This window comes from Netta rufina (assembly GCF_964035555.1).
Source record: "Netta rufina genome assembly, chromosome: 7".
NCBI lineage: Eukaryota > Metazoa > Chordata > Aves > Anseriformes > Anatidae > Netta > Netta rufina.
The window spans coordinates 17974971-18116468 of record NC_140130.1 but is presented as its reverse complement, the minus strand read 5'-3'; the positions used below and the strand labels follow the sequence as shown (position 1 = coordinate 18116468).

The window sequence follows — 141498 nt, the reverse complement described above, 5'->3', positions numbered from 1 at the left end:
CCTACCATTAAAAAACAAAACAAAACTCAAAAAAGGAGAAATAGTTAGCTCTGAAACTGTGGGCTAACTTCACTTCCATCTAAACCCCTGTGAGGTCCTGGAAGTCTCCAGAGAGGATGAGTTTGCTCCAGCCAGTAATTTGAAAGGGGCTTTGGGGGGGGGGAGAAGGTGAGGAGAACAATGTCCTTGCTCCTGGTGCCCTTAGCGTGTTGTGTGATAGTACCCTACAGTAGAGAAGCGTGCTGTGACATGCTGCAATATCCCACATCCTCTCAGCAGAGAAGCAAGGTATGACATCAAGGGTTCCTTTCAAATTTCAAGTGCTGATTTGGGTCCAGAATCTGGAATTAGGGTGGAAGCTGAGGAGCAGTAACCAAACAGTCCTGGTGTTTGCCCAGTCACTTTAAAGGTAGATTGGCAAATATCTCTGGGTGCCTTAAATCTTTCTTTAATATACATAGGAGTATTGACAGCTATTTGCCGTATTATTTTTTTTTGCTGAATTATGAACATTTGAGGGGTTTCTTAATTATTTAATTGCCTACATTGAACTGTGGGTGCAGGTGATTTTGAATGTATGAGTTAGAAATTTTTGTTAGATTAAGAAACAGATACAACACTTTAAGTAGAACTTTGTTTGATATATATATATATCTATATATACACCTATAAATATATATATATATTTTTGGTGGCATGTTTGTATCCTGGACGCATTGTCTGTATGTTTAGTGTAAATGAGTCTGTGAGAGGTGGTAGTGGATGAGGCAGCAGCGGGACCTCATGACTAGAGCTTCTAGTTCTCCTGGGCTCTGCTCCCAGGTAAGCTACTTGCTCACTGTGTGCTTTGGGACAAAGTCACTTAAAAAAAAAAGAAAAAACCAAAACCTCTCTGTGCCTCAGTTTCCCTGTCTGAAACATGGGGCTACACCCTGCCTCTCCAGGGCGCAGGGAGCAGGAGGAGGCAGGCGTACCACACGCACACCGATGCTGGCGGAAGCATTTGTTTTCCAAGACCGTTCCCAGTCCTGATGGTATCGTGAAGAGCAGCTGTCCAAGCGTTGGGTGTTCGGGGAAGGACTGGAAAGCTGAATCTGCACATTGTCTAAGCTCTGTCACTGTTGAAATGAGAGTAGGATACGATTTTTCACAGCTTAGGGATTTCTGCATAGTAGTATCTCTGTTTTGTGTACTGGACAAGAAAAAAAACAAAAACTTTTTGAAATAATTTCTACTAATACGGAAACAGACATCTGGTTGTGCTGATCTGAAATTTTATTTGTTCATAATAAAAATGTTACTTTAAGGCGTGTTGGGCTGATGACATGGCGGGCTGGGCTACGCGATCCCGTTTCTCAGCGCCTCCTCCCTTCCCCGAGCAGCAGGAAAGGGCAGAAAAACCTCTGCCTCTTTAAGCGCGGTGAATGAGCGGATTATGATGGCTTTCATACTCCAGCGCCCGGTGGTGGCCGGGCACGCCTGCTGCTGCAGAGCCAACTGCCCGCGCCGCTGGGTTACTGCAGGTTACCTCCAGTCAGGGCCCGGTGCCAGGGCCCGTGGCTGACGGATGTACATGCAGCACAACACGTAATACCGGCAGTGTGTCTCTGCGGCCGGGTGCAGCCGCCAGCGCGTCACACGGGTTCATCAGCCCCGGCCAGGGGGAATTTTCCTCCTGCGAGAGCACGCGCCCTTGCTCTCCCCATCCCTTTCACAGCTGGAGGGAAACAAAAGGAGAGGGGGGAATCCCTGGACCAGATATTGCTGTAATTGATGTTCCTTTCCTGCTCCCCCACCCACCCGCTGCTTTTGGAAGAAGCAGTGAACAAGGCCGTCGCCGCATGGCTCCTGCACGCTCCCTTTGGATGCAAGGGGGTGCAGCGCTGAGGCACTGCTGGGCAAAATGGCAGCCCCTTGCACGCAGCGTGCTGAATTCCTCGGCAAAACGGGCCCACGCTTGGGTTTCCAGCTGCAGCTCCTGCTGCCTGAAAGCTCGCTGGGTGGGAAGGGCAGAGCCAGAGCCTGGCGAGCCGCAGAGCGTGGGAGCGGGTGCCTGCGGCAGGGAGCAGGGGGTCACCAGGGAGGAAGGGCTGGGCTGCTCCGCGCTCCCCCAGCCAGAGGTGAGCAGCCAGCTCGAGCAGCGTGGTACTGTGCAGCTGTCCTGAGCTGTAACAGCAAGCACGTGAAGTGCTCTGGCTCTTGAGCTGGTCCCAGAAACACTTTGCTGGAAGTGAGAGAGGTGCAGCTTCTGGTGCCTTGGTGCTCCTTTGATCTCTCTCTCTCTTGTGCTCTGCTCGCACAACCCCTTCTAAAACAAGCAAGACAGAGGAGGCAAATCTTCAAACCCCTTGATTATTCAGCCAAGCCTAAAAATAAAGTTAATGATCCCTCTGCCTGCATTTCATGAGAGTGGAACTCAGATCTCTGCCTCTCCCTCTTTCTTGAAGGCTGTTATTAAATCCCCTGCCCAGAATGTTTTCCCGTACTATCAAGCCCTTCAGCACTGCCAGCTCAGCACTTTGAGCTGGTTGCCTGGAAGTGTCCCACGCACGATTCCTGTTCCTGGTTCCCCGTGTAATCTATGAATTAGGGCTGCCATGCCGATGCGCCCCAGCGCTGCCTCCCCGAAAACCTCGCAGCGGCCGGGGAAGGGACGGGTTAACGAGGCAGCCAGCCCTGCTGGGAAGGGGAGGACGGGGAAACAAGCGGCTGCTTGTTCGGCACCCAGCGCAGGGAGGGAGGCAGCGGCCAGGTGGAGGCTCCGCAGCCCTTTCCGCGGGCGCAGCGCGCAGGAGATGCCACCACGGCCCCTGCGCACACCCCTCCCGGGCATTGGCTGGGCCGCCCTCCAAGGCTGACGGTGCTTTAAAAAAAATAAATAAATTAAAAAAAAAAAAAAAAAAAAGAGGCTGGGTTTCCGCGGAGGTTACTGCCGGTCAGGCCGGCCTCCAGCAGCGTGCCGGCCGTGTGTGTGCAGCCGCCTGACGCGGGCAGGGCCAATCCGCGGCTCTGCAGCCTTGTCTGATGCCGCCCGGCCCAATCCTTTCATCTCCGGAGGCGCGGGGAGACGGAGACGGAGATGGAGACAGCCCCAGCCCCGGCCCCGGCCCCGGGGCCTCGCCGCGCCCTCCCCGGGAGGCCCGGCCCCAGCGCCCGGTGCCGGCCGGGGGGGAGTGGTACCGGGGGAACCGAGCCCGAAAAGCCCCGGCCCCGGCGCTGCAGCCGTGGGAAACACGGGCAGCTTTTTGTCCTGCAAAAGTGAGCCTTAGGGTCAGCCTCGGGAAGGAGGCACACGCGGCCCAGAAGGTGAAAATGCAGCCTGGTGTGTGCACGGGCACGCGTGGCCATACTTCAGCCTGTGTACATAAATATAAACTCACAAGGATCGGTCACAAAGCAGGACACCTTGGATTTGGGAGAGAGGCTTAAAATCACGATTTTATACACATAAACGCCACCTGTGTTGTGACTCTGGTCCTTTTGTTACTGCATATTTAAAGTTATCTTTGCATGAAAACAATCAACCCATTGCTTGGAATTCTTAACCAACAAAACCAAAAACAAAACAAAACAACAACAACAAAAACAACAAACCAACACCTACCTGTAAAACTTTTATTTCTTTTTAAATTATATGCAAAAACACAGCACTTTTCAGAATAAGTAGTATTTCATAACAGAGACCAGCGTGACGACAGCTGTTACATGCCAGTTTGGCTCTGTAACAAACACATCTGCTTGTTTCACATTTTTTCAGCCCTCCTAAAATAGCTTTTTACAAAACCCTGGTCTTTAGCCCTCAAACAGAAAAAATGCCGATCCCTTTTCAAAATGCCTGTGACCTTCAGTCACTTTATAAGCTGACTAAGCCGAATTGTCATTTTGCCTGAACAATTGTAAATACTTGTTCCTTCATATACAGAGAGCTTTCACATTCTGGCTGTAGTATTTACATGGATATGTGGAATACATGGCTTACAAGCCACCGACACAATTCTGGTGACACCTGCCATGTGATTTTTAACACTCAGAAAGAAGGAGACCTACACAGTCATAGTATTGCACTTCTTCATTGTCTTTTTGAGGTGCCAAGTTAAATGGTGATGATCCAAATATCAAGTATTTAACTGCCGTTTTGTCACCTAAAATGGGCTTAGCCTGACCCTGAATCCCAAAGCAACTACACTTAGATGCATGGTTCTCGGGTGACCACCAGGAACTGCATCATTCCACAAACCAAAATAATTAATTAAAAAATCCTGATGCATTACAGCTGTGAGAGGTTGGGATGTTTTCCCACCCTGAGCAGGTGGTGGACCGTCAGGCTGCCCTGCACTCACCCACCCAGTGTTCCCCTTCGGCCAAAATTCTTCCAAGGTGACTGGAGTTTAGGCATCTTTTTTCACAGGGCAAAGATGGCGGGGGCAGGTTTCAACAAACTTCAGCAATTTTAGCCTTATGTATGAGATCCACGCTGGTTAAATAAGCATCTTCTATAGTCAAGAGAGACAGGGAGGCGGTTCCCAGGGTGACTCATACCAGCAATCTGAGATACCTGTGTTAGGAGAGGGTGAATCATCCCCTAGTGGTGCATCTCTAACTTTTGTATCCAGACATCCAGTTCAGTTGCTGGATGCCTGTCTTTTAAATGAGTTTGGTGTGATGAGTTCCACTCCTGTATTTTAGCTGCGGAGAGACCTCAGCTCTCCAGCAGCGATCCCCAAAAACATGGGCTCTGTGCTCAGCGTGAGCAATGTCATCCGAGGCGTCCCTTGAAAGTGGTGGCTTTTGTCTGTGACTCACCTCCCTTGTTTGTGAGCTGAGGAAGTCCTAAATGCCCCAAGAATTACAGGAAACTGGAAATTTTAGATGTGCTCAGCAGATAAGTGTACATTTTTTCACACAGGAGATTTATAAAGTTCTGGAAAATGTTGCCAGTTGCCTGCCAATAAGCAGATAACACCAGCGTGTTGACAAGGAGTTTAGAGAGACTCATGGGCACTGAGGTCCATAACCAGCTGCTAAGGGCAGAGAGGTGCCCTCTGACACACACACACGTGGTTTTTGGACACGGGGCTGATGGTGCAGACCTCAGGCAGGACCCAGGTTTGCGCCCTCTCCCTGCACAGCCTCTCTGGTTGCCACCAATGACATGGGGTGAGGTGGACCATCGCTGTGACACAGTACAGGGTTTTTTGGAAAGCTTCACACCACTATCAAGTGCTGTAACCTCTCCTCTCATCATGGCCTCAGCCACAGCATGGGGATACAGAGAGCTGGAATCCCAGCCTCAGGATCCCACCTGGCTCTGAAGACAGCACTCCTATCCTTCCTTGTCACTCCTCCCAGCTCTTCCAGTTCAGTTACCCCAGGCTTTGTCCTTAATACTCTGAACTTCTGAGAAGTCCAGCCATCAAATTACCAACATGGTACACAATAAACATTAGATCTTTGGCAATAGAGCTCGTAATTCAAACTCATAAATGAATGAGTATGTTCTTTGGACTAATGACCATGTAACATGCTAGGATTGATGTTGTGGAAGATATTGCAGACACATGGGAGTTTTCAGGAAATATCAAGGCTCTTTAAAAGCACTGCTAATAATGCACTAGCTTTGTTTTAATATCCATATGGGATTTATTTTATGTGTTTGTGAGAATTTTCTTTGTCTCTAATCTCTCCAATTCCAATTCAGCTGAGTCATATGAAGGCAAAGCATAAGGGGATGTGTGAAAAGTGCATAAAATTGGACCTTTCTGCTTTGCAGAATTTACATATACCAGTAAGAGCTTTCGTTTGGATGCAGGATGAACCTGACAGTGAAAAATCAAAGGAAAATCTTCTCAGTCTTTTCAGATTGATTTACAGACAAAGAGATGGGATTTCCCAGTTGTTGTCTGGTTGGTTGTTCTTGAGAGAGTTCTGTCTTCTGAGAGAGTTTTGAGTGTTTCCCTTCCTTAATTTTAGATTTTGACTCCTTCCATTATAATAAATACAATCAGTTCTTTTGTACAGAAATACAGCTGGGAAGTCTTTTTCAAGCATAAGCTAGAAACGTTTCATTTTGAAAATACCCAAACCACAGCATTTCAATATGGACAGAATGATTTTCTCCCTTTTTCTTTCTTCTTCAAGATGATATTTCTGGTTTCTGGCACCGTTTCAGCTCTGATGGGACCACATTATCCGCTGGCAAGAGGTCCCCTCGGTGGAATTTAGCTGGTCAGGAGGATGACGCAGGTTCACACCCCTTGGGCTGGGCCAGCCTGGAGTCTGAGTCACTAACTAATGCATTTATTTGTTTCCCACTCTGCCATTGGCTTCTTCCATGACACTGGGTATGTCTCCTCATCCTCCATGAACTGGCACAGATGCTGCTTTCTTGCTGCTTAGATTTTCTGCTGTGGTCTCTGGAGAAGAGACTTCACATCTAGCACAGGGGAGCCAGAGTTTGGTTAGGGATGTTTATGGCTGTGGTATGAAACTTCTGCCTTATCTGCTGCATTTGGAGTTTAGCTGCTTCTCTTATATGATGCTGACAAGGCAGGGCCTTTGGCTATCCCTCAGCCTCTGAGGAAAACTGGACTCAAAAAATATCCCGTCCTTTGCTGTTTTAAACTAGACCCTTACCAGAACTGAGTTCCTGTGCAACGAGAGGGCACTGCAGTAAGCACCGAAACAAAAGCACCCTCTCCCTGGAGGTTTTCTGTCAAGAGATTCAAATCATTTCTGACTGCATATCTAAATATTTAATGCTTTTGAATGGTAGATGGGTCAAGGTACAGCTCTCGTAATATTTCTTCAGTGCCTGCATCCTCATCTGGATGTCCTGAGCTAACAGAACAGCACAGTAAATGCCTCTGCCACGGGAACTGGAGGCCTTTCATTCCTCAGCAGCACATTTACTGCCAGCCCCTTCTACCTGAGCAGGTACAGCACATACTGCAAGCATCACTACACGTCTGGCAGGTTGTTGTCAGTAACCATCTCAGCTGCATTTACCTGCCCTGCTGAATTAGGTTCATTCAGTCCCGGTATCGTGTTGTGCTGTAACAGATTGCTCCGTGGCTGGAGAAATCCTCCTGTCTCCTGACTGCTGCACTGCCCGGCAGCACATCACTGAGCTGTGCCACAGGCGAATGCTAAGCTCAGCAAATGCTGAGGACAGTCTCTTTGCCCTTTAGTTGCACAATAACGATACATCTCCATTGCACATGGCCAGCACATACAGACATTTCTAACCCAAATGTTTGCCTGGGCATAGCATACGGTGTCCGTGCCAATGGCCTCTGACCTCTGGTCTGCAAGAGGCAGGGCAGATATAGCTTTTCTGGCCTTTTGGCACCAGCTTGAGCACAAAGGGCAGTAACACCCACATACTTAAAAATGTTCTTGCTGCCCATTGCCATGCTCACATGTATAGGACTGCTCAGGGCATATCAAATAGTAAATATTTACAAGGTCAGGCTGGGATCAGGCATTGTATCTTTCATGCAAACCCCACTTCAGAGCACATTAGCCTGTTAAATGTCCTCAGATCCCCTCTGTAAAACAGCTACTGTGGAGAGAGGGCTGCTTCCCTCAACACGAAGAGCTGGTCCATGGTCACGAAGGACCCCAGTGCAGCAGTAAAAGAGAGCAGTGCTCATTTAGACAGTGTGTTATTTTAAATACAATCCCTTCACCCCTTTAGTTTCAAGATAATTCCCCCATCCTCAGTGAAAAATCCTGAGATGCTCCAGGCCAGCTTGAATTGTTAAAGCACCTCTCAGCAGAAGCTCAGATTTACAGCTACTGAAAATCTGCCTCCTTTCTACTGCATCTGGAAATAGCTTTTTCATGGCTGAGAGGACAGGGCTAGGCAGCTCTTTGTGCTGAGGAAGATGGGGATGTTGGTGCAAAATTGTTCTTACTGAAAGATAGTCATTACAAGAGTACCATCTACGAGAAACTGGCAGCAGAGGACAAGAAATAACCAAGTTGCTGGAGAGCTTTTGATTGAGCCATCAGGGTAGCGTGGGTGGGAGCTTGACAGATAGCAAATGGCACAATAGACACAGCCAGCAATGGCAATCAGTGACATAGGCAAATAAAAATAAAAAAAAAAAAACAAAGCACCTGGCATTGCAAACCCTAGAATAGCTCATGCAAAGCAAGATCTGTCAATAAGGGCTGCACATGGCTCTGATTTCCCAAATGGAAGCTCAGCAATAACTGGATAAGGAACCTGACTTTGTGAAACAACCAGCACTTATCTTAGCACTTAAATCCACAGCTAGTGGCTCTGCTTTACTGACACGTCAGCTTAGCCTTTTCGCACTTTCCTCCTAGTTTATGCATTTTATCATATGAACTGCAAGCCACCACCTGTTTTTAACTTCTAATTGTGTGGAACTTCTGAACAGTTTTGAAATCTACCACAAAATGCCATCCATGTAAAGATGTGCAATGTGTGTTAACCTGCACGCTGTTGACCTCTCCTCCACCATCACAGGTAACAGCTACCTACACAGCTATCTGCCAAGCACAGCAGCACACCCTCTCATTTTTCTCCAAAAAAAAAAAAAAAAAAAAAAAAAAAAGTGTCTGTAGTCATTCCTTCCCCACCACAACATGCCTGATAGAGGCACAAATTGTTTCTCGGTACCAGTTCCTTCTAAAAACCCAACTCCCTCCGTTTTCTTGGTTACACCATGCAGGTCCCCCTGTGGCTCCTGCACAGCTGACCATGAAAAGGGGCAGAGCACCAAGCTGCTGAGCGATCAGGCAGGCTGGTTCCTCCTCTCCTTGCTGGCTGCTTGAGTCGCACTGAAAGCTAGCCCGCAGCAGGGAAGGGCATGGCCCATGGGATGGTGCTCAGGAGCCTCTTCGGTAGCTCACAGACTTCTTTATTCCAGTGTGCCATAGCCCAACACTTATTCCCAGCCACTTTGGCTGCTCAGGCCAGGAACCTCTTGGAGGTTCAGGCTCCGTGGAGGGGAAAAGGTAGGGCTTGAATAAAGAAGAGTTGCAGAGCACTCACCCCTTTCCTCCACTGTGGAGACACCCAAGATGATAACTCCTCTCTCCCGGTTTGCTGGCTGGCATTATATTCAATCTTGCCAACTATTCACAAACTACAGCCCAGGTTTCTTTGGAGACCCTCGCTGTGCAGCCAGGAAAGGTGTTTCCTCCTTCAGCAGCAGACTCCTCTGGGCGAAAGCAAGAGAAGCGAACTGAGACCATTGGCGAAGCTGCCAGACTGAGCCAGTGCCTCTCACAGAGCAGCCAGACTGATTGAGACCTGCTGAAGGAGTAGACGGTTTCATTAACCACACGTATAGGAAAGCCCCAAGCGAACCTATTCACGAGGAACCAGTGCAGCATGCCATATGGCTAAGATCCCAGAAAGCTCTCCGGGTTTGGAGGCCTGGGCCATCTCGCTCTGCCAGGTTCCCACATAGGGCAGGTGTGTAATTTGCTGGCTGCTTTGTGCCACGTAGTCACCATGCTCCTCTTAACCCTTCCAGAGCCTACAAGGAGCTCCCTTCTCCAACCCGCATCCAGGCTGGGCACCCATACGTTACAACACAGAACACAGCTGGTGAAGAAAGTCATTGCTCCATATATGAGACAGCCAGACCACCTGTAAGAACCCCCGCATGTCCCCAAGCATCAGAAGGAATGCCCTGAAATGCTGGCAGGAGACAAAAATCCATGGATACTATAAAAAGTCAGGAACCAGCATTGTTCTACCTGAACTTGTTTTGTTTAGACATCTTCAGAGTATGTAACCAAAGAGTTTTTGTCAGAAGGGGAAACAGGAAGGTTAGTAGGATTGGTCACAAGCCCAAGTACAGGCTGTAAAACAGGAAGGGAATTACATCCCCATGGATGGAGAGATCCAGGGCAAAAAAAAAAACTGTTGCAAAGGGCAGCAAAGATGGTGGGTGGAACCCAAACAGTCTGCAAAACACCAAGGAGAGCTGTGGCATGGAGGCTTTTCTGAGTCAGGAGGTATGGCATAGAGGCTCTGAGGCCAGCTGGAATAGATAAATATGGACTCCATCCACAGAAAGATGGAGATGGTAGCATTGGCATGCCCAAGTACCAATCTATCTACCTATCATCCACCTTATTCCCAATGAACTCAAGCCTACCTCATGCCACAATATCATGGACTCTGCCAAGGACATACTTTGGCAACAAGTCCATGCTGCAAGGGCTGATTGCTATGCATATTGGTATCTGTTAGGGGCAATGATGCTCCTGATTTCAGCTCAGAGGCATGGGGATTTTACAGGGACTGACAGCACAGATTTCATTTCTAGTGGGCTGCATGTTTCCCTAGTCCCACCTCCTGGCCAGGTAAGTTTGCCTTCCACCATGCCAGTAAAGCAATGCCCTCTGGCATTGTAAAAGCCCTTTTTGTGCAATTTTGTGTGTAAGTTCTATATGTTCCTATACATTTGAATGGAGAAATAACGACAAGGAAACATCACAAGCCAAAAAGAAAGAATTGTGCTAAGAAGATACTATGTGAAAGATTCCCAAGGACTGATTAATTCTGCAGGCCAGTAATCCTGATGAATTTGCAAGAACTGATAAGTTTAGACCACCAGGGCCTGATGGTGGTCTAAACTTATGCACACAGCTGCCAGCAGACATTAGCATCTACAACAGGTTGTATAACTTTGTTCACACACCCAGGAGGGCGTTGGCTGCTATATGCAGGTGAAGACTACAGAGTTATGTGCACACCTGATGAAGCAAAGTGCCCTCCAAAGGGATTTCTAAACACCTACCTAGAAACCACTGGTGCATCAGGATGACCTTCTGCTTCCAAGTGTGCATGTTGGGGTTGGCCTCCCAACAGTTGCTCCAGCTGGGTAACAGTAAGCATGAATGAATATGCAAGTGAACATGGTATTAGTAATAGCAGGTAACTCTTCACATAACAGCATGATTCTATTAATAACAACAGCTAATAAAAAGTATTTTAAGAAATAGAAGTTGTGATCTATGTCTCCTGCTAACAAGGAAAAAGGAATTTATAACACTTGATTGGAAGAAACATATTAAAGACAGTGTGGCACCCAGACATCAGTGGTGTGTCCTGCAGACACAGGTAGGACTGATGGTGTTATCATAGGGCAGCTTCTTTGACCAACCAAGCCAGTGGCCATGAAATGGTCTGTTGAAATCCATGTGAAATCCTTGCCACAGGGAGCTGGTGGGTGTGGGGAATATATTCCTCCCCTTGAAACGTGCTGTAAAAAATTCAGCCAAAACCAGCCCTGCAGAGGGGTTTGACAGGAACCACATGCATATTTGTCAGGGCAAAGGGAGGAGGTGCCACGTGAGAGCAAGCTAGCTGCCATCTGCTCCATCACCTACGTGTCTTCTCTGCATGCTTCAGCGCATGGCGGGGGACCCCAGACTGTCAGACACAACCTCGCCATTAGACTTTCTACAGAAGCAGCCTGTCACTTCAGCCTGCAATTCTTCTACAGTGTGTGCTTATTTCATGTGTCTCCGCAGGTGATGTCTCAGGGCTGCCACTGATGTCCAGGGAAACTATGCAGATTCAGCGCTTCTAATGCGGAAAAACAACAAGTGTCGCAAGGCGCAACAACATTTTTCCTTGTAAGCCTCCCCCGAATCTGCCTCCAGGTAATCTGTGTTCCCATCTCTCCAGGGCTGTCATGTCTGTGCCTCCACTTAAGGAACAGATTTCTCCAGATTATACATAAAGAACGTGAGCTTGTTTGAATCACTGTTGCAACAAAATGAGTTTGAGTAACACCAGAAGCATCCTCTGACTAACCACAGCCAGCAGCAGATGCTTAGAGGCCTAAGGAAGAACAGTCATATTACATCCAGACCCTTCTTTTTAATGACTACCAGTAGTCTCATCGTCTGTGATGATCACTCCTCCCATTTAAGTGCTGAAAGGCTTGAACCAGGTCACACAGTCTCACACATAAAAGTGGCTCCAGCCCTAGAGAGAGCCTGTAGCCCAAGAGGCAAAACCCCAAATTCTGATGCAGGCACAGAAGTGCCTCATGTTAAGCAGCCCAAGGCATTCACGGCAAAGCTGAGAACCCAACGCGGTATTTTGAGCCTGGCTCCTGGGTTATAGTCTCTAAACCATCTGTCTAAACAATGATGGGAATGATTGAACCAAAGAGACAAAGGCTGTGACAGGTGAAACATGCTTCCAGATTTCCTGGTGACGTTCCAGGCTCGATCACTGAAGTTTCACATGCACACCTGACCCTTGTGAGCACGGTGCTAACACATGCCTAGCTGAAACAGCACTCAAGCAAAACTTTCTGCTTCAGCAAGCGTGGTTCCTGTCATCTCTGATAGCTCCTTCAACCCCACCAAGCTGATATGAGCAACAGCATGATTTATTAAGACACGGAGCAGTGTTGTTCTGCTGTTTTTCCGCCACCACCATCATCCCAGGTTAGGTCCTGGCTGTGAGTGCTTTCTCAGTTTGGGCAGCCAGTTCTGGCAGCCCAAGTGAGCTGCAATCAGCAAATATTTGCAATTATCAGCTGGCTTCAGGCAGACCACGAAGCACTTCACTTTTTTGCCCAGCACCCAACATGGAGAGCAAAAGAAGATCCCCAGCCTGTGGTACTTTCTGAGCCCACAAATGCCTGCAGCCACTGAATTCATTTAATGCCCGAGCAAAAGGAATCAAGCCAGGCGTGATCAGAGATAAAGGGAAAAGTGAGCTAGCTCAGCTCTGCTTTAATGGTATTAGTCATGAGTTTTTACTCATTCAGAGTTCTCAAAGCTCACTTTCTTTTTTTTTCCTTTCTTTTTTTTTTTTTTTTCCTCCTATCTCTTTTGTCTGTGTGAAACAGGTGATGTGAATTGTGCTGAGACAGTCCTGAACATTTTGCTTAGCTTTGACACTTCCACCTTTACTTCAGACTTTATGGAAAGCTTTACGCTTGGTGATACCCCACATGCTAAGGGGACTCCTTTCCAAATGCTCCCTATCAGTGCCAAATCCCAGTTTCAAACAGAAGCCTTGCTACTTCAGAAGAAAACACCTGTCTCTGCCTCCCCCTATGCATCAGCAAGTGGGTATTTGATGGCCTGGCTGCCATGCCTCTAATGCTGCCAAACTCCTGCTGCCAGCAGCTGGGCACCCAAGCAGAGGGCACTTTGGCAGGGAGGCATTGAGAAAGCCCCAAGTATCACGTGGGAGTTCTCCAAGGCCATGCCACCAGAGTTACTAGAGAGAAGCCTCGCAATTAAATGCCATCAGTTTAGGAGCTAAATTAGTTACAGTGCAGATAGAGTAGACGAGGGAGCCTGTACCAAACAACACACCCACTCAAGTTAGACTCCAGGGACATCCACTCCCTCGCCCCAGAGAAGTGTCTGTGGTCCGGCCCTACATGCAACAAGGTGAACATACCAGCTCCTCCACCAGCAGCGCACAAGTTCCCACTTCCCCCTTGCCTCATTCGTTCTCATGAAGATCAAAGTGTTTTTTTTCCCCCCACCTGATGCATGAAACATGAACTAGTCCAGGGCACAGGAAGCTTGGATGCTCCTTTGCACTCTGCCAGTGACCTACCGAGGAACCTTAGCTGTGTCCTCTCGTTCCTTCGTCACAGGAGGGATTAGTCCCCACCTCACAGAGCCTTGTGCAACACAGCCTGCTATAGCTTATGTGACATTGCTGCACGTGTTAAAGAAATAACTGGAACTGCCCTCCCTCACCAGAGGCTTTGGGGATCGGTTATTTTGAAACATCCCAAGGCCTATTTGGTTATGCACTTTTGCCTAAGAACGTTTTGCAGGTGGAGATGGGAAGTCAACTCCGGATCAAAATGCTTTAAAAAATATAGATAATTAAGCAATACAAAGGTTTGCTATTGCTTTATTTGCTTAGTGATGAAACAGCAAGGAAAATATAGCTATTGGAAACCTTTCAGCTAGGATATCTACTCTTCAGATATCAAAGGAGACAGTAGCTGTTCAGAGCTTGTAAGATTCCCTATGGACACTGTTTGAAGATCAAACATCTGTAAGTTTACCTCAGACAGGACAGCCTGCCAGCTACCACAGGGACATGGTCACACTAACAAAAGCGCCAGATTTTCTGTTTGTCTGCAAACAGCAGAGCCAGAGAGTTGCTGAATCCTTGGCTGACCACAGAAACCAAAGAACAGTAAACTTCACGGACGATAAGACTGATACCAGGCAACAAGGAAGCCAGCTGATGGATGCACATCACACGCTCTGACACGGGAGGAGCGCAGGGGTTACCTAAGTGAAATGAACTGGCCAGGCACTGCCAGCACACAAACACTCCTAAGTCTGAAATCACCCAACCACGATAGGAGCTCAGGGACAGATCTCATCACAGAGTGGCCCTAGCCTCCAGCTCCTCAGATGACACTGCCTAAGCTCTGCCCTCCAACATAGTGTCTGCAAGGTCACCAGCTGAGAAGTGTCCTAGCTTGGGCAACAGGACCTTGCAGCTGAGCTGCTCTGGTGTAGGAAGAGCCTACAGATCCACTATTAGAATGCACAGAGACCTAAGAAACAAAGCTTCCCCAGACAGGGGAGGGGACACAGAAGCACTTCAGGCAGGGGCTATGTCCACAGAACCAATTCACAAGCTTTGAAACCCTAATGGTATCCCAGCAATAGGCAGAGACATGACATGTAGGAGATCAGATTACCACATCATCAGGAGAGATTTCTGAAGCCTTCATTGCGTATAGGGCCAAAGAAACAAAGTCAGTCTTTTCCCCAGGGACAGGATATTACAGACTTTCAGAAACACAAGCTGTAGACCCTCAGGATTGCTTCTGATTCCTAATCCCATACCCTAAAATCTTTTCCTCTCTCACCAGAGCATACCTAATCCCAGAAAACAGCTGGAAGCTAGGGAGAATTGCAAAAGATAACTCTCTCCTCAGAGAAATTATATTTTCTGTCCTGAGAGCAGACCGTGCTTTGTTATGCTCCCCTTCCGCTACATGGTACCAGTCATAATAGGTAGTTTCCAAATACATCTTCTTCCCCTTTTATCTAGCAGCTGTTTTACAGGACTTAAACAGCTGCCTAACCCACAGACACAACTTCTGACGTTCAGTCTCTAGTTGTACACTAAGAGTTTTGCTGTAGCCTATCATCTCCCTAGCATGTCACATCAGCAACAGCCTATATGGTCTTATTCTCAACCCTCTTCCTCCCCCCTCCAGCCTTTTGAAGGTTCCTGTCCCAGCAGGCTCCTTTTATAGCAGAGCCCCACTGTTCAGCTGTCCTCCATCCCCCAGCACCTCGATCCCCACACCTGGAAGGGGGAAGGAGGCACAGCTGAGGGTCTGCTTGCCTCCACGTAAGGGCTCAGTCTGCCTTTCCTCAGCAGAGAAGTTACAAACTGGTGCTCATTTCAGTATGAGCTATCCAAAAGGCATAGATGAGACCTAACAATGCCCTCCCCCCCCCCCCAAATTATTAACATATCTAGGTGAACATAAGAGAATGAATCATCATTTTAGCCCTGAATAGAAGACATCCAGCCCTAGGTTTACATATGCTGAAGGTGATTTTAGAAGTCCTGCCAAAAATACTGTGAAGGGATCAGTTTTTATAGAGCAGGGACACTGTTGTTATTATTATTATTATTATTATTATTATTATTATTATTATTATTATTATTATTATTATTATTATTATTATTCCTCCTGGAAATCAGGATTAGAGAGGTTTTTTGATTATTGTTTTTTCCTTAGGAGTTCTGCTCTTGGAAACTCACTTGCGGTCACTAATACCTTGAAAATTTTGGCTTTTTTCCCCTAAAGATAACCCAGCAGAGGGGAAGGGGGAACAGCTCCAAGCTCCACTCCACTTCAAACAGTTCACTATTTAGCTGTTATTACAAATGTCATGTTTGAGGCTACCTTCTCCCCATTATTATAGGGTTTACCACATTTTTAGTGTGTGCCTTGACTCAGCTTGGATGAAGCCTCAGCAACGTCTGGTGGTGGTCTAGACCAGAAGCAGCACACGGAGGACACTCTGGGGCTGATGTCACGAGAGGACATGGCAGTGGGGACGGTTCCTGTTTTGTTGGGACATTGAGGGAGCTTTCTTGTGACATGTAGGGTGCTTACTCCTTCAGTGCATGGGGAAGACAGTGGGCTTGGTAGGACTCCTCAGAGCTCTCCCCTTCTACATCATCAGTGCAACTGCTCAGGGTCAGTATGTCCAGAAATGATTGCAAACTGCTCTTCCTTTGGCCAGACATTTGATAGAGTGCCACAATATATATTTATTAAGGGAGTGGAGAAATCCTAACTGGATAAAAATAGCAGGGCCTGGATTAGAAACTAACTGGCAGATGAGGAACAGAGCTTCACTGTTGCTTCAGGATGCCTGCTGTCGCCAGAAAGATTCTGTGCAGTGTTGATGTGGGTTTGCTAAACTGGGGCAGAGAGACACAGAAGACACAAAGTGGCCTGAAGAAGCACAGTGAGAAACACCAGGTCTTCTAGATGACTGGCTGGTGTCTTCATCAAGAAAAGGAATACACAAATTAAATTGGTTTTCTCTGGTAGAGACTCTACACTCCAGGCAGCCCAGCAAAGCTGGACAACATCCCATTGGAGATGAGGTGCACAGTGGGGTTCACTCTTCTGCAGTGCTAGAGGGGAAGCTTGCTCTCTTAATAACAGGAGAGCAGTACTAATGCTCCTCACGTTACTCATAGAAAAATGACAAATGTCCCTGTTTAAAAAGTCCTTTGCCAGACTTCTTTTACTCAAAAGGGAGTTTCTCTTATGAACTGACACCTCCTACTTCCAGTGATGTTTCTAATGAACAATGAAAAACAGGGAAGGGACTGGAGTTCCCTATCTGCACAAACCTTTTTTCTTTCCTTTTTTTTTTTTTTTAATTTTATTTTATCAGATGGATCAACCAGTATCCCTTGTAGCCATGTGCAATGGAGGTACCAGCTCACCCTCCAGTGCCAGTGTGCCCCACTCTCTGAGGAGGTGCTCTCTGCAGAGAACCACCACAACTGCTAAAAAATCATCCTTTGGGATCCAAGCCCAGGAGCTGACTCCTTCTTCCCACACTGCAAGAAGAAATCTTGCAGCAGGCAGTGGAGATGGCACACACATCACGTCTGAGGTACAGTGCTGCCACTTGGAGGGCAGTCACCTCCGCCTACAGCCCAGGTGTCACACCTCCAGTCACACCAAACTCAGAAAGGGGTTTTACACACACTGACATGCACACGTGCACACACACACACACACACAGTTTCCTCCATCATTTCTTATCACACATGATCTAGAGGCAATAATGCCAAGGGAGTGTTCAGGTAAATTAATTTATATGAAGACTTTGATGCTTATTATTAAGATAATGAGTGAAAGCTGCAATCAAGATAAAGGTCCCTATTTTGCCAGGTGCTCTACAAACCCTCACTGGAAGATACTCACTGTCTCCAAAAGCTTATAGTTTAAGTAGACACTTTGGCTGTGGAGGAAGACTGGGGCATGTGAAAGGGAATAATTTATCCATGGTCAAAGTCTGAGCTGGAATTAGAAGACCCTGTTTCCTGAGCAGGATGTGCTCTCTCCCCTGAGCATCACCACCTACCAATCACTGATGCAGTCTGTAAATAGGCATTAAAAAAAAAAAAAAAAAAAAAGCCTCACAGAAACCAGCCACACTTAATTCCTGAAGACATTTTGTTCTTTCTCTGCTTACAGAACCCAGGCGGGTAGGGCTGTTCCAGCAGCTGCATGCAAGGCTTCGGACGTAGCAAGAGCAGACAGACTCTGGCTGTAAGAATGACTCCTGTCATGTGCAATCATCTATCAGCACGCCCTGTGGTGCTAAAAAAAGAGCCCTTCACAGAGCGCACAGTGTGCACTGTCGGCTGAAATAAGAGCTGAGACAGCATCGCCATCCCCGTGTAGCAGAGGGAACTGCAGGGACCGCACGCCCCGAGCTCGTGCTTTCACTGCCACCAAGGGTTATGTATTTTTTACTCTTCGCTCACCCTGATGACACGAGATCTGAATCATTTTGCCATATTTCTGAAAGCTGAGCAGAGGAAGGGTGGGATTCTTCTTCTGAACAACTGCTATGAAGGCTGGCAGAAACTGGGAGTTAGCACGGCTTTTGTGGTGGTAACAGGTAATGACAGAGTTACATAAAATACCTAATTCCAGAAAATACCACCTGGTGATGGATTAATGTGGTAGCAGTTGTTTTTTGTTTGTTTGTTTGTTTGTTTTTTGCCTTCTCTCTATTGGTGTGACATGGATGGTGTAATGAGTGCTCTGTCCTGTAAACACAGGGCTCATTCCTACTTTGCATGTATTACTGTAAAACCGGTGCGACATCACTGTTGATTTGCGCTCTGAGACCAGACTCAGGTCACCAAATAAACTCTGGTGCTTGGGAAAAGCTCACTTCATGTAGGGTCCTCTTTTGCGCCCAGTAGGGTGCCATCCCAGTTCACCAAGGTCTCAGCCCCAGGCAGCCCCTGACCAGAAGTCTCCCATTTCACAGGATGGCCTTGCATCCACCTCAATAGGGTTCCCTGTCTCAGCACTGACATGGTTTAGGGAGCAACCTCACTCCCCTTTCTCTCCCAGGTAGCAGGCTCAGCTCTGCTGTTTTGAGCTCAGATGTATCATACGATACATCACCTCACTGCCCGACTCTGGGCAAGTCGTTACCTGTGCCATGCTGCACTTGCCAGCCTCCACTCAACAGCTGATGTTTCATAAGTGTACTGGGAGGCTGTATTGGACCATGTCTTTGGATGCTGCTGTGATGGAGGTCAGACACGAATGACTTTGTAAAACAGGGGTACAAGCAAGCTTGACTGCTATCAGTTGTGACAAATGAATGTAGCATGGCCAGAACAGTTTGTTGTCACGTACTGACACCCCTCAGCAGCACCTGACCAGAATGAATCCCTCTTTCCTAAGTGGGCTTCAACATTCACACTCAGCAAAGGGTTATTGTTTCTTGCCACATTTCTCTTTCCTTCAGTCTCCAGACATCTTCTTTTTAGGGCTTCAAGGAAAATCTGTTCATCTTCATCAGGCCTTAGCCCATGCTCTTAGCCGCATCCCTTTAGACAGGAAGAGAAATATCTCCTTCAGAAAGCATTATGCTTCAACAACACTCCTCTCTCTGGCAGCCTTCATCAGTGAGGAAAACAGGTTGACAGTATGAAAGCCAAGGGTCTTATTCCCAACAGGCAAACAAAAGTGCTGCTTTGCTATGTATGTAGCAGCCTGTTTTTTGGGACATTTAGAACAGAGGTCAAGGTTGTCCAACAACAGTGTCCACAACATTTTTCTAACAACCATCAAAAAAAGTGCCTCGTACTTAGGATTTTGACAGGATCTGGATTCTGTCTTTGTCAGCAATGGTATTTGCAAAGGATTTGTAATACATGGTGCCAGTTTACCCTGCATGTCTTGAAGCTGTTTCTTCATCCCAGCTGTCTGATTCAGCCTCCAAACTCCTGATCATCACCTTTTATTGGGGCTGACTGACTATTTTGGCAGAAGAGATGATCCTGGTCGGTACAAATGGACACTGACGCTAGAGCTAGAACCTGAGCCCTAGATTTTATTAGGAAAGGATTCAGCTTTCCTTACAGCTCAGAGAGTCACAACACCCCATAGGCTGGTCTGATGCTCATTGCTGAAGTGCAGCCACTCCCAAGGTGGAAATGAGCAACACAATGAAAGCCAAGAGAAGATTTTGGCCAAAGACAGAGCAAGAAAGATCCATTATTTTAATGCATGAACACAGAATGCATGAGATCTCTCGTGCAAACAGCCAGGACCCCCACTCAACAAGTTTGGGGTAACTCAGAGAGGTCTGTATGCCTTCTCAGCCTTCCCGCCTCCTATAATCTATCGCGAGCTTTTTGACATTTGATGCTCATCAGAAAGCCTCATTGCCTGCAGCTCAGGACTCTCAGCTTGCCTTTCATTTGCAAGAACAGCATGTTCCCAGCCCTGCCGATTCCAGAGGAAACAAGCCCCAAGAGTACCTTAAAGGCTTGGACACAAATAGCTCTCACTGTGTATTATTCTCAAGCCAGTCTCATGATTTTGCAGGCCTGACTCATCGCGGGTAAATGCCGAGGGTTAGTCATGTTAGTCATCCGTAGGCAAAGAGAAAAAGACCTCACTGGGCTTGTGCCAGCACAGTATTTACTACTGTTTTAGGGCAAACAGCTGAGCCAGGACTGCGGGCCCCTGACCTAGGGGGTCTTCCTAGGGTCTATCAGGGGGCACGAGTGTGAAAATGTGGTTCCTGATCTCATGTACAGAGCATCCATCTCCCTCTTGAGGGTCAGTGAGCACCTGACTCTTCCCGAGGTGTCCATAGAGGACTCGGCAGCAGCCACTGCGCTGCCCAGGGATGAGTGCCATGAGACACGTGTGGTGGCCACAGAGAGCACGTGTCAGGCTGCTGCTAGCCCTCCGCACGTGTCTCTGCTCCTCTGCTGTGACGTCTCTCAGTTTTTCATGGGTTTTACCCCTCCTGGGGGCTCCAGGTGCTGTGGCCTGGAGGAGAGGGGAGGTTTTTTATGCCAGGATCCCCTGCAAAGCCTGGACACGGTGCAGTGCGATGAGGTGGGAGCACCATCTGCCGGCTGCCGAGCAGAGGCCTGCAGCCATCCGGGGCGACACATGCCTCTGCATGCTCATTAGGCCGCATGGCAAATTAGTGAAGGAAAAGATCACAGGATCATGTAAAACCCGCAGATAAAGCTCCTCCTGCCCGTGTTACAAAAGGGACTCCAAGCCAATCAGTCTCGGCACCAGAGACAAGCAAAATCGCTCCAGCACAGGCTGGCCAGCTGTAAACTGGCCGGGGCTATTTGCAGCTCCTGCCGAGCTCGCTGATGGGTTCAGCTAAAAAAGATCAAAGCATGCCACGGGGCAGATTTCTTAATGAAAGGGCTTGATTTTGCTCAGTTAGAAATGGGGTTTTGTTTCCAAATATTGCTGATAGTAATAATATTGAGGGGAGCACAGGGAGTCTGGAGAGGAAACAAAATGCATGCCTGTGGTGCAAGAGGAACCTATTTCAGCAGCTCCCATGCAGAGTTTTCTCGGGTTCCTCAGGCCTGTCAAACACACCCATTAGCCATTATTTACACTGCTCTGCTGGGCCACCTTCCTGCTTTTCCTGCTTCATCCTCTTGTCCACTCCGGACCTCTTGAATCCAAAGACCTTTCCCCTCCAGCTACTAGCCCTAAGGCCACTACAGCAGGGTATCTTTGACTCCCCGTGACTCAGTCTGTGGTGGCCCACACAAGCCTCTGAAAGATGGTGGCTGTGTCCAGGCAAGCAGCAGCACGTGTGCTCCTGGTCCCACAGGGAGAGCCCAAATTTCTTTTGAGGTGTGTGGGGACAGGAGCAAGGTGCGGCTGGCAGGCAGCTGGGGCATGGTGCTGGAGCTGGGAGCTGGCATGGTCCCTCTCATGTCCAGGGTGATCTTGTCTCCTGCCAGCTGGTGAGGAATGTGTTTTTACTCACTCAGTCCTGCTCTTCCTAATTACACCTTCATGGAGTGCTGCACATAATTCCCCTCCCACCCTGACTGTCCTGCTTCTCCAAGCTGATGCTGCTGGTCCTTCGATGGGACAGCATCCTCTCTTCCCCCCTCAAATGCATACACAGAGTTTCCTGTGATTCTCAAGAGGTGGTTCATCCACACGTACACACACCTCAGCACTTCTGTCCCTTTTGGTGCCCACTCAGAGCATGCTGGCAACAGATGCTCTGCACCTGCACTCGCTTTCTGGACTCTCAAAAGAGTGGGGTAAAAGTGTGAGCCCATGCAAGTTACTGCCACAGCAAGTGAAGACCATTCACAGGAAATACCCTCTACTGTTATAATATGGGATAGTGGAATCATGGTAGCACAGGCTGAGGATGAACTGGAGCTTTTGAAAGGCTCTGAGCTCCCTTGCTCCTGGGCACAGCCACCTTCTAAGTGTGATGGCTAAGGAGGACTTCTCCCTGGAAACCTTTGCAGTTCCCCTGAGCCAGGCTGACTTGAACACCAGACCAGGTAGATGAAGTCTGGAGCCAAGCCTGAGGCCCAGGAGACCAGATCTGTTCCTAAAGTTCTTCCTGGCCACAACATCAGCTTTGCATTCTGCACAAGGCAAAAGCATGCTAGTTGTCTTGCTGAGGCTCTTCAAGAGATGCAGACGGAAAATGCTTTGTGATGTCAGAAGGAAAAGGTTTTTCTGAAACAAAAATGAGGGGGGAAAAGCTGTTAGCCTAGAAATTGCCCCTTTTCTCTGGGACACTGTTGAGTCTTACTGATCAGCTTCAGATGTGGCTTTGGGTCTCCTCCCAGTCCCCAGCCTAGTCACTGCAATAGTGCCCCTTGAACTGTCCCTGCATGAACCAAAGGGAGAACCTGCAAAAATGAGGCCAGATTTAATATTGGTAAAGCACAAGCAGACCTCATGGGAGCCTCCTCAGTGTGCGTCAACCATGCAGGGAACAGCGATAGAGAGCATGAAGGTTACAAAGTCAAGCTTACAGTGAAGAGGTCATGCAGCCATTTGCGTGTTCAGGTGTGTCAATACCATCTGTAGTGGCACAATCTTAGGTTGATATGGCTAAAAAATAAAAATAAAAAATAAAAATAACAGGCTTCTGGGCACACCAGCACCTTTTCTGCCTTTCCAAAGCCAAAATGGTAAGAACAAACAAACAAAAAATATGTATTAGCTTCTTGCATTGTGCATCCAACCCTTCTAATAAAAGGTATTAAATTTCCCCAGCTTTGTTTCTGGAATCACTTGACCACAGGAGCAGAATAGCACAGGGCAAGTTCAGCAGTGGATCGCAAGTAATATGTACACTTTTGGGGGCCTTTGTGGATGCTTTGACAAGCACAAGATACTGCTGAAGACGGATTTAAGCTGGTGCAAAAGACAAAGTTGCACTCAGTTCAGTCAAAGTCTGCTTACTGCTCTGGGAAAGCAGACCTTCCTGGGACTTCTAGCTCTTTCAGGAGTGAATTCTCTTCACTCCCTAGGCATGATCAATTTATTTATTTTGATATCTTTCATGTATCTTTTATAATAGTTATTTTTTATTCCTGATCTTTTTAATGCTTATTTTATTAAAAACAAACAAACAACAAAAAAAACCCTGTCCCTTTGGGAACTTTGCACTGATGCCAAGAAAATTTTGAGATATCTGTGAGCCAGTCTTGGAATTTTTATCCCCACTTCTTAACCTCATTTTCACTTCTATCAGTTGTGTTGTTATCAGGGTGAAAAGCAGTAAGAGTGTTAGTGTCTTTATTTTTTAGGTTTTCTGTGATTACTTTTACAAGCTCTTTAAAGACAGTTGAGATTTTCTCTGTACTCTGGAAAATAAAACATCTTATATTTGTGTTTTGTTTATGTTTTTGTTTGTTTTTAAACAAAACTGTAAGCAAACCACAGGTGGTGGTAGCTCCTTTATCTCCTGTTGTCCTCAAAGCCTGCCTGCCTTTCTGAAAGATGAGCAAATACTCAAACACACATTACAGAACTCCATGCAAAGGTCAGATGGGATTTGAGTTAGACAATGGGTCAGATGGGATAATATACCAGTCTCTCTGGCTATAAAATGTATCTTAATGCTTTGTGGACCCATTTTAGAAAAATTACAGAGGCTTGGTTAGTAACAATAACAAAATTTGGTGAACATTATAAAACAATTTTGCATCCCATTTCTTTAGAGACTACCTCAAAGATTCTATTATACAGCCTTTAAGAACAGTAATTAAGTGCTTTAAAAATGTTTGGGACTTCTTTTTTTTTTTTTCCTCAGGCATTGCCTCCAGCCTCTTTGGCTTGAAGAACATGCTTGTTTACGGGAAAGTTACTATTGCATCTGATGGAAAATAGAAATTGACTGGGAAGGCTGCTGGCTCCAAAGCACCCTGGTGCTCTCAGTGTTTGTGTGAGCTTGGGGGAAAGCCTGCCTGCCTCTTGTGCAATCAGATATTAAAAACATAAATTCCCCATTTTTATTTTGTATCTGCCTACAATTATTTTTTCCTCCTTTCTGCAATCCCCTTACTTAATTTGTCATGGAGTAAATAAAAATAACTCACCCCAGCAGAGCTGGTGTACATCCTTCCTTTCCAGTTGGTCAAGATGTGACTGAAGTTTTGCCCAGTTTCAAAATGCTGTTGCTGCTGGACCCATGGAATGAGAAAACCGTGGTTCAAGTGTACAGAAACAAGCCTTTGGACACTTGCAAGAAGCAGCTGAAAATTCTTCCTGCTATTGCAAACACTTGCCAAATGCAGAGCATATTTTGAAAGCTCCTAGTGGCTGTGCTATTTCTTTCTCCCCTGGCTTACCCTGAAGGAGCAGACCCATTCAGAGTCATGATTATGTCACTAAAACCATTAAATTTTGTTCAACATGGAAAAAATAATTGGGCTTATTCCCCTTACCTTTCAGTTTCTGGAGGCTTAGCCTCTACTATATATCTTTTCAAGCTCTTAGCATATATAACACCTTATTTTTTAAAATTCTTGTGGCTCTAGGAGTTGGGCTTTAATTTGTGCAAATACCACCAGCCTGGCTGTACTAGGATGCACCTGGGAGGCACAGCTGGCCCTGGGGTAAGCTGAGGATGGCTGCATTTTCCTTTCACCTGGGTGCTTGCAAACAGCCAGCCCCCTCCTGCCCCCTCCACGAAAGCACTGAGGGCAAAGGTAGTGTTTTGCCTGCACATGATGCCCTGTGCCCAGCTGGACCTGCCAAAGGGCATCTGAGAGCAAGTCCCTGCTGGCTGTGTGGATGGAGCCACCAGCCGTGGGTATTCCTCCATTTTGGGAGCCTAGCCACATCCTTGCCCTGGGCTGGTCCTTGAGTGAAATGAGTTTGATGGGTCTCATTGTTTGGCTGATCACAGCACAAAAATCAGCTGTGCAGCATGGAGAATGTCTGAAAGATATCTGGGGTGGCTGCATGGCAGCTTTGCTAGTTTTATCACAGGCACAGAGAAGGGAAGGCAGTGAGATGCTGGGCTGGCTGGCTGGTGTCCTGGATAGAAAATGACCTTCCCTATGGACCCCATAGGGCAGGGAGATGTGACCGTGAGCTGGTGCAGAGGATGTTCCTAGGGCTTTGAGGCCCATCCCGTTGGCTTGGGGCTGGTTGGAGTGGCTGTGGTGTGACACCAACGTGTCCCCTGTGGCCAGGAGGGATGGGCTGGGTGCCCTTGGCTTGAGATAACAGCTCACTGAGTGACTACCAACTCTCCCAAACCCAAGATCCCTTTGCATGCACTTCACAGAACACCCTGAATGCAGAAATTGAGGGCGAGAGGGAAGGTTTAGCCAGAGGCCTTCTTCCAGGGCGGAGATGGCATACTGCAAACAGGAGGTGGGAAGAAAGGGCAGGTGTCCATGATGAGGGAGGAGCAGATGGAGTCCTAAACTGGCCCTGATCCCCCTTACGTTTCTGGGGGAGACTGAGGCAGGGACAATACTTGCATATTGCTGTCCCCATCCTTCTCCTTGACACCTCCAAAGATGGGGCACAGGTGGGCCATCCCCAAGCCCCCAGGCCAGAGCACCCAGCTGCTGGCGGTGCCTCCGTGGCAGGAGGAGGTGAGGGCACGGCGAGCAGCCCTTCCCGCTGCCTTAGCGGGGGACAGAGAGGCAAGGCAGCAGCCGTGGAGATTGAGTCTAGTGATTGCTTTAAGGGATTTGCTGTCTCTTTCTTTCTCTCTCTCTCTTTTTCTTTCTCTCTCTCTCCTTTTCCCCCCCTTTTCCCTCCCTCTTATCCCTTTCGTGGTGCATTTGTCTTCGAGGAACCTGGGGTGTTCTTTTCATCAGTTCAATCTCTCTCTGGCACTTGAGTCCTGATTGGCTGAAGGACTTAGGGAAAAAAAATCTTTAATTAAGTAGATAATCTCTTCTTAGGAAGTTCTGCGGCTCCATTTCACCAACCCCCTTTAGCTCTTACTTTAGGATTGGTTACCCTTCACAGAAGTTGGGATTCAGGGGGCATGCGCCTCTTCATCACACCAGGAGCGCTGGGTGGAAAATAACTCCATCCCTTCCCTAATTTTGTTGCATTTTTTTTTTCTTTTTCTTTTCCCTGGTGGTGGTACCCAATTTTTTATTTTTATTTTTTAGGATGTCCTTTCTCCCTCTTTACTTGGATTTTATGTTTCACATGGACCCTTATCTGGGCATCTTCCTCCTCACTCCCTTCTTCCAACCCTGCTGTGCCTGGTGAGTATTGAGAGCACCTCAGCCTGTGTCGCAGGCAGGTGTCCTTCCCAGAGACCCTAAGGATATTCCTCTTCACCTTCCTAAATGTCCCCTCTTTTCCACATAGCTCTCTTCCATTCTTTAGTGAGACCAGATATTTAACTAAGTCCCAAGACAACCACTGGCAGAGACATTTGATCTAAGCAGAGAATTCCCTTTTCCCCCCTCACCTCCCAGCAGTTACTCTATGGGACAGATCCTGAGCTGGGGTAAATTGGAGTGGATGTCCCAAGAGCAGATGTGGAAGATCTAGCCCCTCACTTCCAACTGGGGAGATATCCCATTGGGACAGTCAGGGATTTCTGGTTTTCCAAAGGCTCGCTGTCTGCTTGCCTCTTATCTTAACCAAATCAAATGGGGCTTCTCTTATTCTCCCCAGAGAAGACAGTCCCTGATTAAGAGCTCAGAGACAGCAGGGATAAGCTCGATGCACAGGAGCATCAGTCTGATGCAGGCACAGGGTCGGGATTACATGTCTGAAATTCGTGTATTAGGGTTTCCTGGGGAGAAGCTTTTGGTGTAGAAATTGCTATGGTTTGGTTCCCAACCACCTGGGACCCATCAGAAGCATCCCCTGGGTACAAACCTGTGGCTATCTCCTGACGACCTATTGCTCATCCTCAGAGTTGCTTTATATTATTTCTAGAAATGTTTTATAACGGTGAACAGAAAGAGATTACATTTGCATCAGTCCTTGTATCATTCCTTGTGGAGTATATCTATCCCATGCTCAGGCAGAGATGGACTCAAATGACCGAGCTCTAGGTATTTTTTTCATAAGTGATTTCTACTGAGTACCCAAACTTTATTCTCCCTTTCTGTGATGCCCCGGGGAATCTGCTCAGTGGATTGCAGACTTATCTCTAACAGCAAGGAAAGTCTTTTCCCATTCAATTACTTAAATCCCCTGCCTCCCCCATAGCAGATCTCTGGAGTTGTTACTGTGGATGGAAAAAACAAAATTACAGAAAGGGAAACTCAAGACTAAGTGGGAACTCATTCTTGCTAGGGTGGGGGTGAAATCTGTGTTCTCTCAGAGGTTTTCTTCTCCCTTGTATACCTCTAATTATGATACAGTAGCAAACTCAGGCTAAATTTTACTTCTTGAGCAAGGGGAATATGTATGTTATGCAGAAAGGCAAAGCTAGGCAAAAACTCATACTGAATTTATTTTGTTCTTTTCCTTCTCCCTTTATATGTCTCTTACTTTCCCTGATATAAATAGGTTTAAAATACATTAAAAGGAAAAAAATAAATCAACATCGGTTAGAAAAAGTTCAAAGGGCAGAATTTTCAGTGCATGCAGTGGAGTGAAATACAGAAATCCCAGACATTTTCAATGGAAGTGGGATGTCTAAATGTCCTGCTTGGCTTTCAGAAGGTTTTTATCTCAAAGAAAAGTTTATAGCTCAAGATAGCTCTTCTTCTCTCAGCATCTTGCTCATAGGTCATAGTTTCCTGAGAGAAAGGAAAATTGTAAACTTTATTTGAAATTATCATATTACAGATCCTGTCCTTTAACTCTCACAGAAGAGGAAAAAAAAAAAAGAAAAAAAAAATGTTAATTGGAATTGTAATAATCCTGCTTGCAATTTCTGCTGTTTATCTGATCTAAGTGCTTAAAACGCAACAAGATATTTTTTATTTTTTTTCCTTCTGGGATTTGATCACTATAATTGGGAGCAGGGCAGGGGGAGGTATTTAGATCAACAATAAATGCTTTTTGTATATGTGGCCACTTTCCTTCTCTGATAGTGAATTAGATTCTGCCGTATAAGCTAGGTGGAACGGTCAACATGTTTCTAGACCACCAAAGTGTCAGGGTTGTATTTAGCAACTAAAAGGTTAATAAATATAAGAAAATCAAGAGAAATGAAATAACAAATGTAAAACCTCAAATGTTAATGAGTTACCTCCCAGTTTCTTATCCTGTAGGAATAATGTAACAACCTCTAATGCCACAACTTGTTTCCAAATGCTTTTTATACTTCAGATATGGGTTTGCCTATAGTTTCTGGTGTTGCTGGTTTTCTAATAGCTTGAGGATGAAATTCAGGTTGAAAGTGAAATTGTATCCATTTTCTGCATTTAAAACAATGACAGTAAAGATCTAAATACAGCTGTATCATTTTCGAAAGAGAGAAATCTGAATCAGCAGCAGAGTAGTGTGAGTGGGTGATCAGGTATCAAACAAGTTCTTTAATGAGAGATTTGATAAGGCTCTCAGGGCATATTAAACTGAGGAGCAGGGTGCGTGTTACTGGGTAACACTGTAACTGAGTAGAAATTATCAGAGGCTTATTAGTATTTGATATGTGTAAAATATAATGGGACAGATGCTTGGTGGCATCATTTCCTATTGAACCCAACACCATGTGACAGACAACCACTGCTATAGGTTAGCTTTGAGATAATTTTCTAATACCAGATGCAATGAAACGCCACTTGTCCTAGGTTTGCTTTTTCTCAGGATGAGCAGAGTTAGCACACCCTGCCCAGTGCCCTGTGTGGGCTGTGGAGGTGGCTGCAGCGCTCAGCGGGACCCCACTCCCTGCCTACTGAGGTCTGTCTGTGCTCTGCTCCCATCCGTGCAATGCTATCCTGGAGTTTGGAGGTGGAGGGAAAGAGTATTAGATAGCTAGAAAATATAAAAAAAATAATAAACAAATCATGTTACAGAGACAAAATCAAAGAGAGATGCATTTCTATGCTACTTGCCTTTTAGAGATGGCTCCAGTGGCATTGCCAACACTCCACTACTTCTGGGGCATGAGTGGCTTAATTGCTTTCTGTCCTTGCTAGAGAATATATCCAGAAAAACATATGCATTTTTCTTAGCTATATCATATGGTCGAGGACAAAGTGAACAGTTTGTCTCCATTGCTACCTTTTGTTCCCTCTCAGCATAAGTAAGAAAACTTCCAGCCATACAATGGCCCACTTTTCAGCAGATAGTACCCCAATATTCAAATTGTCCCATCTCCCCTTGTCCTGAATGCACTTGCAGCTGCAAGAATTATATGTGTGTGTGTGGGGGGGAAGCATACTGATCTGAAGAAATCCTTTACTCCTCTAAGTGCTGCAAACCCACTCAGCAGCGTGCCTGCCTGTTGATCGGAGAGCTCAGGGAAAATGCCTTCTGTCTCCCCGACTTAATAAAAATGTTCAGAATATCCTACTGGGAAATTGCTACCGTTCCATTTGCTCAGCTGCAGATGGTGAATTGGCATATCCTGAACTTGGCCTTTTTGTGAACCTTGAGGTTTATCCTGGGAGAAACAGACCCACTGCTTCAATGCAGCTATGTCAACTGACGCCTGCTAGCAGACTGGTTTTCTGTAAACCCTGAACCCGTGGATTACTGTCCTCCTCCTAAAGCCACCCTTACAACTTCTCAGATGTTCCTAGTCCAAGATGAGGCCCGCAAAGGTTTGAGACAAATGCTTCTTGCACACTGTGAATTTGCCTTTCCCTACCAAAGAAGTAGGAAGCCGTGCAGATGGGATGTCTCTCGTTTCACAAAGGCCAGATAAGAGAGGAATTGTAATTCCCTAGATCTTGCCTACACGAGGGCATTTTAGCAGAATTTTCTCACAGCTGCTACCAGGGGCTCAGATTCATACCAACGCCATCATAAGCAAGCTAGTGTGGTCCCCACGGCAAAGCTCTTAAGGAAAAGGCAAAGGACAGGAGGGAAAACAGACGGAAAATAACTTGTTCATGCTGCTACCCAGTTGCGCGAGGATGGGGACCCACAGAGCTTACACAGCCTGAAAAGCCCCAGGTTCATGCCCCTGTGTGATTCAGGTCACCCGATGCTCTAATCACCCGGCTACAGATGCCGTCTCTCCAAGTCCCAGGAAATATTTAATTAGCTGTACAATGCAGAAGCGGCTCCCAGAGGAAAATTCCTCTGCAAAATAGCCATCAGCTTCATGCCGAAGCACCCACCGGGCCTGAAGAACAGCTGGGGCTGAATCCTGGGCCTGAAACAAAGGAAAGGGCCTGCTGCTCTCACACTGTGCCTTGGCCGCGGCCCCCTCCCACCTTGACCCGGGGGAGCCTTTCCCATATCTTCATCCATATGGATACATTTCCACAAAAAAAAAAAAAAAAAAAAAAAAAAAAAAAAAAAAAAAAAATTAGACTTGCCAAACGAAACTTTGCAAGCTAGCTCTTTAAACCCCTGAACTGTGAGTAATAGCAATGATCGGGTTTCTTGTGGTTTTGACTGAGCTAAAGCAGCTAGCCCTCCTTAGCCCTCCTTTTTGTGGTGTACCTCTGAGATCTCCGTCAGGGCAGCTCCAGCTGAGGGGACTGCCACATGGCTGCACTTCTTCCCCCAGCTTGAGGTGGTAGTGTCTGTTTTCGCCTGCACTGCTGGGATGCCCAAGCCAGCCCTGGGGTTCTCAGTGCTAAGGCTCTGTAAGAGCCCAATTTCTCTCAATTTATGCTCCAGCTTTTTGCTCTGTTACTCAATGCAAGGTCTCAATCAGCTCACATCACCTCTCCAGCCTCAGTGTCCTCCCCTGGGGTACAGCATGCACCCATCTCCTCAGAGCCATAGCGTGCCTGCAGGACAGGCTCTCTGCAGTCACCAGAAATAGTCATGAGGGTTATTTTGCAAACCTGAAGATTTGGAATGAGTTGATCGTAGGATAAGCCTCCCTCCTCTTGCTTCATTTCTGGCTAGGGATTGTTGGGGTTGGCTGTTGGTCCTTTCTGCCAGGCATAGCTGAGCTGCATCCTCCAGATCTCTCGTGGTGGTCACAGCACCACACATGCTCTTGATACTGACAGACCACTTGCATCCAAACAGCCTTTCTTGCTAGAGAAAGAGACTATGATGGTTTCAGTGACCATGATTTCCAGCACAATCCTACAAATCGTTGTGCTGGTGCAGGGAAAGGAGCTCAAGGCTGCAGGGAACAGGGGAGGCCAGCGGGGATTTTTTTCCAGTGGAGAAATACTCAATGAATGCTGGCCTGTGAGCAAGCCTGGCTTAACAAGCCTGCAGCCAGGCAGCGACCTGGCTGAGGAGTTGGTGATCCTACACCAACCTGCTGAAAGCTTTCATTCAGCTTCAGCAGCCCCCAGCTGCCACCCAGCAACACCAGAAGCTCAGGACACTCTCAGTCCCTGCTGAGGACAGTGTCACATCCCACCACTGCCTGAGGAAAGGGGGAAGCTGCTCTCAGCTCAGGCTCTGCAGTCACCCTGGCAGGCAGCAGATCTCACGGGGCACGGTGTGGCCTTTTGGGCAGGGCAGTCTCAGGTGGGAGCAATGAGAAGAGATTGCTGTTTTGCTTTTTCCTCCCCTCCCACCTGGAGGCAGGAGGAACCGGTTAAAAATGTTGTGTCACGGCAAGCAAAAACCACATGCCAGAAGAGCGTGAAATTGGTTACAAAAAACTTGTGATTCAAAAAATAAATATGAGAGATGCTTTCCTTTATTTTGCAATATCCTTAGGAAGAGAGCCCACATTTTATTTTTTTTTCCCCCTCTGTAAAAGGAGTAGAATTTGCTGATCTATGGAGCAAAGCAGGGGGATCATGAGGCTCACAGAACTAAAGATTTTTGGAGCCCCAAATTTAAGATTACTGAAGCAGACCTCACATATTTTCAGTGGAAAAATTAATTTATATGAATAGTGGCAGTTTTCCATGAACAGTAGCAGAAATAAAATTTTCACAGGAATACTTACAAGCGGGCAGCTCTGGAAACTGTTCATCTCATTTTTTCACATTTCACTTGGAAAACATCAAAGTTTAATTTGGGCTAAGCAAGAGGAGAGCATGGGCTGCCAAAGCTGGCTTCACAGGAATGTAGGAGGCCGTGGGGCACGGCCCATCTCCTGGGGCTGGGCGCACACTACCCTGAGTTAAGCTGAGCAGCATTTGGTTATGGCAAAAAGCAAGGGCAGGGAAGCAGGGAAGCGCTAAAAAGATGGGGGAATTGGTATGAAGGGCAGCTGTGAGAAGGAGAGCGAAAGGAAGGAGTGGTGATAGAGGACAGGGGACTGCAGCAGTGGGGAGGGAAAGGGGTGCAGACAGCAGGGCTGAAGAGTTGCTCTGGAGAGGAGGACAGAGGAGAGTGCAGCCATGGGGACCAGGGGAAGAGGGGGTCCCTGGGGCTGTGCAGGCAGAGAGGGTCCAACCTGGAGGGGGGAGCAGGCAGGGGGAAGGAGGAGGCACCAAGAGACCAGAAGTGCCTGCAGCCAGGAGCCATGCAGGCTGCGGGGCTGAGAGGAGAGCCCTGGGATGCCAGGCATTCCCCAGGCCCCTCCGCCGTCACCCCCTCCCTGCTGACACTGTCTCTGTCTTCCAGGTCAGTGAATAATTTCCTGATGACGGGCCCCAAGGTAAGAGAAATCCCTTTGATCTCTGTCCCTGATTCCACTAAACCCAGGGGAGGGGGTGGGGGGTGGCTCCTCCTTCCCACTCCTCTCCATCCAGCCTCAGCCAGAGCTCCCCTCACCCCAGGACTCCAGCAACAAGGCATGGGAGGGCCAGGGATACCCTCCTAAGAGCCACCGCTCTCAGCAAAGGAGCCTGGGATCCTAAGCTGCTTGGGGTCAGAATTTGGACATAGATCTATTGACATCAGGTGAGGATTTCACCTGCCATCTATTGCTTCCCGCTGATCAAGTCAGCATCAGGACCCATGGTTATCTGGCTGGAAGGACACTTTCTGTGGCCCTACAAAACACGCTTCCCCAATGAGCACTGCTGGAATTGCCAGGAACTTGTTTGGTGTTTTTGACTCCCCTCCTCCTTGGATCCCTCTTTTAGAGTCTTATTTTTCCCTAACCAGGACCAGCTGTAAAATTCACCCCCAGATTTTTGTTCCTCCTGATAAACCCATCTTTAGAAGCCATCTCCTTTCACACTGGAGAGGGAAGGGTTTCCCCATTGCCAGGGCTGGCCAGCACATTGCTCCTAACATGGCTACTAGCCAACAGCTCCATTTGGCCTTCTCCCTGCCAGGAGGCTCAGCCTCTGACCCAGCACAGCAGAAAATGCATTTCCTGCGGCTGCTGGCAACTGCCAGACCCCAGGGGAACCAAACCCAGGACAGCCCTTCAGCTCAGTACATCTTGTCTCAGTAAGATGGCACACAGGTCCTTTGCAGTTAATGCCAGCCTCCTAGGGAGTTTGGTGCTCTGCACCATACATCTCCATCCATCGAGACCCCACAGCAGCAGGACCCACAACATGCAGTGCCAGGGTGATGCTGTCCCCCTCCTGACCTGCTGCTCTGCCCCTAGGCCTATCTCATCTACTCCAGCAGCGTGGCGGCCGGGGCGCAGAGCGGCATCGAGGAGTGCAAGTTCCAGTTCGCCTGGGACCGCTGGAACTGCCCCGAGAGGGCACTGCAGCTCTCCAGCCACGGCGGGCTGCGCAGCGGTAAGGAAAGCATTGGACACCACTACCGGGACCCCCTTGCCACAGGTTAGAGCCCAGCAGCCCCTCCTCTCTTCCCATGTGCCTCCTTTCCTGCTCCATTCCCATCTGGGCTGTCCTTCTCCTGGGAAAGCTCAGGAGGGATCTTCCAGGAGGCCCCTTCACCCATCAGGCATGTGCTGGGACTTAGCTTCAAGGCAAGGCAGCCTTGCAACTCCAGTGCTGCCTCTGGACCAGCCAAGACCCAGATGGTGCAGGAGTGCCCTACCTGTCCCCTGTGTGGGCTGCTGGACACACCATGCCCAAGGGGGGCCTCTTGCCTTCAGGGCTGGGAATCAGCATGGGGCAATGAACAGAGGGATGGGAGTGAAATGAGCAGACAGAGCTCTGTGGAGGCTGTGTTCTGGCCAAGGAGCAGGAGAAGGAGGAAAATCTCCCCACAGCTTCCAGGAGGCTGTGACGTCAGAGATACCTGGTGCAGAAATCCAGTGTTAGCTGGGATGGGGAGAGGGTCCCAGAACCATTCCTGTCTAGGTTATCTGCTCAGACACAGCCCATGCTGATGTTAAATGAAAGCCAAAGGCCCAGTGACATTAGCTGATGAACACCACACAGATGTTGCTGGACAGGTATGGGCTCCACACTGAGCCCCTGTCAGTCTGGGCTGGTGTCTAGCAGAAGAAAAGGCTTGAGGGAGAAGGCCCCTTCCTCCCTGGGGTGTATCAGTGAGATGAAGGGGACATTTGGTTGTCTGTGCTGTATACCCTCTGGTGAGCTCCCACGACAGCCAAGTGATGAACTCATCCACAGCCTTGGAAATAGCACAAGTCATTTTGGATTTAGACTGGCAGCTTTCATCTCCATATGGTTCAAGCCAAGACAAAGCTAATCTAACATATAGGGTATCCTTTCTTCCCTGTTCATTGCAAATCTCACCCAACCCAGTCTCCTGCATGGCAAGAGTCATTTCTAACACTGGTCTTGCCATGAAATCTTTAGCACATTTGCTCTCCTTGTCTTCCCACTTGACAGCAAACCGAGAAACCGCCTTTGTCCATGCCATCAGCTCTGCAGGCGTCATGTACACACTGACCCGGAACTGCAGCCTGGGGGATTTTGACAACTGCGGCTGTGATGACTCCCGCAATGGGCAGCTCGGTAAGGACAGACAAGCTGGGGTCCCCCTGTCATGCCCCAGACTGCAGGAGGAAGCTCTCCTCTCCTCCAAAATTCCACCAGAATTACTGTTGGGGAATGCAGGATGGCATTTATAGGCCTCAGGAGCTTTCATCAGTGCGGCAGATACATGAGATCACAGTCAGGAGAAACACTGGCAGTGCCCAGCCTTCATCTCATCCCCATCCCTGCTGTCCCCAGCCTCTAGCTGCTGCACAGCCCTTGGTGTGGAACCCCAGGGCTTCACCACTTTGTCTCTCCCCTCAGCTCTCACACAAAACAGTGAAATTTGGGCATTTTGTTTTGAAAAGAAAAAAGTGAGATTTTTAAATTATCAAGATCTTTTAAAAGCCTTTTTTTTCTTAACTGTACTGGGCAGTTGGTGTGTGTCAATTTGTGACAAACTCCACTGGAGTGCCCAGTATTGAGTAATTTGCTTTATTGGCTAATACTTTTTAAAACAGTCACCATTTCATAGGTGTCAGAGGCCTGGGATGGCCCATCTCTAGCAGAGCAAGACTTTTGGGCAACGACACAACAAATTTTATCTTCTCTGGAAAATTGAGCTAGTCATGCTACACTTCCTTTCCCCAAAACACGTCTGTTTTTCATGAAATTTTTCCATTGCGAACTTAAAAACTTGGCAGGCAAAGGAAATTTTTGGGTTTGTCCAAAACATTACGGTTCAATTCCACGTGCTGCCACACTGACTCTGGGTTGCTGTTTCTGCGCTGGTTAAATGTTTCCATTCTCCCTTCGGCCCCAGCTCTTGATTTGGACTTCATCATCCACTGCAATCATCCACCTCCCATGAGACACCACCGCCTTTCCCTGCGAGAGGGCACCCAGGCAAGGGCCAGGCCTTTCAGGGACAAGAGGCACAAGGCCATTAAACCACAACGCCCACAATGTACCACTGAGGCACACAAGGGTCAGAATATTCCAGATTTCAAACCTTCCCAGAGAATCTGGTATTTTTCTCTAGGAGGAAAAGAAGAAACCGCACAATGTGTTTCCAGGCAGCTGAGCTAAATTATCAAGCCCACACTAGGTTAGCAAAAGTACCCGCCGCGTCTTGCTGTATGGTTTCAGACTGGTCTGGTTAAAGTCATGTTTAGAGGGAAGGTGATTAAAGACCCAAAGCCTCATCTATTTAAGATTTCTAATATATGATAATTAACAGCTTCTGAATCCTGTTCTATAGAAAGCCTGGAAATCCTTGGGTTTCTCACATGTGCCTTCACTTCCTGCATGAGCCACATACTGCCCAGGTCTCAGCAGAAATGGCAGAAACACAGGGGGAGGGAAACTGGAAATACCACTGGGCAAATGGCTGGCTTTGTCCCCCAGCCTCCATTCCCCATCCCATTGCTTCTGGTGATCACCCTTTCTCATCCCTGGGGCCACAGCACGGTGAGGGGCTGGTTCCCTGGCAGTGCACATCTCATCTCCTTTCCTAGGTGGGCAAGGCTGGCTGTGGGGAGGCTGCAGTGATAACGTGGGCTTCGGGGAAGCCATCTCCAAGCAGTTTGTGGATGCCCTGGAGACTGGACAAGATGCCAGAGCTGCTATGAACCTGCATAACAATGAGGCGGGTAGAAAGGTGAGCCCCCTCCCTCCCTCCAGACCTGGAAGCACATCCTTGATGTGCTCTGGTCATTCGCTATGGAGACTCACTGTTTGCTGTGGCTAAAAGCCCAGGAGAAATAATTACCTTGCTGAGGAGAGGGAAAGGCGGGGTAGCAGTACTGACATGAGTGTTTGTTCTAACATAGCAAACCTTCCATGATTACCCTGCTAACTCCTTCTTGCTGTCCTTTCTCACTCTTCAAGTGGTAAAGTACTGTGGAGAAGCAAACCTGAACTTTTAACCAACCATCCCTGGGCAGGGCTATTGTACAAGGAGGGGCCACGGCAGACCTCTCCACAAGCTTGGAGCCAGACCTGTCCATGAGCTGCAGCACAGAAATGACCCCCGTGAGCCCTCTGGGCATTTTCCTGCATCTTCTTTCTCTCCTCATCTTGCAGGCCGTCAAAGGGACCATGAAGCGGACTTGCAAATGCCACGGCGTGTCGGGGAGCTGCACCACCCAGACCTGCTGGCTGCAGCTGCCTGAGTTTCGGGAGGTGGGCACTTACCTCAAGGAGAGGTACCACAAGGCCCTGAAGGTGGACTTGCTGCAGGGGGCAGGGAACAGCGCTGCCAGCCGGGGTGCCATTGCCGAGACCTTCAGCTCCATCTCCAAGAAGGAGCTGGTCCACTTGGAAGACTCCCCTGACTACTGCCTGGAGAACAAGACGCTGGGGCTGCTGGGCACAGAGGGGAGGGAGTGCCTGAAGAGAGGCAAGGCGCTCAGCAAGTGGGAGAAGCGGAGCTGCCGGCGGCTGTGTGGGGACTGCGGGCTAGCAGTGGAGGAGAGGCGGGCTGAGATGGTGTCCAGCTGTAACTGCAAGTTCCACTGGTGCTGTGCTGTGAGATGCGAGCAGTGTCGCAAAAGGGTCACCAAGTACTTCTGCGTCCGCAAGGAGAAGCGGGAGCGGAGCGGGGGTGGTGGGGCCAGCCGCAAGCTCAAGAGAAAGCTCTAACTGCCCCCTGCTCCTCCACGGTCCTCTCTGCCCCTCCTCTCCTTCCCTCCCCACCTCCCCAGCAGCCCCTGGCACCATTTCCTTTGGGGTTAGCTTTGTCTCATTCTCAAGCAAGGCCTGTTCACCCAGCATCACTTTACTGGGGCTTGGACAAAGCAGAAGAGCTCCCCTGGGCCTTGGCCATACAGGGCATTTCCTGCTAGTGCAGGGGCTGATGACCTCTGGGACACTCATGTTGACAAAACCAGGTGAGATTTGGGCCCTTCAACACAAGTTTACTCTATCCAGTGACTCTTTTTGTTGCTGAAAACGCAGCTGGTCTCTGTGGCTCCTGCTCCTTTCAGCTTTTCTGTTCCCCAAGCAAGTACTGCTCACGCTGCTCTGGGCTTTTAAGCAAACAAGATCAATACTCATGAAAACACGAGGAAGCTAAGATGGCACCACTAAACGTGGGCCACTCAGAGTGGTATACCCTAAAACAGAAGAGGCTTATAGTAACAACAAAAAAAAAATGCCTTAAAATAAAATCGTTACTGCTTTTTATTAAGCCCTGCACTGTGAGGAAAGAGAAAAGGTGTGCAACTCTTTCCTGTAGTGAGCCAGCCTCTGTGAGGCCCACAGCATAACCTCCCATCCCTTCACAGCTCTGCTAAACTCTCCAATGCTTCACTTTGCAACTGAGACAGCAGCAGCAAAATTCAAGCTGCTGCTTGACCTGCCCATTAAACATTTGTCCTAAGAAGGGGTCACATCACTTGCTTTTTTATGTGCTTCCTCTGTATCTTCAAAGCCTCCAGGTCTGGCCTCCCTTTTCACCCCAGCCCTTGACTGGTGCCATAATGATGCCCTCATACTTCTCCAGTCCCTTTTCCCTCCCAAATCTCTCTCAGAGAGGAGCTGCCAGCTGAGCCCCTTCCCCAGTTCCTGGTGTACTTGCTGAGCACTCTTACCCTGCCAGCTAACTAACTAAATACTTCCTCCTAGTCTGAGAAAATGTCAGTTTCTATTTAATGGTGTTGTAAATAGGAAAGTGAAGCACTTTGAAGTTTAATTTATTGCACAGTTACTGTGATGTATACATAACATTTTTTCCTCCACGGCATATTGTATATACTCTATAGGCTAAGCAAGCAGCAGGAAGATTTGCTTGATTCATCTCTGTTCCCTTGCCATGGCTGAGGTAGGCAGGGAAGAGGCTAGAAGAAGCAGGACCTGAGGAGACTTACTGCATCATCACACTGATCTTCCTCAGGCTATGAATTTATACTTGACTTTGCTGTTTGAAGTGTCCTTCAGACAGATGAGAAGCCAGCAGAGCTAAGTTACTGGCCATCAGATCTGTCTTGTAGTCAATATTTGTAAACCAATAGCCAATGCAATAAATCAGTAGCTAAGTGCTTGCAAAATGCTGTTGTGTTGGGTGTTTTGTTTGTCCAATTGCATGTGCAGATGTATGTAGTTAAAGTTCTGGAGACTACAACACAGCCACTTACTCATCTGTTTAGCTCAAGGACAGCTCACCAGTTCCCTCCACCTCCACCCCTACCATGATAGGAAAGGGTTTGCTCTCTTGGATGCAGCCTCAGGCGAGCTCAAACTGCAGTGCAGCTGTGAGAAGAAAAGGAGGTGAGAGGGGGAAGATAGAGGCCCAAGTGCCCATTTCAGAGGTGACACACTGAAGACACTCCACAGTCTGTATGTGTGTCTCAGTTATAAAATATCCCCTTCATCTCAGGGCTATTTTGATGGGGCTGGGAATTCAGACCTAGGGCAAGCTGAGGTCCCACCAGAGCAAGAGTATTCACATGAAGCAAGAATCTGGCAGTTCAAAAACTGAAGAAAAAAAAAATCTTGGCCTATTCTCAGGGAAAGCTGAAACACTTCTGCTCCAGACACAAGCCACCAGCTGTGTGCACAAAGTTCCTATTAACACAAGGACCTTGCCCCAGGTCTCCCTTGCATCTCTGGCACCACCTCGCTCTGCTCCCCAGGGTGGGGATGCATCCTTAGGCAGGAAAGTAGAGAGCTGTAGAGAGCCTGTCATCTAGCAGAGAAAAGCTTCAGAACAGGCTAGCTTAGGGGCAACCGCAAGGCAGAGAGGACAGCCTCCACCCCTTGTCCCTCTGTGCTCCCCCATTCCACAGCCAGCTTCAAAAAAGAAGAAAAGGGGAAGCCGTGGAAGCTGTTTCCTTCCCCCCCCGCCTGTGCCACTGCCCCACACAAGTGCCCTGTGAAGACTGTGGTGCAGGCCAGGATGCGCCCACCGGGCAGGGTGACGCCAGTTGGCGAAGGGGAACAGCGTCCCCATCCCTCCCCAGGCCTGCTGGGGCGAGGGGGCACACAGGGCGCGTTGGGAGCATTGGGAGCAGGGGCCCCACCGCCGCATGCTTCTTTCTCTGGGACAAAATGGCGACACCGCAGCTGCAAAATGTGCTGACCTCAGCAGCGGGTCGGGGCCCGGAGGGGTCCCCCTCCCCAGCAAAAGCAGCCCTAGGCAGTAAAGGCACTGCTGCCATTGTGTGGCAGGATTGGATGCTTCCATGTATTCATTTCGCTTTAATGAAGGCGCATTCCTCAGAGGAGAAATATTTACATTCAGCTTCCCAGGTGGTCACCTTCGCCCAGATGACACACAAACAGGCAGCCCCCCGCTCCCTTTTCCAATCCAAACCTCTTTAGAGGGCTCAAGGAGGAGGGGAGCAAGGGGAGGGGGGCTGCTGGGGGCGCAGAAAAGAGAAGGGAACAAAATGCTAATAAATCAGCCAGCCAGCCCTTTTCCCCTCCCCTCTGTGGAGTCAATGGAAAGTGTCATTTCACATGCTAATCCCCCTCCGCTCTCTTCACAACACCTTTTCCGAAAAGTGTTTGGGAAAAGTCCTTGTGGCCCGTTTACAGCTCCCTGCCGCTTCGGATTCCTTCTTGTCTAAGGCCGCGGCCCCCGTGTGGGTCTCTCCCTCCAGCAGGGCTCCTTACAAAAAAAAATCTCAACAAAGACTTTGGAGTTCATCAGCCTCCCACTGAAATTCACAGCTGCTGAACAAACTAATCCCCTCTCTTGGCCTTTCTTCCTTTCAATGGGTTCTTGGCTTCAAAGACACTTTGGGAAAGGACTTTGTGGGGACTCACACTGCTCCCTCAATAGAAGTTAGTGCAAGCATTATCTTCAGAGCAAGTGGCTTTACAAACAAATACTGCCTAACAATCTCTGCCCCTCCAGTTCCCCCAAACACACACAAGCCTAGCCTACAGACATGATGTTATCTGCAACGGGATTAGAGCTCTGTTCTCCATGCCCAGGGATCCCTTCCTCCTGCCCCTCCAATTCTTTGTCAAACCGGAGGCCTTCTCACCCAACAGAAACAGCAGTGCAGGGACGCTGCGGCAGCATGTGCCCACATGGGAGGCATGGACAGGCTGCTGTCTGTAAACCAGAAGCTGCTGGCAGCCAGACAGTGCTGTACCTGGAGCAGTGCTTTCCAACTGCACCTCCGAGGCAGCAAACAGCAGTAGGGGCGCAGACTGAGGCCTGGCTACCAGCCTCTCCGAGCCCCTCGAGTGGGTCCCCTCACTACCACCCACCTGCTTGGTTTCCCTACCAAGAGTTTTAGGGACAGTGCTCACTGCAGTAAACCTGAAACAGAACTGAGCAATGGGGAGACAAAGGAAGGACTAAGAGCAAAAGCAAGGTAAGTAGGCAGTCTCTGCACAAACCCGAGGACAGCAGGTGCAGTACGTGCTGGAGGAAACTGAAGTCAAATGCATCTGAGAAACAGATGGAAAAAAATCTTATTTCTCAGTGGTACAAGTGGCCTGAGTTAAAGCAAATAGGCTGGACTGCACAGGGTACCACAACCAGATCCAGAACAGCAGAATCCAAGGGTCACAACACAAGTGCAGCCCTTGAAAATCAGCTTGCATCTCTCCCGATGAAGGAGAGCTGGGAGGCCAGACTGGTTGCTAACTGCTCCCACAGCACTGCCAGGCTCCCTTACACCTGGCATTTGCCCCTGCAAGCAGAATTTAAAAAAGGCTGTTTTTCCTTGAATGTGTGTATTGTGTCCCTAATAGCCCAGAACCCTGGTCCCTTCCTAACAGTGGCCAAATCTTCCCCCATCCAAACAGTGTTTCTCAACCTTTATTTCCTCCCAAATCATCCCAACCAGAAGATGGGTAATATAGTCCATCATACTTCAGTTTCATGTCTTCTGACTGGCTGGCCTGTACAAATATAATAGCAAGCCAGCTGGCAACAATTTATTTTTTGATTCTTCCTTCTTTATCTCACTACTGTCCCACCTCAGCCTTCATACCTTCTTAAAATCTTAGGTGAAATCAGCCAAGATTCAGAAGTTATTAATTGGTGGCAAGAACTGCCAACTCAATTTCCACAAAGAAGGTCAGATCCTACTGCTTGTTTAAGTATCATGGCTTCAGTGGCGTAACAGTGGCTTCTAACAGGAGAGGATCCAATCAAGGGCTCTCTTTACTTACTGATATCATTCCAACTCCTGATTCCAAGTGTAAACTCCTCAACGCCACTGGGATTCCCCAGTGGAACCCCAGCATCACAGGGATCTTCTTGTATCTGATGCAGAAGGACAGTAACAACTGAGGAAGGTATCTTGTAGAACAGTTCTCTGACCCTGCAGCCCTGTGGAGCAGGTAAGACCTGAAGTCTCAAACCAGGATGTTTGCTGCCCACACCCACAGAGCCCATGATCTGGTTTGCCCCACATCATTTTTTGAGCTGAGAACTCAGTAGGAGGCCCTGAAGACTGAGAGAAGTCCCCCCAGACATGACAGGCAACTGCCTTTAGGCCCAAGTCTAAGAAATAAGCCAGAAGCGTCACAAAACACAGCTTTTATTTCACTGTTCTGTAATCTCTCAGTGCATCAAAGTGCAGCAATAGAAATATAACACAGCAGCAACAAGGAGGCACTTTGACCTGGAAAGGAGAGGGTGAGACATACCCTCTCCCTCCCTTCTCTGATTCCCCTCCCTCCGAAGTCCCATGGTAGAGCAGGCTGATCCATGTAAGTCACTGAACCACAGACCCATGATGGCATTACCACTCAAGCAGCAAGCAGAGGAAAGCAGGGGCTGGCTGCAGCCAAACACTGGGAAGAAGCCTCGCTCCCAGCTAGGGTCCAATTGCTCTGCCCAGCTAGCATGAAAGATGGTGAGAGAGGAAGACAAGGGAGGAGGAACAGAAGGAAAGACACAAATGTGCCCTAAAATCCCATCTACCTTCCCAGATTTCTTCCACAGGACTTCATGCATTTGCTTCATTCATTTATTTTAGCCCAGAGGAAATGCCACAGTAATTAGAAGCTTCAGTACAGCCAAGTCCTTGGGACTTGACAATGCCACCTCCTGCAGCACATTTCTACCACCATGGTGCCAAGGGGCTTTGAGAACCACCTTTGCACATACACATTGCCATAGGCAGAATGAACACACCACACATGGAGCAACAAGTTCTCTCCTCCTGCTTGAGTTTGGGTCAGTCTGAGTAGCTCAAGGGGATACTTAAAGGGACCTGTACGACTCCTGCTGCTTCTAAAGCCCTTAGACTGCCCGGAAATCCCTTTAGATACCACCAGCTGGCAACAAGCCAACCGTGCTAGCATAAAGGAAGTGAAAAAGGCCAGCCAGCCAGCGCAGCTTTTAGCCCAGACACACAATGCTACTGGCTCTGGGGAGGAGCACACAGAGCAGCCCAACTTGTCAGCATTCCTGAATGGGAGAGTCCCAGGAGCTGGAAGGGTGAAACCAGCCCTGGGTCTGAAACAAAGGCTCAAGCCTACAGCTTATGGGGGAAAAAGGGATACTGGAGGGTGTGGGGGATAGTTGGGTCTCCTGATTACCCTTCTAGAAATAGAGAGGGCTGGGTGAAGGTGAAAGAGGGAACCAAAGCTAGCCCAGAGCAGGCTTGCAGTTAGCCCTAGTTGTAGCAGGTATGAGAACAGAAGGGCAAGAAGTGAGTCAAAGATTAGAATGAAGTTAAAGAAGGAACCAGAGGAGAGATCCTGGCTGCAGCCCAATGGAGCAGCGACACCACAGGTCCCAGGGTCCCATGCTGTCATGAGGCAGCAGGGAATAGAGCCCGAGGTGCCAGCCCTGTTTGTCTCTTATTGAAAAGCAGTGTCAGCCTGGGAAGGAGGAAGTTCCCCCTTTGTGCTGGGGGAGCAGGGAAGAGGCGGCTACACAGAGCAGTTCTGGGGGGAATCTCTGCGTAACCTGGACAACCTGAAATTGAGAGCCCTGGGTTGGGAAGTAGCTTTGGGGGGATAGCAGGGAGAGAACAGCCTCCAGGAGACCCACAGTCCAGTGGGCTTTCTGGAGAGCAGATGGGGCCAGGAACGCTGGCTCAGCACAGTTCCAGGTGCTGGCACAGACTTATTTCTCCAGAGTCAGAAGGAGAGTCCACAACCTGCAGCACATCGACAGGTGAGGGAGTCCACCAGCTCTCAGCGTGCACTGCACCAGCTGCTCCGCACCTTATACGTTCAGCTTTCCAGCAATGGTCATGAGGACTTTCAGGATGGGCATGAAACCAGACACCTCACTGAAACTGCTGCTGCTCACCACCTGGGTGTGAACCAGGAGACCCTGTTGGTAGTTCCTAGCTTCAATGCAGTGGGCAATCTCATGGAGACCCATAAGGATGGTTGGAGAGAGCTGTAGGAAGGGAGTAGAAATAAGTCAGAATGCCCAGCACTGTTACACAGGCCCCCGACTCCCTCCATACCCTTCCCTCCTGATCTCTACCTAATCCTCACGAAACGCAACACCTACACAGCCAAGCACTGGCAGGAGGAATAGCCTGCTCTCTCCCTCAGTTTCCCAGCCCATGACAAATATTAAACCAATACCCAGGCTGGGTTACAGTGAATGCAGGTCCTAGGTAATGCCATTTCAGCATTAAGTGAATATCTGATGTATTTGTGGAGGTCAAAGGTCCATCTAGCACAGAATCCTGTCTCTGTCCAAGCATAATTTGGACACTCAGGGAAAGAATGTATGTTACAAGGATTCTTCCCTTGATTGATAACCCTCCAGCAATTGGCATCAGCTGTTTCAGTTTTCCAAGCTAGAGCTTACACTAGATTCACACTTAATAACCACCCCGAAAACATTCCTTTACAACTTCCCATTCCCATCTGGAACCTGTCAATATATCAGTATCCTTCCTGGGGGAAAAGTATCCTGCAAATACCTCCCCAGCTTTTCCTTACATTATATCTGGGCCAAGGTTAAGGGAAAAAAATGTATAAGGCAGGCTGGATTCAAGGAACATGATAAGGTTTGGCAATCCCTAGCTTTCTTAAGAGGATATGTGCTGGAAATACTGAGGCAGACACCAAGGCCCACAGCCCAGGACAGAGGTGGGACCAGGAAACCAACTCAATCACAGGGAATGGTGGCACCTACTTACCGCCTGCTCGCGGAGCTTCTCGTACAAGGTCTCCAGCCGCTGCAATGCATCCTCCAGCTTTCTTCGAGTTTTCTAAAGTAAAATAGGCATTGCTAGCTCTGCCAGGGATTAAAGCCCACTGCTTCCAGTATCAGTTTGCTCTTGTTCAGCCCTCCCCTCTATTCTTCCCACAGCATCTTGCATTTCAGCGGCATCACAACCTCTGCCAGACAGATTACAACCAGAGACTGTGATACAACCAGCCATGACCTCACTGTGCACGTATTTATGCACATGTTCTCTTCCCAAGACAGGAATTTGTTCCCATCTCCCAGCCTAGACATTCCTCCCTTGTAACAGTGTTTGCAGACTACACAACAGAGCAACTACTAGAAAGGAGGGAATATACTTTTTAGTCCAGGCAGCCACCAACAAGAGGATCTGAGTACTGATGAACTGGTGGGACTGACCCTATTGGGGTCCCACCTTGTATAATCCACTCACAGGTACATTATCATTATACTGTGGATAGAAATACCTGTCTCTGGGCAATGCTGGGACAGGCCTGGCACGCTCAGGAGCTCAGGTGCATTGTATTGCTGTACAAATCCAGCCCCACAACTTCCATGTCAGCTTAGAGCTCGAGAACATTAAGCCCAAGCCACAGGTCTTTCCACCCCTAGAGGGAACCTTTAGGTTATCTCCCAGAAATTGCTATACTGCACTCCCGGAATGCACACAGCGAACATGCTGAAACTACTGTTACACATAAGCTGTCTGACCCCAGGACAGTTTGACAGGCAGGGCTCAGTGCTTTTCCCAACACCTACTAAGTAGAAGTCACCTGGAAGGCTTCATGGTAACCCCAAGGTCTGGGAAGACCTTACAGCCTAATATAACATGATGTGTCAAACACTGTTTTGCTTCTGAACACAGCCTGGCCTGATACATTCATGCGATGCAGCACACGTGCCAACAGCCTTCCAGGAGCTGAGGTGGAGAAATTTCAGTGACTCAGACACAAAGATCGTCTGGCTTTCTCTCTCAGCCAGGATATCTCAGCCTTTCCCTTTAAGCTCTGAGGATGGCTGGCAATACCAGCTCTGCAGGAACTATCTGCAGATCAAGCCAGTGAAAAACGAAGCTAAATCAGCTGGGTCATTCCTTCTGCTTTCCTCAGAAAAGAGCCAGTAGGACAGAACCATTGATCCAAATAGGCAATGAGAAGTACTGGGTAAATCCTAGAGAATGCACCTCAGATCCCATGAGACGAACAAGCCTATAGCCTAAATGAAGGAGGGAGATGGAGATTAATGGAGACGACTCTCCCTCTCTTACCCTGACCAAAGAAGGAAGTACATAGAAGTCAAGCATCAGTGAGGACAAAAAAGCCAAAGGCCAGAGAAAGGAGGACTTACGGGATCAGTGGCAATAGCAGAGCAGCGCTGCACCAGCCCTTCAAAGGTAGTCTTCAGCCCCTGGTGCTCAGGCGGCAACTCTTTCCTCTCAACTCTCTCTGCAGGTAGCTGGTGATACTGCCAAAGACAGAAGCAGCTGAATGAATACAACAGGAACATGTAAGGCTGGAGCAGACAAATCCCCCTTCTGCAACTATGAGCAGAAAGAACGTCACCCCTTGGAAAATCCAGAGAATACCTGGAAGCACTGAGTTATATTATCATCCTCAGACTGCAGTATAGTTTCAGGCCGCTGTGGATTCCCAACTCTCAGCAGGCCGACAGCCTGTCTGTTCTCCCTCCCTCCCAGCCATACCCAGGTGTCATTTTCCACCCTGGCAGCAATTCTAACTATTCCTCTAACACTCAGGCAGAGATATGTTACAAGGACAAAGGAGCAGGCACAAGCCCTGCAGCTGCCAAGCAATAAGAATCTCAAAAGCCAAGTTGTTTTTCTACTTGACAAGGAGCTGGTGGCTGGGGAACACCACACTTTCCCTGGATACCTGCAGGCTGCCTTCCTTGGGTGCTCCTGGGGGTGACTGGCCAGATTCCTGCAACCTGGAGAACGAAGGATGGATCCCCTGGGGCTCAGTGGGAAGGCTCATTACTGGAGCTGTGATGGGAGCTGGAGGAGTAAATTTCTCAGGCAGCTGTCAGCAAAAAAAAAAGAAAGATTAAAAAAGAAAAAAAAAATCACACACAAAAAAACAAGTCCAAGGAAGAAGGGTTGGTTACACTCCCCACAGTCAAATTCAACATCCTTTCTAACTTGCAGAGAGCCCAGTTCTCAAGATGTGTAACACATCCCCGTTCTTTGAAGCCCCCTGACTCAAGAGCATGGGGCCCTTCCTCTTGCATCCGAGATGAACAGTCAAAGCAACAGCACGAAAACCCCTCTGGAATTGTTCAATCAAAGAGATCCGTTGCCCCTGAAAGCACTGGTCCTCAGAAAGCCGCCTTGGCTCTGCGACGGCACGAGTCCTGAATGTAGAGATTAGCAGCAGTAAAGTGTCCAACAGAGCAAGTGTTGAAGAAAATCCCACGACATGGGGGGAGAATCCTCTTGCAAACACTTCATCGTGCCCCTGCTAAGCCAGAGAGTCAGGATAGATTCACTCTGACAGGGCTAGATCAAAAGGAGATGGCTTTAACAAGAGGCTAATCCTGTTGTAGTGAGCACAGCCTGAAGCAGGTTCCCAGCTATGCTGCCAGAAAAAGGGCGAGAAGTCTCTTCCAAGCTAAAGAAGAGGAGTGGGGGGCGGGAATGGTGCCAAAGAAGCTTCTCATTGCACCTGCCAGCAGGCAGCAGTAATAGAAATGGGGTATTGAGAGCATTTGTTGCAAAATAGCTCAGCTTACAGGTCCTCCAGTGCAATCACTACAAGGTGGAGAGCAGCAAGGCAAATGTAGCACACAGCTCAAAGCTACACCTGTCCCAATTTCTTTCAGAAGGTGCCATCTCAGCACCTAAGAAAAATCACTGTGGGTCTCACCGTGCTGAGGGGAAATGCTGCCCCCAACAGTCAGGTGCTAATTTAGCATGATCTTTCAAGCTGCATCAAAAAAGGCGCACGGGCAAGGGGATAAGTTTAAATCTGTATTTCTAGCAACAGGTGACTGTAGTCAGCCTGGGAAGTACTGAGAGAAGATGCAGCACCACCACCAACATAATCGCGGTACAAAACAGCCACCCTGGATAACAGTATGTGAGTTTGGATGGCAAAGAGTCAAGATGATTTAGACTGCAATCCTAGTATTGTATATCATGCAGGATCAACATGGAATGAGAGGTGCTGAGCGTGACGAGGAGCAGTTAGAGGAATACATCTTTTGCATGCAGCTCCCTGGGTAAAAGGCAACCAACACATATTCTAGTCGAAAGCTTACCTTTTTTTTCTGAAGGCCTCCTCTTACAGATGGATCGGTCCAAGATTCCTGAGCTGTCAAGAGACAGAACAATACACAGATGTCAGACTAGGAGAAGATGGCCACAGCTGAAATTTATGGTTTGGAACTCCTATCAGCAAAAGGCCCATGTCTCTAATTCCCCCATCACTGCACCTTCAGACCATTTCAGCTGAGGAATTTGAGGTTCAGTTCACAGACCCAAGAACTGCTCTTGATTTCCTTTCTCCTAATTACCTTCTCAGCATCTGAATATGTGCACAGGCTTCAAGAGGTGACATCTGATCAGACTGTCCTGGTACCCCCCTAATCCCACACAGAAAGCCTTTTCTTCAACTACCTGAAGCCTTCCACATTCTGCACAGGCTGCAGAAGTCAGCCTCAAGAGTCAGGTCTGGATGTTTGTCAGGACCTGCATGCAGAATCAGGGATTGCCTGGGGTTCCCCAGACAGAGGATCTAGTGCTGTGGTTATGCAGCAAAGGCTACTCTATGGGTGAAAGGGTTTCTCAGGAACACTTACAGGACTGCCTCACTGTGGAAGTTCACAGCGGTGCAGGTTACTGTGATAGGGGAAGACTTCAGAGGTGGGCTGAAATTTTCCCTTTCCAAAAGGATACTCAGGAACAAAGCTCACTAAAATTTGCTGCCTTCTCAGCTAGAAAGGAACAGACTTGGCCAGCAAAGTTCTTGGGAGCAGAAGGGTGTCTCAGCAGAGAGTCAGTGGTACCTAGCCCTGAACCTCTCACTAGGTAATTAAAAATCCATTAGACCACATGACATCAAAAGACCTTCAACCACACTTCATTTTGCTACAGCCAAATTCCAACTACCTTGTCTATGGCTGTCTTGTAAGGGTACCTGGATCTCTAGACAGAACCTCAGTGCTTCTTTTGTCATGACAGTATTAATAACCTCAGGCCCACGAGACGAGCAGGATCTGTGAGAAAGTGGCATAATTCTATGGGGCAATATCAAAATTGCTGGAGCTCAGTGCCACACTTAATGAGCCACTGATCCTCAACTGAGCTTTAAAAATCACAGGGGAAAGATGCAAAAGGTGCTTCATTACTTTAATTACCTTTATTATTAAAACTCTGGCAGCCTCTTTTTGCCCTCCCTTTTCCCATGATTTCAAGACTCACTCTCTGATGAGTTTGGATCAGTAGTTTAATTAAGTTGGCACTTATTTCTAGCTTGGGGATTCTGTGCCCTAGAACTCTGCTGGCCCCCACCGAGCTTGTGGCCTAGCAGTCCCTGGCACTATTCCAGCCCAGTGGCACTTTGAATCCTCACAGGAAACAGCTATTTAAATTGTAGTCTTTAAGCCAGGCACTTAATCATCAGACACGAGACAACAGGAACCTGCTGCATTTTGCTGGGATAAAACCCTGGCTATCTTGCCTCTACTACTTGTGAAAGACGATTTCTCAACAACCCTGAAAAGAACACTCCATAGCAGCAGTCTCCAGCAATGCCTGTCCTAGAAAAAATACAACTGTCACAAGATGAAGTCAGGGATTAGCCTAGCCAGACAGGAGATCAGCCAAGACGTTACTGTCCTTCACCCTGTCCTTGATGCCCACCGAGAGCATGGGATTTCTACAAGCAAAGATCTCTCTTCACTATGCTAGTGAGAATTTCTCGACGAGCTCATGTTCAGGAGTTTATAAAGGGAGTAAGTCTGGCTAGATTTAGGGATCCTACAGTCCCTTTCCAGGCTAAAAACAGTACACATCAAAACCTGGGCAACAGCAACCCTGGTTGCACAGCTCTCCAGACATGCAAGGAAACAACAAACAGCAATGAGCAGGCATGCATGCATGCATACTAAACATGCACACACCCCCCACATTTCACTGGAAGCAGCAACATTGCCTCCCCCACAGCTCTGGAGGCTTCTTGGTGTACTACCTGCATGATCCATGTGGGGATCTAGCCAAGGGAAGAAACCTGAAAATCAAGGTAGGGTGGGAGTCATCATCACCAACAGCTTTTACTCAGCAAGTAATATCCCTGGATACTATCCCTAATAGCTTTTCAGAAGGAACTTGCACAGCCTTAGTACACTGCAGAGAGGAAACTCCATGGCATTGACAGAGGAGAACATTGGCAAACATTTTATGGCAACAGGAAATGAGGAGAATCAGAGCACAGCACACAGGAATTTTATCTTGAAGCTAGGCAAGGGGCATCCCACGGACAAAGAACCACCTTGCTACCCCAGCATTTCAAACGTACTTTTCATTTAAGTTACATAAGCAGGGATAAGATCGGCAAGCCTTCCACCAATAATCCCCCAAGAACTAGCATCCTTTCAGTCAGACCAGATGCCTCTGGAGTGAGTGATTACTCAAGGGTGCGCTAAGAACCTGAAGAGACAGCATCTTGTAACCACAACCCAGGGGACAGAGAAGCTGAACAGCCTGACTGAAACTGTCATCACTGCTGTATTCCACCACCACAGCAAGCCTCAGCACAACGAACCTGTAAGGTTAGCCTCCAAGAATCCCACATCTAGCCTTTAAGGAAACAGACCAGAGCTCAGAAGGCCCGTGTCCATTATGTACTGCAAACTGCCTCCAGGAGTGCCCAGGCACCCAAGTCACCCAAGCAGTACTTACCTGTGGGAGGAGGAGGAAGGCTGGCTGCTGGCAGGGGCTTAGTAGATGGAGCTCCAGGACCACCCTGAGGGTAACCCATGTTCATAGGGCAGCTGAACGGTGCTGAAGAGAAACCTAGAGGAGACTGGCTGGCCACAGGGAAAGGAGAAGCTGCAGGAAGCTGAGATGATGGGAGCGAGGCTGGAGTGAAGAGGGCAGGTCCAGGTGGTAGAACACCAGGAGATGTCATGGGCATGGACTGTCCTGACAGAGGAGGCTGGCTGGGGAAGGAAGCAGGACCACCAGGTCTGGCTGCCGCTGGGCTGAATGGCTGAGACTGTGACAGAGCTACAAATGAGAAAGAGTGCATCAGCATCACTTGTTGCGTGTTCAATCTACTCCTGGTGCTCTCCTTCATCCCAGTAACTCTTCCCTTCTCCAAGCCATGCCCTAGTGTGTCCATGTGAAGTGTATCCCCCACAAAGTTAGTAGTGGCTCCTCCATCCCTATATATGCTTAACAACAGTAGTAGTGCAGCAACAGTTACTAGAACTAGAAATGTCAGAAGCGCTGAGAAGCTTCTCTGACAGCTGACTTGTTCTTTTTAAGTACAACAGACCTGTGAGAAAGAGGTAAAGCAGCCATCTCTGCTGAAGGTTTTGGTCTGTGGAAGCCTACAGAAGACCTGGAGAACAGACACAACTATCAGGCAGTGCTTACCTGGCCCTGAAGCTGTTGCTGGAACCATGCCCAAGTTGTACTGTGGGTACGGGGGCCCTCTGGAATAGACTCCTGTTTGCAGACCAGCGCTGGCCTGGGGGGCAGCAGCAGCATGATGAGGTGTCATGGACAACGCTGGCACTGGCTGAGGTGTGAAGAGGGAAGGCACTGAAGGCTGAGGGGGTGCCGAAGGGGTAAGTGACTGATAGCTGGGCTGCAATTACAAAATGAAGGACTTTGAAATGGTTAAAGGAGTCATGTAAGACACATACATAAAACAGATGTACTTTCTGTCCCTGTCACTTCTCAGGCAAGAGATGCTGCTGCTTCTGTCAGTGCTCTGGATGGATTGGATCAAAGGCCTGATTGCTACCTGGAGCACAAAGGACCTCCCTCAAACCATCACTGTGTTTGGCGGGAGAAGGCAAAGAGAACAAGCCTGGGTGCTTCCTTCTCTGCTGGCACAAGACTTGATGGCCCTTTCTTTCCCATCACATAGCTTGCTCTAGTGGCTGGGAAACACACTCTTCAGCGTATTCCCAGCCTTTCACAAAGATTTGCCCTCAGGAACCAACTTCTACATAGTCACTTCCTGGAAGCAAAACCAGAGGAAAATAATAAAGAAATAAAGAAGTAAAAGAAACTGGACGCAAAACTTCTTGAACACAGTTTTCTTGAGCCAGGAACTGAGACGAAGCCATACTGCACTAATTTTACTGAGATCTGAGGGTGAGATGGCATAGGAGAGTGAACCACAGGCCCCTTTTTGCTCAGTATGTGAGATCTCAGACACTATTAGAAGTGGCAGTGGATCACTGCGCTTGTAGTGGTCTTCCTCAGTGACTAGATGTGGGTCAGGACTTTGTGAAAAGAAGCTGTACAGCCCATTTTTGCATTTTTAAAGAGCTCGTGTTTGCTCCAGCGAAGAATATCACTGATGAGATCCTCAGCACCTGCAGTCTGCACTATCTCACATTACTTCACAGGCCTTCCCCAACCCAGCAGCCTTCTTCCCTCTCCCCAAGCCACGAGCACTTGAATTTAAGGCCTACCTTCTCTGGATGTTTGGGACCTGTTTTGCGGGCTGCTCCTTCAGGGGTGGAACCCCTCCTGGCTGCTGGAGATGTCTGTTTAATGACACCTACATTGACACGAGCGTAGGGGAAAGGGGGTGGCTGCTGATCACCCACATTCCCTCCTTGAGCATGGAAGAGACGGTCTCGGAGCTGTTCGATCAGGAGCTGAAACAAACTATGCGTTAGGAGAAGCATCCTTAGAGCCTCAAATGGAGGTGGTATTCAAAGCAGACTCTGATCCAAAGCACAGCTAGCTTTGCAGCCTTATGCTCCATTTCTACAGTAGTCACCAGGAAAAACAAACCTGTAAGTGACAAATTTTAGGATGTATTCCCTCACAGATGAAGCCTTCCTGATCCTTCTCACAATCTTTATGGTATTCCCTCTCCAACCTCCATTCACATTTGAGCACTGGTCAGATTTGCTTTGAACTACAAGCTGGCCTCCCCATTCCCTTCTACCAGCTAGGTATCAGAACTAGACATGGCTTCCCTGGAAAGCTACTTCCGAACAGTGCTCTCCAGGAACCCTATTACACGTTTTTTAGTTTCCTTCTTTTCCCCAAATCAAAGGCACTACAAAGAAACAAACAAAAAACAACAAATGCCGTGGTCGTAGACAAAAAAAAAAAAAAAAAAAAAAAAAGCTCTACTCTCAAGTTACAATAATTAAGGTGAAACCTTAAGTCCTGATGCAAGTCAAACCCCAAAGTTCTCTTGTGGAAATGATCATTTTTCCCCTTTTAGTAACCTTTCCCACAACAACTTGTTTCTCACTCACCTCTTTGGAGCTGTTGGGCAGGTAATCCATTGCAGCTGCCAAGCATCCCTGTGATGCCAGGAGACTGGCATACTGCGTGATTCGCTCTGCCAAGACAGGGCCTGGCGCTGGTCCTGCTGTGCCTCGGAGCATCTCAATGGACCTGCTCAGCACCATCACCTTCTCCACGAGATCCTGAACAGGCAGGGGGAGGGGGAGAAATGTACCGTTCAGAATCTGGTTTGCTTTACTGGCGCATTTCACACTGAGACAATGCCAGATGGCTCTTCCCTTTCAACTAAAATCGGGTCCAACATCAAGAAAAGTTACTCCGTTTGGCACCAGACACTACCACTGATGACCATTTCTTCAGGTGCGCTTTATGGAGAAAAACAGGATCCAGAAAACAAATCCTGACACAGCTACTTTTACAGTAAGGGAAAAAAGAAAATCAGAAACCACAAGGAAGTTCCAATCAGCTGTGATCTTTTTACAAAGAAATTATTTCTGTAACTCAAGGAGTTACAAGATATCATCTTGGAAGAGAAAGGATTAAAACCATACCAGAAGAAATTCACTAGAAAAAATTACTATTGCTGACAAACAGACCAGAATTTTTTCAGTTATTCAAAGCTGCTCCAACTCCTAGAAATCAAAGTAATGGTTGTATCTGTACAATGATATATGCGTTGCTGGCTGATGACTAGGAGAAACCAGCTACTTCTTTTGGAAGCCAGCTATTCTGTGCTAGATGTGATGATGCAAACAGATTAGGGTTACCAGACTGGCCTAGAGAGAAGTCAAACCAACATCATAGCACCTGTACCTGCAGGGCAAGGGGTGACGAAGTCTCATGGTTTTTTACCCAGCATTCCACCAACCTCTCCACATTTCCTGACGAGATATAGCAGAGGCAGGCATCATTGGACAGGGCCGAATCTCCCTCCGACTCTAGGCGGGCACCCAGCATGTCTACAAAGGAAGAAACACAGCCAACATTTAACACTTAGTATTTGAAGAGCTCATAATCATCAAGGCTCCTCTCTTAGCAATCTTACTCTGGCTTGGCATGAAAAGATGTTGCCAACTTTTGATCTGAACCTAATTCTGGGTTAACACAGAAAAATTAGCATCATTAAGGAATACCAAAGTCAGTTTGTTTGGAAAGAGAAGTCATTTCTTTATACATCTATCAATTCTTATTTGTCTAAGCCATAAAAGAAGGAAAAAGCCTTAAAAATAACAGATTAAATTAGCAAAATCTCCAATGCTCTTTTTCCAGTAAGGTGTAGATATCTCCCAGCAACAGTTGTGTCCAGTATCAGAGACCTTAAGTAATCTGGTAGTTATCAATGTTCAGCAAAAGCTAGGAGATAAGGGTGACCTGGAGCTATCTCACTATTCCCACTGCCAGGGCAACTTTCCTGCCCTACACTTTGGTCTGTACTAGATGCCCCGTTTTCTTGCATTTCAAGTTATGTCATCTTACTCATATGAAGTGCTGGCACTTCTCCAACAGAGCTTAGCCATGCCTGTCAGCCAGGTGCTAGCTGCCAGCTAAGTAACATTTCTTCAGGTTCAGATAACATTTCTTCAGATTCAGCCCCTTAACTTTACCTTATCAGAACAACCCGCTGCTGAGCGTGTTTGGCTTTTAACAGGCTTGAGAAAACTACTGAAGCCCATCAGTCATTAACCCATCTTTGATCTTAAAAGAGAGGGGAACCTGCTGGACAGAAAAACCCCTTCCAGATGGAGTGAAGCTACCTGACCTTCTACTGTCAAGGAAATCCCTGTCTCCACAGAATAAAATAATAAATATGACAGTTAGTACCTCAGTCTGTTGCCCATTCTGATTTTTTTTCCAAGTTATTGACTGAGGTGACAGGAAATACCAGCACATATTTTAAATCATGACTGTCAACTAAAGTGTACATAACTCATTCTCCTAATTTAACAGTCCACACTTGAGACTTCCAGCTAGCTGTAATAAGAAGTGTTTTCCTTCCTCTACTGTGTCTGCTTCTTAAGGTAAGCAGTCCAGAAATGCCTTCCCCAGGGAATGTCTTATCAAAAGATAGTAACACTGCATACCACAGAGCTGGGTATAGTCCTCATGCTTTGCGTATGTTAACAAGATGGCCAGTGCCTCCTTCCAGCTCTGTAGATCACACGTGCAAACGATATCTTGCCACTTCTGCTGCACAATGGAGGACAGCAGCTGTGAGGGAAAAAAAAAAAAAAAAGGCCTGTCAGTGACTGAAGACTAAGATATACTGACTGCTCAGACAAGTGCATTTGCAGGGATAGCTCACTCTCAGACACACTTCCCAGTATGATTCTACTACCTCACTGCACATTAAAGTCCACCAATCTCAGCACTCCAGTGTTAGCAGTAATTGGTGCCTAATGCCTCCAAAGAAAGAGAAAAGCCCAAAAAAGCACTGAAGATGAAAGCAGCCACACTAGGCAAGACTAAAGATCGGCATGCCCTGTTTCAGAGCAGCTAGTATTAATGATTGGGAATACAGTGCTGGGCTTTGGCAACCCTTGTTACCCCTTTTCCAACCTCATTAGGCTATAAATAAGCCAGGACTCTTCTAGCTGAGCTATAAAGGGGCAGTATAGTATGCTCAACAGGTTACAGGCATGGGGAGCTGAGGCAGAAACTGTTAAATGAAAAGAAAGGAACAAAGAACAGACACTCTAGGTGGGTAACAAGACAACGTCATAAAACTATAAGAATAAATGTCTAGCCAAGAGGAGGTGAATGAATTCTGCTGACATTCTACTTCCTGCCAAAGCATTTCCATATATTCAGACAAACCTCTGCCATAGTATCACACACTTTGCCCTGTTCTGTGGGTAAACAAAACAGTCACTAACCAGGGAGAGTTTTGTCTTCCGCTTGGCAAAGTAGCGCTTCTGTGTCTCCTTTAGGAGGTTCTCCCCACCAGCTATAGCTAAGATGATGGCATCAGCAAAGCGCTCTGCCCGCATGCACAGCTCCACTGCACCCTCAAAGTTCCCCAACAAAAGAGCTTGGCTGATGAGTCCATCTGTATCTACAGAGGTGAGAAAGCAGAGTCAACCCACAGGGGCACCATACAGATGCACTGATCAAGCATTTTAAAAAGCAAACAATAAAAGACAAATAAAACATATGGAAGTCCAGCTAAAGGAAGATCTGGAAACACAAATCAGGTTTTGCAGTTAAACAAACAGACCCACTGATTTGACAGTAACTCTTCCACCATCTAGACATTTCTCCTCCACTTTTAACAGGTGTCTTATCTGTGAAGAGTATTTTTTTTGCACAATGCTGAGGCATGATGCATGACAGTAGGGTACATCATGTATTCTAAAGGTATTCATCTGCTGGAGTGGACCAAATTCTTCCTGGTCCCTAGAGAATTTTATGGTTTACCCTCCTCCCATTATCTAAAGACAGAAGAAAAACCTTCATATACTATACCTTCTGTGACAGGAATCTCCAATGCACTCATATTCTGTGGGATGAGGTTGTCAAAAAAGGCTGAAGAGGAGGAAACAGCAGCTACATCATCACTGGTGTTTATCAAAAGCTGTGCAAAGAGTGCAAGAGGTTACTTTATTCATTGAACACACAGATTCTGCCCAAAACAGTTTAATGGTTTACAGGGTGTGGTGGGGCTACTCTTCATTTGGTTGAGAATGCTCATATAAATCTGATTTCAACTTGGAAATCCTTCATGCCTCCTGTCAATGCACTACCAACGTGCACAGTTTCACCGAGGTAGCAACAACAAAGTGTGACTATTGACAAAGCTTAGGAGACTTGACAGTGTAAGACATGCAATGACATTTTGCTGGACAGCATTCATTTACTCAACTGCCAGCAAGCTGTACAATTTTGCATGGAGCAGGGACAAGCCCAACAAGGAATACCTGTAATTAATAAGCAGGATCACAGACATGCTTGGTGCTTGATGGGAATGCAGGATACAAATGTTACCACTAGAATACCTCAACAAGTGTTTAAGGCTTGTGAAGATCACTAATTTGAGGATAGCAGGTTTAGATTCCTTAGAAGAACAAAATTACAGAAGATGCTGAACCAGGCCTTGGAAGGCATGTGAAGTTGGACATCCCGAAATCATATGAAAATACATTTCAAAGGATAGAGGTGAAAAGGAAAGAAATGCAAAAGAAATACCACAGCAGAAGCTTCACAGAGGAAATCCAGAACTGTAGCATGAAGTTAAGGTGGGCTGAGGCTAAGTCTATCGCTGAAGATATCAGCACTGGTGAAGCAAGCCTTCTTGCAGGGTTAACAGCTGGGAGTCCGTCTTCATCATTCGCTGATTTGTTTTAAAGCCAGAAGGGACCACTATGATCGCTTAGTCTGACCCTGTGAGGGTCAGACAGGCCTGTGAACTGCCCTCTGCGATTCCTGCATCGAGCCCAACAACTTGTGGTTGGAATTAAACCTTCCTGTTCATTCTGCCCTCCGCTGCTCTCCCAGACTGGCAAGATGTACAGGACATACCTGATCTGACTGTGCAGTGTTTGCCTCATTGGCCTCAGGAAGGGGCTGTTTATTTGGGATCCCATTACTCAAACATGAGGCGATCTAAAAAAGTAAGAGACATTCCCTGGGTGAAGCCCCTGTTAAAGTCAAACACATGAGCAGCAAAGCCACCAAGTGACTGACAAGTCCCAGACAACTCCCCTGGCTCTTTCACTTGTTTGAAAAGTTCTACCTCTCCCTGTTCCTGGCTGGCCACCCAGCAGAGGTCATTTATCCTTTTTAGAGCATTGCCCATGGTGCTGAAAGGTGCATGCTGCTCCCCTGAAGTTCCAACAGCGCTGTGCCAGACTGTCTTCATTTGTCATCTTCTTTCTGGCTGAGGAACTCTGAGACACAGAGAGCTGGATGCTAGAAGCAGCTCTCACAACTGTGCTGCTGTTATACGCTCTTCTGAGCAGCAATGACTGGTAGTAAGATAACAGGGCTCAAGATCCCTCTGGTCTGATCCAGTAAAGCTACTGTTATACTCTTACAAGTTCCCACATCCACTTTTTAATGAGGATTTCAGGTGTCCCTCAGCAGAAATTTCATACATTTTGGTTCTGTGTGTGCTGCAAGGGCACTCACTCATTTCCAGCAGTGACCCCATAACCTTCCTGCAGCAGCTTTAGTCCTGTAAAGGTTTCTCTGTATTGAAAGACACCCTTACCTTTTTTTGCAGATCCTCTTTATTGTAGCCCAGCAGCTTGAGGAGTTTAGCCCTGGATTCCTGCTCCAGGTTCACCTGAGTCACAAAGGACAAAGAAAAAGACAAGAAAAATGTGTAAAATCCAAGACATCTACACACTGCCAGTGGCTGGCTACTTCTAGCAGCAGCAAAGTCTACAGCTCATCTTATAGATAAAGAACTATTACAAGTACACCCAGTGAATACCGTGAGTAAATCTATAGAACGCAAGGTAACGAAAAGGGTGAAATTCAAGTTCTGTCATATAGCTACAACTAGGTGCAACCTAGAGTCAGAGCTATGCCTTTGTGCATATTTAGTGCACTTGGTCATTAATTCTCTGGATGGTCCAGGATGTGCTAGGCTGATCTCTGTGCAGTGACAATGGACTGATCTGAATCTGGATGAAACAAGGTGGTTGCCTGAACTCCTAGCTGGCTTCACAAAAAAAAAATAGTTAACTAATTGTTACAGAAGCTCTCTAGGTGGGGATTTCAGACAGTCCCAGAATTGCCCACAAGCCGTACACAGCCCACTTCATACACGCTACTCGTATGCTTTAATGAGTGATTAATGTCTTGCAAGAAGAACCTGGCTGTTTTATTAAGTCTTCCAGGCTGTTCCTACTATAGAACTGAACAATCTGTACATAGATAAGATATTTGTAAATGGTTGGTAGAAACTGTTCCTGCAGATGCAGAAATGGTCATGCAGGACAGTATTCTGTACAGAATTAAGATGCTTGGTTTTTAGTTTAAGAAAATCAATAGCAGTGGGTCTTGCCTGTCCTGGATTTTTTTTGTAGGACTACAGGCATTCTGAATTACAAGAATTCAGTAGAATGACATTTTGAGGTATCTCATCCAATGCTGCTGAAGACATTGTTGGAATGACCCTTGTGACAAAGACTCTTGTCACCACCTAGACAGCAACTGGCCCCCCATTCAAGAGACCAGATTCTCCATTCAAATGTTATGCTATGGAAGAGATCCCAATATTTCCACAAAGGCAAGCAGGCTGCCTGTGAGTGTCTATAAAAAACTATCAAGAATAAGTCCAGCCTCTCTAGAAAGATGGTCATTCCTCACTACCAAACTCTTTCATAAGTAAGAAATTGCCAATGAAACCATCATCTTATGTAGTGCTACAGGCAGTTCTCATGCTGCCACAGATCTTGCCTCATTATTGGGGAACATCATTAGCCACTTGGACTTAGTGTGAGAAATTGTAATGGTGAAACCCCATGGGTAGTAGATTTAACTTGGACTTCAGTCAAGATGAGAAAATTCTGTTTAGCACCTTGACAGAAAGACCGAACAAAGACACTGAAAAGACCATTCCTATGGAAAAACAATGCAACCTTCAAGACCTCAGCTGTCAAGATTTCTTTTAGACCATTAATTAACTAGCCAATTCAGTTTGATTTTATATCTTAAAGAACAGAAATATAAAAGACTAGAGAGGAGCATAACCAGCACATTTCACCCCAGCAATGTGAAAGAAATGACCTCTGTGCTTCACCATTGCCATCCTACCTTCAAGAAGTTCCATAGGTTCTCATCAAACTGCAACTTGGCTGTCTGGATCTTGCCCTTGCAGTAATCAAGGAGGTTTCCTGACTGCAGAGCCATCTGCAGTTCTCTGGATCGGAGCAGGAATTCAGTTTCAGTAGTGACTTGACTGATGAAAACCTGGTGTGGGTAAGTCTGCTGCATTTGCTGTCCAGGAGCTTTGGTAAGACCAAAGGTAATCAGTTTTCCTCCAAACTGAGAAAGAGAGACAGACAAAGTAAACATTTTTTAATAAACAAAAGTAAAAACACCTCTCTTAGCTCTCACTTAGCAAGGCAGACTCAAGCTCCAGCTGTGATCACAAGGAACCCAAAGTTTCACATGTATGGATAGTAGGAACACCGAGGGAGTTCCCATCACAAGCTCTTCCAGCTGAAGAAGCTGCAGTTCCCACTGATAACGAAGACACGTATGTGCTGTCAGGCACAGCCAATTGCAAATGCCAGAAAGGCAGAGAGGAAGAAATACCATTTGGAACTGTTTGTTCTTTTCTGACACAGATAGGCAGGCTGCAATGGTGCCATCATTGCAAAAAAAGCCATCATGCAAATAGCAGGTACTAGACAGACAGAAAACAAGTAAAGACAGGCTAAAAGAAAAATCCAGAGTTTTGATTTAAGGAGGAAAGAGGGGAAGAAAATTAAATACTTGGATAGAGAGCAGAAAGACAGGAGAATGGAAATGCATACCACAGCCTACAAGGACAGGATTTATGAGTCTTTCCTAGCTCTGTTAACTCCTCCTTATAACCTCGCATTCTCTGCAACAGGACTCTTTCATGTTGGAAACATACCTGAACACTGAGCAAAAAAGCTTCCCTATATAGGAAACCACACAGTGCCTTAAACAGGCATTAAAACAACCAGCAGCAGGAAGATATTTTCACAGAGAAAGAAAGGGATTGCATTACTAGAAGACACAATCTATTGCATTTTCAGCTAAGGATGCTGTATTCACTTACTGCAAATGAAACGCCCACAGGTCTGCGAATCCACTTTGGTGGCTTTTTTAGTGGTGGAATCAAAGTGGTCTGAGCTACTTGCTCAGGCACCTGCAAAGGAGGAAGGATCTGTCCTGTGCCAAAGGGATCCAGATTGTTGAAAGAGGAAGAGATCTAGAATCAGATGGAGAAAGGGATAAGATACAAATCAATTCTTGTCTGTATGGAACAAGCACAAAAAAATACTACTAATAGTTATGCTCCTTGCTGATGAAGAAAGAGACTATTACAGCATCTCTTCCTGAAATATTACCAAGCCCAATGTAAGACAAACGGAATTTCCAAACAGTCTTAGAAATGATTTCTCAACAAAACTTCACCTTGAGAGACTTTCGAGCAAGTTTCCTTAGCACGACAAAAATTCCCTAACACATACTGCTTGGCTTAGCACTCAGCTCATAAACACAGGAATTACAAAATTACTTGTTTTATGCAAGACAGTGACAAAATATGGTCAAAAGTTGTCAATTTATTTCTTGTATTGCTCATAAAGGAATGCTGACTCCCTATCTGCTGCTTGAATCTTTCAAATTAGTTAAAGACTGTCTCAAGCTTTTATAGGACTTCAGTGAGGCTGGTGAAATAACATCTCCAGACTTTATTGCCTAGACAAGAGTATGTCAGAAGTAGCCTCTGATCTAGATTTCTGATGTTTAGGGAGTTGGTGAGTATATATACACACTGCTGTTCACAAGCATTCTTTATTTTTAACATTATTGGCATAGATTTGGTGTTAGCCAAGGATAACCCTGTTCAAGCTTGACAGGATCACATGGTGTAGCTCCAAAAGACCTCTGACTGGCATACCTGAAAGAAAGCAACACCAGGCTGGGCTAGCTAAGGTTGCCAAAGGATCCCAGGCAAGACCTACATGTTTTGTCTTTTAAGTCAAAACGTGAAATGCGTGCTTCTAATGCTCTCAGAAGCCAGGAGAGTAACTGCCAGTCCCTCAAGACAAAATACATTCACGGGACTTTACCTTGTCAGCCTGTGTCTTCTGCTGAGCTTCCAGGCTCCCACCCATAACAGAATAAATGTTGATCCATCCATCAAAAGTGGCAGCAGAGAAGATTGAAGGATTCCTAGGACACCACTGAACATCAAAGCACCACTGACTCTGAATAGGTAACTCGTAAACCATCTATCACAAAAAGAGAAGACAGAAGCACACAGTATAAGAATAGCCCTCTGCTTTCCCCAAATTACTTGCCCACAATGAGTGTGTTAGACTTATTTACATACCACCATTGTAAACGAGTCTTATATTTTAGCTTGAAGGATGCATTTACAACAGAGTTGTAACACACTGAGCCCAAACAACAGAAAGCCACAAAAAGCTGCTAAACAATAGGATTCTAACAATAGAGCAAAACTCAATTGTTACTTTGGGATTTCTTTCTGCTTTCTAAGTACTACTGTACCCGAGTACAATAGCATTGTCGCACCTGCTGTTAACCACAGGAGACACACCAGAAAACAACGCAAGAAAACCAGAAGCCAATAGGCAAGGTGTCATGATCAAGAATGTATAAACAGAAAGGATAGTCTAGAAGAAAACATTTGACAGGGAAAATAAAAGCCTACAAAAAACAAGTAGAACAAGAAAAGAGGGCTGTAATAGCTGTAGAGAAACTATGAAGGATATTGTAGACAACAAGTCAAGCACTCAAAAATCTGAAGTTCAATTCATGACCAGTTACAGACTTTTTGTCTGATTTGGGGCAACGCACTAACACAACTTGACTTTGAGCCTCCAGTTTGTAAAACAAAGAGATTTGCTTTATGCCTCACAGGCACAATGCTTTCCAGCATACCAAATCAATTCTTCATTCTATGCGAAAACATGATGTTTGCTCTCTGTTCCTAGGTATAAAACTTTGCATTCACTTCTAATAAAATATATGTATTTATTTTTAAGCAGTTTAACAAATAATCCTTCCCCAAAAGAAAATCTCCAAACCAAACCAACCATTCCTCCCAAATTACCAGATCAGCATTGTAAATGCCCTTTTGTTACTATTGAAAACTCTCCTACATCTTGTATCACTTGAAAATTTTCTAATAATTGGCACTAAGTCAAGAAAACCTCCTAAAAATACTATGTGCATAGACGCCCAACTTGAATTTGAACTCTACAAATCTACATCAGCATGCATAAAGATAAACTAGCTGCAGTAAATTTGGCTTTTAATTTCTTCCTTTAAAATACAGTGAAAAGGCTTTAGTAAAAATCAAGACATCAGGAACATTTCAGAGTCTGATTCTCTTCTAACCACTACACATCTGTACACAGTGAGCTTCATATCCCCTGAAACCATAACAACAGCATTTCATGTCTTTTATAAAAATAGTTTAATTTATTTTCTTTTTTTTGTCTCCAAGGCAAAGGTGGTCAGCTAAGAAAATTGCCCCAGTAAAATGAATCCAGCCTGGGACTCACAGCTGGACTTTGCTCATTATGGTAAGAGTACTTTCCCTGTGCTATCATCAAGATCAACACAGTGAATTTTGTTCAAAGTTCAAAATTCAGTTTTATGCAGAAACTCGTAATTGAATGAGTAGGTGTGCAGAGAAATTTTTACATAGTCCAATTTAAGATGTTTAAAACAATTGTGATATTTAAGTATTCAGAGATAATAACTTTGAGATACATGACTAAGTAAGCAACTATATGTGAAAATGCTGTACTACAAATGAAGTTTGCAGGCATATTATATTGTTCCCCTCTCAATAACTCTAACAAATGATCCTCGTTCTCCTTAAAGCTTTCCCCCTCTTTTTTTGCTTTTTTTTTTTTTTTTATTATTTTTTAAGTACTCTAAGAAAAGGAAGAAGAAGAAGCAAAAACATAGAGAACACTATATGGGTGAACACAGAGGGAGTAATTATAATTAGTTGAAACTAAGTTTATAGTTAAAGCTTTCTTCCTTGTACAACTTCTGCACACAGGTATGTCGGAGGAAACCTCTGCTCATACCTGTTGTTTTTAGTCTTATTTAGTCTCTCACAACATTCTCATTTGCTCCAGAAAGAAAGAATGCAGAAGACATACTACAGAAATGATATTGACACTCCACATGGATAAAAAAAAGGGACACACATGTAGCATAGCACACAGCTCTGTATAAAGCAGATAATGTGTACTTATAGCTGCTGTTACGTACCTCCCCTGTACTGGGGTTCCAGCACAAGATCCGGTTGTCTTTGGCACTGCTCAACAGCAATTCAGGGTCAGCCTGGCACCAAGAGACGGACAGAACTCCCCTAAAACAGATAGGATAGAAAACAGACTTCATACCCAGCCCTCTCTCCTATCCTATCAACAAGAAGTGCTGGTACACGTCCTTTTAAGTTCAGAACACTGGTTTTCATCCCAGCTAAAACCAGAGTCAACCGTGAAACAAAACAGCCTAAAACAAATAAATAATTGTAGTTCTCCAAAGTCCAGTCTCCCAGATGTTGGCCTTTTAAAAATGGAGATCCTTGAAAAGGCAACATGACATGTGGGTCCTCACCTAGCATGCCCTTCCAGCTGGCTCAGAGGTGAGGTAGCAAAACGTAAGTCCCATATTTGGATCACTGGCAAGCGGTCATCCTCAGAGGAAAGGACTAGCTGGGTTGCGACTTCTGGGTGCCAGGCCATTCCTGAGCAATGCATCTAGAGACAAAAATAGCACAGAATGAAAATTCAGCAATGCAACCTTGCAATGATGCAAATGGCACAGAGCCACATTGTTCTGTAATTAACTTGCTTAGAATACTTGACATAAAGCAAGCATAGCAATGTCTTGCTGTGGAAAGCAAGTATTTCTACCTTCTCTACATAGCCAAAAAACTCTAACCATACAGAAGTTGAAGGAGTCATTCAAAGTTGATCTAGGAAGACAGTTAGGGTTAAAACAGAGGAGGCCTCTCATAAATGAGCTGCGAAGACAGAAATGTAAAACAAGGATGCGCTGTACTTATGGTTAGGGTACTGTTTTTGCAGTTCATTAAGGAAAAAAAAAAAAAAAAAAAAAAAAGAGATGCTTTGATGCTGTAGTTCCAAGAAAACCAGTCACAACAGCTCCCACACTACGAGCACTTGATCTCAACAGCCTGTGCCACTGCTTTGCAGTTATGGTGGTGGCATGTTGTAAGCAAGTCAGAATGACAGTCTTCACTCACTCTGTTGCTGTGGTCACTGACTTTGATGATAGGTTCATTCTTCCTGAGGTCCCAAACCACGGCCTTGCCACTGGGGTGAGCAGAGGACAGGATATGCTGTACTTGCCGATTCCAGGACACGACACTGATGTCTTCATGAGGCTGCCAAGATAGGAAAGGCCATAGTTCCATTATCCCTGCATTGAGGAAACACCGATCACGGGATTCTGACATTAGCTTGACATCAAGCAACTGCAAATAATAGCAGCACTGTCCAGAATCACTAGGGAGCAGGCAAAGTTCTTTCCACAGAGAGTACAGTAGACAACCAAACTCTGTGGGGGAATGTCACTCGGAAAAGCACCTTTGCATTTTGGGAGCAGGTACTGGATTCTGCATTGACCAAGTGTATCATAAATCATGGGTCCAGTAAAGGTCCAATAAGCATTCTTAATCCATCACACATGCCACAGCTGGATCATGAGACAAACTGGTCAGGTGTATGATTCAAACCCACAAAGATCTTACCCATCCACACAAAGTGCATTCTATCGCAACTTGCCAGCCTATCTTCCCTCCCCTTACAACTCTCTTTCCATATCCCAGAATGAAACCCTTAATTCAGTTATGATTCATCTTTCTCCTGACAAAAGTCAAGATCATTCTCTCTTCAGAGAGTTTAGACCAGGATGACTCCACACACTCACACCTTTTACCTTGCCTACTGATATATAAAACTGCATGGATACTGCCCAGAGGAAAACTCAGTTTACCTGTGATTTAGCCCCTGGAGTCATAGGCACGCTGAAGTTATTCAAGTCCCAGATGAAAATTTCAGAATCATTGGCTCCAGAAGCCAAGAGGTTACACTGCAGAAAAAAAAAAACAGAAGCTCAGCTGAAACTCCTACTTACTGGGAAAGAGGACAGATTTCTTAAAAATAAATTTAAGTAAAAAAAAACCTAAGCTTCCAAAGTCAGATAAGACCTGCATTTCACAGTCAATGCTAAGAAGATACTAACAGGATTATAAACCAAGTACGTTTCTGGCCTCCCATGTCGTCAGCCGTGCCATGGTAGAAACCTGTTTAAAATTTGTCTAGCAAGCTAGATTTGTTGTCAGCTAGTGTTGCTCATCATGGAACTCTACCACAGGTCTGAAAGCCAGCCTCTGGGTATTTGAGCCTTTGACCTGCAACCTGGCATCAAAAACATTCCTTTTGAGAAGATACAAGCTTCCCAAAAGGGTCCGTGGACAAATTCCAATTTGCCTTTGTGTTACCATAGGAAATTGTGTTCTGTTCATTTCTTGCTTATTTTGTAGTCCCTTCAAATGTGATCAGAACCCACTGAACTGGACACCAACTAAAGAAATAAACAAAGATGTTCTGACTTCAAACAGTTAATGGTCTAATGTATAACAGCAGTACAAGTCATGTTTTATGGTGAAATAAGATGACTTGATCCAGGTCACTGAGGAATTCAGTGGCAAAGTTGTCAACAGAGCCTGAATCAGAGTTCTAAATCACTCTTGTGTCACAGCCACCATGCCTCTTTCAGGTTAAAAGCTGCTTCTTCAGTTAATAAATCTCTATACACAAGGGGAATAGCTCATGGGGTTAACTTTCATTTGTTTATAAGTATCTTTATGTTACATACCTGGAAAGGGTTAAAGTCAAGAGCTCGAACAGGCCCTGAATGCTTCTCTGTCTGCCCAATTACAGGCTCGCTCTTCGAAGCCAAGATCCGATGCGCACTGTACATTGTCAGTACCCCATTATCGCCTCCGCCAATGATCACTCCAGAGGACTCCGGGGACCCATTTCCAAAGTTACCCCAGATCAGCTTATGGAACCTGAAGAAGAAGAAAATAAAGCTGACATAGGCCACAATATTTGGTGGAAGACTAGACATTCTGCATTACCAAACACCAAGCATGATTTATGTAAAGCCAAATATATTCAGTCCTCACAGACAGAGATAAACTGATTCAAAAGATCACTTTATACCCTGGAAACACTCTCTCTCCCTCTCTTTTCTTGCACAAGGAAAGCCCTTTTCAGTTCCACTAATCGGTATGTTAGTATGAGACACTAATACCTGTTTGAGGCAGGAAGTATTCCTTTCTGCTTCATGTCCAGGGAGGGATCCCTGAAGTCCACCTCAAATATTTCCAAGGTGGCATTTGTACTGAAGGATGCATCCAGTTGCTGGGCAGATGTTCCTAGCAAAAGTACAAGAGTAATACTTAGAACTGGATACGGTTTTCAAGAGCACAAGATATAAATAAAGCAAGGAACTGGTAACCAATCTACCCTTGAGAGTCAACACAACATTGATACTGTGCCCATTCAGAGACAGTACATGGATGAATATCTCAGAATCAACTACTATTACAAAGGCTTTGAAAGAAATTAGAACTTCAAGAAATTCTGGGCACCCGGGTGACTGCTGTGCAAACACCTTCCCCTCTTGGGATAGATATAATTCCTATATCCAAACAGCCCAATCTTCTGATATTAAGGCTTTACCTAAATTACAAATAGAGTTGCATCATGAAACCCAGATACAATTATGATCCCAAATACCCCTCTACACTGTTCCTCAACCTTGACCCGAGGTCACGATCATAACTTCTAAACTTAGTCTACGCCAGAAGTTCTTCAACCTTAGCCAACCAAACATTCCTTGATGACCCACATAGATCTGGCAGCCAAATAGTGATGGCTTCCTTCCTTCTCCCTAGCTTACAGAATAAAAGCTAAAAATAGGCTTAACATTGCCTAATGGGACACTGCCACGCAAACAGTCACCCATCTGCCAGAGGGATGCTTTGCAACTGGCTATGGCGGGGGAAGCACCCAAGAGACTATAAAAAAGCAGTACAAATAATGAAACAATGCAACCTCTGATCAAAATCAGATCGAAGCCAAGTCATTTGGTCCAACCAAAGCTGTGGCCTTATTAGAGAAACACAAAATAGCCTATCTACCCCAAAAGTGGTAATGTTTTTAAGGCCACGGCTGAACTTTAGTCACTTTTTTGACAGTCACTCCCCCCCAAAAAAAAAAACAGAACAATATGGCAGCCCTGCACAACCCAGACAAGAGACAGGCCTAATTACCTCTTGTGCTGGGTGGACAACCCAAGCTGACAGTTCCACATGAACACTATATTCACCTATGTACTGGGTCTGGCTGGGATGTTAACTTTCCCTGCAGCAGCCAACTGCCTACTGCCATCTCAGTGAACAGGCTGACTTCATGTTTCAGGAAATAATCTGATTATAAAAGCAGCGAATAATGATTAATATAAGAAATGGAAATTCAAGGTTTTGAAAATGTTGAAAATTGAATGTAAATGAAAACAGGCAATATTACAAAGAAGAAAATTTTATTCTTTGGCTGCCAAGCTACATGATGATTAATGAAAACCATCAAAGTGAAAGTAAGCTGAAATGAACATGATAAGAGTGAACTTTGTGACATCCCAAGTAAATAACCTTATTTTGTTTTATTTTTTTTATAGCAAGCAGGTACTGGAGGTCATACAAGCTTAAATAGAAATTAAATTAAAAAAAAAAAAAAAGTGTTTTCACCCTTTGAAAAATCACAGCCCTTTAAGTGGTCAAATTAAGCCATGAATGTAATCCTCTGGAGGTCACAAAACAAACAAACAAACAAACAAAAAAAAAACAGAAAACACTGTAATGTTTTCAGCATGCTGCTTCTAAGCTTTCCAGAGGTTTTTAAAGTGGGAATTGTTGAAAGTTAAAGCCAATACAGCTGTACATAACAGTCTCTCTGTGACTCATACTTCAATTTTATTGAATTGTGAAAAACTTTACCTGTTGCTAGATAAATGGGGTGGTTGTTTGCTGGACTCCATGCCTGGACAGCTGTTCGCTCAATCTCCTTTAGCTTCATTTTCTAGGCTCTAGAAGTAATTTCACATAGCAGTTAGAGTAGCCAGACAAAGCCAACATGAAAATAATCATACCAGTAACAAAATAGCCCCTTTACTATAGTACTAAGAGAACAAATTGTTCTCAGAGATGTTACTTACATCTCTGAGATGAATTACTCATGTTCCTGAGTTGGTGAATACAGTTTTACAGGGATGAATGTGGGTATTTCAGAAATCATGAAAAAAAATAAATAATAATAATTAAAAAGAAAAAACAAACACAAAAAAACACACAATAATCCCAGCTGTCTGATTCTTGATTTTCTTTCCCACATAGCTCTTTTTCCATGTACCCCAGTTATGTGCAAGTTTCAGTTAAAGGAAGGTGATCTAAATTAAACAACATACTCAAGTCTTCAGTCCAGGCTGGTTTAAGTCAGCTGTGGAAATTCACTTAAATGTATTTGCAAAGCACTAGTTGCTCCCTCTGAACAAGCCGATGTCAGTGTACGCATATGGAAGCCAAACAGAGCCAAAGGAATCTCAGGACAGGCTAAATTCCAAGCAGCAGAGTGATGTGGCAACAGAAAACAAAGTGCAACGCTATCATGTGCCAGTTCAGTTAACGTACTTTGTTCTCACTCCTCTGAGATGCCAAAGGATAAAATCATTTGCCTTTCTGCTTCACTTTGTAAATGGCAGGTGAAGGTGAGAGGAAGCGATCCATAAGTTAACCATTGGGTTTCAAGCCCAGCTCTGACAATAATTCTTTTTATCGACTCTGGATAGATCAACTAATACCTGTAAAATGGCAACACAACTTCCCCACATCACCAAAGAGAGACTGGTTGGGCAATAATTTGGCAGGATAACTGAAAGCCAAACATAAACAGTACACAGCCAGGAGGCTGCAACACTCTGAATATAAATACAAACAAATTGTTGTTCCATGTAGAATCCCGTTTTACATGAAAAGAAAGCCCCCAGCACCTCTCAGTCCCAGGCTATGTCTGTCCCAGGCCTTTTAAGCATGTCAGTGACATAAATAATGAGTGGAGATATTCACAAGCTAGCAGCATCACTCTCGTGAGCAGTTCCTAAACCTTCTGAGCTTAGCTGCAGTGCAAGTTTTAATTCTACCTAAGCAAAGCTGCTAACTATGCCCTCAGATAATATCATGCTGAATAATGTACGACTGGAAGCAGGCAGCACAGCGAAACACTCCGCATCTCACCAGCTTGCTGGGATTAACCTCTCCTGGCTACTTGATGCTGTTTGCGTTAGCCAGGCTGGCAGTTAAGCCACAACCTGTGTTCACAAGCTCCCTCTGTCCAGATACAGGCTACAACCGTCAGTGATCGAGAGTTTGGCCTTGCTTAGACCAAAACACGGCTGTTTTTTCCTAGCCAAGTTCACAGAAGTAGCTTGCTGCAGCCAGCATGCTGCCTGGCCAAACCATATTAAAAAACAGTTTTGAAAAAGTCTTCCATCATCCTGTGGCTTGTATGAAGCTGCAGTCTCCAATTGCCAGCGGCCCACACATGGGGAAATCCAGTCAGCATCGCTTCTTGGACTTGGACCTCCTGCCTAGTAACTCCACACCCTATTTAGGGTTTCTTGTCTACTACTGATCAGAAGATAAGGGCACACTCTCTCTCCCCCACGTACTGTTAGGACATGCTGTTTAATTAGAATTTGATATTTTCTAGCATTAGCCTGCAGCAGTATCTCCCAAAGCTCAACGTACCTGCTGTTCTCACATTAAACTTACCCCAACCTAGCTGAGGCCCAGATGAAGCTGAACAGAACTCTTGCACAACAAAACAAGTGCAACTATTTCCTCTTGCAGCCCAGGAACAAAGGTGGAAAGCCACATCCTCCTCATCATGATAATAGACCACTAAAGCTTATTTTCCTATCTTCCAGCACACACTTTACCTAGTACTCCTTTGGGCTCCACCACACCCCTTCTGCCAAGTTCCAGCTCCCACTTGTCTGTGCCCCACACTAGCACAGAAACACTGTCCCGGTCAGCAACCTTTATCAGCAGTGGGGAATGAAAATATCCCCAGAAGAAGTCACAGGCCTACTGCACAAAGCGCTGCCTGACTCCGCTCATGTGGGGGAGCAGGACAGCTGGTACGTTCCCTACCTTCCCTTTCCTGCTTTTTCCTCCTCCACTTTCAATCACGTTGTAGGAGCTGGCTGTACATTCAGGCCTCACTGCTGCTTGACTTTTGAGAGGAGAGCTCCGCTATTAGCCCATCAGCATTATTAGAGAATGGCCAAGAGACCTCCTCCCTCTGGTACGGGAGGGATGAAGCCTGCAGCCACCACTAGCTGGTGGAAGGTACAAGCTCCCAGCTCTTACCCTCCCTGCTGCTAACAGCCCAGATCCATCGCAGCTGAGGCTCTGCATCAGTGCAGCAGCACCTCTTTAAATCACTAGGCTGAGTTTGGAAGGAAAAAACGCCTGAGCCTTAAGAATAGAGAAGAGCCTCACTCTTCTATATAGTGAATATGTCGATATGGCAACCTCTTGTGGCTGCCTGGGAGAAATGCACGATGTGGGATTCTCCCATAAGATGTTTGGGGACAGATCGCCACCTGCTGTCACCTCTCCAAAATAGCACCTAAGCCTTCCGAGAAAGCTCATGCTTTTCTCAGGAGCTCTAATTAATTAATCATGACAACTCCTCCTCCTCCTCCTCCCCCAAACATCCGATCGCGGATCTAACGTCTTAGCGACTCGCAGCCGCGGTGGGAGCCCCAGGCGGGGAGCAGCGATCCCCCAAAGCCTCCCCCAGCCGTGTTTTCCTGCACAGTGCCCTTACAAGGCAGCAATGCTCAGCAGCACCCGGCCGTGCCAGCGCTCCCCGCGCCGGGCAGCTCGCAGCAAGCAGCGACAAGTGCGGGCACCGGCTCTGCAACCACCACGGGGTAGGCTGACAGAGGCAGGGCTCCTCACCTACACCACCTTCAAGCACTTGTGGCTTGGAGTACATTGTAAAAGACCTGCTGTGATAATCAACTCTGGTGTCACTCTAGTAAGGCCTTCTCTCTCTTACCACCATCCAAATGTTGTCGATACAGCCCTAAGTTTTCCAGTCCTCCCCCAGCCGGGCAGCCAACCCCTGCAGGGTTCCTGCTGCCCCAGCCAAGGACCTGATCTGATCCCCTCGGCTAAGGGTGAAGCGTGGGCAGCGGAACAGAAGGCATTTGTCCAAGGTCACCCAGGAGGCGAGCAGCCACCCTAAGGGCTGAGAAGGGCTGTTCAGCCACGACACCAGGGTTAAGATGCAGACTTGCCCCATGTTCCCCACACCCCAGCATCGATCAAAACCTTCGCGCTGCCCCTTCCTTTCGCAACCACCTGGCACCCTCCTGCCCCAACTCCCCGGCTCCCCAGCACCCCGGCTGGCCCCCTGAGCACCCGCTAGGAGCCCGGTGGCAGGAGGCACAGCGCTAATCCCAGCTGGCGACACGAGGCGGGGCTGCGCGGGGCAGAGCTCAGCACATTCCTCCCTGACAGCCGCCGGGGCACGGCACCAAGCTCCTCGCACCCCAACCCCTCGAGCACGACGTGTGTGGGACAGACGGCTCCGCACCGAGCCCAGAAACCGGGGCGGGGACACGGGACCGGGACGGAGCCGGGACCGGGGCAGGGCAGGGCAAGGCAGCGGGACCGGGGGCGCTGGGACCGGGGGCAGCCGCTCGGTCTCGGTCTCGGTCTCGGTCCCGGCCCAAGCGGGGCGGAGCGGGGGGGGTCAGGGAGGGGCGGCCGCGGCCCTTACCGGCTCCGGGCCCTCCCCGGCTCCCGGCCGTCCCCGCCGAGCTGAGCCCTCGCTCCGGTGGCCGCCGGGAGCCCGACAGGCACCGCCCCCCCCCGCCCCGCCGCCTGCCGGAGCGCGCCCCGCCCGCCCCGCCGCGCCTGCGCGGCCCCGGCCCGCCCCCTTTACTTTTTTTTTGTGCTTTAAATAATGTAATTCCCTTTAAATAATGTAATTCCCTTAAAGCACCGAACTGAGTCACGGCAGGGTGGTGGTAGCAAAGCACGGCGTGGGGTTTATAGGAAGCACTCCAGGCCCTTAGCCTGCTGTGATCGCCTGCTCCTGTAGCCAAAGAGGCACAGCAACAGGGGAACTGAATTTTCACCATAAATCGGTTCTGAAGGTATCGCCCCCTTCAGCAACAGAACGGGAAAGCTTATGGAAAAGGAAGGGTGGCACAAAATAATCTAGGAGCTTGATCAAACGTAACTATGCATAGCTTTCGCAAACAAGCTGCAGATAAAGCCGTGGGAGGCTGTGGTCTGCAGCCAGAGAGGCGCGCTCCGTGGGTCAGGCTAACCCTAAACCTGGTGGCAGAGCTCAGGTCACGTAGCAGCCAACTGCGGCATCGGTGCTCGTGGACCTCTGTCACTTCACGTGACGTGATTGCGCCGTAGTTCAATTCCGAGCGGCACCTGCAGTAACCCACTTCGTAACAGGCAACGCCTCCTGCATAAACAGGCTTAGCAAAGGGTGATTTTTGCATGAGGTAAGTAAATGTGGCAGCAGTCCTGGGACTGCTCCCAGAACTTAGCCCCATGTAACAGCCTGTCTAGAAAAATGACAGGCATCATTTAATTTTATCGGTCATCGCTCAACCTACTCAAATTGATAAAAGACAACTAGCACAACAGGTATTATTGATATATTTCACTGCAGTTAGTGGTCAAACGTTGAACAACCATTACTGTATGTTGCAGTGAACACTAAAGATGCCACGCCCTGCAGAGCTGATGCAGGAGAAACACTTCCAGCAGCTTTCAGATTTCATAGTGCGTCACCACTGGTGCCTCTTTATTGGGGTCTCCTCCTCTCTCCAGATACAGGTCATTGAAGGGATACTGCTTCGGTCCCTATAAAATCAGAAACACAGCAGCAAATATATGACATTCAAACAAGCAACTAAAGGGGTAAGGAGAAAACGTCTCATCCAGTTCCCACCACTCTCCCCTGCTTCCTCCCTTACCTCCCCCCAAAAAGGCTTGTCAGTTACAACTTAAATTCATATTTAAGTGCTTCGATAGGAACATTCCAGACTTTCCTGGTACTCTAATATTCAAACTTTTTTTTGTATAAATCCATGTCCTTTATCAGAAACACCAAACATTTGATCAACCAACAGCTCATCTCCATATGTTCAGACTTATTTATCGAAAGTATTCTGAGTGATGCAGATCATGATATAACTTGAAACAGAGCAAAAGAAGAGGAAAAAACATTTCATGTGTGCGCGCGCACACACACACAGAGCAGAATGCCCAGACTAAAGGAAGGATCCTGTAAGAAAATTAAGAAATAGTTCCCCAAGAATGGGAACTGCTCACTGAGACAATCTGTGAGCTGAGCCAAGCCAGCTAACAGAATAATTCAGATTGAAAGAGGCCTCCCTGGCTGACAGCAGGGTTTCACACTCACACTCACTCAGCTTCAGCAAAAACATCTTTCTGCCATCAACACTGACAAGCAAGAGCTACTGTTCCGCCCTTTACCCAAGGGTGTAACTCACCACAGGCCTGTAAGATGGGTAGAACTGTCCAATGCCAAACATGATCAGCATGGTACTCAAAAACACGAGGAAGTGTTTGCGCATAGTATGCCATGGAATTTGAGTGGGGGATGTATCAAAACGGTTCCGAATATACATGTCAAAGTCCCAGTGCATCTAAAGAACAAAGGAAAAAAGACTACACATTTACCAGCAGTACTCAAACTGCTCTTACCTAGGAGAGAAGCATTTACAGCATTCTCATGCACAAAACTGCCAGAAGCTATGCTTCATGTTTCACAGAGGCAATAAGTCACCTATAGCCACGGGAAGTTGTTGATTACAGTAAAAGTCAAGACTCCAAATACCTTGTTTATACCTATATGTTTATACCAGGCAAGCATGCTTAATTATAACATACCAGCAGCTTTTATTTATCTGCATAATCACTCCACCTTAGATTTGCTCCCCAGTGCTTCTGAGAAGGCATGGCAGAAATTGGCCACGTCCATCTGTTTATGGAAGATCAGTCACACACCTCAGCAGAAGTAGCACTTATTTCAAACAAAGAAGCAACTACCTGCCATTTGGAAGCTGGCTTCTCAAAACAGGCAGAGCACCTGCTGCTGCTGCTCCATGACAAGAGCAGGGGCAGTAGCAAGATAATGCCCTTCTTGACTGAAACAGAAGGGCATTCAAGCTTCTGCCTCAAAACATACATAGGGAAGTCCTAAGCATGTTCTACCTTTTCTCTTATCACATTATGGGAAGCAGAGAATTCATTAATTTGCAGCTCAGGTACCTCTAAATTCTCCACTTTTAAATTTTCATACACAGCCGTTTTGCTATCAACCCCAGAAAGCCAGACTGAACAGAGTTCAGCTGCCTAAACAGAAGCATCTGCCAACACCTGCCAGTATATTCCACTAGGTCCCCAGCTGCTGACCCCACATAGAAATTTCAGACCCCCTCAGGTATGCAAAAGGCACTAAAATCTGAGATTAAGCAACTGAATCTGAGCATTATGGTGCCATCCCTAAAATGCAATGAGGTATTAAGGACAATGTATGGGCAGGAGGCCTTGTTTTCAAGCACTTGTTCAAACCTAAATTAAAGCTATGAATTATAAGCAAGAGTCAGTTCGTACAAGTAAAGATCTTATCCCACCTCAAGGGCCCAAGTAACTATACAAGCATTCCTGTACCAAGCAACGCAGAATCACTGCAAGGTCTTTCATGTAATTGTTTCTGCAGTCATTGCAACACAGACTTTAAATTTTACTGTGGTGCACACGAAAGGGTGCTCTTGCATGCTTATACTATGACACATGACATACACGTGCTTACATAATCTCTAATTCTAACGAAAAACATTCAAGTTAATTACCAAGTTCAGTAATCACTGCTAGATCTCAGTCCTTCACAGAAAGACCACGTAGTAACTGAAAGTTACTCCTGACATGGATCTTGAAGAATTTAGATTTTGCAAGTTGATGTAGATGCTCTGTCTGTCCATTTCTTTTAAAGCTGTCTTGCACACTTTTTTCAGAGAAAGCCTCCTTATTTCTATTCTATCCCAGAAGAATTCCAGAGTAATAAAACAGCAATACCTGCTCCCATTGGACTAGAAGGACTTTTACACAAATGAGGGCTTCCTAGCTAGATGAACCTGAACTAAGTTCTGATACCGAGACAGAACAGGCAAAGAAAATGGAGAAGCCTTTCCCATTGCTGCAACGAAAGTTTAATTTGTAAAGTTATTCTTACAGGTAATGAGATGTTAACATTCCTCAGCACTTCCATAGCAATTGTTTAGTCTGATGACCACAGCCTAAATTTACTTCTAATTGACTGTCCCTGTGTTGTGCATAGGCAACACACCCCTGCACTCGAGGATGCAACTGGACAAAGAATTACAAAGAAAGCACTAAGGAGACGTGTGTTAGTATTTATTGACTGTAGCACTAATGGAATGAAAACTGCTGCTGGCATTCTTACCGGCTCTCCCCAGTTATGCCTCATATCTGGCTGGTCCCACTGGTACCAGGGGTCTCTCTCATGAGCAGAGCGTTTAGGGAGCATGGGATAGTCACCATACCTGTGACAAACAGGTACAAAGGAAACAATCAGCTAAGAGAACTGCATTAAGTTTTGATATACATTGTATAAGATGCTATAAAATAGATAAGAACACTTTCTACGGATCCTGAGCTATGCATAAACTTTTTTTTTTTTTTAAGTACTCACATGCAACTTGCACAATCATCACCTTGATAGGAGTTACTGTAACAAATAGCATACCTCAAGGTGTGCTTGTCAGGTAATGATACAGGGGAAAAAACTATAAACTTCACTGAAATACAGAATCCTTCTTGCTTACTATTCTACTAGTCTGAATACTTCCCAGAATTTAAGCTTCTGAAATATTTATTCCATAAACTGAATTTACAGAGTTTATCCCTCTGATTACAACAGCATATAAAGTCTCTCAGGGGGTATCACATTTACACAGACCTCCCATTCATTCTGTTTGCTTCTGTTTGGAGCATTTATGTGTTCCTTCTGAGCCATAAGCTCACAGCACGCCATCCAGCAGTACACAACAGCGCAGACTTTGAGGCTGCTGCAGCCCCAGGGGCACAAAACCCCCCAAGCTCACCCTAAGCCGTCGTCGGGGTAGGGCTGGTAGTCCTCCACCCTCATGTTGTACTTCTTGGCAGCGGCTGCCCGCTCCTCCGGCGTCCGCGGGTAGGGCCCAGGCAGCATCTCCGAGGACAGACCCGAGGCTGCGGGACAGCACCGAGGCAGGGTGGGTGCAAGCCGAGCTGTGGGGCCGCGCTGCCCTCCCAGCCCCACGCCCCCACCCCGCAGCCCTCAGGGACCCCTCCCGCCTCACCGCGGCTCTCCCCCGAGCTCCCCCATACCCGCCCGGGCTCCCAGCGGCGCTGCCACCCGCAGCGCCCGCAGCCGAGCGGCCGCCCGCTGCCAGAGGACACCGCCGCGTCCGGCCGCCGCCATCGCCCCTCCTCCCAGCGCGCAGGCGCCAACGACGGCGGCCGGCGGGGACAGAAAGGCTCGGGGCAGCGTTAGCGCCGGCCCGGCCCGGCCCTGCCCGCCTGGGGTCGCTGCCCGCCGCCGCCGCCGCTCCCTCCGCCCGTCTCCATGGTGCCCCTCCTCTCGCTTCCGGCGTTGCTAGGGGCGGGCGACTTCCGCTTCCGGCGGCCGTCCACTTCCGGGTTTCCCGGTGGGAGGCGGCGATGGCGGCGGCCTCCTCCTCCTCCTCGTCGGCGGCGGCGGGGTGCCGGGAGGGCCCGGCCGCGGGGCCCGGCTGGAGCGAGGCCCAGCTCCGCCGCTACTCCTTCGAGACGCGGCCCATCCCGCGCCTCAGCCACAGCGACCCCCGCGCCGAGGAGCTCATCGAGAACGAGGTGCGGCGGGGCCCGTCCCGGCCCGTCCCCCCCCAGCTGTAGCGAGCGTTCGCCGCCGCTTCGGGCCGCTTTGGGTCGTGAGAGCTGCGGGAAGCGCGCGCTTCGCGTTCTTTTCTCTCCGGGTGGGAGTCGCGGAGACGTCTGCGCTTTTTGAAATGAGAGCGGCCACAGATGTGGAGTTTGTGTTGCTGCGCTTCTGGTGGGGTTCTGGAGGACGAGCGCACACTGGTTTTGGTAAAATTACCAGGTTTTGGGGAGACAAACCTGCAAGAAGGGAGGTTGCGTGTGCGTAGCCTGGGAGCAGAGCAGCTGTTGTTCTTATTTACGTCTCTGTGTTTACACACGAGGAGGCAGGTGGCTACCTTTGTATAAAAAAAAGTGGTTCCTTTTTAGCGTGAGAGGGATGAGATAATTTTAGCTTTTGGATAGCTGTGGGTTATCTGTGATTCTGTAGGAACACAGATGGGTGCCGTCTCCTTTTCCATCCTCAAAAACATCTTTTTGCCAACATTTACCACTTAGTAGCTGGAAGCGACCGAGGAGAATTTACTATGTCTCCTCGCTACATGGCAGGACCAAGCAGCCCTAAAACGGTTCCCAGCTGGTGTTTACCTAACCTTGCGTGTCAGAGATCAGCCAAGTAGGTAGCGGAACCTGTCCCATTGCTACTAGGAGCCTGCTGCAGGAGCAGGCCACCACTCTCTTAAAACTTCGTATCATATTTTGCATTTGTCTGTATGGATCAAGGATCTTATCACAATAAACACCTCTTCCAGTTGCCCATGTACAAAGGGAATTTGTGGGGTTGCCGTAACAAATGCGATCATTCTTGAGTTCAAAAGGTCCTTGAATCAATAAACTTCCTGTTTTTCTCCAGGAGCCAGTGGTGCTGACAGATACAAATCTGGTTTATCCTGCTCTCAAATGGGACCTGGACTACCTCCAGGAAAACATTGGCAATGGGGACTTCTCAGTGTACAGTGCCAGCACACACAAGTTTTTGTACTATGATGAGAAGAAGATGGCCAATTTTAAGAATTTCAAACCCAAGTCGAGCAGGGAAGAGATGAAGTTTGCAGAGTTTGTGGACAGACTCCAGGAAATACAACAAAAAGGGAGCGCTGAGAGGTAAGTGGTATGTGGAAGTCTCTCCGTTTCTGCAGGTCTATGTACTGGGTATGTTTCTCTTCAGTGAGTGTTGATGATTAAAACCTCTCAAACTTTTAATTTCTATAGGCTTTTCCTGCATAGCTGCTACAGCTGTGTTACCTGATTAAAGAAAGCCATGCACTTAAACCGTCAAACTGTTCAAACTGTATGTCTACAGAGATTCTTTCTTCTCTGTTCATGGCAGGGTTTGGATAGAGAAGGCACTACACCTCACTTGGTTTGGGCAGACTGTGCTATTGGTAGAGGAGCTTAGTTGCAGATAGGAAGGCTGGATGGAAACATGCTCTTTTTCCTCTCGGCCCTCACAAGCTTGTAGTAGATGAGGTAACTCATTGCAGGTGACTAGAAGTGGTGACATTTATATGGAGATCATTTGTGAGTGTTTTTGATACTTGATAGTGGCCAGTCTGGTAAGGGCTTCCTCCTCTTGCATGGTGAGGTGTTGTTCTTGATCTAAAATTATATTTTTTTCCCCAGTGATTGTTCATGCAGAGTTGTGTTCTATTCCATTTTGTACCAGAGAATCACTTGGCAAAGAGTGTGGACTTCTGGAAGCTCTTCCCTTCCACAACTGTTTATGGTGCTGATAGAACAGAATCTCTGGAAGTTCTCTCTCTCTGTTTTTAAAGTCTTCCTGAAGAGATGCAGAGATGCATCTTTATGTTCATTACAATGCTTAACATTTGATTCTTGCCTTCCCCTGGGGAAATACAGGCTATATCTGCAGCAAACCCTGAATGACACAGTTGGAAGGAAGATTGTAGTGGACTTCCTTGGCTTCAACTGGAACTGGATTAACAAACAGCAAGGGAAACGTGGCTGGGGTCAACTGACTTCTAACTTGCTTTTGATTGGCATGGAAGGTAAGTGGCTTCCTGTGACTGGAGAAGGGGAGAAAGTTTGTCTTTCAAGTTGATTTTGCACTAGTTTCTAAACGTTCCTTCGAACCAAGCAGTTTAAAGCTTTTGGCTGAAAGGGGACTGTTGTCATGACTCAACGCGTGTTATAGAGAAGAAAAACCCCAAAGGAATAGTGTGCTTGCTGAGAATGCCTGGAGGTCATCTGCTCCTGGAAAGGCTCTGTGTGATGCTCACAGGGCTGGGTTTTCAGTGATTGCTGATCACACTTTGAGACCTCTTTGTTGGTTGGACACTTCAGATAAGGTAGATTTGAAATGCCTGGAATCAGAGTTTACAAGTTGAGCAAAGTTAGCCTTCTGGGCCTTTCTTAGGAGTGACCAGTCCACCCCAAAGAGATTTTCTCCACATGAAGAAACATTGATTCTTCTACGAGGTATTTGTTCTAATTTGAGTTGACGCACCATGGTAAAAAGGAATTCTATTTCAATTAAGAACCGAATAGAGGGCACTGGAGAACTTGAAGATGGATAAACCCTAATATAACTAGATAAAGTTCCAAATCCGCGTGGAGACTCACTCATAGGCAGGTGCATTGGGAGATGGAGGTACTCCTTGTCAAGTGCAGTAGAGCATTCCAGTAGAAAGTCATCTCAACCATTGGGCCAGGAATGCACACAGTTCTGTGGAGTGGACTGGCCTGGAATCAATGTGGTTATCACATTCGTATGTCCAATTATAATTACTCTGCAATTCATGGCTGTTCAGTTCTGACTGCAGGTATTTTTTCCCCTCTGCATTCAGTCATATTCAGCTTACAGCAGTTTGTCTTTGCTATGTGCTTTTCTAGCTGAGAAGAGAGAAAGTCATGTGAAAGAACTGCATCAGCACTTCCATGTAGGTCATAATATGATCAACAAAAATCCTATTATCAGCAGGTTCTGCACAAAAAAAGGGATTGATGTGAACCAGTGTGTACTAGTAAAAAGGAATGTCTTCATGGGAGCATGTGATTGTGTGATCTACTTAATGACCCTATGGGGTTAACTGTTATCTTAATTCTAAAACATATCTTAATTTGAAAACACTAAAAAAAAAAAAAAGTCAAAAGAGCAGTATATGAATTGGCAAACAGCCTGAAAACAAGAGAGGGGTGTGAAATGACTCGCTGTATTTTAAGATTTGATTAAACTTAACGTCTAGTGGTGATAGTCAAGCTTCATAATCAGTGCCTTAGGCTGAGCAGGGGCAGTTGTGTTATGAAGCTGCAATGACTAGGAGATTTGTTTACTCATTTTTTTTGCAAAGCTACTAGGACATTTTTCAAAATCAGACTATTAGACTCCTCTAGACTAATAATAATTTTATAAAGTCCATTCCACAGCTTGTCAGCTAAACATTGTTTTATGAAAAAACTTCCCGTCAACATTTGCCATCTGCTGTTCGTGGAGACAAGCTGGAAATCCTAGTCCTGCAGAGCACAAGTTGCTGAATATGGATTTAGAATGGCAATTGTTAAGTGGGGTAGCAAATGCTCAATAAAGGCTGACTGATGCCATGTTCAGATTGTGACATTTCTGGGGTCATTTTCATTGCTTAGTTTTCTTGATATATGGAAGTGTATTTACTGTCTTCACTCTAGCAAGGAATATAACTTGCTTCAGTCTCTTATAACTGCTTGAGCGTCTTGTTTTGATTATCCTCTGCCCTTTTATGTGTAGGGAACGTGACGCCAGCTCATTATGACGAGCAGCAGAACTTCTTCGCTCAGATTAAGGGTTACAAGAGGTGTATCCTTTTCCCTCCTGATCAGTTTGAATGCCTCTACCCTTATCCTGTGCACCATCCATGTGACAGACAGAGCCAGGTGAGAGTAGCAGATTTATTCTCTGCTTCATCGGGGAAACAAGGGCATTTATGAAGATGCTAGGTGGGGAAGAAGCTATACTAGAATTAAAGCTGCATACCACTTCTGAACTTTGGCAACACCTGAGTTCAAATCTGTTAACATTGAGAATAGATGGAAGAACTGGAGGAGTTCCTGTTTGTGTCAGTTCCTAACTTGCAAGCATTAGGATTATAAACGTCTCCCACTGATAACAAAACTGGTCTGCAGCTGCTGCTTCCTTTGTTCTGGTTCATTTATCGTTTGGTCAGACAGATTTGCTTGTAGACAAATTTCAGGACTCCTTTTGAGGTGGTGGCATTTCTAGAATACTGCAGGAGCTTGCTATGGAATTAAGACAAATGGGGATGTAAAAACCATAAAGGAAAGATCAGGAGGATTTCATACTGAGACCTAATAAGGAGAACTTTCACTGCAGGAAGTTTTTCCTGAGTTTCTTACTATTCTCTCGTGTTAGGTGGACTTTGACAATCCCGACTATGAGAAGTTTCCAAATTTCCGGAGCGTGGTTGGCTATGAGACAGTGGTGGGTCCGGGGGATGTGCTATACATACCTATGTACTGGTAAGAATGATGACGGGAACTGTGCTGTGACCAGCAAACAGAGGTTTAACAGAGGTTCTTCTCTTTAAACTCTTGCTATGTCTCTTAAGAAAATTTTGTTTTGCTGTTCCAGCAAGTATGATGTTTTCTGTGATAACTTGGGCCAATGTGCTTCAAACTTTAGGATGGGAATGGTAATTCTCCCTGATACATTGTCGTGTGTGTTCTCTACTAACATATGCAAGAAAAGGGTCTGTATTTAAATAAGGAGACTTCATCATCTGTGGTCTTTGTGGTGGATGTATAGGGCCAGGATTGTCCAATGCAGTTTGAAAACACAATGTTTGCCAAATACTTGCCTATAAGCTATAGCAATAGTTTCTGATTCTTTTTCCTGCTGTCCCTGTGCAGGTGGCACCACATTGAGTCTCTCCTGAATGGCGGAATTACCATCACTGTGAACTTCTGGTACAAGGTGAGTGCAAGCTTGGGTAGATCTGTTCCAGTGGACTTCTTAAAATAGAGCTGCATTGGCGTGTGTTGTCATTGCAGTAACTTAACTGTGCCAAATCCTGTGCTTTTGAAAGTTTAAAACTACTTTCTGTATTTCCTGTGGTGTGCAAAGAGCTGGGTGTCTGGGAGAAGGTAGAATAACCTGTCAATTCAGTAGGCATGTAATGAGTTGCTTTTGGTATTTCAGGGTGCCCCAACCCCAAAGAGAATTGAATATCCATTAAAGGCTCATCAGAAAGTGGCTATAATGAGGAACATTGAGAAGATGTTGGGAGAAGCCTTAGGAAATCCACAAGAGGTACAAAAGAACTAAATAGTTGTTGCTGTTGAAATGGTTGTAGGTTCATGCAAAACTCGACGTCTGCTTATTTGGCTCTGCAGGCATTGTCACAGCATGGGTAGGAGAAAGCAGCATTCCTCTTTTGCTGTGACTGGTTCTTCATGCTGTATTCAGAAGGTCCTTTGGCTAGAAAAAAAAGCAAGCTTCTTAACTTACACTTCCAGAGAGGAAAACTACAGGCAATGGAATAACTGTTCTCGTATATGGGGGAAGGTGTATTTTGGCTTTGGGCATTGCCAGGGAAGCGTTGCTCTCAAACTGTCTTAAGTCTTCTATGCGGCAACAGTACCCAGTATTCGCCAAAAGTTAAAACCATTTTACCTGTTGAATCCAAGTCAGTTAAACTGGAAACAGCTTTTCAATAAAGTCATATACTTCCCTTGTAACACATCCCAGTTATCTCTGCATTTTTTGCAATTTTAACCAACTGGTATTTCAAAAAACAGTACATTAAAGTACTAATACATGCTTTTGAAGTTCTCGTGTTATGCTGAAAGTGGAAATATTGGATGTGAATGGAAATACTTTTGTGGTTTGTATCCCTTACCACTGTGCAGGAACTATTCTTTAGTTCAATAGCATGAGGGTCATGGCTTTCCTCTGCGGTTATCTTACCACCATAGCATGTTGAAGTTTTTCCCTTTGGGCAATGCTGAGAAATAGGAGTGGTCTTGGCTAGAAACAAAACCTTACAAAAAAACCTTACAAAACTGCCAGTACTAACCTTCATTCCAGGTGACCTCAAAGACCGGAGAGGGTTCAGTGGGTAAGAGTATTCCTTCTCTGACCCGCAAAAAGCAACTGATGTCTTTTAATAGCATCTACTGAGAAATAAATCTACGGTGGGAAGTGAAAACACTTCAAACCAATGCTACATGTGCGATGTTTGCTGTCAACTAAAATTGAGTGTTGACTGAGAACTCTGGGTGCCCCAGGGTGTTACCTAGAAGATACCTAGAAACCGATTCAGTGTACCTTAGGATCAATTTGCATGCTGACATCCTCTGCCCTGGGCCATTCAGCTCGTAAGCTGTCTTGATGTGGGAGAAGCAGGCTGTGGCAATTGCCACTTGTAACTGTTCTGGCTAACTGTATGTTTTTGCTTTGAACAGGTGGGTCCCTTGTTGAATATGATGATTAAAGGACGGTATGACTAATGCCTGGCTGCCCCGGGTGACTGATGTTGGAGCTGCTTTGTTCACAAGCAACGGAAGATTCTGAGCGCTAGTATTGCACGCAGCACTTAACAGACTGATGGGTTTCCTGGCCCATCCCTGTCCCTGCCCCACTACAACAAAGGGGGCTACTGGAACTGCAAAACCATTAGTACCCCATTCATCCTTCACTGTCATCTAACAACCTCCCAAGAACGAGTCTGCACTTATTGGAAGCTGGATTCATGATCACTAACTTGTTTTTTTCCCCTTCCTCTGCCCTGTTTGCCACAACAAGGAGCACGGCTTCTGGCACTCGGGTGTGTTGCTTCAGGATTTTCAGGCATTTGAAGAAGAGCTTGGAGGGGAACTGGGATTGATCTTGTTTCCTCAGCCTCATGAGGTTTGGGCCTCCTGGCTGCGTTTATGTGTTGGTGCCTGCAGTGGATATAAGATGGGAAGTGATAGGTTTCACAGTTCTCTGTTATTAGAGGACCTAGCCATGCTCAACTCTGGCACCTTTTTCTATAGTGGAAATGAAACTGTGAGCTGGCCTGTGCATGGTGAGCAACTGGACAAATGATTTGATTTCTTCAACGCAAGACTTTCACGCTTGGGACTTTGCACAGGGTAGAGAGAGAGAAGTGAATTCATCTAGTATGTGAGCACCAGATCCCGTGCTCTCCAAATGTCTGTGTTGTAGGAGTCTAGATAAACCTCCTTCATTCTGACAGCAGTTTTGGGGAGTGAAGGCTTCTCTCCTATTCTTGTGGAGCTGTAGTGTGGTTAAAAGGGGATGAAGCATTATGAAGGGAGATGTATAAATGCCAGGCCAAATTTCAAGTCTTCAATGATTAAGCCACATCTTTTAAAAAAAAATAAAAAATTAAATAAAGCTCTAGGGGCACAGAGAGAGACTGTCAACACAACGTCAGACAGGTACAGAGCCTCCCTTTTTCCCACCAGGGGTGCTGGCTCCTCAGACTAACGTGGGAAGTGCCCTTTTTACTGAAACTGCAAGAACTCGAGTGTGTGTGGCTGCGCACACGTGCGCATGTTTGTGTGATGTTGTGTGACTCCTGTCCATCAGTTTAATCCATGACAGTGTGTGGTTCCTTTCCTTGTACAGTCACTTGAAAGAGGTCAGGGCTTTCTGTTTTAATGTGGTTAAGTTTATCTTGATCCTTCTTGTGTTCTGGGGCTTGACGTGGCAGGCTGGGAAGTGGCAAGACCAGGGCACAGGAACAAGAGGAGCTTCTGGTTGAGTCCTTGGCAATCATCCTAAAAAATTATTTTGCTTTCTTCCACCTCTGCCACTAAAAGCCTTAGGCTCATATGGAGGCTGGCTTTTTATTCCCATGGTCCACTGCACTGCTTTTCCTGGTTTGGGGCAGAGCAGTGGACTTGTATATTGGATGCAGTTGTAATGGGTCCCAAGAGCTAGAGGTGGGAGAAGGTGTTGTATTTTATTGCAGAGAATAGCAAATGTTCTATTGAGACTTCCCATTATTTTCCTTTTTTTTCTGACATAGTATTCTGATAAGTGTTGAGAAGATGGTGCTCAAGAAGTGCTTTGCCTTTGGCTTCAGGCTCCATCTTTTTCTGGGACAGCTCATGTGCCTCTTGCTGTGAGCTTCTCTTGCACAAAGGTGAAGGACTTCTTGAACAGGAAGTCCTGGGGGATAGTTTTATGGCTGCTTACAGGTCAGAACAAATTAAGTGTAATTGGCAGCTACAGGGCCCTTGATTAAGAAATATGTCCATGTCACCGAGTAGTCTGACTGCCGTGTTATTTGTTGCAGAGTATCCAGAGCTGTGGTTAGATCCAAACGAAGGGCACTCAGCTGGATGCTTATCAACACTCAGCCTTTGGGCATGGGGAAGAAAGTTAGGCTGCTGACTGGCCAAAAGCAAGACCTTCCCAGGAATCCTGGGCATATGTGCGGTCTCTGGCCTTGGTTGAAAGAAGCTCAAATGAAATCCCATCTCTGTGCTATTTATTCAGCACAGTAGTCTCCAGTGCTACTTGTTAGGCACCATCAACTCTTGAAGCTCAGGGTGGGAGTTCACGTCCCATGTGGAGAGAGAATGGTACTTACAGAACTTTAGGATCCTTTTTATCTTTATTTGCCAAAGGTCTAACTTTTTAAGTGAACAGTTTTTGCTGCACTTGACTTCGTGAAAGCTCATTTACAATGCACTGATGGACTGACTCTCCCCTTCCGTTTTCACCTTGTGCTTTCAATGCCCCTTGCCATGGTATTGGGAAGCTGTGTGTGTTCTCTGCTAGGGGTGTGTGTGTGCAGGGGGTGGGGTGTGACAAACACACGGTACCTTCTGAAGTGTAGTTCTTAAATACAACCAATGTTGAACAACAGAACTGTGTGGCTTCTGTTTTGTGAGTGGCTGTATAGGAGAGCTGCATAAGGAGATGTGTGTATGGAGATACTTCTCAGCCCAACTTCACTTTGTTATTTGCTGTTGAAGGCTGCTGGTCTCCAAAGCTGTCTTCAAAACAGCAATACCAACTGCTTTACTGTGTCCTTGAGATTTTTTTTTCCCCATACTACTCCCATCATCCTGAAAAGAAAGCTGGGAATAAAATGAACATCTTTGAACTCTTTAAATGACAAATGTTAGGGGAAGGAACAAATTCCCCTCCCTGTTGGTTTGAATGCTGTCACTATGCTCTGGTCTCTGATGAAACCAATGGAGCAATCTACATCGTCAGGTCTATTGAGTTCTATCAGTTTTTACTCCTTTGGAACATCTTGTCCTCTGTTTGATCCTTTATCTAATTCATGCTTTAGTCAAGGTGATTTTGGTGGGAGGCTTCCTGTTTGTGTACCTCTGCTCCCTGTTAGCAGCCTTGGGTGTGGAGTCCTCTCTACCAACCAAAGGCATAGATCATGTTATGCTGGTGATAACTACAGCAATTCTAGCATCTAACCATCAGTGAAACATCGTTGGCAAAATCAGCACAAATTTCTAATGTGCAGTAAAATGGGGAGAAGTTGAACAGAGGATAGGGATGTTGGGGGTGGTGGTGAGACAGAGACAGCTGTCTGACCATGGGGTACCGTGATTGGCAGTCTCCTCACATCCTCAAGGGATAGTTTGAATGTGGAGGGAGGAGGAAAGACAAGTGGTAAGTCTTCTGTGGCCATGGGCACTCGCCCTTCCGTGCTGTGCCTGCTGGGATCATCAGCTCTTTGACACACTCAGAATAACTCTGTTATTCAGAATAACTCTGTTATTCTGAGTTTAGTTGCCTGAATATGTCAGATTCTGTAGTCTTTTTTTGTGCATGTCTGTCTTGAGTAGTATGCACAGCTGGTACCACAAAACTCAGCAGTGTCTCAGGTTGTGCAGAGAAACCAGGAAACAGGTATGCAGACTGTGTCATTTGGTGGGTCCAGGTGAAATTTCAGCAGGATCAGTGTTGGAAATAAGAAGGAATGGGACCAGGTGCAGAAATAGTTATGATGCTGGAGCAGTGTAACACATGTGGGGGTGAGGGGTGAGACCTTCAGCTTTAAAGCAGCTCTTGAGGGAAATAAATAATGGCAGACCTTGAGCAAAGCTACTGCTGCTTTTCTTTAGGGCAGTTCTTAGCAAGGAGCAAGCTGACCTTGAACACAGCCAGCTGCTCAGCTCTAAAGCCCTAGAATGGGGACAGTGCACTCCAGCCTTGGCACTCTCTCCTGCCGCATGTGCACAAGGGGTTTCCTTGCACTATGTTTATTTTATGGTCCTCATCTTCCCATCCTGGTTGGGAGACAGCACCTCTGCTGTCAGTGTCCCAGGAAGTTCTGAAGGCACCAGCTTCCCTGGGGGATTTTCCATATTGGTGCTGTGAAGGAGTTCCTGTTTAAGGAAAGGAAAAGACGCCATTACTGTGACAAACACATGCAAAGTAAGTTCTAATTACTGCCTTGCAAAGTCAAATATTTGTTGCAAGCAGAGGACTAATTGTGGGGGGAGGGAGCGGAAGTAGAGGCTCGTGGAGTGTAAGTGGAACAGATGCCCGGACGCCTTGGGGAAACGCAGCTTTCCTCTACAAATCAGAGCTTTAAATTACAAGGCTTTTACCAAAGAGAACAGTTGTGAGAAGTCGTCTGCTCTCATTTGCGTAATGGCTTCTGTCACTGGTGATTAGACACAGGATGAAGGAAAAGAAATTTGACAATTAGGAATGAGCGATCATTAATCAGAATCTTTGTTAGAAGGAGGGAAGGGGGGGAGAATATCCCTCAAACAATGGAGGCAGCCACAAGAGCCACAGTAAAGTCCATGAGATGCATAACTGAGTGCTACCGTTGCTCTGCAGAGCCCCCTCCGCCTAGATGTGGAGCAGCAGCAAGGGTCTCAGCTCTGCTGAAAGGCTTGTGGAGGAAGGCAGCTGGGCAAAATCTTCCCCATGCTGCTCAGTGTCAGCTGTCTGCTTAGTAAGGGAGATGTTGTACCTTGGAGCCCTCTCCTTGCCTGATCAACACCTTGTATTCCTTCTCAGTGCCCAGCCACACGCTGCCAGCAGGAGGCACAGAATCAACTTGTTAAACTTTTCAGACTCTTTTCCCCCAGTCTTACATCAGCTTTGCAGTTTCTGGTGTAGAGCAGAGCTGGAATGGACCTTGACTGGCATGTGGAAAGTGTAGGATGAGCAACATGAGAGAGCTTTTTTTTTATCTGGCTCTTCTGATAATGTCATTGCCCACAGGAGCAAGGAGGAACTTGATAGGCTGTGTGGCAGACGACAAAGAGACATCTCATGTACTTTTATTTATTTGTTGGCTCAGCTCATCAGACAGCACAATCCAGTATATGTATTTGGTTTTTGCCTATATGTTGCCTGTTCTCCTACAGCTGTTGTATTTGAAAGCGTCATGTGTGACTGCTACTGCAGGGAGGCACAAGCAGAGGTATAGTGAACAGAACACCACCTACCTCACACTGAGCAGATGCCTCAGTGAGCAGATGCCTACCCCTCAGATGAAGGTTATAGTCTTGTCCAAGCAAGGTGTGACTAAATGGACAGGTGAGGTGCAGTGCTCACACTGAACAGATCTATAAGGGATACAGCACCTTTGTAAAACCCTGTGCTTTCACTAGAACAGCACTTAGACCCCAAAACATGCTCAGCATGTAGTGCTCTTTCTTTATTGAATATAAAGCTATGTCTCCGTAGTAGTCACTAGGTATTTAATTTTTGGCAGGCTAGATTTTACAAGCAGGATGCAATCAGTTTAATGCACAACTTGGTCAGTAAGCCAGTGGCCAGCAAGGCACAGAGGGATGTTCAACCCAGAAGCTAGTTTGCCTTCAGAATTATAGCCCAGGCTGTTCCATCAACTGTCACAATAGCTTGCACCTGTTTGAAACTTCCAATCTATTGGGAAATATATGGAGAAAAGGGAAAACTGGGTAAGGTATTTGAGTTCTCAAAAGAGAAATAGTTATACATTTACATATATAAATATTATTTATATATATATATATACACACACACACACATACTTGTTCAACTGGGACTAACTAAGTGTCTTTACTGGGTTCCACTGGGACCAAGTGTGTTTACTGAGTGTGACTGCAAGGAAAAATCACCACTCATCAGCTGCAAAAGGCAGTGGCTAGCTGATTGTATGCCTACATGCACACAGTGTTTGCCCAGGCAAACAGCAGGGTGAAGGTCAAGCACAGGAAGGGTATTTAGGAGTGAGTGTCTGTCTGACTAGCTAAAATCAAAGGACATGAGGATATCATGGTGTTACAGCAGATGTTGGGAGCTTTAGGCGTATTGCGGTAGGGGTAGGGTTCGTGTGAGCTGAAGTGGGTATTATTGCAAAGCTGCAGTTCACGTTCTCAGTTCTGACAATTGACATGTTGTATATGTATTTCAAAGCCTTGTCAGATATTTTATTGCGGTTTGTAGGAAGAGGCGCTACCTCTGATTAGATCAACAAATACAACTTGCAAGGGAGGATGACATACCATTTGTGGGGCAAACAAGGTTGCTTGGCGTATCTTACCAAGACTGGAGCTTACTGGATTCATTGATTTCAGTGACAGCTTTTGTCTTTGCAAGGCTGGGTCATTCACTTGAGGCAGAGGTCTCCATCAGGGTGATTATTCTTTCTGTGACTGGAAATCAAAGCAGATATTTCCAAAGGGGAGAGCTGAATCTATTTCACCCCATTCCTAGCTGACTCCAAGTTCAGACAAATGATAGCACTTGGATTTTCAACCTCTTCCTTTCAACCTCACGTTTTTTGCACAAGGCAGCTTGTGGTGATGTGGGACTGCTGTTGGAATACCTCACAAACATGCAGTAAGCCCTGAGAACGCCCAGGCTTTGACATGACAAGGTATTGCCCTTGCTGTAAGAGGTGTCACTGAGCTGGGCGGCCAGAGCCTTAGGTGTGATTTTCACCTCAGAGTTTCAGCTGTATTTTTTCCTGAACAGTCAGCACTGGCCATTGAATGCCTTGACAAAGAGGACCTTTGGGTTTGACTTTGTAACCCTTTGGAGAGCCAGGAAAGAGGGAATGCTCTCCTGTGCTGAGGTAAGCTGCGTTATGAGATCCGCTGCACACTCTAGGCTGCTGAAGCACCCCTGGCCTCACTCAGGGAGCCGTGTGAGGGCTCTAGCTAAGCTGAAAGCAGCTGGAGGAGTGAGGTCAAATTGTTGATTTGCATTGACAGTCCTGGTGCCCACAGGGAGGGCACGTGGGGTGGGTAGCAGCATCCAAGGGGTGGATGCTGTGGGAGGGCTTAGTGCCAGGGGCACTGCACTGATTGTCCCAAGATTGTTGAACATCCTCTTCAAGGACCCATGTCTTTGTCAGTCTCTCAGAAGTTACTCTTACCCATCTCTTTCACTGGGGTAAAACGCTTCTGGCAGTAAACAACTAGTGGCACTGGTGGGTGGTTAGGTCAACTGCCATCCACTATTAGATGTGGAGCTGGGGAATTGTAGAGCTGCATCACTTGGTCTGTTGGGTCTGACATTGCTCTGGCAGAGCAGCCCGTTGGGGCTATATATGGGGTGATGCAAGTCTGCAGGGTGAGCAGGGCCACTCTGCTACCAAGCCACCCCAAGCACAGCCCTTGCTTCTTTCTACCTCTTTCCCAGCACAGAGGCAATCCCGTGTCTCCTGCTTTTGCTGTTTGTTTATAGCTCTCCCCATCCCATCTGTCTTTCTCTCCTCCTTCCTCCCCTTCCTTCTCCCTCCCTCTCCCTCCTCCCCCTCATTCCCTGTAAGCGATTAATCATTTTGACAGGCTCAGCGATGCCCTTTATTTCCTTGAGGCAGCCAAGAAATGTCTGTGAGCACCTTCCCTGACACCCCTCGTGTTCTCTCGCCAATCAGATCAGCCACTTCTCCTGGAGTGACACCACCAGCAATGTGGGGAGGAGACAGGGGAGGGAGCAAACTCCAGCAGATCCAGCTGGGAAAGTGGGCAGTGGGGCAGGATCCAGTTGGGGTGCCATGTGGGCTCCCGTTAGCTGTGATGGATATGTCATTTCACTATAGCTTAAACGTCTCATACTTCGCTCCCTCCCTCTCCCCAGGCTCCCCTTCAAATCCTGGTTTCATTGCAAAGGCAGTTGGGAAGAAATCAGGCTGCTCAGAAAAATATCACCCTCCAACAGAGAGGCTGGAGGGAAAAGCTGTTGGAGGAGAAAGATGAGTAGGCTGGGATTATCAAGGGAAAACAAATGGGAATGATTTTGTAGAGGGCCTTCCCGGGGAACTTGCCTCTGTCTGGTGCAGGAAGTGGCTTCTGTATGTCTGCCTTGGTTCACCTGGACCCATGTCATGAGGGGAAGGTCTTAGGCCACTCTACATGCTATTGCAAATGTTCTGTCACCTACCTAGAATTAAGAAGGGGTGGATGAGGCTCCCTAACAGATTTTTTAATCTACTATAATGAAGCCTTACAGCATCCTCCATCCCCTCAGCATGGAACCGAGGAATGCCATATTTCTAGAGTTATTTTTTCTCCTCTTAGCATGAAAGTAAATACCCTCCACAGCAGGAAGGAGCAGCCCACAAATGACCACTCTGCCCAGGATTTCTGGGGAGGCCTAAAGACCCTTTGTGCAAAGCACTGAAATGAGCTTTTACAGGAGCACAGGAGGTAGTGAAGGAGAAAAACTAGTAGTCAGATGAAATGTGATGTAAAGATCTTGCGTAAGGCAGGAGACTAGATATAGTGACCTAAGGGATCCTCTCTAGTCTCATGATCCTGTTAGACAAGTAATAAGGCCTGAGCAGAGCCCCGAAGACTGTGAACAGACTCCTAGTGGATGAAAGGTCCTAGATTAAGACTGTCCCAACTCTTCAAGAAGGTTAACCAACTCTTCAAGAAGAGTAAAGAGCAGGACAGATAGAAGCTACCACCTCTTGCTCAAAACGACCCCTAGCTTGACGCAGCTATGCCTCTGGGAGGAGTAGTCAGGCAAATTATAGCTCTCCAGAGTCAAATGGAAGCTCACACCCTCTTATGAAGCATTGATACCCACTGTTCACATGAGCTTGGTCTTTGTCATAAATGATAGGCATGTCAGCAGGGCACACTAGTATCAGGTTGGATAGGTTTAGAGAAGTTGCTGAGGGAAAACCACAACCTCACTCCAACACCTACCTGTTATTTGGTTCCTCCTTATAAAAAGCTTGCCCTTGAGGGGTACAGGCCTAAGAGCTGATACAGCCCAAGTCTGAAAGGAATGCAGTGAACTCACCTGGAATAAAATGTCTTTGCTGACAAAGTGACTGACTGCAGGCTGACTGCATCAGATCTCTGGAAGGTAAGAAGACTGGAGCAGGAGAGGAGTTAACAGGCGCTTTCCAGCAGACGAAAAGGCAGTGAGCACTCCACTTGACAGACGTGCTGCCCCATGTCTTGGGAGTGACCTCTGCCAAAGCCACTGCTGAGTTTCTCCAAACCAGCATTCTTCTCAAGGAAATATTGATTTTGTGCTGGTGATGCTAAGCAGTGTTGTTGAGCAAAAGGCTATAAATGCTTAGCAGAGCAGTGGTGGCCAGGCCAGTTGATCTGGCTTTCTTTCCACTGGTTTGTGCTCATGTATCCATGGTGAGGGACACTGGCTTTGTGATCCCAGGCTAGTTACTACTGATAACTTCAGTGCCTCTTCTCTGGTGCAGGGTATTTATGTGTGTTCCTTTGTTTTGTAGTAGGGCTTTATTTTTCCAGCAGAAAATAGCCAGGACTGTTTATATCTGTTAATAGGAAGTAATGTTTATTTATTGAATGTAGCATAAGAAGGAAACATGGTGAAGGTCTTAAACAGTTTATCTCAGTTGGAGTTTTCAGAGCGAATGCAGATTAGCAGAAATGAAGTCTAATCCATGTAGCTAATGCTGGTTATTCTAGAAAGACTGTTTAAAATCATGAACAACCCAGATAACATCTAGGTCTTTCAGGGGTTCCTGCCTGTTGCATACACTCAAGATTTTGAATCACATTGCACTACAGTGACAAAACTCGTGTCTTTGCCCTCTCACGCCATGAGCAGCAAAACACAATACTGTGTCTCTTGGCAGAGTTCACCAGTAGGGCAGGCTCAGGTGGGTGATACTTGCTTGAGAGCTTTTAATCATCACATGGTAGATTCTTGTCAGTTCCCCCACTGAGTGTCCGTACCATGCACCAGAGAGGATGGGATGAGGTAGGGTGAAGGCAGAGCTGTTCGCAGACCTGAAGTAGCACTGCCACATCAGCACGATGCTGATGTCTAAATCAGTACCATAAAGAGCTGAGCCAGTTCAATAAATGAGCTTGTATGGGGATATCAGTGCTGCTGTGTAGATGAATCCATTGCTTGTTCTCTCCTTGAAGGCTGTGGCCTGGCACTGCCACGGCCCTAAGCCAACTGGAGTGAATTGTACCCTGTCCTCAGGCAGGGGCTGACCTTCCTGCCAGGGTGCTGTGTGCTGCAGTGGGGTGGCAAAGTGACCTTCCAGCTGCAGATGGGAAGGTGTTGCAGCTGGAAGCTGTGATCCACACTGTGGACAAGCTGGGCAGTGCCTAGGTAGCTGGAGGCTGAGGGAGACATTGCCCCTGCCTTCAGAGGTGAAGAATCCAACTTCAGAACATGTCCATGCTGCAGGGAGGGGAGAATGATCAAAATCCCTTTGCATGCTGCACTGTTGCCATCTCTATGGATTTCTGCAGGTTCACATGCTAAACATCCTTATAGTGGCCTGGGTCATCCCGTGTCTCCTGGAAAATCTGAGATATCCTCAGTTATTGGCAACCATCTCCATGTTGTGCAGCTGTTCCAGCCATCTGAGCAGTACCCGATGCTTGATGAGAAAGCTGGAGCTTGAGGCCAACTTGGCGTGCTCCTTTTAGGTGGCAGAGGTACTTGTGCCCTTGGGGTCTTTGCAACTGGATGTTGGGTCAGCTGCACCTGGGAATCTAAAATTTTGAGGTGCCACAGCCAGTGTGGAGACGTTCATGTTTGGGCTCTGTCTATCTGGGCTGCTCTGAATGTTATGGATGTGTTGCTGCTGTCTTTGCGGAGTGGATGAAAGTGTTTGTGGTAAAATGTAATCAAGTGGAAAATTGCAGTGCATATAAACACATATGGCACTCAATGACTGGGCATTAGGCACAGTGACTGCAGGCAAAAAAAATTATCTGTAAACGTTTCGCAGCAAGTTTCGAAATCTTAAAGAACAATAAGATATTAGCAATTTAATGGGGTGATTCAGCGAGGCAGCGATCCTTGGGTTGGGAGAACGAGGATGCATGCAGCTGCAGTGACGGGAGCGGCTGGGATTACTCAGCCAAGCTCAACAAGCCCTGTCTGTCAGCACAAGACAGCTGCCAAAGGTTTCCTTCACATGGCAAGGTGGCTGTGCTTGGAGAGGAGAGAGCCAGGAGGTGGCCTGTGAACCTTACCAGTGCCACCTTCCAGCCTCCTCCAAGAGCCTGCTGTTTACAGCAGCGCTTGGAAGAGGCTGTGTGCGGTCGATGAGGCAGAACTGATGGGCGAGGTGGATCAGGCCTGGCTCAGGTTGGGAGCTGCGGAGTCGCTGCAGGTTAACGGCTGGCTTGGCCTCCCTGAAAGGGAGCACCAGGTCCCGTTCGCTTTCTGTGCTTCCAGGCTCTGTCTGCTTGTGCTGCCTGGGGTATCACGTTCTCAGCCACTGCAGAGCCTGCAGCAGTTCATATCCTTCCTGGGAGCAAGCATTTTTCACCCTGCCAAGGAGCCGTGTCATCTACTGGAACTGAACTTGGGTCTTTCGCACATAACACCGTGGGATCCATCCTGGAACTGGTGGCCAGGCTTGCTCAGCAGTTAATGAGGGAACAGCTTTGGAAGGAGGGAGGGTGCCAAAAATGGAAGTCCCAAGGGTATTAGCAGCCTGGTTGATTCCAGCCCTGTCTGGTGTGAAGCCTTCCTGTATTAACCTAAATGAAATAAAGTACTCTGGATAGAATTGGTGAGAATAATGATGGGAGAAGCTTTTAATGAATTGCTGCTAAATGATGTTTATTTTCATTATCTTTTTAGCCATTTAAGAAATTTCTGCTTTTAATCTTATCTCTTTAAAAGAAAGAAAGAATATATTTAATACCTTGTGTTGCTTGCTGATTTAGGCACTCATAGTACTTATGTCTATAAGAATGCTAGCTCTTGCTGCCAAGTACCATGGAGAAATTGTCCTACAAGCAAATCAAGCTGAGGCATTCCTACCTCTAATGAGTACAGACACATTTTCCTACAGAATTCCTCTCTCACTTTAACCTTCAAACAAAGGCAGCCCTCAAAGGACACCCCCCTAAACAAACAAACAAAAACCAGAACATTCTGCTATGGTCAACTTAACATTTGAAGTTCTTCTCAAGACCTGTCTCTTACAAAGGGCCCCATATTTGCTTAAACTAGATTCCTCCTTACATCGTTCTCTGCTTTACTTTCCATGATCTGTTTTTTTTTTTTTTTGTTTGTTTGTTTGTTTGTTTGTTTGTTTTCATCTTTTCTTTCAATATTTAGCGTGCTACTGCAGCAGTAAATCCAGGTGGTTTGAGTCTCAATTCCCTACATTAAGAAAGGGGGTGAATGGGGCTCTTTGCTTGCTCGATCCCACCTGCACTCTTCTCTGTCCATTCTATAACTCCTCTTGTGAGCCTACATAAAAATCCATACTCAGGACCTTCTTCAGACTTTCCACTGTGATCTACATTTGCTCCAGGTGTCATGGATTTTGAATACATCAGAGGAGAGTGACTCCCCTCACTCTGCCCTATAGCTGGAGTGGCTCACTGTTTGGCAAGAAGCCTCCGTGTCAAGAGAGCGGAGCTGTGGTTTGGTTTTGAAGGGCTTCAGGTGGAAGTAAACGTGTGAGGGCTGGATTGTCTTGGAGGTGTGTTTGTCTGAGGCATGTGTCGGCCTAGCTAAAGGTCTGGAGTATCTGGGGTCCTCGCATAATTCTGTGCGAGCTCTCAGTTACGGCATGAGTGGATGGATAGGAAGGGCCTCTGGAGGATGATGTGTTTTCCTTCTGGCTTATGACCAGGTTAAGAATGGAAATATATTCCTCTTGCTTATGATAGCAGGTGGATTGACCCTAAGGCAAACTGGAAATGGTGGGGCTGATGAAGTGCATGTGCTGCTTGTTCCTGCAAAAGAATATGAAGCCGCCTGAGTCCCTGTCCCACTGTCCCCACCCACATGGAGGCTATGATACTGGAGGCAGGTCTGCCTGTCACACCTGAAAGAGCTGTACAGCTCAAGCACAGCCAGGGAGAGATTTTAAGTCAAGAAGCAGCTGTTCAGTCACTCGGTGTAAGCTCGTGGGTAACTAGGAGAATTCTCCTGGTTTCTTTTGTCTAAACCCTCCTTCCCAAAGGGCCTCCTGTCACAGTTTGAAAGCACTGGGACAGAAAATCCACCACTGCTCTGAGGAGTTTGCTCTAGAGGTGAAAGGCCCCCATTGCTTCGTGTAAAGCCCATCACGGGATCTCATTTTTGCCTGGTCTGCTTTTACTGTTTCTGCAGGTTCTTCCCCTTCTCTGTTAGCATCAAGAACCTGTTTAGAAATGGGCGTGCTCCCCTGCCCCCCAGCAATCGAGCTGATGTTGAATTCTGTATTCACTTGGCCTGCAGCTGCACCTGCTGAAGAAGAGCCAGACCTTACTGGTCAGCATGGCCCCATGTGAGAATTTGCCATCAGGCTGGAGCTGCGGGTGATGACCCACCTTTCCCAAAGTGGCTCTTCATTTCTGTGACAGTCCCTCTGCCCCTCAGGAGCAGCTGTGATGAGATGTTCCCCACGGTGTGGCTGGCCAAAAACTTGCTGTCACCTCTGGCAGCTGCTGTGCAGTTGTCAGACCCTCATTCCTTCTGGAGCACAGCTGCTGATGCTGGAATTGCCTTGTGCACTCATGAGGCTGGACTGTTGTCACTGGTGTATTACATGCTGCACTTCTAAAGCACCTTGCTGCCACCTCCCAGTGGTCTTGCATGCTGGGCACAATGAGAGACTCTGTGTCAGGCAGTTTTGAGGCACTGGGGCAAATGCATCCATGAGGTGGATAATGCTGGATGTGTTCGCGAGTACCTACATACGCTGGGGCAGCAAAAGAGCAGGGGTGGGTGAGCAAATTCACGTGGTAATCCCTGGCCTAAGGTTATGGTCCTGTATAAGGGTTACAATTAAAGGTGTTGGCCATGGAATTTGATTTTAAATGCATTTTTAAAAGCAATTTAAAATGCTTAAGGATATTCTGGTAGTTGGGTTAAAATTTGGGGCTTCAGTAAGCAAAAGGGGAGCTATTGTGTGGGCCCAGGAGAGGAGAGCTCAGGCCAAAGGGAGTGAATTTTGAAGTGTCTGAGTTGTGATGTTGTTTGGGGATGCCACAGTTGACAAAGGAGGAGGTGCCCGAATGGAGGAGGAGAGCAATGAAAAAACTCTCCGAAGAGGAAGGTAGGGGCAGAAGCGTCTTCCTTTATAAAAAAGCAACCGAGAAAAGGAGGTGCGTGGGGGGAGGTCCCGGCGTGGAAGGGGCTGGCAGGGGCCTGTCCCGTCCCGCAGCCGCCTGTGCTGCTTCTCTCTGGCCACGGCGTGGAGCCCACGCTCCGTGCCCAGCTCCGCGGGGCGCCCACGGGGGGCAGCGGGCAGGGCTGCCACGGGGACGGGCGCTCCCGGCGCCTCCACACCCCGCTCCCCTGGCACAGAGTCTTGGTGTACTGAAGGCGCTGGGCATGGGCTCCAACGCGGCTTCAGCCTCAGCTTTGGGAATCCAGGCTGGGTTTGCTTCTCCTGGCACACACACGTGTGCTGGGGACGTACAATAAAACAGGGACCTACATCTCCAGGTTGGCGTTGCAAGATGGGTGCCCTTGGGCTAGGTGCTGTTCTACTCCAAGCATATGCTGTACATCATATTTTCAGGGGTCACATATATTGTCCCATACCCACGTAATCCAGTTGAAGTAATCGTGTGCTCTGCTCTGTTCATGCATCAGGCAGCCAGCACAGCCCACAGATACATCAGCCTCAGCTGTGGTGGCCGTCTGTCCAGAGGAAAGGAGGAAGGACAGAGGGATGGCCTGTGATGCACCTTGCAAAGCACTTTCTGTTGTAGGGGGCTTGTTCCTGACCCCTTTTCCCAGCTCCACACTGCAATGCGTGCGCTGGGCCCAAGAGGGCAGCAACACACTGCGGGAGGAGCGGGCTCTGCTGGGGTGGCCACAGGCTGGTGACAAAAGGGACCCCAAGCAGGGCTCTTCCCAAGCAGAGGTGTTCTGCGGAGCTGCTGCCTGGGAGGCCCAGAAGATACTGCAGGAGAGGTCGGACACACCGGTCACCTCTGGAGGCCCTGTCCCCATCCCCTCTCTGCCCCTGATGCCCAGGGGATGGAGCTGGCAAAACAGCCTCATGGGGAGTCCTTGGCTGGACCTGCACTGGAGTATTTCTGGGACTGCCTTCTGCTTGGTCATCAGCCCCCTCACAGAGCGGGTCTGACTGTGAAAACACAGTGGAAGGGGATCTGTTTTGGCATTTTTCTCAGCATTTGCATGACAGGCCTCTGTACTTGGTTCTCACAACCCTCGTCAAGCATCACCTGTGTTCCTTGTGGCTCAGAGGATTGAATGCCCTTTTCAGTGCACTCAAGACAGAAAGCACCCTGCCTCCAGCCAGGTGGTGCCTACTATGGCTGAGCTTGCTCTTCCATGCTTTCCCAGCAGAGGTGAAACCCCTTGGGAGGCGAGGAGATGTTGAACTCCCTGGTGGAGCACATAGTTCTGGTTCCCTAGGTTCCCTGTGGCTTGAAGAAGCCAGAGATGAAGGTGAGCTCTGACCTGGACTGCAAATGCAAAGCCACAGATAATGCAATGCAATGTTGTGAAGAGCTTATTCCATCCTCCCTGCTAGTTGTGCACCCACTACCACAACCAGAACATGGGCTTGGGCCCAGTGGGTCATCCTGGCACCCATGGGGGGGTGAGCAGCAGAGGTTAGGGATGGCGCTTGCCCTTCCTTCATGGAGGAGATGTGGAGGGAAGGTGCCATGTCACAGGCCATGCTGAGGAGGAGTAAGAAGAGGAAGAGGAGGCTTTTGCCTCCACAAAGCAGGGTACAGTGGCCCCAGAGAGTGACATGGCACCCCTGAAACTGCAGCCAGCCACTGCCATCACAGACCTCTGCTCTCCAGGGCTGTGCTTGCAGCCCCCTCCCTCTCCCTCTTTTCCAATCCTCTTGTACCATTTTCTTGGCAAGGGTGCTGGCTTTCAGCCCCTGCACCTCATGTGCCCTATTGATAGCTGGTAATTTATGTAAATCTCCTAATATATGGATTCTGGGATCAGGACGGAGGGTTTGTGTGTGAGATGAGATTAATATGTTTGCAGATTCTCTCTGCAAAGAGAGGGAGAGAGGCAGGCAGGGCTGGGACACTCGCCCTAGGTCTTTATTAGCACCTCTGTGCACCAGCCATGCCCACAGCCAGTGGAGTGGGGGCTCACCCAGCTTTGCGACCCTGCTTGCCCACAGCCAGCCATGCTGGCCACCCCAGGGAGAGCATGTCCCTGGGAGGCCACAAATGCCTGGCAGTGGTTTCTGTCTCTGCCTGCTTCTCCCAAGCTTCAGCATCTCCAGAAGGTGGCTGGGCTGAGCTGTGATGGAGACTTGTGCCACCACAGGAGCATGTGGCCCCGCAGAAGTGCTAGAAAACTGCAACTTGGCTTTATATTCCCCGTGATAGTTCAGGACAGCTGAGGATGCTTGTAGCCATGGGCCTCACAGTGCAGAGGACTCCAAGTCGGACATGGTGGTGTGTGGAGCAGTGGGAAGGTGGTGGGCCCAGCTCCTGCCATGGTGCCACCCGCCAGGCTGGCGCAATGTGATGAAAGCCAGCTGGGCTGAAGCTGAGGGCTTGCAGGGGGACGCCATGTGCTACTGCCCTGACCCTCCTGGGGACAGCAGGCCCTGGGGCTGGAGGTGCCCTGTTGTGCTGATTGAGCCCCCCTGCCTGCAGCCAGCCCCAGCCCAGGCCCATCATGGGGCTGCTGGCCTGACCCGTGCCCACTGCTAGCCCCAGGGCCTGCACCGGGCCAGCTGGGCTCTGTGCTGCAGACGGGAAGGCAGTGGGAGCCTCCTCTGATTCAGATGTTCCCAAGGAGTTCATATTCCACACCTGACATTTAGAAACCAGGAATCCTGCTGATTGATAGGATTTGATGCGGTGGAGTATATTTCACACTGTGTCATTTATCCTGGTGCTGCCTCATGCGAAATATCAGCCGTCCAGGAGCTTTTCTGATCGCTCTTTGAAACACTGGTTCCTGATAAAGTCAGGAGAAGGATGCCCTTTCCCCCCACATTAAGGGCCAGGGGTGGCAGCAACTTTTATCCCCATGACAGGATCAGGCAGCTCAGCCCCTTGCACCCAGGGCCACAGTGGGGTCCTGCTGCCCTCACTTCCCCTGGGGTTCCCTTTTCTCCTTTGGGAACCACACAAACCCCATTTCTCCCAGCCCACTTCCCTTCAACAGCACCCCTTCTTGTGCTCCCTCTCCCTGTCTGTTTCTGGATTTGCTCCCAATGCTCTTTTTAGCCTTTGGAGGAATATTTTTAACTCTCCTGAGGTTGCTGCTGTTGACAATGGAAATCTATTGTGTTTTATGTGCCTGGAAAATGAATTTCCATGTCAGAAGAGGAGAGCAATTATCACAAGCAAGAGAGATCAAATTGGGTCTTTAAAAAGAAAATAAAGTTCAGATCTTATCTGATTAATGAGATTTCTTCCAAACCTTAACAAATCTTAATTACAGTGACTCTGCTGGAAGGGATGAGGTAAAGCTAGGATTGGGGGCTATCTAAACAGAACCGCTCTCTTCCGAGCTAGAGTACATCCCTGCATGAAAGCAGCAGGGACGGCCATTGAGTGTGGAAAGCTGCTCAGCTGGAAACCAGCGAGGCAGGATTCTCCATGGAGCCTGAGCAGCTCCTTCCCCGAAGGCCGGCGGCGCTGGGGGACAGCCCCGCCACCCCGACCACGCCGTCCCGCCACCTGGCAGCCTTGTCGCTTCACATCCATCGTGGCCACTGTGCATTTCCCTCCTGCCCCCCTTTATTTTTCTCTTTCCTTAATAAGAACAATTGTTCAGTTGTTGGAGATTTTTATTCTCACTTTCCTGATTTTATTTTTTTTTTAAGTAAGCTCCCTGTTTAAAATAGGCAGAGGATAAAAGTTGTTTATATGGTTTAAGCTCACAAAACACTTCCAGATGATTTATTGGACTGCCTGCAACACAGGCCAGAGATTGTCACCCCGCTACCTCTCTGTTGTGTACAATAACTTGTGTGAGTAAAGCTGCACTTCCAGGAGGAACACGTCTTGATCCAGAGATGTTGAGAAAGGGAGACTCTGGCACTTCCCATAATAGCCAGCTTGAATGGTTCATCGCCCCGACTTCCTCGTACAAATAAAACAAAATAAGAATAGTCTCCTACTTCATTTTTAATTGGTACTTGTCTGGCTTCAGTATTTATCCATCGGTTCTTGTTATGGCTTTCTCTGGCAGATTAAGGAGTTTTTTAGTACCAGATATTTCTTCCCCTGGAAGAAAAGTATATGCAGGAAGCAAGTCACCTCTTGATCTTTTTAATAAACTAAGCAAAAGATTCCCTTCAAATCTTCAGTGTAATATGTTTTTCCCCCAGTTTTGGTTAATGTTAAGGGCTCTTCAACCCTGCCACTGGAAAACAAGCTTAGAAGAAAAGAGCAGGAAACAGAAACAAGTTAAAACCCCTGGAAAATCAGACAGCCACACACTCCCTCCCCTTTGTCTGTATGAATACATTGTCTCCCTTCCCATTGTCTTTGTAACAAATTTGGGAAAACATCCATGGTGTAAAAGATATTTTCCAAATCTTTGTATCATTTCAGATTAATTATTAACAGCTATTAGCAGAGACAGAACCGGCTGTCAGCATTTGAGCGAGGGGTAAAAATGACAGCCGATGCACGTATTTAGCCACACGCACATTTGCAGGGTATTGGTGAGAATGAAAGGAAGCGTTTCAGAGTGCCCGAGCATCCTTGCATGCTCGCCCGCTGCTCTGCTGTGCTGCTCCGGCACAGACGCCCAGCTAGTGTGGAAAGCAAGTGAGCCCTAATGGGAGCTCCCTGTCCAGCCGGCTCTGGAAATGGGGCAGTCTGAGGGGCTGAAACCGTCCGAGAGAAGCTCTCACAGGAAGATCTGAAGACGAGGAAAATAAAACAGGTACCTGCGCTGCACGTGTGTCCTCTAAAAACTTTCTGCGGCTGGACTCTTAGGATTTGTACCTGGTGCTTCCAGTTTAAACTGCTGTTCACAAATTTTGGTTGTGTCCCTGATTTATTCAGCAAGATTTTTACCCTCTGTTCTCAGCCCTGTGAAGTTTCAAAATGTGTAAATAATTTAAATTATTTTTGCCTCATTTCCACTGTCTGATATGATTCTCATCTGCCTGTCTTGTTTGCCTGATTTATGAAGGTTTGTTTTTTAGGAATTGCCTCAGTTTTTACTAAGGGAGATTTTTTTTTAATCGTGATAAATTTTGTTATTTTATTGCCAGCTTTGTCTTCAAGGCCCTGAATTGGTGGAGCCCTTCTGCAGTTATTCAACTTTAGGCATGCACTTAAATCTTCTTAGAAGAAACGGTCTTGGGCTCAGAATTAAAATTTAATGTTTTCCCGAATTGAGAGTTGAATCTTTAGAAAATATCTCAACTTGCCCTGTTTCTAATTGTGATTATTTTTGCAAACTTTATTTTAGGATGCTGGGAGAGGAACACTCACAAATACATTTATAGAGAACTGTGGTTTCCATTCCATTTCTTCACACTTTGCAATGAATGCATTACAAAAACAACACATCTTTCCTGGTATTTTCAACTTTAACACTTAATAATCAAAGAGCAAGCCCTCAAACCAGCAAGATTATAAAAATAACATAGTTAGGATTCTTGTACTGGCTTTCTGTTTTAAGGGGCTGCATATGTGGCATTTTCAAGTCATCCTCTGCTTTGTCCAAGGTTAGAAAGTTACTTTTTAATTGAAAGCTGAATTCCTGGTCCTGACAAGTGACTTTTTTCTTCCCGAGCCTCTTTCTCCCCAAAGTCTGCACACTGTTATAGCAGGAAGGACACTGCATCTGCCTGTGAAACTGCTGTCCCAAGCAATGCCACTGGGTTAGGAGCTGGCAGCCAGGCACCGGGAGCCACCAAACAGTGGGAATCTACAAACAGAGCCTGGCTTGGCCGTGCTGGCTCTTCAAAATCATGGGCTTGATCCCCATTCACCTCTCACAGTTGCAAAACTGGCTTAAAAATCACCATGTTAAAAAAAAAAAAAAAAAAAAGGGAATTAGCAAGTGGCTTCTTTTCTGATGCCATTGTGCTGTGGAACAGCAGGCCAGCTTTCAAGCTTTTTGCCACATCTACAACAAATAGTTATTTCTTAAGAAAAAGGATTAAAAAAGTCTGCTCAGAGCTTTGCATATAATCCTATGACTCCAGGACCCAAGGCTTTGAGTAATATCAAAATCGAAATAAATTCTCCCTGTGAGAATCATAAGAATCTGCCAAATTAGTTCACAGGGGTAAACAAACAGCCAAATATTAGTATTCCACACTAAGAGCTAAATCCTATAAGTGGGGCCAGGGTTGCACATGGATTATCCTTTTATAGTTCAGGCGTGGATTTACCAAGGGGATTATAGGCCTTGCCCTCCCAGTCTCCCCTCCGCCCCGGTGCTGCCTGGACCCAGCAAGCAGCACAACCCTCCCACCACCCCACAGCCTCCCCTGGCACACCTGCCCCCTGGCCCTCCTCTCCGAGCACCCTGAAATCCAGGGCAAATTGTCACCCCTGGGTGCAAGATAAAAAAAAAAAGCAGGGCCAGGAGCGATGCAGGGGTCAGCCCTGGATCCTGAATGGGTGCAGCATCCCTGGGGGATGGGGGATTAGTCCCCAGATGTCCCGGCCTCCTTTCTTCCTGCCTCTGCTTTGCATTGCCCAGCCCTGTTCCCTGAACGGGATAAGGACAATTGGAGCTGACACCCTGCTTCAGTTTTCCTTCCGATCCTGCTGCCCTGATGGGCTGTCACTCCTCATATCTCGCACGCTTCCACTGCCTCCCTCGGAGCATCAGAGGGCTCTGGCTGCAGCCAGGGTGCTGTGTGATGCGGAGGTGCCGCACACTTAGCGATGTGATGGGCGTATTCTCTCCTTGCCTCTCTTTCCCTACTGTATGCACATATATACATAAACACATACATATGCACCTGCATGTGGACGCACAGACATTTTATTATCAAAATAAACACAGCTATTTTAAACTGGATTTTTGCTGTTATTTTCAGGCAAAAACAATTCTGCAGCATCACTGCTTGCACCTTTTTATTTGTGCACTTTATATATTATTGCTATGACATAAAAGCATCCAGTTTTCTGCAAGACACAAAATACAGATAACCTCTGTGGTGAAGACTGTGAAACCTAAACAAAACAGACAATGTAGACAGGGCTACCTGAGAAGCACAGAAGAATGAAGATTAGTCTTGTTTCGTTTTAATAAATACATTGTTAACATTACCAGACAAGAAACAGACATGTTTTCTTCTTCCCCCCCCTCCATCCTCCTATTTAATAGTTGTTCCCTCTCATTCACACAATAGAGTTATGATGCAATGTGAAATAAAGCCTGGTTTAGGCTGCTGGCCCCAATTCAACAGCCCTGAGTCCCCAGCTTGCTCTGGAGTGCTCACGTGCTTACGATTTCTCTAGGTTGGTGCCCTAGATCACGCTGTCTATTGACAGCTGCCCTTTTGCTTACAAATGAAACCATCCCTAAATCAATAAGAAAAACCCTTATTCTCCTCACCTGTTTAATGCCACAGCTGCGGGTTGCTGTAAGATTTGTGAACAAGCTGATGTCTACGGAGAAAGCAGTAAGAAAAATAACACCTTTCCTACCAAACTGAGCGGGTGTTTTATGTTTACATACAGATCACCTTCTGGGGGTTTTGTTGTTGAGCTCGAGAAATTTGCTGGGTAGATTGATAAGCGCAGGCTATTGTCTTGTGTACTTTTGCCCAAAGCAGAGCCACATTGCTTTAAAGGGACACTGTCAGCTTGACTGTTTTTCAGAAAGGCACATTTTGAATGAATCTACGTTTGGGTAATGAGCATTTCTCTTATCACTTTAAAAACAATTCTTTATTATTATTGTTATTATTATTATTTTTTTAACAAAAGGTCATCTTTTGCTTCCTTCCTCCAAACCCATGCTTACCTCCTATCCTGGTGGTTTTCAGTTCTTTGGGTGTATAAAGGCAAAAGAAGTCTGTGATACAGAGGAATCTGTGCACTTGGTCCTGTACAAAGAGAGTGGGATGGGGTTAAAGTCAGTGCCCCATCAAATAGACTGCTGGTCCCCCGGAGCGGAAGAATTGTCTGGCTGCAGGGGGCTCACCTAGCACTCAGCTGACATCAATTTAATGGCATTTGCTTGCTACGTGACCCAGGTCTGAGTCACTGGAGGGCTCAGTTTCCTAGCTGGAAGATAGAGATGCCTTGTGAAGTTGGGAAGTTCAGGTGCTCAAAAGAAAAGCAGCTAGCAGTTGAGATGTTTTGCACATGTTTCTTGTCTCAGCATGCTTTCTTGTTCAGTATTTATTGCCTTCATCTTCCTGGATGCAGTGTGTGGAAGGACCTCTCACCTGGACATCAAAGTCATGGAGCTTTGGAGAAGGGGGCTGGCTGGGTGAGGCTCTAGGGGAAAATGCAGAGATGAAACCAGGATGTTTCCATTTGATTTCCCTTTCCTGTATCTCCTGGAGGTGGCAGAGCCTGGAAAGATGTGAGTGTGGCAACATGGAAAGCTTCAGCCAGAGCAAGGATCTGGGGAAGGTGGGCCTTTATTTATAGTTGGGCACCCTCCAATTCACATATGCACACACTGTCAAGACAGGTGTGCTTGAAAACCTCTTACACTTGATTTGTGATGCCCAGAAAACACCTTAATTCCACAGTACCAGCCATGGTACAGAGCCACTGAATCACCCAAGCAAGTGGCCTCTGCTCTTTCCCTGCTGTTGCCTGCCCCATCGGTCAGCGTTTTGGGGCAAGCATATTCTCTCCTTTGACCATCCACTGTGCCTAGCTGCTCCTGAAATGACCAGCACACATCCACAGCTAGTTCCCTCCCTCCTCCTCTGATGGGAACTGCAGTGGGTCACATTGCTAGCATGCCATGGCCATGACTCAGGTCCTACAGATGACCCACATTTGTTTCTGCCCCCAGTCATGCGTTCCACATGGGACCAGCCGCTTTGACGGAGGTTTTGGCTACTGCCCCAGGAAGTTAAATCGCAGACCCCATTGGTTTGAGGCTGGAATTGGGACCTTCTCCCCGGAGGGTGTCTCAGCCGTGGTGGCTAACCCCGCTGCCTGTTGTTTTTGCCCAGGCAGTTTCATTACCACATTCTTCTTCTGAAACTGATACATCAGTTTTAATTAGTTAGGCTTTCTCTTTCTATCCAGAGGAGCCTCCTACCTTCAAAGACTGACTTTCAAACATTAACTCTTCTAAATGTTTCCCCCCACATGCGAGCCCCTCCCTGTCCTGCCTTGTAAATTATGTTTAGCTCTTTACTTTCAGCAGGCAGGTACTTAGTGTGATAAATTCAGGTTAGTGTCTCCTTAAGTGTATCTCTGTGTGTGTGTATGTGTGTGTGTGTGTAAAGAACGAGCAAAATAAAGTTGTATTGAGCCATAAATTACTGCGCCAGCATCATAAATTGCCAAGGGAAAGCTTCATTTTTGAACTTTTCTTTCAACTAAATGAGATAATTAATGTAAGAGAAAAAGAAATGGGGGGGAGACCTTCCCCCTGCGTGGAGCCCTTTGCCTTGATGTTTCACTGTGAAACGTGGAGGTTGCCGTGGGGTGGAGATGGCACTTCTCGAGGGGAGGAAGCAGTGATGGAGCCGGAGGTCTGGGCAGGTGGGGGTCACAGGGACAGGCGGGTGTTTTCCTTTGGCCGGGGCTGTGGGAGGGACCCTAATGCGGGCTGTGACCCTTTTTAATAAAATGCCTAGGAAAGCAAGGGGCCAGGAGGGGGGCCAAGAGGGAGACGCGGTGGCTGGGGCTGGCAGGAGACTGTCATGAGATGAAAGTGGCCCTTCTTCCATTCCTCTCCTCCCGCCCCGCTGTCAGCACTTTTTAATGTCAAACGGTGCAAGCGGTTGGTGGGGCTAGTTTCTGTCTCCATGTATGTATTTTTTTTTCACTTTCCCCAGAACTTCTGCCACATGAATTCATTGTTTGGGAGCAACTGGAGCACTGTGCGGGTGGGCCTGCAGACATCCTTTTCACCAGGACCTCCAGCTGAACTTTTTTTCAGGTCTTTCTCTGAGTCGAAATCTTGTCAGGGAAGGTCTCCTTCTCACCCTGCCACACTTGAATCCTGGACTGCCCCGGGGTCTAAAGCTGGCCTTACAGAAGCTACCACCAAGACCAGTGCAGGCATCACACTGTGAATACTGTCTGTGTGATAACCCAGTCCCTGCACACGGGTTTGTAATTTAAGGGACCTGGGTGTCTCTGCCACCAAGCCATCTCTGCAGTGGATCTGGGCCACAAGACCCCCAAAAAGAGTAATTTCTGCAGCCTAGCTGATGGGAGGTACCTGACTGAGCCATGGTGAGTGGATGATTACAAGCCCAAGCTGTCCCCAGATGCAGATCAGGGTACATTTTGACACTGCTGAGACTGAAACTGCCCCCTTTTTATAAATTTAAGCTCAGTAAGCCCAGCTTAGTGGTCAGGGGTCTACGTGCCTGTGCTGTGGGTTGGAGCAGTGCTGCCTTGGCCATGCTGTGCTTGACCTGGTACAGGGACATCGACTGTTTCCTGGGGTGGTGTGTTTGGGGTTGTGGGGCTGTCCCCAAACCAGTGGGCTCGGTGCCTGCCCTCCGCTCAGGGGTGTGCACCGTGCTGTTTCGCAGCAGAGTGTGTTTGGTGAGGAGCTTTGCCTGTCTTAAGCACCTTTCGAATACATTGGGCACAGCTCATTGAATCCTTTAACAATCCGGCTCTGTCTCCTCGCCCCCCTCTTCCCCACAGCCAATGCCTGTTTTCAAGAAGCAGCAGTGGCTCAGGCTCCCTCCCACCCTCTCCCCACAGTTATTTGGGCTCTGTCGCCATCCCTCCTGCAAGGGGATTGTCCCCCCTCGCCACCCCGTTTTGTAGAGCCCTCTCTGAAAAGAGAGAATTTTGTTGTTGGCAGTTCGCTCCCTGCTCATGAGGATTTTCCAGAACTCAGCAATTCCCAGGCCCTACCCCTGCATGGTGAGAGCTGGGTAATGGGCCATTAACCAGAGGAAGGGGAACTCTCCAGTGGCTGCAAGCAACAATAACAACAAAACAACCCTAAAACAACAAAGCATACCCAAGAAAAATGCACCAAACATCAGGACAAGTTGCAAGGAGAGGGAAAAAAAATAAAAGAAAGAAAAAAATAAAAAAAATAAAAGGCAAATCTAGAGAGATGTGATTGTAAAACCTTGGTTAAAAACTAAAGCCCTGGTAAAGTAGTTGCATTCCCCAGTGATGAGGAGAGGGGTTTAGATGTGAGTCACACAGCTCCAGCCCCAACAGTTCCTCTGCCCCTGCCCTCACCAGTCCCAAAATGCTCACTGCTGGGCTGGGGATGCTGCAGGAGAACACGGAGTGAAGGTGCTGGGACCCCAGCATCTCTGCCCAAGGCAGCAGCTGGATCTGGGACAGGTAAGAGGGAAGGAGCAGATACAGGCTGAGGCAGGTGGGAAGCTGGAGAGAAGGTCCTCCTTGGGCCGTGCATGGGTATGGTGGGGCTGGGAGTGCAATGAGGGGGGTTCAGGGGTGCTGAGTGTGTGCAGATAGCAGCTATTCAGGGAGGTAATGAGGTGCAGGGGCTGAAAATGAAGCAGTGCAGGAGCAGGCAAGGCACTTGCAGTAGCCGCAATGTCCCTGAGCTAGCTAGTGTCAATGGCTTGTAAATCTTTAATGGCCTACCCATTTAGTTGAGCTGTGCACCCAGTATAATAAAGCTCTTTGGGGCAGGGAATGAGCACCCACTTGGGAGTTAGACCGGTGCTGCTCTGCTGAGGCACTTGTTTCGCTGGCGGGTGCTGGGACAAACTCTTCAGCAGTGCCTTGCACGGGAGAGACCGACGGCTCTGCAGCCTCCCAGCTCTGCTGCCAGACAAACAATGCAAATCATTCTTTCCAGAGCTGCATCCGTAGTTTTACTGTTCTCATTGCAAATTCACTTGCTTTGCTCTCTGGCTAAATACTTTGCACCTGCAAACATGCACTTGAATGCCATTTTGGTGGTGCTGCTGGTTGGAAATCAATATTAATTTACTTGTGCGTATAAATACAGAAATGTATTTATAAGTTTCAGATCAGTTGCAAACACATGCAAATTCTGTACATAAATTCTCACTCATTTATGTAATCTGTTCAGTAATATCATTAAGGAGAGCACATCCGCTGCCTGACTGGAGTTATATTTGCAGTGTGCTGAGATCAGCTGTGACTGTTTGCTCACTGCACCTCCATGCCCGTGCAGTTCTCAGCAGGGGGTGGGTAATGCTCTGGCTCCAGGTACCTTCTGCCTTTTTCCTGTGATATGCTATTACTGTTTTAAGGGTGTTTTTTTATTATTATTATTATTATTATTATTTATTATTATTATTATTATTTTATTTGTTTGGGTTTTGTTTGCTCTGTTGAGGACGAGTTGGTTTGGTTCAGGATTTTGGGAAATATTCTGTGGTGTGTCACACAGGGAAGGATTTTCTGGTTTCTCTTGGACTCAAAACCTGTTGCAAAGGCACCTGTGATTGCACACACAGTGGGTTTGATGGCATAGCCAGTGTTCTGCAGTCTTGTATCCCTCCAGCTGCAGATCATGAGAAGAGTACGAATTATTTACAATTCTACAAAAAAGAAACATGGTCAAGCAAGACATCATTAAAATACACTCTTAACAAAGCACCATGTGTGTATTTCTCAGAGATGTCATTTGAGAAGTGCCCACTAAATTACTGCTCAGAGAAGTAACTTTGAATGAAAGGAAAAATCATCTGGTTAAACATATTGTATGTCAGTGCTGAGAAAATCATTAACATATATATGCCGTAGAGAAGAGAATTCACCAGCTAAAGTCTATCAATAAAGATATACCACATTTTTATGATGCTGGAATTAAAGAGACCTGATAGAATAATACCACACTCATTTTATTTAAAAATATGGTCTTGTCAAAGCTGTTTCCCTTTCAGGATAGATGAAACTCAGCCATATCAATATTACTGATTTTAAATTGTCATTTTTTAAGCTGAATGCTTTATTATTTTTAATTATTTAATAATTCCAGCAGATGTGAATTTGTCCGGCCACTGATTTTTTTGGTAAGCCATTTTGGCTATTGAAAATGCTAGGAAAGCAATCCTGAGAAAAGGCACAGAATTTTATATGCACAACAATATACTCAGTAATATTGCCACTTTCCACACCAAAACATTCCTGAATAAGGCATTTGGTTTAATGAATATGCATTTTGAATATAAATTTTAGGCCTGCCTTAGAAGTTGTAAGACGAAGTGCACAGAAATGAAGATTCCTCTCTGTATATACCTAAGGTAGAATAAGCCAAATGCTGTGTTGCACTATTTAATAGGTAATACATTGCTATGACAGGTTGCAGTGTTAGGTACCTTACCCTAGGGCTGAATTCAGGTCAAATACTGACTTTTAGCTTTCTTTTATTTTTATTTTTTTTTGTTTTGCCTTTTGCATAGAAGTCCTCATTTCATGAACATGAATTTTTGCATTTGATTTCCTATGCTGTTTTAAAAGAGGAAAAATGAAACAAAGACAGACAGGAACAACTAATACTCAAGAGGAGGTGTGTGGTGGTGGGCGCTGAGAGCAAAAAAGGGAATGGATGGCCACAGCCAGCTGAGGATAGGTCCAGATCTTCAAGCATGTACGTACGTTAAAATATTCTGTGCCATTACCTAGCCCAAGGAGCGGTACCGACCTGCCCTTCTTACAGCTGGTGGTCTCTCTGTTTGCCATGGTAGATTTGAGACTGAGCTCGTGATAATGTGTCTAAATAGGGCATATTGATATTAAAATAACCCTCTTGCAGATATGTTTTATTGTGCGATGGGCGCATGAGATCTTTGTTGCGTGCGTACTGGCTGGGATTTTCTGAACTGAGGACTTGAGCTGCCCTCCTAGCTGCCATTTCTTTGCTTGGGAACCGAGTGCCGATTTGATGCCGATGTCTCTCCCGACAGGAGCAGCACTGCAGGCACATTTTGCACACTGTCCTGTTGCTCTGGTCTAGAGGCAGAGAGCAAGCAGCCCCCAGCAGGATGGTGGAGAGGTGCGGGGTGACCGCTGCTCTCCCGCACGTCCTGTTTAGGCTGCATAGCTCCAGCCTGTGAAAGGGATGTGTGTCGGTTACACTGCGTACGCACGTGCTTGTTAGTGGATAATCTGATGGTGCACATTCGCTGTGGCTTGTGCAACTGAATGACTGCACACAGGGGGCTGGGTATTAATTACACGCTTGAGAGACGTGTGTCTGTGTGTGTAGCTGCGGTGCCGGGGAAGACCCCGAGCTTGTCGCCTGCTCCCAGTGTTCACGCAGCTGTGGTGTGGAGCCGTGACCTGCTATTTGCACCCTTGGTGTTTTTTTTTCAGCCCTCGCTGGACAGCCTCTGCGTGGAGCCGTGCCCCAGCATGTGTAGGTAGGGCAGGCTTGCTGCCCACCGGGTGGGTTTTATAGACTCTGCGTGTGCCTTCCTGAGCACAGCTCTGAGACCACGGCCAGCCGCTGAACTCCAGTGGTAACAAACAGCCCCATTAATGCAGTGTCACAGATTTCATTAGGGCGTCAGTCCCAACCAACATGGCCATAAATCAGGGAGATGGTACAAGGGCTTGCAGGCCCTGGTTTCAAGGGCCACATAGCCAGAGACTCATAACGCTCAAGAGGAAATGATCATGAATATTATTTAAAAAATCAGAAATGTATATTAGAAAATCTCTGAGCTTATCAGATGGAGTGAGGTTGGGTAATAGCTGTTATTTATACTGCTTGTGCAGAGTGATAAAGTGGTGCTTTATGACCTGTGGTTTATCACTTAGAATAAGAGTCATGTGACTCCATTAAGGTTCCTTCTGTAGAAATGAAAAAGGGTAAATTAATGTGTTTTTTTTTTTTTTTTTATTGTTAAATATTTGCACTCTCCTAAACCCAGTTTTTATTTTCTCTACTTAAGAAGTAGTGTATAAGCACAAATAAGTTTAAGTTTTGATTGATGGAGAGGTGGGGTGAAAACTCCCTTTATGTCAAAGGCTCTCTGGAGTGAGCCAGCCTCCCACCCGCTAATGTCTATCAGCGGGGCTGGGTTCAGAGGGGAGGGAGAGACAACTCAGCCAGCATGGTTATACCACAAAAGCTGCTCCTCTCGGCCTCTCCAACCCATCACCTGCTCAAGAAACAGGCTGAAATCCTGCTGCCACCTCAGACCTCAATGCTTCTCCAGGAAGGGAGAGGGAAATCCATGGAGAACAGGGATGGAAGCAGCCTGGGCGGTCTGAGCAATGAGAAAGAAGAGCTGTAGGCTACGACGAGATGCTGCCAGGAATGCACAGACTCCCTGTGTGAAGAGAAGTTGGTTTACTCGAGGATGTCTTGAAGTAACTCCCAGAAACAGTCCGTGCAGGCATCCACGTGGGCCTTGCCATAGCAGTAAGCTCCATGGAGAGCCATGGACAACCTGCCAGGAGAACACAGTCCCTGGGACCTGAATGGGACAGGAGAACCACAGTAGGGTTATTCAGGAGACTATACCATTGCACAATGACCTGTGAGCTGCAGCTGGCAGGAAGGCAGAGGGCACATGGCTGTATGTGACTCGGTTTCCCTGCTTGTAAAGTGGGAGTTATCATTTTCACCTTCTTTTGGAAAGTATCTGTCAAGGGCAATTTTAAAAATATGTGTGGGGGAAAAAAGGACAGAGAGTTTACTAAAAGTCTGAATAATATTTTCTAAATTTTTCTCCCTCAAAATCTGGATTTTATTCTGTTTTAAAGAACAAAAGTATTTTTGACTTCTCAGAACTGGGGAAAAAAAAAAGTTTGAGAAAGCTAAAAAAAAAATACACAGGTGGAAATGTGAGGAAGCTGCCAGCATATTCTTGCTACCTCTCTTCCCTTACATTTTGAAAGAGTGAATTTGAATACTTGGTGCCAGTTTTAAAATCCAGGTCTTTAAGAGTGCTTGCAAAGAGGGAGCTGCCTGGCAGTGTGAGAGGAGCTGGTGGACCAGGTGTCATAGGCACACAGACAAATTTATTTTTGATTTTGATTTGGTAGCCTTCAGAAAGGGCGCTTCAACCCTCCTCTTCCCCCTGCCTACCTCGATGTTCAGGGATTTAAGCCCCACACTGCGTGCTTGCCTTGTCCATCCGCACAGCCCATATGCTGGCAGGACACGGTACAGAACCACTCATCTCTCAGAGAGCAGGAGCAGCCTATGCAGGCAGAAGGGGTTTCGTGGGCACACACAAAAACTATAACATAACAGGCAGGAGGCTGGGGCCTCCAGCTCTTTCTGGACAGTAGATGACAGCTCCCTGGCTAGACTATGCATCCAAGCTCTGTGTCCTGCAGCCAGATGTGCCTAGAGAGATCTTCAGTCTGTTTTGTTGTGTGTTTTGTGCCCAGCCCCACGATGGGGAACGCTCTTCTCTCCAGGTGAGGGTTTGAGCACGGGTGGTGGCTTTTAAGTGACCTTGTCTGTAGGCAGAATTCAGCCTGATGTCTCGCTCTCTCAGCATATTGCCAGCATGTTCCTCATAGTCATTTCCCATCATGGCTACGTGCTAATTGTCTCTAGGGGAAGTGAGGAGAAGGCTTATTAATCTGTGCACTCAGGAAAGGTTGTAAATCACCGTGTGTTTCCAGCGATAAAATTGGCTAAATAAATTAAAACAAGCACTAATGACCCAAACAGAGCCCTGATGTAGTGGGAGTGGGCTAGGGCATACAGCTATGTTTGGGTATAGGGTGCACCTCATTCGTATAGTTTCTTTCTTCTGACAGCATCCTTGGACATCTCCAGTCATATTCCCTTCACCCCAGCTGGTGTACCCCCATGCATCACTAGTATTGCATGCTCCTCGCCCCTCTGCTGCAGCAATTGCCTTAGCTTTGTAGCTCAGTTTTCTACTTCTTTTGCTTTTCAGTCCAGCGAAGCTTGGATTTCCTTCAATCTTGTTCTCTGGGATTTCTCAATAACTCAGTGAAATTTTCTTTAATTTTGTTTTAATATGCTAAACAGCATTGAAGCCAACAGAGATGTACATCCATTAACAACAGCACAGCTGGCATTTTAGGTATTAGTGTAAAAATTTGGTCAGAAAGATTTTGCAAAATAAAAAGATAGGTTTGCAAAGAGCCTGTCTGGTGATGAACAGCGAGGGTGGAAAAGTCTTCTCATAGTTCTGTTTTCCAGCAACCTCTTTCATCTGGGAGGCATGCAAAATCCTTCATTGAATATTCATTAAGTGCCACTGAAATGTCTGATCAAGCTCTCTGGAGAAGACTTTGGTAACAAGGCAGTCCTGTTTTCTATGCAGTAAGTGTCCCTACTAACTCAGAAGTTACTCAAAAACCCACTGAGAATATCCTACAACATTTTCTGGGATGATTAAATACTACTTGGTGACTGCGTCTCTCAAGGGAGATCACAAGGAAAGGAGTTTCCTTGGTACAATCTTCAGAGAGGATGCACTGAATCATTGCTCTGCAGGCTTACCACCTTTCTGCTTTCCTGGACCCCAGAGGCTGAAGGAATCCTTCTGCCATGGATAGCCACCACTGCTGATGTGCACAAACACAAGGAAAGTGAGGTGCTGCCATGTGAAGTCAGACATGAGCAGAGGCTCCTGCTCCACAGTGTGCTCCCCAGCCTTGTGCTTTCTGGGATTGTCTGTTCAAGATAAGGTCATGCCAAACCCTTCTCTTGTTTCCTTCTGGGTAGATTTGGTGCTTCTAGATGTCCACGGGAATCGAGGCACTGGATATAAAGGCGGCAGTTGCTGAAACTTCTGCTTCTGCTTCCTCGCCTGCCTGGCTGCAACCACAACATAAGAACTGCTAAGAAAAGGCTTTTCAAAGTCATCAAAAAACAGTTTTCTCTCTCTCTTTTTTTTTTTTTTTTTCCATTTGTGTTTTTTGTAAAAAGCATACAACTGGGATGCCACCAGCCCACCTGAGTTCAGAAATCTGCAGAGTATTTTTCTGCTTGCTGTCACCTCTGCACCAGTGCATAGCAGGCAGCAGCTCAGCATGTTGGGCCTCTGCAGAGCTCTTTTCTTAAGAAAGAGCATACAGAATGTTGTCCCACTATTTGTTCCTGAAAATAAAAAATATTTCCTAAACAATTGTCTCCTTTGGAAATTGTTTTCCATATCCTTTGTTTAAAATATTTTCTGTTTCCATTCATTGTATTTGATTTTTAAACTTTCACTTATTCCCATTCTCTCCCCTATTCCTAATTATGGTCATTTTCAAAATCAATAGGGCTGCAGGAAGGTGAAGAGAAACAGGAGTGGACATACCCCTTCAAAAATTAAAAAATAAAGCGTTGACCCATCCACTTATAAAGCCAGGAAACAAAATCAACAAGGAGAGCTTTGAGCTTTCTGTTTTGCTCGGCAAATTGTCAATTCCTTTAGCACCGAGAGCTGGGCCCGATCCTTCTCCGGCAGAGTGCAGCCAAGAATTACAAAGCGAGTCAACAGACGGTGGAACTGAGTTCATCTGAAAAGTAGCCAGAAAAAAAAAAACCTCAAGGTATGCTCAAGGTGTCCATTTTTAGAAGGAAATTTGCTTAGGGAGAGGAATACCAGCAGATTCAGGGTGAGTGGCTCCTTGTGTGCGTGTGTGTTTTGGATCTCAGCACAGCAAAGGGGTGTCTTGCCACCCCCAGGGGTCGGGAATAGTGCATGCATGGGGAGGACCTATTATATTATTTTTCTTCCACCTTAATGAACTCCTCTCATGTCCACCTCTGATCAGTGGAGTATGACAGAGGGTGATTGAAGGCCAGTCTCCCAGGAAATGAAGTTTGTTCACACAGTCCAAGTATGCTGGCCCTACTGCTGCCTGCCTCTGATTTATAGGACTGAAAATTCCTTCCTCCGGTAACAATAACGCTCTTAAACTCCAGACCCCTCTCCCTCACAGAACCTCCAGACAGGGCAGGCTGAGCCTGGGAGAGACGGGAGGCACCCAGCAAATATATCCATCAACACAACTCGGGTTTCAAAGGCATACGAGACCCCACAGGGTTAGGCTCACAAAGGTGGGAGTGGAGGAGTTTGGCCATCACCCCGCAGCTCCTCCTCCTGGGATGGGGCAGGACCAGGAGGGACTATGCCCCAGAGAGGGACAGGAGCCACAGCATCTCCTACGAGCAGGATGAGAGCCCAAGGTGGTGGTCTAAGGGGAATTTGAGCCATCTGGCTGATGGCTGCTGCTGGGGCTGGGAATGAGTCTGCTCAAGGGTCTCCCTGTGTCAGAGGTATCCTCCTGCACTTCTCCAACATGTCCTGGGAAACATCCTCTCCAGAGTATGATGGGATCCACACCAGGCCCAGCTTTCAGAAAAGTGTTTGGTAACCACAGTCCATGGATAAATGTAACAGGCAGTTGTTCCCCAGCTCACAGACCAAACAACGCTGTCTGGCCATACACAGACCACGCACCAGCCAGCCCTAGGCCTCCTCTTTGGTATTGCAGCGGAGTTATTACTTCTCATGTGGAGTTTTTATATCAGTCCAGAAAAGACTGAAATAGCAAGAAAAGTGTACAGCAGTCACCAGAGTGGTGTTTTGTGGCACAAATAGTACGTGTGTTGCACGCCCTGTGATGTGGCCCGTGGCAATGCCCAGGGATGTGGGGCATGCTGGTGTGGGGCCGGAGGTTTTGTCCATACCATCTAGGGGGACTGGCTCGTGGCACACACTGTTCCTCAGGCCAGGACCAGGTACTGCCTCACACTGACGTATTTCCAAGCCAGGGAGCCTGTAGTTAATTAAACAGCATGGATGATCTGGGGGCACATTGTTTCCAGGTTTTGTTTTATTTCGTAACATAGACACAGCCCCGCAGAGTGGCTCCAAGGGCTCCAAGCTGACTCTGAACTGGCAAGACACAGAACACACACGTGCATGCACACACGCACACTTTTTGGAGTTGGGGGCCCAGGTTTGAGTTCCATGTTACTGTTAGAGTTTTGGGTCAAGGGGAGACAAAGAGCTCTAGCCCTTTTGCAACAGGACTCTCCTGATGCCAAATTTCAAGTCAAATCCTGGCAAGAAACAAGCTCATTCTGTAACCTTTTTTTTTTTTTTTTTTTTCCTTTTTCTTTTTTATCATTTACTTATTAACAGCTCTCTTTGGCTCTCACCTGAAGCTGCTGACCTGTTCCTCTTAGACAGGGCAATTAGCTGGGAGACAATGATCTGCAGAGGGCAAGGAGCAACCTGTGCTGGGGAGGGGGTGGAGGTGGGGAAGGGCTGTGGGAGGCGAAGGGTCGCCACAGAAAGAGCTATTTATGGCCCCGAGAGGGAGGATTCAGTAAAAGGCCATCGAGCTTGACTTGACTTCCTCTTGATCTATCCATTCTGGGAGATACTGGTGTACCTCCCTGCCCCCATGGACTCCCAGTGTCCCCAGTGGCTAGGTACTGGGCTAGGCTGGTGAAGGTAGCCCTCATGTCAACTCCATTAAACCCGTGGGGTGTTGTTTTAATGGAGAAGGAAGGGATCTTCCCAGTCCTGTACTAAGTAACTGCTTCTAGACAGAGAGACAGGAGAACTGTTCACTCTGCCCGATGGAGAGACTCATTTTACCCTTACAATGTTTGCTGTGGGACATTATTTAGACAGAAGGCCTGTGGGACAGTAACTCTGCATTCATGCTGGTAGCTAGCACAGAGGGCTCTGATCTCTATCTCACAGTCTCCTGTGCTAACCACAGTGCAAGTAATTGCTTGACAAAGAGAGAGAGCAAGTCTGGCTTAAACATGAGCAAAAATAGAAAACAAATCTTTTCCAGCCCTTGATGTTCTGCTGCAGACAATGTTTGGGAGAATACCTCTTGTAAATTACAAGTATTTTCCTATTTGTGTCTTCCATATCACCTTCCCTTCATTCTAGGAACCTGATGAGACTGGTCAGAACCATGGGGGCTCCTGGGCTAAGACCTCAGCAAGAAATGAGCTTTGTGGTGTAACTGAGTGACGATGTGTGAGAAGAAGCCTTCCTCTAAAAAACTGCCCGTGGAGAGAAGAGTTAAAGGCTTGATAACAAGTTAGACAACCATGTTAAATGGCATATAAAAAGGAAGTTGGTAATTTCTAATCTTTTTTTTTTTTTTGATGAAAAATATACTTTTTTTTTTTTTTAATGAAAAGCATTTTTATGGAGCACTCCTGTGAGATGCCAAATGTTTTGGCCTTGATCTAGCTAGATATTTAAACATGCACTTCATTTCTTAAGCTGCTCATGTGCTTAAATATGTTGCTGGATCAAGTCCAGAGCTCTCATCATTCTGCGTGGTGTCAAAGGACCAGGTCTGCGTTTGCAGTAGCATTACTGAACTCAGCCTATAATGATTTCAATCATCACACAGAAAGCATTTCCCATGAATGTAACTATCCAAGAAAAAAACTTTAACAAATTTTCCCAGTATTTCTCTCTTAGATGTGTGTTTTCCAATAGTGCTCTAGCACAGGAGTTTACTAGTCAGTGTATCTGTGACCAAGGTACTTTTAAGTAAAATTTAGTGGGAACTATTTGAAAATAATTTTATTTCAATAACTCCAGGATTCTCACCCAATACCTGACTTTAAAAGTGACTGAAGACCCAGAAGGAAAGAAATGGAGTGTGTGACCTTTAAATCTAGACAAGGCTGACCAGGATAGTTTGAATAATTCACAGAATTGATTTAGCAAACAATTTCAAACAATAGATGGAGGGGAATTATCAGCTGATGGCAGACAAACGTTGGGCAGAGATAGACCAAGTTCTTGAGCAAAGTAGTTGTCTGCAGATGGCCGGGTTCAGTAAGAAAGGATGAAAAATGAACCTGACTGTTAACAAAAAGTGACCTGGACTGGCTGAGTTTCATTGGCCCTATTGAAGGAAGTACAATGAGCAAGAAACAAACAGCACTAAATGGGAAAAGGTGAGTTTGATTTCTAATCTTGTCTGTTGTAATTATGGTGTTAAATGTGCAAGTGCAAAGTGAATGGATGAGATGGCATAACTAGAAAGAATTTGTGGAAGAGAGCTGAGCAGAAACAGGCTCTGTCAAAGCCAAAAAGGATGCATGCCAACGTTGTTTCTCTTGGCATAGGTCAAAAAGCAGACTGTGTGACAGGAGAGAAATTGGAGAAGACTGAGATAATGCCCAATTAGATCATGCAGTTCACCTCCCTGGGGCCTGTGACAGACTGGTAAGGAATTTTTCTGCCAGGGAGGGGAAAAAAAAATTAAAAACTTTCCTTCTGCCCCCCAAAATCAAAACAAAACTCTGCTGAAAAATGCAGTTTCCAGCTAAATATGTTCACTCCCTGCTGACTGTCTTACAAGAAAAAAATTGAGATACCAACTGTGAAAATGCTCAGTAAGTCCATGCTCCAATTTCCCACCATGACAAAACCTTGAGAAAACCTCATGGTTTCTTCTGAGAAGAATTCGAGGAACTATCATTCACCTGGGGACAGAAGTCATGATGCTTAGGTTACCTCTAAGTGAGTTCCTGGCTAGCTGGGCAAAATGTAGTGAAAGACTTCCATGTATAGACAGTAGGAGGGATGCAGTGAGGCTGTACTGTGAGCTGCCATCAGGACTAAGAACAAAACTGTGGTTCCCCAAGCCCTGTGCTACCTATTGTGCTACAACATCTGCTCAGGCTCTTCTGGCACCAAAATATTCCCTATAGCCTTTTTTATCCTCAGTGCAATCTTCAAAAGCTTTAAATAGTGAAGATTCCTAGTGGATCTTGCTGCCAGGAAGTTTATCCCTTAATTTCATTCTACTTGATTTCTATCTCCTTATCTTTAGAGAGAGCTCTCTGCTGGTATCCTAACTCTTTTTTATTGTCTTCTACCTACATATATAAACATCCCAGGACTGTCTCTGTCCTCACCAATGTTTTTAATCCCCTTGGACTTGGGACTGAAATTCTGCTTTCTGATGTGCTGTTGGGGATGTAAACCAGCTTACCAGACAGTGATGATCAGAATTACAATTTATTTTGGAAAATGCTGGTGGTAAAGTATTTTCTTGGCATTACCATATTTCCTCAGTGCTCTGCAGAACAGGGTGAGTTGAAGACACCTGCTGCAGGGAGTGACTGGCTTGCACATACATGGCTCCTCCTGTGGAAGAGGAGTGGTTCTGTTTTCTACTACACCCTAATGATGGGCTGATAAGCAGTGGCAATTGTAGCAGTGGCTACAGTAGGACTGGTGGATTCAAACCTGAGCTGGTCAGACTTTAGATAGCATGAGCAACTGGAGGGAAAATAATGTGTTTTGTGATTGCACCCTCAGGACAGGAGGAAGCAAAAGAGACAGAAACAGCATCACCCCAAGGAAGGCAGCATAGCATGTGTGTTGTGAGGTGGTTGCAGCTGACTGAGCTCCAGCTCATCCCTCCAGCTAAGTGTTGAGGAGGGTTTGCCAGTGGTGCAAACAGCCACCCTCTGGGTTGGGGACCTCGATCACTCCCGCATGTGTGGGACCAGAGTGGTGGATGGCAGAGGGGGCTGCTCCGACATTTCCTCTCCCAGCGAGGAGGGACCCTGTCCTTGCCAGGCTGTGGAAGGCCAGCTCAGTCCTGCGTGACCAACTACAACTGCTGCTTCTGTGTCCTTTCCCCCCGGGCGCTGCATTCATTAGATGTGAGGCCTTCATTTTATGGGAACCCTCCCACCCAGCTTCCTCTTGGCTTAATGACGGGCCCATTAAAGGGAAGCCAATAAAGCCACGGTGCAACAACAGCATGAGGGCTTGCTGCCTGCCTGTCTTTCTCACCCATGAGCCAGGTCCCATGGGGGGCTCTGCATTTGGGGGCAGGAGAAGGCAGAGACACCCCCAGAGCTTGTGGACCAGCTTTCATGCTCTGCTTTGGGGCTCTGTTATATAAACTTTTCCCAGCGTGGGTTTTGTGGTGATTTATTTTTTTTCCATCTCTGAGGAGGGAGGAACAAGGTCTCTTAATGAGGGGAGGATTAACAGGCCATAAGACTCAGCCCTGAAAGAGCCGTCGGCCTGTGGGGCCACCCAGCAGGACGCAGGGTAATTGGATTGGACCCGAAGAGCACCTTGAATCGGTTCTGAGGCGGCCGCGGCGGGCTGCTCCGGAGGGGCTGGGGCCGAGGAGGGGGGGAGCGTGTGGCTCTTTAGAGAAGCCAGAGCCAAGATGGGGGATCAGCAGGCTCATTAAGGGATTAGAGTGTTTGTTCTTCTCAAGACTTTTGTTGCTAAAACACTTTGCGCAGCATTTTCTGGAGCCTAGGGAGCTTAAAGAGCTTGTCAGAGCCCTGCTCTTGTCCCAGCACAGGAGCAGAGACGCTCTTTCCTCCGGCCTTCCTGCCGATGCTGACAGTGGATATTGCCAGCGACTGCTCCGCTGTCCCAGTCCTTCCTGTCTCTGCTCACGGTGCTTCTGCCTCCTGCGGGTTTTGAGGTAAAGGGGGGAGATGAGGAAGAGAGTGAAGCAAAAGATACACATCTTAGACAGTCAAAGAAACTTACTTGGGCTTTTCCCTAGTATTTGTTGCATGGATAATTAAAGACTTTGCATGTTCTGTCATGCTCTCTACAACCTTTTACCTCCGTTTCGTCTCAAGCACTTATGGTAGCAAGTTTTGGGCACAAACTGTGCTAATTTACGTATCTGGCCTTCACACAAGTCACGGCTATAAATATTGCACAGATTCATTCACCTACCAGCACCACCTGAAATGTGCTGGCTGTTGAGATGCAATGCCAGCAGGGGCTGAACGAGGAAGGGACAGTGCAATAAGAGCCTGCCTCAGAGCACAGCTGGTGTCCTGGATTCCTAGTCTGGTTCTCCTGCAGACAGCAGGGAGAAGATAAATGCTCTAAAGTCAAATCAAGAAGCACACAGATAGGAGTGTGGTCTATTAGGAGAAGATGTTAAGGACGTGGATAAAACTCGGTTGTCATCAGTTCATCTGTCCTCATGGCCCACACAGAGACTTTTCACCCAACTGGCCTTTACCTAGGCTGCCCTGAAACAACTTGATTCTGGGCATGGACAAACCCTGCCTGGCTGGGCATCAAATATGGTGCAGCTGGTAGAGCAAAGCCCAGGGAGGTGGTAGAGGAGCTATGCAGTGCTGGCGATTATCCCATTTTAGGGTCTCTTTTTCCCTCCAGTTGCTGTTGGGTTGGTGAGCACCAATGATGCATGGGCACTGCCACTGACCCTGTGCCTGGGTCAGTGTGGCCATGGGCTCTGTGCCCACTGTGGCGGCATATTTGTGCAGAAGCTGTCGGAATGGGAGAAGGAAAACAGCCTGGGGTGCAGCTGGAGGCTTACCCCTGCATCCTGCTTGTGGCTGTGGCTGATGAGTGCACACTGCTCATGCCTGGAGCCCCAGTCCCCAGCGAGGTAGTTGTATACTGATTCACCACCTTCCCATGCAGACTGGGCTGTGGCTCCCTTCCTCACACTGTCTTCAAGCACAGGATGTTAGCTAAGGGGTGAATTTGGCTCTCACCTTTAGAGATGTCTGGGGGATGGGTAAGGGGGTGTTTAATCGGCTCTGTGGAGCAGCAAATGGAAGGGAGTTGAGCAGGATCTCTCAGGCTCCCAGTGTAAGTTGCACTCCCACCTCCTGTCTGTGCTGAGCAGGAGTTTCAGCTAGGAAGTGTGTAAATTGGGGAAGGAGGGGGGGGGAGGGAGAGAGAGAGAAGGGGACAGCCAGGCAAGCAGCAGAGGGTTTGAGGGGAGAGGGTTACAGTGAAAATAAATGAGACTCCCCTGAAATTAATTGTTTGAAGGGAGTGCCCCACTCGGCTGTGAATTCTGAAATGATTATTGGATTTGCAGGCAGACGAGGAACAGAACGGGTCGGGTGCACGATTAATATCTTATTGATAGCGGATTAAGAGAGCGAGATCAAATCTTTAACTGAGTGGAGATGCAGTTTATCAATTTGTCACAAAAAATGTAGCAATCAGAAGTGGAGAACATCGGGGCGGCTTGTGGATCGATCCGTGTCAGTGCCTCACAGCATGGCTCCACAACGAGGCCAGCTTTCCCCCAGGTGCCCAGGGAGCCAGAGGAAACAGACTTGGTTCTGACCATGCCGAGAAGGGGGGATATGGGGACAGCTGGACCACTGGGTGCGGGGTCACCGCTGGGACAGCTGCAGGTGGGAGATGGTGGGTGCCCAGGGATGCTACTGCATGGTGGTGCTCTGGTGTGGGGTGCAAGAAAATCAGTAGTGCCTGGGGAGCACTGGTGTCCTAAGCAGGTGGCAGTGGGAGACTCAGCCCCTGGTATGGTTGGGCTTGCAACCAGACAGGACTTCCCAGACTTCAGGGCAAGGTGGGGAGCCTGCTAAATAAACTTTTCAAACACCTTCAGGTGCAGCTCAGTGGCACCTAGTGTGGAAAAAGCCCATGTGCTGTTGAGCTTTATGACACAAAGCTGTGGGCACTGTCTAGCTTACAGGCCACAGGCCTCCCACTCTTCTTGAAGACCTGATGTGGTGTTAACCTCCAGATGTTAGTATTTCTGAATTCTGCTCACAGCATTACTGTCTTCATCCTGCAGGCAAGAGCTTTCCTCTGAGCAGCCTGGCAGCAAAGTGTGTTCAGGATTTTGAGAGTTCAGACCAACTCCTCAGCTTCGATCTGTCACTGTTCAGGGCTCATGCATGAAAGATGTTTGCAGTTATTGAAAGTGTCTTGATAGCTGGGCAGAAAGGGAAGAACTCCACCAAAAATATACAACTTAGAAAAAAATTCTTTCTACATCTTGAGGTAATTTATTGACTTGAAAAGGGTGTTGCCAACTCTGAGGAGAGTATTGACTACTTGGGATCTTACCAAAGATTCTGGTCTCTTAGTCATGTGATTATCTGAGAATCTGAGCTTTATCAATTAGATAGTAAAAGTCACTTCTAGCTCATGTGGCCATGAGCTTTTCAAAGTAAGCCCTGAAGGCTAAATATAAAAACAGAGGACAAAGGAAGAAAAGCTCAAAGTCAGATGGCTGTCTGTATTTGTTTTAATGAAATCAAACTTTTGATTTGCAGCCTTCCCTTATAGATTTTTCTTGTGGATGCTTGCATTTAGCAAATAGGGAAAATAAACCCAAGGCAAGTGTTTAATGAGTACCTCTTTCAGAGCAGGCACTGTAAGCAGCTGTGATGTCTCTGCAGCGGAGCCTGGCACCAGGCTTAAGTCACCAGTTGGACTCCAGCATTTTTTATTTTTTATTGCTAACGTAAAACTTCCTGCTATTCCAACAGATGGGGGACGGCCTGTAGAAGCCAGCAGCCTCCTTGGTGGGCTATGGAGTCAACAGGAGTCTCTGATAGCAATTTCCTTTCTCCTAAGGCCTTTCAGAGCTGTTTCACTCCCTTGGGCCTTTGAAAAAGATGTTGTGCACCTGGGTGAGGCGTGTGATGGTGGAAAGGCTGTTCTTACTGAAAGCAGTCTCTCATGCTGGCACTACTAGCTTTGAAGGCAATTACATTCTTGCTAGGGCTGTTGAGTTTCCCTGGGAAGCCTCCTGGCTATTTGCAGTAGTGTTCAGGGTCCTGAGATGTACAGGTGAGGAAGAGGCCCCAGCTGGAAGCCATTGGAAGCTGAGTAGAGAAGATGGGGGAGTGGGGTGGGGAGGAGGAAAATCGAAGGGGAGATGGTTAATTGATGGCACTAGCTTGCTGCCTGCTGTTTACTTCTCCATACCATGCTGCTCTTTCCCCTTCAGGATGTCAGAACTTCCTTCCAGGTTTTTGGAGTGCTCTAAGAGCCAGCAAGGGGCATTATGCTACTGGGAGGTCTGCAAGCAACATTACAGAGGGTCTGGGGGCTGAGAAATCCTTAAGCTTGATAACATAGCCAGATAAATCAAGTGATGTGGTTTTTCTATATTGCCCCAGGGACAAAAGGTCTGGTTTAACTGATATGCACTAGCTGAACGAGATTGGTGTGTGCTTGCTACAGGGACATGAGGTCTCTGGCCTTTCTGTTTGCAAAGCAAAAAATATCAGGGAGGAAGTCCTGACCCAACAGCCTGCCCTGGTGTTCATGTGTGACCTTCCTTGTCCATGGTTCTCTCCCCTGGCTCTTTCACTGATCCCACCACTATCCCTGAGGTCTCATATAGCTTGTTGGTATCTCTCTCTGTGCCTTTGCTAGCCAAGCAAAGTCTCTGATCTGCCATGCTCTTTGTATGCAAAAGACCATGCAGCCCTGGTGTGCCCACTAATTTAACCTGGGGATTCCTGTTTGACCTGAAGGATATGGTCCCCTTTTGCCCCCTTTTTGTAATACCACTTTCTGACCTGTAATAGGGTGATCTCTGCTAAGGCTTGAGTCTGATGTTGCTCAAAATGAGAGAGAAGAGGCCAGAGCTACAGAGGATTCTTCCCTTCACCAGCAGTAGCTTCTTAATCCGTGGCTGCCGTGCTGTGTCTCCTGTAGCCCTGAGCTTCCCCGCGGTAAATGCTCCATCTGGACATGTATGGGGCTGTCTCAGCTGTGGATGCCTCACAGTAAAGACTTGGGAAGTTCCTAGAAAGCAAAGCTAATGTGGCAGGGGGAAAAAAATGTGAATTTGGAGCAAGAAAGAGTATGAACAGAGGGAGACAATGCTGGGGATGAAACAAAAGGTGACCGGACATGCTGAGTGGTGCAGAGAGAAAGCAAAGAGGCAGGAGATAAGGAGAGGGCCCTCCAGATGACACTTCCCTGCTCTTTCTCTGCGCTATTGTGAAAACATGTTGAAAGCTGTAAAGAGCCTTTGTTTTGGAAAGAGCCCCAAATTAATTGTGATGTTCAGGCTGCCCTTCAACAAGCGCAGGGTCTCTTGTTTTTCCCCCCAGCCTTTCATAGCACTGACCCCAGAAGGAGCAGGGCTGGGCAGACCCCCTCCGCCCCGCTCCTGTCACCCCTTGGGACCTGTAGGTCCCAGCTTTCCCTTTGCCATGTCCCACCCAGGGCTGTGGGTAGGGCCAGGCCACTCACTCATGGCTGTCATATGACTGATGTGGCATTCCCCAGCACCAAGATCAGGGGCTAATTAATGCATTCAGGGCCGCTGATGGAGTGGAAAGGCGCTTGTCTGGTGGCGGGGAGCTGAGGGACAACCTGGTGGGCTGGCCCCTGCTCTCCTCCTCCCCACCACCACTGTCCAGGCTTCCCCTCAGCAGCCACATCACGCTGTGGCTTCCCAGCCCTTGTGCCCCAGTGCAGGGGCAAGAGGAGGCTGGGACGTAGGGGACAGAGAACGGCGGCAGGAGAGGCCCCGGTCAGCCAGGCACTGTGGGCCAGGGCGCTGTGCTGGCGGGCGAGGGGCACCATGGGGCCTTCTCCTTTCACTGCCTCCTAGTTCTGCTCCACAGACCCTCCCTTTGTCAGCCTGCTGAATGGCAGCCCTGCCCGCCCGCGGCCCCGCTTTTAATTAGGGCTTCCGCTGCGTGCGCCTGCCCCTCCACTGCTGCTCGGCCCCCCTCAGCTTCCCCCCACCGCTTTTAAATTCTTTGACACAATTTAGGGCCTCTCTCGATTGCCTTGGCTCCCAGCCGGGATGGGTGAAAGGCAAGGGGAAGCCAGCCGGAGCGCCATAAGCCTGGCACGTCCGGGGCTGTGCTGCAGGGGCAGGCACGGGGCTGTCCTGCTGCTGCCAGCATGGCACAAAGCGAACACATCCTGCCTGGCGCATGGCTGTACTCTGCACTGTGGGGCAGGGGCCTTGGAGCATCTGTAAGGATTCAACCCAGGAGGATGCTCACAGCTGGAAACTCCCCAAGCCTCCTCTCAACCCAAGGGGCTCTGGGGCAGTTAGATCTGGGTTTGGTCCACGAAACACAGATATGATCTTGTGCTTTTATTTTTTCTTCTTAAATCTAAATCATACCTCTTGTGATGTTTTGGTGATTTGTGAAAAGCAGCTCCTGCAATTAGATGATCTTGGGAAAATGTTGATGGAAAACTGCTTCACGTTTGGGAGGCATATTACAGGAAGCACTCGTTGCTATTTTCTGTCTTTGCTTTGGACTAACATGTTGGTAGTCGATGGCAGTTCAACCAGGAGTTTCACAGCCACCTCCTCCAGACTTCTCTGAACCTCAGGTATATCTGTACCTAAGGCAAATATTTGCATCTTTTTCTAGATAAAGCACAGTTTACTGTTGCACACAGGTGTCCCACAAATTCAAGTTTTCAAGAACTTGAAGTGAAAGAGGCTTGAGTGACTGCATATGACTAATCTTTTATGGAGACGTGAGGTGCTATGTTCATGCAGATAAACACACAGAAGGAAAGCAGCTTTAGCCAGGATTTGTACATCATTCCCTGACTAAATTTTGTTTGCTCCTCCTTGGGATACCTGACCTAGAAGCCTGCCCTTGGCTTTTGCTTGTTGCTTTTGTCACCCAGGCTCTGATTTCCTTCTGGAGTGATGTTTCATTTGCGTGAAATGCAGTGTTGTTTCCTCCAGAAACAACAGCTCATGCCTCAGCCTCAGGCAGCCCTGTTGCTCATCTTCCCAAACTGTCCCTGTGTGATGGGACACCAAGATGATGGGACACTCAGGGCTCTGGGTCATGATGCCTCACATGGACCCTTCTGTCTGCACCCCACAGAGTGGGCATCATGCCACAGGTAGACAGAGAGGCAATTGAGTGTCATGAAGTACTCGTGTCAACTGTCCCATATGCTGCTGGGTGGGTTTCTGTGTGACCATGAGGGGTCTGCGGTGGGAGACAGTAACAGGATGGACAGAAGTTCCTCTTTGTATTGCAGTCTTTGCTCTGCTTTCCTCTATCAGCAGCTGCTGGCAGCACGGAGCCTCAGTTTAGCTGTCCTCCATGAGCGAGTATCTGCAGCTCCAGCCGCAGGCATTACTCCCAGCCTGAGGCAGCCCAGGGACCACCTCGGTGCCAGCAGCTCTTGGTCACAAAAGCATGGCTGCTTCCCAGGCTGCTAATACCTGTGTGTCCCCAGCCCTGCCATGGCCAGCTACCGAGCGGCCCCAGCGCCAGCTGGGTTTGTGCCATGGTGGTGAGACCCAGAAAGCAGGAGCAGAGTGGATGCGGAGGTGCAGGCCAGGGTGGGTGGCGCAGTTTGGATATTTCTACCTCATCTGATACAATCAGCATTGCTGTGCACATGAGAGGAAAGTTGTTCGATAGGAATGACCCATGATGCTGGGTTAATTCTGTTTACAAAAGAATAAATATTATAGCGGTGTCTTATAAAAGAGAATCAATAGCTTCCCTTTGCTGGGTGATCCCTTCATGTCTTCGAAAATCGATTCTCCCCTATTCCCCTCCTCCTCGCTGCACAGCTATCTGTTTTTCGGGGTGACGGGGGGGTCAGGCGATTATTGAAGTATATGTGAATTTACAATATTAACGACTCACGACGGTGTGTCCGCAGGTTCACGGTGAATTAATTATCTGTTTAAGAAGCCATGAAGAAATCAATCAATGAAAATTTCTCACTCTTTTGAGAGTGAGGGAGCTTGTCAATTTTTTTTTTTTTTTTTTTTTTTTTAAACATGCACCACATTTAAAGGAGCAGTACAGCCTTTTTTTTTTTTTTTTTTTTTTTTCAGAAGAGGAGAGATAGGAAGATAGGAGAGAAGCTATTTTGAGGCTGAGGAATATGCATCCTGTTGGGTAAAGCCCTGGCAGCAGCAGTAGCAACTGGTGAAGGTGCAGCCATGGGGCACAGGCTCAGCACACCTGAATGCAGCCGCTCTGGGCCTCCTCTGCAGACAGGGTCAGGCAGCTCTGGACAGCAAATGGCCTGAGACTGCTCATCTTTCCATCTGGTGCTAAACCTGCAGCTAGGGTAGGGACCCTGGTGTTCATACAGACTTCTCAGCAGGTGCTCCACATCCCTGGGGATCCAGGAGTCATCCCAGACTTGCAGGAGGACAAAGGGATATGCTGGATCATGACTATATATCTACCATTAACTGAATCTGGCTGAGGTCCTTGCATTGACTTGATGACATTTCTTTGTTTGGATGGAGTTTGGTGACATTTGAATACTGGATTTGAGCAGTTTCCCTACATTTCAGGCTTTGGCAGGCAAAACCATATTAACTTTGATGCCAGTCAAAAACTGGCAGGGAAAAATGGATCCCAAAACTGCTCCAAAGGTGAAGGGGTTTGTCTGTAATTCCTTAAGCCTGCTCTGACCTTCCTAAAAAACTGTCCTGTCTCCCGTCTCTGATGTGCCTGTGGAGAGTTTTAATGTATTGGCACTTGGGCAATGACTGGTATCACAGTTAAAAGGGGAACAGAGCAGAGAAGAGGAAGGGGCAGGGGCAGAGGAGAGGAAGCTGAAAGGAGGAGGGGGCATGAGGCACACAGAACCTTTGGCATGAGAAGTGAGTTGAGCACTGCCCCTTTTCCTCTAGCTACAGACCAACAGTTTTGCATGGCAGGGAGATGGAGGGAAATGCATGAGGACAGGGGTGGTGGTCATCTGGAGATCCTGACAAGCAGTGTAGAGGAGTGGCAGAAGCAGGGACAACCTCTGAGGCTGCCTCTAACCTTGCAAGCCCAGGCAGACATGGCCCCTTCCCAACCCCATAATCCTACTGGCCTGTGCCGAGAGGAGTCCCCGCCAGGCACACCCATCGCTGTAACCAGCATAGAGAGAAGAGCCCATATTGACACAGGAGCATCTGTGTCAGTAATTGTCACACAGCCTGGCAAATTGCTTCAATGTGCCATCCCCTCCAGCCGTGCAGTTCAGTGGCAGCAGCAGGCCTAAGGGGGGAGGGGGGGGGGCTGTGCTGCTGCCAGAGGAACCCCATACCCGGTGGAAGGGATCGAGACCCCACAGAGACCTGTTGGGTCCTAGCCCAGATCCCTGCTTCTCGACAAAGTCTCACCAATGGCCACTGCTCTGGCTACAGAGCTCTGTTTTACCCAGCTCCATCGTCCTGGGTGCAATATCCCTGATTTAGATTACAATGAGAGAAAGGGGGAAAATCCCCATCTGCCTTATGCTGTCATTTACACGAGCAGAAGGAGATGTGAGACAGGGTCATGCTGTCCCTCCCTTGATCATCTTCCCCTGTGCAAGGAGTTACCTGGCATGCACTGTTCAGGAGAGAGCAGGAGACTGTGGTAACATTGTGTGGCATGCTCTTGGGGCAGCCCACGTCTTCTGACAAATGCATTTTGAAAGTGTCATGTGGTGACAAGAAAAGTGCAACAGCACCACTTCATCCCACTTCTAGGTGTCAGAAGTAGTAATTTTTACAAGGGGAGATAAAGTCTGCTACTTGGCTGCTGGGAATTAGGGGATCTTTACCAGTTTACTCCAGGTGAGCTTTTCTCCCATTTATACATGCAGTTGCTTCCTGAGTCTAGGCAAAGATAGAAGAGAAGTGAAAGGTGAGATTTCCAAAAGGGATCAGGTTCCCAGTTTGAGGCTTTGTGTACAAAAGTCTTTAAAAGATGCAGTTATTTGTAAATGGTCCTGGTTAAGGTCAGCTTCCCAAAATACTGCCACAGGACACGTCCCTCCACCTAGCAGGGATCCAGCCCCTCTTGTGCCCCAGCTTCTTTAGGGGTGTAAAAACTAAAATCAAAGGTGTTAAAAACTAAAATCAAAACCAACAACAAATCACCCGCAAGCTCAAGCACAGCCATTCACTTTAATGCTAATGACTTTGCCAGCAGTCTTTTAATGGCTATGGATTTTGCCGATATATTGAAAAATGTCTGTGCTTGAGGTGAAGAGCCCATATTCTGTCTTCCAGAGCAGCAAGTATCATTGGTCAGAGCTGTTCCCAAGGCATGGTATAATGTGGGACTGCAGTGTCTCCTGGGCTTTCCCAGTACAGACTAGCTTGGGGTGTAATTAGTGTTGTGATAGGGAAAGTGGGTACAGCATCCCTTGTGGAGCTTGCAGAGGGGTAACAAATCGAGTGCGAATGCCACTCTCTCCCCTTTGGGTCAGCATCGGTCCAGTGCTCTGATTTGCTGTAGGTGGGTCTCTAGCCCTAGCAAAATCACCGTGGTGTTTTTTGTGTGCCTGGATGTCTCCACTGCTCACAGTTGAATATTATGTCCCAGATGCCAAATAGATGCAAGTGAAGGAATCCACTGATTTTGACTCAGTTGACTGTTGAGACTGATATACTTAATTTCTCTCCAGACCTCCCAAGGAACCCTATAATAGCCTGTTAATGGGATGGTTGTGTCCCACATTAGAGGTGGCTGCATTAGAGAGGCAGATGAAATGACATCCTAAATACAAGAAATTCCAGGTGCTCGCTAGCATCTACACAAACAGATCAACTGTGTAAGATTGTTATACCCTTGGAGGATGGCAGATTCTGACAGAGTTGTGCTCATGAATACCAAATGGATATCACGTGCACAAGGGGTAACATCCCCGTGAGCAGTAGGCAAGGTTTCAGATGAACCACACTTTGCCCTAGACTCATAGGAAGGAAAGCTCCAGCTGCACTTTAGCCACATTCCTAGCAGGTCAGAAATACCACAGAAGCAGTCAATGGAAAAGCCAAGATCCACGGCTAGAGCATCGATTCAGAGGACCTGAATCAAAGGAGGGAAACATTGTGGCTTGAAATAGACCTTCTATATTTGATATTACTGGACAATAATATTATGCAAAAGGGATGAAGAAGCTAAGAGGATTAAATGCTAATACACTGCTAGGAAATATAAGCAGCTGCTCTCATGGAATATATTTATGTCCTTCACATTGCAACTACAGCCCGAGTGAGGACCTCCCAGGATACCTGCCCATAAACCTGCCCAGCGTGTAGTATCCAACACAGAGCAGATATGCATTTTGAGGCCTAGAGATGGGCTTGTGTTACAAGAAAGAGATGTCCCTACATGTGCTTCAGATACCAAGGACTTTCAAAATGGAATGTTTTTAGACTTGAGATCTGATTTCTGCTACTCCCTTTCCTTGTAGAGCAAACACAAACTCCCACAAAGTCCAGGCAAGAGCTGGAAGGTTCCAACCAAAGTAACATCCATTGTGCAGTCCATTCAGGTATATGGGGCACGTCTGTCATGCAAAACAGCCCAACCATAAACCTGCAAGGAGGGAAAATCACCCTGTGCCAGCTTCCTATGTCTAGGCACATTCCTCCAGGGCTGCATGTGAACAAATAAGCCGTGCCTCTTGCATCTAGCCAACGCTGACCCCTCCTGCATAGCGCCATGCTTCAGAGCTTGGCTCTGACTGTACCTGCCAGCAAGGGCACACCCCGGGAGAGACAGTGCCTGCTGTCAGTTGTTGCTGCTGAGTGCAGGGACTTGGCCAAGGACACAGAGAAAAGGAGTGGAAGAGTAAGGGCTTGAACCTGGATCCCAACCAAGTATGCTATCCGCTTGTGACTGAGTGTTTCAACAACACAACCATTTATTTTTTTCCCAGGGAAAGCTCTGTCACTGCAGACTTGCCATGGCCTTTCTGGCCTGTTGGAAGAGGGTATTCTGCCAGGGAGCCAGCCTGACTCCTTCCCTTCTGTCTGAGGCAGGCTAGGAAAGCTCCCCTTGGCCTTTGAGCTGGTGCTCCATGGCAGATGCAGTCACAAAGATGGGTATGTACTCCTCAGTGGATTATGTATACTCTGCGTGTTTTGGTCTCCAATTGCTCCTACACCAGCTGTTATTCCTACCACCAAGAATATGCATTTATGTATTTTCTGTTCCTTTTCAACGCTTAAATATGAAGTGCTGGGCTCTTCTCTGGACTAAGTCAGAGTGAGGATTGTCTGCAAGAAAGATCTCCCAGAGTCACATCAGAGTGAGGAAGATCAGGATCTTTAAGCCCAAGGAGGTTAATTTACAGCTAACAACTTAGCTGGATGTGGTTTAAGGAAACCTGCAGAAGCCTCAAGGTTCATCTCTGATAATTTGCATACTGAGTCCAGTATGTCCATTGTCAAGTGTCACCAGGCAGATGGTAGTACAACAGGACATCTTAAATGTGTCTATACCTCAGCCCACCACTGGTGCTGTTCTCCCACTGCCTGAAGAACTGGGGGGTGAAAATCTCACACCGTCACTCCCTGTGGGCCTTTCGGAAACTTGTGTGAGTGTGCGAGGGAGGCACACGTGTCCCCAGGAGGGGCTGTATGTACACACTTCTCCCTTCACAGCAGCTTAGCTGGAGTGCCCCCCTCCCTCTCCAAAGCATCCCTGACACTCTAGGTGAATATTTGAAAGACAGGATCGGGGCTTTGGTTCGAGAGCCTCTTTGTACAGTGCTAACTGGTTTCAGGGCTGTAATTATCTCTCCAAGAGAAGCTGTAAATTGGATTAAGGCACTGAGTTGCAGCTGAGTGAGCTCCCTCCATTGCCCCACCTGGTGGGCTGCTGAGCGATAACAAAAAATGCCGAGAAATCGGATTTGGATTCTGCTTCACACTCATGGCTTCCTTCTGGAAAAAATGAAATTTTTCCGGCAGAAAGGGCTGGCATGGGTTTGCTGGCAGTATCAGTCCTGGGCTCGTATCATCTGCTGGCACTCTTCCGGAAACGCGATCCCCTCCGTTATCAGAGAGAAATAAATAAATAAACAGCAGGAGATGTTTTGGCAAGGAAGGAGGAATTGCACCGAGAGGCGTGCGCGTTCGCACACACCCGCATGCACACAAATACACACACACACTCACCTCAGCGCCGGGTCTTCGCAGCCTGAGCTGCCTGTCGCAAGCAGAGGAGAAAGAGGGAGGTGGCAGCACAGGCACAGGGAGATGGTTGGTTTTGTTGTCTGTTTTTTTAAATTTCTGTCCACTGGGCTGAAAGAGAAGCCTGATTTTTAGCAGCTTATGTTGAAGGCATAGAAGACCAGGGCATGGGATTTTCATTAGTTGTGATGCAAATCCCTGCCCCACACATGTGGGGGCCCCTCCAACATCTCTCCCCATGCCTGTGAATAAGGTGCTGTTCCTTTTCCAAGGGTGATCTCAGCTCAATGTAAGAGGGTCCAAAACTTATACTGAGAGGCAATACAAGTTCTCTGGCTGATTTCAGCATCTTGACCAGGACAGACCAACATCAGGCACCTGGGGGTTTATCCTCCCCTTTTGGGATAAAAGACGCTTCACATCTGGGTTCCTTTCTATACACAGAAGTGTGTATTTGCCTTTGGAGATGCAGGAGTGCTGCACTGCAGCTATGTTTAGGGCAGATGTCCATAGGTAACCCTGCAGGAATGGGCAGTACCAGTTAAGGCCACTGAATGAAACCATCAGGTTACAGTCCCAGCTTGTGGGACCCATGTTGAACAAGAAGCTGACAGTTTCATTTAAAAGACTTTCCTAGGGAAAAGTTTGTGATGGAGCATTTCTGTCCATGGAAGAACCAGGGAATCCTGGTTTGGAGGCAGGGCTCCAGGAAGCCCTGGAATTTCAAATCTCAAACTGAATGTATCTTCCTAGGCCAATTTCTGTAATTTCAGTCCTTGCAAGCAGCACCTGCATAGCATTAGATCTGTGTTCCTGTCTTAAAGAAATGTTGCCATACAAAGGTGCAAAATTCATCCCAGCACTCTAAAACACAGCCTTCTCTCATGTGAAGAGCCCCAAACCAGCTTCTCAAGTAGGACCAATAGGTAAATCATCCATAATGTGATTTATTCCGGATCCTAAAGCTACAAAATAGAGCTTGTGTCCATCTGCATCCTTCTATGCTCTGCCATCTGCAGGGTCTCCTCTCACTGTTGGGCAGCTATAACCAAAAGGGCAGCATCTTCCCACTTCTTCTGGCCAGGGAAAACACCTGGAAAGACATCCTTCAGTGCCTGCAGTGGTGACACCTGTAAGCATTGCATCTCAGGAGCGTGGCAGCTGCCTCTGCCCATCGGCTGCCCCTGCCAGCTGGCAAAGAAGCACAGCTAGCAGGGACTGCCAGGGCTGGAGGAGGAGGAAGGCGTCCTCCCAAGGGAGGCATACTCAGGAAAATCTAAAGGGGAGTGACAGGATGGGAGAAGCGAGCCCCCCTGCTGGCCCTAGATGTGCATCCTCAGCTAAGCACCTGCAATTCCTTGTGTCCTGCTGACTGAGGGCAGGCTTTGTGCCATGTCCTGATGCCCTGGCCCTGAGGCTGAAGGATGCTTTGTGAAATGAGGCCACACTGGACCATTCCAGAGGAGGTCTTCTCCAACCCTGCTGCTCCCCACAACTGGTTGTCGCCACGTGCTCCTTTCCTCTGGTCCCTGGTCTCACACCACAACACAGCACCACAGCATGCATCTAGAGCAGCCAGTTTGCCTCTCTCCTCTCTCCCGCCCTCCACACACCACCTAGAAACCCATTTTCTCCTCTGCTGAGTTCTTAGAAAGCAAAAGAAATGTCCAAGGGCTAAGCACTCACAACTGAGTTCAACTCTGATGTATTCCCTGAAAATAAAAAGTAGAAATCCCTCACCAGATCCCACCAGGATATGAATAGCAACACTTTCAAAATGTTCCAGTGATTTCCATGTATCCTACCTGACTGATTTCCCCAGACATCTGGTGGGTGGTGAGCAAGGGTCCTGCTGGAAATGCTGCCTTCCTTTGGGTGCCAGCAAGGCTGCTCTTTGTGTTTCTGTCAACTGAACTTATTAGGTAGCATTCAGTTTGGCAATAAATGTTTTATAAACCAGGTACTGCGTATTACAGATATACCAGTAGGTACATGTTTATGTTTGTGTGTTCTGCAAATTGTAATAAGATTTTTGTTATTTTGTTCATCAGATCCAGCTCAGCTTTTCTCACCTTTTGCAAATCCTAACATGGAAATAAGAGCTATACAGATCCTTATCACTGCCAAAATTTCTTCAGTGATAATGTTTTGGTTTCTTTTGCATTTAAATATTGAAAGACACCACTTGGAGAGCTGCATATTTAACTCCAACCTTCCATAGAATGACAGTACATTTGTAAATGATCCTTTTTGCTTCATCAGTCATGGGCTCAACCATTTTTGAACAGGGAAAGTTTTAACCATGTGCCAGGAGTTCAGCACATGTGCAGGTGCTGGGAACTTGAGGAGGAACCTCAGTTGCTGAGGACCATTAGCAAGATGCTGAAATCCTTCCCAGGAATGACTGTGTTTTTGTGGTGGATTGGGTGGTCCTTTACTGCATTTTGCCGTCCTCTAGTAAAGTCTCTGAGCTCATGAAGTTTGCATGGCTGTACTGATGATACCTTCTTGACAACCCTCCCCTGGAGGCTGTTACATGCCTTCCATATAGTTTCGGAGATTATCTTTATTTTCTTCCTATAACATTGTCTTTGCAAACATTTTCCCTCAGCATATGTGTGTGTGTGTCTTTCATACCTTTTACTGTGTTTTTTATTGTCCTTGCCATTTTGAAACCAGGAACATGATTTATAGATGGAATTAATGAGCAAATCACCTGATGCTGAACTAATCCTGGGTGTCACAGTACTATAGACCTGATGCTCCTGCAAACAGAGTACAGGCTCCAGATTCTTTGTCTCCCAAACAATATGGCCTTGGGATCAGTCTAACTAAGGCTCTTGCTCCTGCATGTTTTCCTTTCTGTGGAATAGAGGACTGCATGGATGTGATAACATCTTATTTTCTGCTCATCAGGCTGCAGCCGAGTCTGTGACTATCATTAAAAGCATCAGGCCAGATCCCTCTGTGGTCTAGCAGCCCTGAAGTCAACAAAGTTGCTCTAGTGGTGAATTTGTCCTGAAAGCTTCTGGTCTAGTCAGATGCCCAGATCTGAGAAGCATCTTGGGTGGATTTGTATCTATGTTTGATAAAGGATGCCTCTCACATCCAACTTAAGGCATTAAAGGCTTCAGAGTCTTCTGCATCAACACAACTTCCATTACTTCTGTCATTCTAGCAGGTTATTTCTTGGCTCTCCATGACTTCCTTCCTTCACATGAAGGACATAGGACATGGCAGGTGGGATGCCTCAACTATGCCAGCATCTTCATGGATGACTTTGGCAGAGCCTCTTTCTTTGAGCCCAGCTACTATGTCCCTGACCTGTGCTGTGTGTTGTTAAAGCAGTTTCCTTGGACAGCTGTAAAGAGCTGAGTGAAAACCTTCCAGGATTTTTGTCAGAGCTGCACAGTCCCTGTCCCAAAAGAGTGGGTGGGCAGGATTCCCATTTCAGCTTTATCTATGCAAGAAGTTTTAACTGTAACAGCAGGATAGGCACAGAACATTTCCCTCCAGCACTTACACTGATATAAATAGGCTTTATACCAACATAACTTTGTTCTCTTGTAGGCATGAAATTAAGCTACACCGGTATTAGGTACACATGGAGCTGTATAACTGCTCACAGTCTGAGGGGGTTATACTGATTTAGCCACAGGGGTTTTTAAGCAGATTAAAGAAGTTAAAAGATGATATTTAAACCATTGCTAGCAGTGTACATTGATTTCTAGGCACAATCTTTCTTTTATCCATGTCCACATTTTCTGTGCTGAGATATTTACAAACCCATGAGCTTTTGCATCCATTTTTTTCTCTTTCTTTCCCTTTTTTTTTTTTCTTTTTTTTTTTTCTTTTTTTTTTTTTACCTGCTAGGTGAAAAGCGTGTATAGTCAGCAGTTAATTTTTTTTCCTTTTCAGAGAAAGGAAGAAAGGCTTCAGAGAAGTATGGGAATAACAGGAGGAAGAAAAAGTCACTATTACTCTGCTTGTTCCAACTCCCTCACGTTCTGACTGTTTGCAGTATGACTAAAAGAAATAAGAAAAGTTTAAAAGTAAGCAACAATTGAAGAAAGACAGCGTTTTTAGCAGCACAGTCAGCATTGAGAGTGAGTCAGGGATAGCATCTCCTGCCTTCTCACAAACTTGTTTGGGAATTAAATATTTTTTCAATGTTTCTAATACCAATTTAAAGTAAATAAATAAATAAATAAATAAATCAGAAAGACTGATAAAACAATAAGAGAAAATTGAAGAGGAGCCTTTCTTTTTTGAAAGCTGTTTCACATGGAAAAATTTGGTCTGTTCTGAGAAGAAACCTGTGGAAATTTGAAGGAGGTAACCTTACATATCTATTTTCTACTGGGTAAGCTAGAAGACTTTTTTTTTTTTTCTTTTTTCTTTTTCTGCCTCTAAATTTTGCAGAAATGGTCTTTTCCTGCAGAACACTATCTAGCCAGAAATCTCCCCACTATCTAACCAGTTGAATCAAGTAGGTACTGTTGGTTGTAGCCAGTTAAGTCCAACCAGCCATTTTGACCAGGGAACAGTGGACGTAACCGTGAGAAATATGACGGAAGCAATACTTCCTTGTGACAATGCCATAAAAATTATTGTCTTCTGTATAAAATTATTGTTATTGTATAAAAAAAATCCACACCCACAAAGCAAAAAAAATAAGATTTTGAGGAATTACTAATTCACAGGAGAAAAATTCACTTTTTTGAAAGATCTCAATAAAAATTAAAAGAAAATTATTGGTTTTCTTCCGAAAATCCTATCAAGTGCAGAACAGATGGAGCCATGTGGAAGGGCAGAGGGCTGGGTTTTCAAAGCGTTGTGGGAATTGGGTGGGCAGACCTGAGTAGAGTACAGTTGTGTGGTCAGGTAGATGGATAAGCGTGTGATATGCATGTGGAGCAATGGCTGAAGATGTATCTGACAGAAATATTGCCTTGTGTGACTGGGCTGACAGGAAGGAAGGATGCTTTAGAAGATCAGAAAGCCTCTGGTTCAACTCTTTGTTCTGCCATCACCTTTCAGGTGGCCATGGGTAAATCACTCAGTTATTTGTTTGTATGCTGGAGATAAGAGCATCGCTGCATCTCACAGGGAACTATGGGGAGTTAGTCCTTTGGAGACTGGGAGATGCTCATATTCTGCAGTAATTGGGCTCAGACAGGTACTTCAGAGAGGATACAGACACAGTCTATGGCCATGACACTGCTTCAGGTCTTAGCAGCAGCATGAGTTCCCCTCCAATTCTGCCGCCTCATACCTTGTCCTGGTGATCTTCAAATGAGACAAGTTTCAGATTAGTCCTCCCAGTGTGCTGGAGTGTCTTCATGCCTTGCAAGCTTTGGACCTGCTATCACCCTTATTGCTCTAAAGGTAGTTTAAAATGTGTTCTGGTGCAGTTGGTCAAATGCTGGTAATTCAAGTTGAGCAAGAGAAGTCCAGACATAGAGGGGATCCAAACTGCTTTCTGTGGCTGGAGTCTATAGACAAACTTCCCACACCTGTGTCGGAGTGAAAGCATCTCTGCAGAGAACCAGTGGGATGAATAGCAAGCCATCTGCACCTTCACTCACTAATGGTCCAAATGATAGGAGAATTCAGCATGTCTTTTAGTCTATGGAGATTGATAAATGTTTTCAATTTCATTCTACTGACAAAGTGCGGGTTTAGCTGTATCTCTCAGTGGCATCTGGACTATGAGCAGAGCCATAAAACCAGGACATTTGAATGATCTTGCAAGAACATCCTGCTGGTTCAGCAAAGCTCCAAGGAATTTTCTCAAGCGACACCACTCCCAGTTGGAGCATATTTACGTTATTGTGGAAGAGGCACACTGTGGAAAAGAATCTGCTCCCGGCGATTACTGTGTCTGACAGAGACCAGGTAGAACAGAGCCATTCAGATAGTGCAGCAATAAGTGTGTTATGAACACCAGAGTAGATCAAAAACTGCTGGTGTTAGTCATGGCCCAAGACCCCCTGAATTTAGCGCAACTCTTCTCGCTGTGCTTTTTTGTCTGGTTAATCCATCTGGCACCACTTGTCTTGGATCTTTGGTGGCTGGAAGAGAAATGGAGAAGCAAGGACTTCCACTTGGGTTGGCCAACATGTCTGGTGGTCATCTCTGAGGCCTGAGAGACAGGGACTTCC

At 47.0% G+C, this 141498-nt stretch overlaps 4 protein-coding genes across 7 annotated transcripts; 2 read left to right on the top strand and 2 right to left on the bottom strand.

Annotated features, from left to right (window-relative positions):
• Positions 1-26228: 26228 nt before the first annotated feature.
• Positions 26229-37501, top strand: WNT8B (Wnt family member 8B; the record flags this gene model as incomplete). Of its 2 annotated transcripts, XM_084290667.1 has the most annotated exons (6): positions 26229-26296; positions 32664-32697; positions 33604-33742; positions 34772-34897; positions 36376-36518; positions 36944-37501. In XM_084290667.1, 6 exons carry the CDS (start codon positions 26229-26231, stop codon positions 37499-37501), a joined length of 1068 nt encoding a protein of 355 aa, XP_084146793.1. The 2 variants fall into 2 exon arrangements, with proteins under 2 accessions (XP_084146793.1, XP_084146792.1); XM_084290666.1 differs by lacking the exon at positions 26229-26296 and having other exon boundaries at positions 31927-32697.
• A 4875-nt stretch (positions 37502-42376) lies between these two features.
• SEC31B (SEC31 homolog B, COPII coat complex component) lies at positions 42377-73162 on the bottom strand. Of its 3 annotated transcripts, XM_084290506.1 has the most exons (27): positions 73095-73162; positions 69242-69330; positions 67495-67618; positions 67054-67249; positions 66169-66264; positions 65417-65557; positions 64765-64907; positions 64414-64513; positions 62229-62390; positions 61211-61363; positions 60214-60444; positions 58661-58735; positions 57970-58053; positions 56917-57025; positions 56328-56506; positions 55536-55662; positions 54268-54413; positions 53463-53636; positions 52659-52847; positions 51607-51820; positions 50908-51234; positions 50198-50236; positions 48267-48319; positions 46883-47029; positions 46338-46454; positions 44941-45012; positions 42377-44183 (listed from the first exon to the last, which is right to left on the bottom strand). In XM_084290506.1, exons 2-27 carry the CDS (start codon positions 69318-69320, stop codon positions 44004-44006), a joined length of 3657 nt encoding a protein of 1218 aa, XP_084146632.1. In that variant the 5' UTR covers positions 69321-69330; positions 73095-73162; the 3' UTR covers positions 42377-44003. The 3 variants fall into 3 exon arrangements, with proteins under 3 accessions (XP_084146632.1, XP_084146633.1, XP_084146634.1); XM_084290507.1 differs by lacking the exon at positions 50198-50236; XM_084290508.1 differs by lacking the exon at positions 57970-58053.
• Positions 73163-73980: 818 nt separating this feature from the next.
• NDUFB8 (NADH:ubiquinone oxidoreductase subunit B8) lies at positions 73981-77883 on the bottom strand. The gene is made up of 5 exons (XM_084289883.1): positions 77759-77883; positions 77494-77620; positions 76833-76932; positions 74857-75012; positions 73981-74203 (listed from the first exon to the last, which is right to left on the bottom strand). The coding sequence occupies exons 1-5, from the start codon at positions 77850-77852 to the stop codon at positions 74111-74113; spliced, it is 570 nt and encodes a 189-aa protein (XP_084146009.1). The 5' UTR covers positions 77853-77883; the 3' UTR covers positions 73981-74110.
• A 187-nt stretch (positions 77884-78070) lies between these two features.
• HIF1AN (hypoxia inducible factor 1 subunit alpha inhibitor) lies at positions 78071-87119 on the top strand. Its single transcript, XM_084290516.1, has 8 exons — positions 78071-78262; positions 79140-79390; positions 80147-80295; positions 82011-82156; positions 82653-82759; positions 83150-83213; positions 83439-83549; positions 84704-87119. Exons 1-8 carry the CDS (start codon positions 78092-78094, stop codon positions 84746-84748), a joined length of 1044 nt encoding a protein of 347 aa, XP_084146642.1. The 5' UTR covers positions 78071-78091; the 3' UTR covers positions 84749-87119.
• The last annotated feature ends 54379 nt before the right edge of the window (positions 87120-141498 follow it).

What these genes read in the sequence shown, in the direction of transcription:
- SEC31B (XM_084290506.1), bottom strand. Translation starts at nt 69,320, where the DNA reads ATGAAGCTAAAGGAGATTGAGCGAACAGCTGTCCAGGCATGGAGTCCA. An exon ending in CGTCACCCCTTGCCCTGCAG is followed by an intron (nt 53,637 to 54,267) that starts GTACAGGTGCTA and finishes CTGCCTGTTCAG; the next exon opens with GATCTCGTGGAGAAGGTGAT. An exon ending in AGCAACAGCTTCAGGGCCAG is followed by an intron (nt 51,235 to 51,606) that starts GTAAGCACTGCC and finishes TCTCATTTGTAG; the next exon opens with CTCTGTCACAGTCTCAGCCA.
- NDUFB8 (XM_084289883.1), bottom strand. Translation starts at nt 77,852, where the DNA reads ATGGCGGCGGCCGGACGCGGCGGTGTCCTCTGGCAGCGGGCGGCCGCT. An exon ending in TACCCCGACGACGGCTTAGG is followed by an intron (nt 76,933 to 77,493) that starts GTGAGCTTGGGG and finishes TGTTTGTCACAG; the next exon opens with GTATGGTGACTATCCCATGC. An exon ending in ACCCATCTTACAGGCCTGTG is followed by an intron (nt 74,204 to 74,856) that starts GTGAGTTACACC and finishes CTGATTTTATAG; the next exon opens with GGACCGAAGCAGTATCCCTT.
- HIF1AN (XM_084290516.1), top strand. Translation starts at nt 78,092, where the DNA reads ATGGCGGCGGCCTCCTCCTCCTCCTCGTCGGCGGCGGCGGGGTGCCGG. An exon ending in CAAAAAGGGAGCGCTGAGAG is followed by an intron (nt 79,391 to 80,146) that starts GTAAGTGGTATG and finishes GGGGAAATACAG; the next exon opens with GCTATATCTGCAGCAAACCC. An exon ending in CTATACATACCTATGTACTG is followed by an intron (nt 82,760 to 83,149) that starts GTAAGAATGATG and finishes GTCCCTGTGCAG; the next exon opens with GTGGCACCACATTGAGTCTC.